This window comes from Mytilus trossulus, chromosome 14, assembly GCF_036588685.1.
Source record: "Mytilus trossulus isolate FHL-02 chromosome 14, PNRI_Mtr1.1.1.hap1, whole genome shotgun sequence".
Taxonomy (NCBI): Eukaryota; Metazoa; Mollusca; class Bivalvia; order Mytilida; family Mytilidae; genus Mytilus; species Mytilus trossulus.
Window position 1 is genome coordinate 24,276,234 of NC_086386.1, and position 115,234 is coordinate 24,391,467.

The 115,234-nt window shown below is 31.8% G+C and overlaps 6 protein-coding genes across 9 annotated transcripts; 2 read left to right on the plus strand and 4 right to left on the minus strand.

Moving 5' to 3' along the window:
• Positions 1-4,179: 4,179 nt before the first annotated feature.
• LOC134695961 (protein mono-ADP-ribosyltransferase PARP14-like) lies at positions 4,180-20,212 on the minus strand. 4 transcript variants are annotated; one of them, XM_063557465.1, is made up of 12 exons: positions 20,103-20,212; positions 16,079-16,173; positions 15,089-15,162; positions 13,423-13,653; positions 11,955-12,170; positions 11,581-11,620; positions 10,327-10,412; positions 8,740-8,976; positions 7,938-8,171; positions 7,332-7,362; positions 5,579-6,169; positions 4,180-4,602 (listed from the first exon to the last, which is right to left on the minus strand). In XM_063557465.1, exons 2-12 carry the CDS (start codon positions 16,092-16,094, stop codon positions 4,367-4,369), a joined length of 1,992 nt encoding a protein of 663 aa, XP_063413535.1. In that variant the 5' UTR covers positions 16,095-16,173; positions 20,103-20,212; the 3' UTR covers positions 4,180-4,366. The 4 variants fall into 4 exon arrangements, with proteins under 4 accessions (XP_063413535.1, XP_063413534.1, XP_063413536.1 ...); XM_063557464.1 differs by having other exon boundaries at positions 10,327-10,415; XM_063557466.1 differs by lacking the exon at positions 15,089-15,162 and having other exon boundaries at positions 10,327-10,415.
• A 23,878-nt stretch (positions 20,213-44,090) lies between these two features.
• On the minus strand, positions 44,091-48,435 carry LOC134695772 (inhibitor of growth protein 1-like). The gene is made up of 4 exons (XM_063557184.1): positions 48,156-48,435; positions 46,752-46,958; positions 46,057-46,220; positions 44,091-45,211 (listed from the first exon to the last, which is right to left on the minus strand). The coding sequence occupies exons 1-4, from the start codon at positions 48,295-48,297 to the stop codon at positions 44,927-44,929; spliced, it is 798 nt and encodes a 265-aa protein (XP_063413254.1). The 5' UTR covers positions 48,298-48,435; the 3' UTR covers positions 44,091-44,926.
• A 7,661-nt stretch (positions 48,436-56,096) lies between these two features.
• LOC134696380 (cilia- and flagella-associated protein 97-like) lies at positions 56,097-69,495 on the minus strand. Its single transcript, XM_063558116.1, has 2 exons — positions 68,449-69,495; positions 56,097-58,936 (listed from the first exon to the last, which is right to left on the minus strand). The coding sequence occupies exons 1-2, from the start codon at positions 69,403-69,405 to the stop codon at positions 58,544-58,546; spliced, it is 1,350 nt and encodes a 449-aa protein (XP_063414186.1). The 5' UTR covers positions 69,406-69,495; the 3' UTR covers positions 56,097-58,543.
• On the plus strand, positions 69,494-82,355 carry LOC134696379 (uncharacterized). The gene is made up of 6 exons (XM_063558115.1): positions 69,494-69,616; positions 72,706-73,294; positions 75,444-76,629; positions 79,135-79,617; positions 80,481-80,566; positions 81,691-82,355. The coding sequence occupies exons 2-6, from the start codon at positions 72,735-72,737 to the stop codon at positions 81,767-81,769; spliced, it is 2,394 nt and encodes a 797-aa protein (XP_063414185.1). The 5' UTR covers positions 69,494-69,616; positions 72,706-72,734; the 3' UTR covers positions 81,770-82,355.
• A 13,251-nt stretch (positions 82,356-95,606) lies between these two features.
• On the minus strand, positions 95,607-104,200 carry LOC134696710 (zinc finger matrin-type protein 2-like). Its single transcript, XM_063558631.1, has 6 exons — positions 104,041-104,200; positions 100,551-100,706; positions 99,677-99,747; positions 98,177-98,250; positions 97,360-97,505; positions 95,607-95,931 (listed from the first exon to the last, which is right to left on the minus strand). Exons 1-6 carry the CDS (start codon positions 104,047-104,049, stop codon positions 95,794-95,796), a joined length of 594 nt encoding a protein of 197 aa, XP_063414701.1. The 5' UTR covers positions 104,050-104,200; the 3' UTR covers positions 95,607-95,793.
• An 8-nt stretch (positions 104,201-104,208) lies between these two features.
• Positions 104,209-114,862, plus strand: LOC134696709 (protein FAM114A2-like). Its single transcript, XM_063558629.1, has 13 exons — positions 104,209-104,340; positions 105,608-106,245; positions 106,441-106,525; positions 107,118-107,309; positions 107,993-108,159; positions 108,579-108,825; positions 109,370-109,528; positions 110,071-110,162; positions 110,575-110,649; positions 111,185-111,324; positions 111,721-111,793; positions 112,313-112,369; positions 114,369-114,862. The coding sequence occupies exons 2-13, from the start codon at positions 105,613-105,615 to the stop codon at positions 114,465-114,467; spliced, it is 2,019 nt and encodes a 672-aa protein (XP_063414699.1). The 5' UTR covers positions 104,209-104,340; positions 105,608-105,612; the 3' UTR covers positions 114,468-114,862.
• The last annotated feature ends 372 nt before the right edge of the window (positions 114,863-115,234 follow it).

Sequence of the window (115,234 nt, forward strand, 5' to 3'; positions counted from 1 at the left end):
TTAACTTATTTTTTTTCACAAACTAGAAAACCACAATCACATATGTCACTTTAATGAAAAAAGATCTGCCTTCTCGGTCAAACAGATTTATTTGGCACATTCCCCATTTCAATTCTCAATTTTATTATTATTGATTATACGGTTATATAGCTATGAAAGGTCAGTTAGAACGAAAAACGTACTATAAAACAATAATACATTGTTAACTTTTTTTCATGTTAACTCGGCATATGTTGTGTAACTGAGAAATTTTAATTTTGGTTAATATAATTGAAATTTGAGACTAAAGTGTTGTTTTTTGTGCTAATTTATTTTCATTGTCTGAAACTAAAACTCCATATTTTCATTAAAAAAATTAAATTTTATATAATAAATAAATGCATGTACTGATGATTAAGGAATTATGTTATGTACTAGGTTAGACATAAGCCTTTTACCAATCTACCTTATTATGTAGAAAAATCACTGCATGAAATACATTTTCGGAGCACGCATTATACGCCTATAGATCGTTCGACTTTTATTTGGACTTTTACTTTGACGTATGCGATTCGTGTTTGTAACATACACCTGGCGTAGTTTAAGTGCTATTTAAACGTATTAGACGCACCCGGAGCGTATCAAAAAACGTATTCCCACATTCAACTAAACTTGCTCTGACATTTACATAGTAACATATGTCGGTCAATTTACAATACCATGTGTATCCAGAAGTAGTATAAACAATAAAATTGAAAACGGAAATGGGAAATATGTCAGAGACAATACCGAACCAAAGAGCAGATAGCAGCCGAATGTTACCTATGAGTCTTCATTGTAGCGAGACTATCCCGTACCAGGATATAGATAAGGATTTAATCTGGCCCCTAAATGAAAATTTGAATTAGTTCAGTGAAACACCCCATAGATACATGTCCCAGACACGCCAGAAGCATGGATAATCGTCCCAGGTATGACTGGAACGTGTTTCAAATACGTTCAAGCCACGTTAGAACTGTGTAGCGTGTATTTCATCTACGTTAGACAAACGCCAGACATTCACTAATATACGTTACTTGGACACCCGATAAACGCGTGTGTACGCTTCTCGTAACACTCATATTGGATGCATTCAACTTGTCAATCATAACTGTAACGTGTGCAAAACGAGATTTACGTGTGTATTGGACGTACGAGAAGCGTACCTGAGCGTTTATCGGGCATTCAAGAAACGTATAGTTGTGTATGCCTTGCGTTTGTGTCTAACGTTAATTGAATGCACGCTACGAAGGAAAATCGTTTCTTGGACGTACTTGAGACGCGTCCCGGTCGTATCTTGAACATTCTATTATAGGGTGTTACAAACACACCCGCATACGTTTAAGTTATAGTCGAACGATCTCGAAGCGTATACAACGGACCTAAACGTGTCTCAAACCATCTGTAGCGCGTTTTTCGCGCTTGTAGCGTATGCATAACGTGCGTGTAGTGTACAGGTACACTCTAGACACATGCTGGAGCTTGATAACAGTTTTTTGTTGCATAAACATTTCCGCGAGTTTTTGCGTTCACCAAGCGTATATACCTATTTCGACGTACTGCAAACTTATGCAAAACGCGTTTAACGATTGCTTATCGTTCCTCTGGCGTGCAACTAATATATACTGACTATGTCAATTTCTTCTGTACGTTTGGTGCACGCCGGTCTATACGCCAATGTGTGTCGCCGGCCTTAATTACACTATGTTCATGGGTATATCATCTTACGCCAACATTTTGATAAATAGATTAAAATAACATTGATGATAAGGGGGTTCTCTCATTGACTGGCCTCTTGGTAACATGTGAATTACAGTTTAATATCAAGATGTCAGCCCTAAAGAGGACCCTCCCCTTACTGTTGTTTTAGTCTAATTGTCAAATGTTTCAAAAGCGTCATCACTCCTGTGTAGAATCAACTATCATTGAATAGTTAAACGATTGCCGACTTTATCAATCGCAGCTAACCAACTGAACTGAAGTTATCGTATATTACAGGTAAGATGTGCATATTTGTCTCATCGGGAATCATTCCTCAATTCTTTATTGTATATCCTCTGTTGCAGTTAGTTCTGTACCGCTACAAAACATACGGAAATTGTTTAGTTTAAATTTTCTGATTTGAAAATTTCCAAATAATTTTGAATTAAGAAATATTTTTCTGATTACTAATAGGGGTTTGGTTAAATTTATTATCTTTGGTTTGATCAGCTTTTCGGCGATTTTATTTGATTGTTGACCTTCCAATCGTTTGGGTTAGGCATTAATTGTTAAAATGAGCACCTGGTTAATTTCATTGTTCGAAAACCAAAATGAAAATAATTTAACGTCATTGGTGGAATTTCTATTTTTTATCACGTTTTAAACCAATATCAACGTTTTGATGTACACTTCTGGCAATATTACAAAATTCATAAGATTCTCAAATGATGAGTTGGGACTGATTATTGGACGATATACCAAAATACCACAAAATGAAAGAAAATGTAAAATATGTAATATCTTAGACGATGAATTTCATTTTTTCTTCAACTGTAAAATAAATGAAAATAAAAGAGAAATCTTTCTAAAATATTATATACAAAAATATGTAAATTTTAATACACTTAATTTTACTGATAAACTCGTGATAATACTTAATCCATCAACACCAAATAATGTAAAAGCAGTTGTTTCTTTTATTAATGAGTCATTAGAACTGAGGAAAGGAGAACAGTTACTGTTTGTATCATATTTCTTATAATATTGTCGAGTTTTCATTATGTTTCATTATGTTTGTTTGTCAATGTATTTGCCACAACCAAAATTGTTTTTTGTATGTTTGGCAAATAAAGATATATATTATTTTATTCCCGTTTCTTAGTAGTGTCATACCCTCTGCACCATCGTATGGTGTCAACATATCTCAATTGAAATTTGACGCTCATGCCTGTTCACAATAATTTCTACCTCAGAGAATAGATAACTTTAGCTGTCTTAGACAAAACTGAAAGAAACACTTTGTCCTCAAGCTTCTTCGTGCCATTTTAACTTTCATATAGTCGAATGTCACTGATGAGTCTTTTGTAGAGGAAAAGCGCGTATGGAGCACATGCAAAATTTTAATCGTGTTACTCATGATAAGTTTATTTATTACCCGATATATACTACTTACAAAAAAAACTGTCGAAACAGGGTTTACGGAAATTCGACGACTGAAATCAGCATTACGTAGACATAGGTTTTTCGTTCATCATCAGAAATGAGTTAACGAATACTTTATGTCTGTGTCTCATATCATTTGCTGCAAGTTTTGGCAGTCCTTGTATTTTTAAATCAGAAAACTACTGTTGACTTAAGTTTTCAAAATAATCTTATTCGTTAACGTTTCAATAAAACTTAGAAAAAGATAGCAGGGAAAATGTGGTATTAGATAAACTCAAATTGCACGGAGACCAAAAGTGACACTTTATGAAATTAGTTGTCTTGCTCTAAACAGAAGATTCTCTGAATGTTTGTATGAATAGGATATATTTCCTGTTAATATATGATAGACATTATACATTGTGACTTGCCCAGGGAGTTGTTTCATTGGCACTCATATGTTTATCAAACTTCCGGTAGAAACAATTAATGTAACATTTCTTCAAGGGCAAAAATTATTCCAGAATAGGCATTATTTATAAACTGACATTATAGTGGAACTAACTTTCAATGACAACCTGAAATGGCTGCTTCGAAAATCAAATTATGTAGTAAGTGTAAACAAATAGAGCATATGGTTTATATCTTGTTTTATCACAATTTGTGAAAAAGAAAATTTTATATCATCTAAATAAAGGAAGATTGCAATTATTATTGGATACTCTGTTTACAAACAACTTCCTTTCCAAGTACTTATGAGTCCTTAATAAAAGAATTAGTGCCAAAATAATATTTAATTTGCACTACAAACAATATTTCATTTGCACTACAAACAATATTTCATTTGCACTACAAACAATATTTCATTTGCACTACAAACAATATTTCATTTGCACTACAAACAATATTTCATTTGCACTACAAACAATATTTCATTTGCACTACAAACAATATTTCATTTGCACTACAAACAATATTTCATTTATGCAAAAATAAGACATTTCATTTGCGCCAATTATACAGGTAAATACAGGTAACTCATATAATCAAATAGTTTAATTCCAAACAGACGTTTAACATTAAAGTCAAAACAAAGTTTATGATTGCATGATAAAACACCAAAATTTTAATTTAGTCATCGTAACAGTTCGGAAAGCACTGTATAATTAACATTCCGAATTCAAGAAATATAAATGTTTTTTTCTTACTGAACCCTCTAAATGCTTTATAGTGTATATTTGATCACGTACTCTGGATAACATTGTGCTTTTTCATAGACAACAAATTCTCTTGGACAAAATTCTCCAAGAACTGAATCGAAAAATTCATCATGTTGGGTACATATCGTTTTACACATCTTCTTACATGGTGGCCTTTTCAAGTCGTTAAGATTTTCGTTGGTTCTAAAGACGTCCCCTAAGCAAGCCCTCACGAGGAACATTGTACGCACTCCTTGTTTTTCTGTAAATAGATACAGATAAAATAAATTAATTATATGTATATATATATATAATCTTGATTAAGCTTAACCAGTTTCGGTCAAGTTATACAGTAAAAATAAAATAAAGCGAAACGCTTTATATGTTATCTTTGTCTTTCGACAATTAAAATTCAATAAAATGGCAATGACTAGATTCATATGTATTGTTTAAAGATCCGTGAGTATGTTTAACGTAATAAGATTTAGACTGAAAGCATTTTTGAAATTATGTGTATTTATCAACTGAGCAATGAATAGCAAATAAGAAAATTATGAATATTTTCCAATATTTTCTGCATATGTATTGGGATTTTGCGTATTGTTAACCTTTTAAAGATAATCATAATAAATGTTTTACTTTACAATTGCTTTCATTCTGCTTAAGTTTAAAATATGAAATGTTTATTTTAATATTATAACAGAGTTCCAATGTCCATATCTAGCAAAGGTACAAGGATGATAACTAAATAAACTTTAATTTTGTAGCGCTAACGAAACTATTTTGGAATTAAATGCGACTGTCATACTAATGGAAGGTTTAACTAGCTATAAAATCGAGTTCAATCCACCATTTTCTACTTATGATAATGCCTGTACTGAGATAGGAATATGACAGAGTTCAGTATTTCTGTGATTTTACTTTTTTAAATACATTTAATATTTCAAAGGTGCATTAGTCGATTGGCAACCAAGATATAAATCGTCCGAGATATTGCTGTTATTAACACAAAGAATAAGTTTCTTTTAAATCTAGAACGAATTGTACCTTTGAAACGCTAACGATGCCATTTTCTATAAATGTATATGTCCAAAGTGCATAACTTTTTTTTAAGTCGACCATCCACCATTATAAAACTTGTCCAAAATAAAGCTGATATTAACTTATATTTTCGGATATATTAATAAAAATGTATTATTTGGTCACGATAATACTGAAGACTATTCATATACACATACCTGTATAATGCGCCGAGAGAGAAGCGTCTTCTGCAGTATATGTACCACTCCCAAGTCTAAGTTTAGGAAAGTTCATAGCCGCTAATCTTTCATCAAATCCATTGCGCAATAGGACTTTTACTCTGTCTTGCTTTGTTCCGTGAAAGAGGTAGACTTCATTAATATCCTGTTCAAGCACATCTCTCATTTGTCGGTTCAGGTTTGCAATTGTCAAAACAGGTGTCGCAAGTGGTTTACTGGGACCGTTTACTATTGCTTTTCTGAACAGTTCTTGGCATCGTTGAAAATATTTCAAGTAAAGATTCAAGTTTTCGTTTCTTGTTATAGATTTAATTTTAGCGTTCGGATTTTGTATAGTATTCATAAAAAGATTTTTTATCGATTCAAACGTGTTTTTGTCTATACCCTGTTTCTTTATTGTAGCTCTTCCTCTGCGTTCTTTAGACCAATCTTTTATTGTTCTGAAACTTTTAAAGAAGCTCCAGTTTGTTGGTGGTCTTGGTTCTTCGTTGTATTTGAAACAGAAATATACTTTTGTGCCTCTCCTTGGTATTGGCTGGTTGGTTGTATCTCTCAAATAAATACATGTACCTGTGTAAAATGTGTATCCTTAAAACATTTCTTAATTCATAGGTTTACAACAATCCCAAATGGGTAGAAATGGACCCTCCTGGACGAATTGTTTATATACATCTATTCATTCGAGACAGATTTCATGCAAACTCTTTAAAAAAAATATAGAGGCTTTAAATAGCCTGTATCGCTCTCCTAGGTCAATACGAATATTCAACCAATGCTGCTCTCAGTCATATGGACGAGAATATAATTTATGACAAAAAATTTCTTTCTTGCTAATATTGTTTTGCTGGTCGTTTTTTATAAGAAATAATCAATGCAAGCTATACTTTATTTTAGTGATTTATTATTCGTGATTATTTTTGCCCAAGCGATAGTGACCCATATTAAAACTACAATAAAGTATCGTATAGCTTGCATCAATTATTTCGATTCTGATTAGAACAATCCTATCACATCTTTTTATTATTAAACCTATTGATCAACGAACAATACTATCCCTCACTGACTTAAAGTGCCGACTGGCATTCTGTAGCAGCCCAATTTGGTATGTACTGTTCAATCTTAAGTGATTAATTGCCCTTGGTATCTGATTATTTTTTTAAAAAAGAGGATGTGATATGACTGCCAATGAGACAAATGTCCATAAGAGACCAAAATGACACAGAAATTAACAACTGTGTGTCACCATAAGGCCTTCAACAATGAGCTGAGCCCATACCGCATAGTCAGCTATAAAAGGCCCCGAAATGACAATGTAAAACAATTTTACGGCCTTATAAATGTAAAACAAATGAACGAAAAACAAACATATAACACATTAACAAACGACAACCACTGAATTACAGGCTCCTGACTTGGGACAGGCAAGTACATATAATATATATTTTAATCTTTTTAGGACGACACATTCATGCAAAGTTTCTGTCCCTATTGACTTATCAGGCCTTATTCCATTACATTTCTTGTAATTTATACTGATTTTTCAGCCGTATCTGACATTCTTAACCTTCCTTTATGAGATTTGAACTGAGTTTTGTTAGCAGCTAAATGTTTAAAACATACGCTATTTGTTGAATACAAGTATAGTTCAATTACTAACTTTCGTTTAAATATGATTATTATAAACGCCAGTCATAGTGTGTTTAATGAAATTTTAAAAAAGTATGTATCGTACCTTTAGTTGCAGTAAGCTCACTTCTGTAAGCCTAAAATAAAAGAAGATGATAAAATTAATAAATAAGATCAAAGAAAACTGAAGATAATGTCCAATACAGCTTTGAAATATGGTACCAAATTTAAATATGCCTTAATACACATAAATACACATTACTTTATACACATTAATACACATTCGATAAAATTCTCATTCAGCAATGTCATAATTTAGGAATTTAGGTATTTGTCGTCATCTGGGAAACAAATGTCTATTAGATTTGGGCATAAAACAAATCGCACCAAACGCACTAATAATTCAAAAGAAGTTCTCAGAGTCGTTCGTTTTGATATTCAATAATAAAATGGAAAAATAATTTTAGAACTGTTAGCTATAAGAATATGATATGCAAGATAAAATATAAAAAAACTGGTTTTGTTTTACAAGAATTACTTTCATCGATGGTGTCTTCTATATATTTTCGACTTTCAGGTTAAGCATCCTTATTTTTTTAAATTTTATTAATTTTTTTATTTCGTTTCTTGATTTCTTTTTTAAACTGCAAAACATATATCCTGTTTTGATCAAAGATCATCAGAATATCATAGACACAATGAGCTAGCATACCTGTTCGATTCTTGAATAATTGCTGTCTCCACCATAAACAACTATTTTGATATTATCAATATGATTTGATGTCGGATTACAAGAAACAAATGTCTGGATACCTGTAATTACAGCTGAGGCTGCAACGTCTGTTGGATACTTTAGCATCCCACTTCCAAGTGCAGAGAACACAACACATTTTGCTTTATGTGTGTTTGCTTCGATCAAACATTTGCTTACAAATGTACTCAATAGCTGCAAAATAAAACGGATTATATTACATCATTTAACAGGTGAATTAAATCTTGCCAGTTTCAATAACTATGCAGATGTTTTCTATTCGACTATAACGATCAACGTTCGTACACATTATTAGAATGGGATAAAACTTAAAATAAACAGTAGTAGCTAAAGACATACATGTAACTACCTTACAATCTTATACAAAATTTCATGGTTATTTTTGTCATTGCTTGTATGTTATTTACTGGTATGTACATTCAATTAGCCGAAACACCAACCTAAGGAGAATCAATAATCATGGTTTAATTATACACCAAATTGAATTGTTTTACATTGTCTAATCGGGGCCTTTTATAGCTGACTATATACGGTATGGGCTTTGCTCATTGTTGAAGGCCGTACGGTGACCTATAATTGTTAATGTTTGTGTCATATTGGTCTTTTGTGGATAGTTGTCTCATTGGCAATCATACCACATCTTCTTTTTTATAAATGACGTTGTTGGTTTAATTTCAATAATTTAGAACGTTTTTAATCAATCAAATTTTTATAAAGTACGCTTTCAAAATACTATGTATACCTTTTCTGGTCTATAATTTGGACCACAAAATGATGGAAGGTAGCCATGGTAAACTTTAGAGCAGCGTAAGTTATACCCATTAGTAACAGCAAAAGTTCCGCATTCCACGACCTTGTTAGATATAAGATCGAGTTCATCTTGGATATCTGATCCAGCGACATTCAGTATGTCTGTTGACAGTCCTTTTCCTGTGTTGAGTTTCATATTGTGCGGACTGGAATATACCAGTACATCTGCCTGTAATCATTTATACATGAAATTTGGATTGCAATAGAAGACAAAAAAAAGTAAATGTAGTTAAATTGCAATATCTTATCTAAAGAAAAGACGACAGGTGTTTTGAAAAAGGTTACATGAGTGACACTCGAAACGACAAGTTTAAATGTCGTACTAAAATAACGTCTGATGACATGTGTTATGATATAACAGTCACAAAAATAAGACGCTATAAACGATGGGCAGAGAAAATAATGATGCAAAAGTAAAACAATTAGCTTAATTCTAAGTCAAATAACACTGCATAGAAAATAAGTAGTTAAGCAAAACCGTGTGCTTCAAAAAACGGGAAATGGAAGTGCATTAAACGAGCGTCTGGCGTATATACACAATTTAGTCCTGGTATCTATGATGAGTTTGTTTAGATCTAAACAAGATATGAATATAAAAAATATAAAAAGTGATTTAAAGTGAAATAGTAAAATTATTCGCATTTAGCAGGCAGTATGGTTCAAATTAAGCTAAGAAACATATTGCTGATGAATCATTCACCTGAAAGTGAACAAATCAACCTCATTGAATCAATATTGAACGAGTTGGTTGACTGTTATGGAATTACCGTTTCACAGATGATATCGGATATGTTCATCACGACGTAACTACAATCCCCTTCCCTTTTCATGAATGTGACTTACCGAATGAGACTATTTACCGGGTTTGTTACAACATGAGCAACAGGACACGCTTTCTGGAGAATTTGAGATCACCCCCAGTTGTTGGTGTGGTTTGAGTTTACGATGTTGTTTCTTGTGTACTATAATTTGTCTGTTTGTCTTTTTTCATTTTCAGCCATGGAGTTGTCAGTTTATTTGTGATTTATTAGTTTGACTGTTTCTTTGGTATTTGTTTACCTCTTTGTAAAGTGTACAACGGAAAATCATTTGATTGACTGGTTCGATCCACTAAAAAATCATTCTTATACAGATAAAACGATAATTAACATATAGGTTTTAATCTATAATATTATATATTAAACAGACCAAGAAAAATCCAATTGCACGAGTTAGCTTTAATTTTATATCTATATTCATGTATATGACTATCGGAGTTTCTCGAAGGTGAACCCGATAGTATTTTGATGACATCAAGAGTAGAATACATACGAAACTTAACTACATTCTATCGAGCCAATGTCCTGTAAATAATTTATTTTAGACTCTTTTTAATCCGAAATGACAACAACAAATATAGCAGACTGATTTGTCAATGTTCTCATTTGATGTCATGAGGTCTATAATAATTTTTCGGTATCATGTTTTATATCCAAAAAGACGTTCATTTACATACAATAATCATAAGTTAACTAGCTACCTCTTGAAGTATTATATCACCAACTAGTATTTGTATGTTTGTATTTAAGTACTTTGTTCCACCTGATACTTGAATCTTTGGGCTTCCTGCTAAAATATCCAGAAAAAAAACATATATTTTATTGAAATGTTTGCATTAGTCATACTATATCAGCTTTAATGCTAATTTTCTTCATCCATTTTTTTTGGTAAAATTGAATATCTATATACAGATAATCCAATTAACTGTCAATTCTTATGAAATAATGAAGGAATGAACAGACCTTTTTTTACTTTGCTTACATTAAATAAATCTTAAATATTTAAAAATAAAATCTTTTTCTACAATTTCTATTGATTTTATTTATTTTGTTATAGTCTTTCTTTCATTTTCCACATTTTGTATCCTAAATTTCTGGGGACAGAAGTTTAACATTTTAAAATTGGTTGTCCGTCAAAGTATATGTATGCAGCTTTACCAAATTTTCCTTGAAAACTTTGATATAAACAATGCCATAATTTTTTTTACTGTTGGAACAAATAGTCTATGCCATTTATTCCGGTGTTGTTTCTCACTGGCACTTGGAATAATAAACTATTTTTTGTCTGTAATTGGTGTTTCAAAGCGGGACCGACTGTGTTTTAACTTGTGTTAATGAATTAAATGGTTTTTTTTTTTGTTCTATTTGAATACAGGAAGTTGTTTAATACAAGAAGAAAATAATTTCCAGGTATACAACACTGTCATCAATAAAGTGATTTTATCATGATCTGTCATAACCCATTCAATAATATTGACAACAATGTGTGGACAATGTGTTCGGTGTGATCCAGTGCTTTGTGTTGAAGACCGTACCGTTACATATAATGGTTTGCTTTTCTTTTACAGATTGTCACTTGGATGGACAATTGTCTTATTGGCAATCATACCACATCTTCTTACATCTATAGACAATAAGTAGAAATGTCAAAAATAGGGGCACAACATCCAACACTGTGTTATAATTTTAATCAATACAAAAACAAACAGAGAAGCACAAAAGTGCATGTAAACAAATCACATTAGCAAAAATGAAAAACAAGAATAAATAAAATCACAATAGCATAATAACATAATGACGGGATGTATAAGTACTGAGCCACATCATATGTATCAAAGAAACACAAATTGAATTAGAAACCATAAGCTGAAATTAATTGTAGGTAGTCAAATCAAGTACATACATTTGCAGCATACATATATTTGTACAGCACATTTGGTTTATTTTTTACTTACCTAAACATCTTGATCTTTTCCTTGCTTCAGACACAACTGTCTACATTGTATAAATGTTAAAAGTATCAAAATAGAAAAATTAAGAAAATATACAACTACGCAAACAAATATTACTTAATGGCAAAAACTTGTTAAAAATGCTTACATAATGTTGACAATAATATGAAATAATAGACGGTTGTCAGAACTGAAAATTTCAAGAAAGAGAAAAAAATAATTTTATACATATTCATTAATAAATCTAGTATTGTCTTTAACACACATTTTTGATAAACGTATAGATTCTTACCATTTATGATAGTCATGTATTTTTAAGTTATCGCAACCAACGTTAATAGAATAAAACTATTCGTAGAAAAGAAGCTCGGCCTTACTTGAAACATCTGCTCTTGAAATATAACGCATGCAACGTTTTCAATAACAGTTGTAAAAGGTCTGTTATTGTAATCCTTGACTGCGTCGAATAAGGCGTTTATTACTATGCATGGACAGTAATTCAGACCACCCGTACCCAGTGCCGGAAAGGCAATCGATTTTAAGCTAAGCAGCTCCATTTGCTCAAGACATGCATTCACAGTTTTTTCCACATTCTGCAATATAACAGAGTACATTATAGTTATTTGACAAACGCGACAGGTATATGAAGCAAGCTAACATTTATTTTTATATTCTTTTCAAAAGGAAGTCTTCGTCGCTACATGCAAAGACGTTATGAGCAAAAATTAGTTGTTGTATTGCTATATTATCTAGTGCTTACCATTTTTACTCTTTTGCTGAAACTGATATTGTTTTCAAGTACTGAAAATGTTCCTTGTATAACAAATTTATATTCTCAAATGAAGTTATCAGTGACAGAGATTTTCGTCCTTTTTCATTTATATATATGTATATATAAATTACATGTCAACTACTAAGTATCAAATGATTAACTTGAATATGTACATTTGCAGGATACGTATTCCTAACTATTAATCAAAATAATGAAAAATACTGGAAGCTCTTGTGAGAGAAAAAAATACAGATAGAATTAATATTTTATTCAAATGATTATATATAGTGAATTGAATACAGTGAATTGAATACATATATAGTTAGATGTTAATTACATGTACATTTGTACAAAGATAGATTTTAATTACTTATAATGGGAGTTTTTCTTCTCATTTGCTTTTTCCCCGACAAATGAGAATTTAAAAATTCGGGGGGCCTCTTAGTTGCTTTCCTTAACAACTAAGGTTGGTGTAACAGGTGACTTTTAATAAAATGTGTTAAATTTTTTAATTTAAAAAAAAAATCTTATTTTAGGCAATTAAATTACAATCCAATGGTAGCTGCCAAACAAACAGTAATCTCTAACTTAACTGAATCCGAATCTAATAGCAATTAGTACAATTAAAAAAAAAACAGACAAAATCATTGCAATATTAAATGTGACTTGACAATATTTTTTTCTGATTTGAGATTGACCTAAATTTCAAATAAACTTACTCAATAGATTTATATCTTATATACATTTCCTAAAGATTAAAACACTGAATAATCTTGAAAAACAATGTTTTTGAATATACATGTATTATTCATTTCATACATTCAGTAATCATTCATCATGAAGTTTTAAATTAACACATAAATGAAATCATTATAGATACCAGGATTGTAACCTTGAACGACAGAAGCACGTTTAGTCTTCAGAAGACCAATCACCAGTGACGCTCAAATCCAATACGTCACAAAGACTTTTAACTACAAAGTTGAATGGTGTTGAGGACACAAAATTCCTAAAGGTTTTACCAAATATAGCTTACTTATGTTTTATTTGTATACTTAAGTAAAGTTACAAACCTGTTGATTACGTTGCTCTTTCCCATTAGGGAGATAAATATGAAAAACTTTTGAGCTTTTTAGAGTTCCAGAAGTTGTGACAGCCACTTCACCCACAGTCAGAGGACGTGGATACCTCTTTTTACAATCTTCTTGAATACTGCTTCCACCAGCTTTGGATATTGCTTTGGAGCATTGACCGGCATTTTCAAGATCTAACTCAGCGTTTGTTGTGTTCACGATTACATCGGTCTGGGAAAATAAAGATACTTGTAATATGAAATGCTGTAACCATATGTTCCAAAGTATCGCTTATAAGAACACATTATATTTACGTTGATGTCACCACAAAACAAAACAGCAACATAAATAATTTAAAATATATAACATTTTGGAAAAATTGGCAAACTGGCTCAAATATATAAAAAAAAAGATAATTCCTTGATTAAGAAAAGGGATTTTTTTAGACACTTTAAATATAGTTTAAGTGGATTTTATCGATAAATTATGAAAAAAAAGTTTTTTATTATGATTATTTAGCATGGGATAACGTTACGTATATTTATCTGTTAATATCTTTACGTCAGTATATTTTGGTCAAATATAAAAACGACTTTTGTTTTACCATTGATAGTAAAACGTAAAACCATACATGAAGAATAAATATTTTAATGATTGCTTTCAATCTTATAGCAAGGAACACAATTAATTTCTATTTTCTTTAAAAAAAAACTTACATAGAAAATTTAATTGTGACGTCACACACTAGCACACCAATGGGTGCTTTTTTTGGACAGAAAATGTAACCAAATGGCATAAAAGAGTCATATTTTAAAAAGGCTTTTCTCACAATTGCCGTTTCTTATTCAGATATAAAGTAATGATAATGAAAAATAGATGAATTTTCATAATGAACAATGGACGACTGATAACAGATTCTAAGCAACTAAATAGAACAATTTTCGGTTTTCAATCTGCAGGAGATAATAATCATATTTCAAATCTAGGGGTGAAGTTTAAAATAGCCTGAAACCCGTGCATACGTTTTTCCTTTATTTTAGTCTAGTTCTTATTATATCGTACCTTTCAATTATAAGCAAATTTAGACTACTAGTTTAATATTATAACAATCAAAGTTTCCGGCGTCCTTATTTTGCGCCAATTTTGCCTAATGCTTACTGGCGAGGTTGATGGCAGTGGTATTATTAACAGGATTGGTTTTTGTATAAGTTTCTTAAGTTATTTTGAGTCATGACAGTGCATTATTTTGTTCATATTAAATCGGGAAACATACTGAAGTCAATAATATATTTTATACATTTCAAGTAGGTTATGACATGAAAATCTAACTTGCATAGAAGACGGGTTAACTGATTAGTTGGATTAGATCTATGAATCTGAATCTGAATGTGTAAAATTAAGATTAAATTATATTTGTATCGAACTGATGTATGTTATGATAATAATAGAAATGGAGTATACTTTAAAAAAAAAACAGTATTCCAGTTCGGAAAAAAAAACTAAAAACATCGTTTTCATACGGGTCTGTCACAAGAAAGACCAGTCATGAATGCATTTATCAGACAGGACGAAATACCTCTTTAAAGAAATACAAAATGTACTGCAACATATTATTAACGGTATGAATTTGACTACGCTGTACACTTCTTATATATAAAAATATCACCTCCTGCTCTTCAATGTTTCCTTTAACTATACTGACAACAGTTCTACCAAACTGCAAATATCTTTTCCTTGTTCCTGCAAAATCACTTTAATATGAGTTAACTTACATAGTTTTCTATTTTAACAATATTCACTAAAAAGATGTTGTTTATATGTCAGTGAGACATTATTTCAAATACATCTATTATTGTACTGATAATAGCATAATTCATATCATAATCCTGAATTTTGTTTGGTAATATTATTAGTTGCATAGTGTACTAGTGACCTATTACGGTATATATGGGGTCAGTAAATTCCATATGGACCGAGAGCGAAGCTCGAATCCCCATGTGGAATTTACTGACCCATATTTACCGCTTTACGTCACTGCCACACTATGTAACGAATTTATCTTGCCGACTATCTTAATGTGTAAAATTTAGACTAGTGACCTATCAAAATGAGCAAGTCTTCAATACAGTTTTCATTAACATAATCAAGAAACTACTTCCTTTGATCCTACAAAAACAGATGCCAACAATGACAACTTGTTAGATTTAAATGTGTTTTGTGAATTATTTCACTTTATCATCACTTTCTTCGTCTGTTGAAACCTTTAAGATTTTTTCTCAGTACTGTTTTGTTTTTCTAAAGGAACGTAACACCACTATTAACCGTGTATAAAATAAGCCCCGCCTTCTTATTACCTTATATGGAATATAAAGGGACGTAACTCCACTACTAACCGTGTATGAATAAGCCCCGCCTCCCAACTAACCTAATATTAAATATACACGGTTTCCACGAGAACGCATTTAACCAATCATATCCTAGAAATGTATAGGAGATAAGATAAGTGGATTTCTAATTTTAGATCATCGGTTCTTACTTTGAAAATCTTTCGACTAAGCTGGAGAAAAATCAGATTTATGTTTTTTATAAAACCGTACTATACATTTTAAGAACTTAACATTGCACTTTTCATACAGTGTGTAATTTTTACTCATACTTTGTCTTGTGTACATTGCTGCATGACAGTCTTCCCTTTCTCAGTTTGCCTACAAGTTCGTCCTTCTCAATAGCTGTTTGGTCAAATTTAATTTCCTGAAATATGATACATTGCATGTTTTTTTTTACGATATGTTGAAACTATAAAAATGATGGCTGCATCTATTTGAAAATGTCATGTGTGGAATGAAATTCACAAAGTAGAATTTGGCCTAGAACAAGCACATGTATTGTATTGGTCTGTACAAGAAAACGGTTTAAAATTATTCGTTATGAATTACAATTACCCAATTGACACACCCTTTTACCGAATTAGAAATGAATAGCTTCTTATTTTTTTGTCTATTAGAAACACAATAAATTTTCAAAACATGGTTATTTGAAAAATGGCAGAATAAAATTTTATTATAAGAAATACGAAATATGAAATTATCTTTGCCTATTCTGGGTCATAAATGGTTTACTTTGTGAAGAATCACAAAGATCCCGTAACAATACACAGATGAAGATATCAATAGAGGCGTACCTGTAACTTAAAGAGGGCTACTTTCTTGTAAAATAATATTACAAATGTAGGCCTTGCGAGAAAGTGGTTTGTGGAAGACGGGCAGATGAGAACTGGAATGATACTCACGTCATTTTGTGAAATTTCTCCGCCATTTTTACATTTGCAGCTTTCAATCTTTGCAACCTGCTTTACATCACTGTTTTTTGTTATATTTTTATAGTTTATCCAGTTATACATATTGTATTTTCTTTGAAAATATGTTTTTATCAGGCCCGTGTTTCCCAATCATCTAAAGTTTTTGTGTAAAATCTTGGAGGTAAATTTTATTTTCCTAGTCTTGATCATTATAGATTTCATTATATCCATTAACCTCGACCTGTTTTTTTTATATCAATTTACGAGACATGAACATCGGTTACTGCTGTCACCTTAATTGAACACTGAGCTCTGATTCGCACACGAAATAAACATGTTTTCATATTTTGGAGATTAATGTTACGGATGATGTGGTTCCAGTCAGCATGACATTGTGCTATTATATGTCATTATGATATATGTCTATTGTGAATTAGAAAATACGTTGAACCAAAAACGGCAAAATTATTCAAACGCGTAGTGGAATGAACTTTTTGTGGATTCTATATAACTTTTGGACTATTTTAAATCTCCGTCTATTTCTGTAATCTATTCTTACATACTTTTGATTTTTAAACCTGTCTGCTAACATTGCCAATGTGAAAATTAAAATTAAAATTCTGACGTCAGACTCGCGAATCAATGAATGTGTTTGTATATAGATGTCTTTGTTTTTCTGTTAAATTGTTCCATTTAAAATTGTTATACGATGATGACTGCTGTACCAAAATTTCACTATATTATTTCTTATGTCTGTTTAGTTCTCGCATCATTGTAAATATAACGGAATTTGATGAAACTGTCAAGAAAGTGAGAGGTTTAGCGCCATAACACAAGGTTGTATCAACCATTTTCTACATTTGAAAATTCCTGTACCAAGTCAGGAATATGACAAATCTTGTCTATTCGTGTTTGATGTGTTTTGTCATTTGATTTTGCCATGTGATTGTGTACTTTCCAATTGGATTTTCCTCTGAGTTCAGTAGTCAGGAAGATAACGATTCGTTGTTATGTATGTTGGTGTGTGTTTTGATGCACTATGGTGTTCCTGTTGTTCATCTCTTTTTCTCTAACAGTAAGTTTATGTGTCTCCTTTGATTTTAGTTTATAACCCAGATTTGTTTTTCTCAATTGATTTTTGACTTTTGAACTGCGGTATACTACTGTTCTCTTTTTAATTTAAACATGTTAAAAGTGCAGGTGATTTATTAGTGTCGGATTTGTTAAGGTTCCACATAGTAATAATGCTATCGAGTATCACAGGCTTTAATTGAGCATTTTAAATATGAGGTCAACTTAAGAAAAAACGTAAAAAGCATATCAAATATATATTTCCGAATCACAATCAAGAAAATGAAAAGGAGTATATATAGTAATGGTTTTTAAATCCACATTTGTAATCCCCTACACTCAAATTGTCAGTTTATATTAACATGGATTAATTACTTTTCTGCAAAAATATCAAACAATGTAGGTAACTATGTTATGTATCAAAAGACTCAAAATTATGCTGGGGAATTTATTGTACAATTAAGCTTCACCCTCCACTAATATTAGGGTGTAATCCAGTAGGCAGAGTTTTGACCAAAGTCGCAGAAAATGATCTAGAGTTAGGTAATTGCTATATAAATGATCCCTCCAAATATGATGTTCTTTTCAAAAAGTCCTGCATAAATTGCAGAATCGCAAATTCATTTAAATAGTCTAGTACTGTATGTTTTGTTCGATCGGTTTAAATCCGACATTAAAACTCAGTGTTGTGAATTTTCATTCTAAAAATAGACGTTATAACATGTTTCTATTTATATTACAGGCAGCACTCGCACCCGCAAAGTGGAAAGGGATTAATATAAGTTGCAAAACTTGTTTCCCAATCCACTATAAATAAATATGTTTAAATTACAGTTAGTAACATTTATTGACCTATCACAACTTTACTTGTATTTATTCATTATTGAATAGCAATAGAATTAGAATAAAAATATAAGCTATATAGCTTATAAATGTATATATGATTTTATATGACATAACAACAAAAAAGCTTAACATATTTTGCAAAGCGAACATTGAATTGTATCTTGACTAACAGATTTGATTTCGTCTGAAAAGTATCTACTCAAATATATGAATTAGTGTTAACGTACTATATTACGGAAATTGCTTTGTTTAATTGTTGGGTTACCTGACAAAAAAAATCATTGAAAGTCATCTGTGAATACAAATATAAACATTTTATATATATATATATATAACAGCTAACAGAAAAGGTATTGGTGTCAGTTTATATTAACATAGATTAATTACTTTTCTGCAAAAATATCAAACAATGTAGGTAACTATGTTATGTATCAAAAGACTCAAAATTATGCTGTGGAATTCATTGTACAATTAAGCTTCTGCCTCCAATAATATAAGGGGGTAATCCAGTAGGCAGAGTTTTGACCAAAGTCGCAGAAAATGATCTAGAGTTAGGTTATTGCTTTATAAATTATCCCTCCAAATATGATGTTCTTTTTAAAAAGTCCTGCATATATTGCTGAATCGCAAATTCATTTAAATAGTCTAGTACTGTATATTTTGTTCGATCGGTTTAAACCCGATGTTGTGAATTTTCATTCTAAAAATAGACGTTATAACATATTTCTATTTATATTACAGTTAGTAACATTTATTGACCTATCACAACTTTGGTTGTATTTTTTCATTATTGAATAGCAATAGAATTAGAATAAAAATATAAGCTATATAGCTTATAAATGTATATATGATTTTATATGACATAACAACAAAAAAGCTTAACATATTTTGCAAAGCGAACATTGAATTGTATCTTGACTAACAGATTTGATTTCGTCTGAAAAGTCTCTACTCAAATATATGAATTAGTTTTAACGTACTATATTACGGAAATTGCTTTGTTTAATTGTTGGGTTACCTGACAAAAAAAATCATTGAAAGTCATCTGTGAATACAAATATAAACATTTTATATATATATATAACAGCTTAAAGAAAAAGTATTTACCATAGTGTCATCGAATAAAAGATTTTTTTCTTTTCATTTAAGATATATGAATTGATTATTTGATAAAAAAAAAACGACATACTTTGGGTATGGAAGTCATTAATGAGTACGGAAGGAAATTTAATTATGAAGGTACCAAAAAAAAAACGACATACTTTGGGTATGGAAGTCATTAATGAGTACGGAAGGAAATTTAATTATGAAGGTACCAAATGAAAGTAAATAAATTCGCTGAAAGGATAAAAAAAATATTATCAAATAAGCAATATTACAGCAAGAGCATTTTTAAAATATCACTTTTTATTCTAAATTATGACCAGATATATAAACATTTGAATAAATTTAAAGTAATACTTACCTTTCATTTATGAATGTCGATTTGGTATACGTATACGAAACTATTTACAACTTAATTTAAATGGCCTTCAATAATTGGGAAATTACTATGCAAATATATTCTGATGTCAGGAAATCTAGACTTCCCGAAATCTTTAAGGAAAAACCCGTTGAGCATATAATCGTAATAATTACCAAAAAAACATTTGAGATGAAACATCAACAAATTCATTAACTAAAACACAACATTGTGAAATCAAAATATGTGATTAATATGATTTGTTACATTTTATAAACACGTGAGATATACATGTAGGTCTGATCATATCAATTATTGTTTTTGTTCAGTTGTGAATATTTCCTACGCCGTCATACATATATACATCGATAAACTTAGTTGCAAATGTATTTTCTTCAACGATGACAAAACTATGCTTGAGACAATATACTAGTTGACTATGAACACTTTAATTCCTTCCACATTAATAATTCGATAAACAATTACAATGTAAAGTATAAATGCATTAAATAAAAATAACGAATCACATAGACTTGAAAAGGTGTATGCTTATATTAAATAAACGAACCAAAAGTTGAAAGATATAACACTTTAGAGTAAACATGAAAAGAAAGAGAAGAATATTATACGGCTTTTTCAATGTCGCATCCGTATCAAACTCGATGTTTATGAAGTCACGTGCATGACGTAAATACAAGTAAATTGCATATCTTATACGATAAATGCCAATTGTGCTGTACCGGCCATCGGTTAAGATATCGATATCAGTCCCGATACTAGAAAGGTTAGCACACTCCTAATCTGTATTATATTGTGTCACAGGGGAACCAACTACTTACTTCAGGTATATGATATGTTTTGTTAGCTACTATTCGTGTGTTTTTTCTGTTCTATATGTTCAACCATTTATTTATGTTGAAGTCCTGTCCTGTTATGTTGTCATTTTTATGTTATATTTATCATTCTCAGAAAAGCTACAAAACCAGTTCAACCCACCATTTTTTACTTAGAATGTCCTGTACCAAGTCAGGAAAATGGCCATTGTTATATTATAATTCGTTTCTGTGTGTGTTACATCTTAATGTTGTGTTTCTGTTGTGTCGTAGTTCTCCTCTTATATTTGAAGCTTTTCCCTCAGTTCTAGTTTGTATCCCTGATTTTTTTTCCTCAATTGATTTATGAATTTCGAACAGCGGTATACTACTGTTGCCTTTAAATATGACTTTTTCAATATTACACTCTCTGGATTGTAATGTGTCTTGGGGTTGATACGGGTTTGATATTGAAAAAGCTATGTGGTATTTTCTATTGATTTTCTATACTTAATAATGAATATAAATAAATTGCCTTTGAAATACAGTCAACAGCCATCGTGATGTATGAGGCATCCTTAATTAATCTGTATGATGTCACGTAGTCGATGTCAGCCACTGTTGCAAAGGTTTTATTAAAGCCACTATCTGTATGACGTCATGTCTCATAAAAACCTCTATGTGATATTTATAGTAAAGTGAATATGAAATGGTTTTTTTCAAAATAACACACCGTTTTATACCTGCAGGGCTTATGTGATTATATTGTTATTACGGATTGATACGGATGTGATATTGATAAGAGCCGTACGCTATTCTCTATTCAATCTCAGAGTATGTTGAATGGCACCAATACATGCACGATAAAGTAGAAATGACAGTTTAGTATTTATGTATGAGAAAGGAAATGGGGAATGTGTCAAAGTGTAGCCTACTGAATGTGGTAGGGGTATATGCATATTGTCTCTATGTTAATAATTGTATGAATGTCTCACTTGAAGAAGATGTCTCCCATTGAAGCATATTATGTTGAAGGCTTTACATCATTATGTTATTATTTTAAATAGTTTATTAACCACAATCAAAGAACATATCAAATGTTTGTAATAAAAAATATGAAAATGGTGGAATTAAATAGTTTTTGATTGTAAAAACATCTTATGATGTTTTAGATAAACTACGTGTTTTTGATTGCAACTATATTTGCTGCTAACTCATTCATAACCTTCTTCTCTAATGAGAAAGGTGATATATAGTTACTGGAGGTGGAGGTGATTGAAGTTCTTTGTTTTCTCCCTGACAAGCAGGTGTATCAACAGGTATTCCATAGGCTCCAATTACGCCCCTTTTAATGTACTTGTACTATTCATTATCAAACTCAGTTTTGAGACACGCCTTAACTGCAATGAATTGATTTATTGACGTCTTTGGGTGTTGGTTCTGTATTGAATGATATTTCGGTATGTAATATACTGTACTCTGTATCTTGATTTTGTTTTGGCATGTATAATATCCGGTCAGTGATTTAGTTACTTGTTTTATTCGTTATGTATCGCTCTGATGAATTAATTAAGCCCTTTTCAACCTATTTATATAGCTTGTGAATATATTATACTGTTACACCACTGTCCCAGCTGGTTAGGGAAAGGTTTGACTTTCGCAAAAATGTTTAACCCTGCCACATTCTGTATATGCCTGTCCCAAGTGAGGAGCATGTAATTCAAAACTTGTCATTTGTTGCTTTTTATCATATTTTTATTTCGAAACTTTTTTTTGTACATAAACCAGATCGTTCGTTTCCTTGTTTCAATTGTTTTATATTTGCCATTAAGGGGCCGTTTATAGCTGACTTTGTTTTTCTCATAAATTAAGTAATTTAATACATTTTCTCTGATGATTCAAACATTATATAATCAGCATCAATTGAGAAAACGCCTGTAACAGTTCCCGTATGAAGGTGCAATCTCTGTGTGAATCATATATAAAGTTATCTCGGTGTTTGATACATATTTGAAATAGAAAAAAAAAGTAAAAGACGTTTCGCCGCCAAGGGTATCACCAGCCCAGTAGTCAGCACTGCAGTGTTGACATGGATATCAATAATGTGGTAATTTTTATACGTTTCCTGTTTACAAAACTTTAAAATTTTTGAAAAGCTTAGCTTAACGTAGTCATAGATTACCTTACCCGTTTTTTTGGCACAACTTTTTTTGAATTTTGGATCCTCAATGCTCTTCAATTTTGTTCTTGTTTGGCTTTATAAATATTTTTAGTATGATCGTCACTGATGATTCTTATGAAGACGAAACGCGCGTCTGGCGTACTAAATTATAATCCTGGTACCTTTGATAACCATAATAACAATTGTTTGGGAGTCGAGATCATTCTTCGATGTTCCAAATATTCCTATATACAAAATGTATATATATATTAAAACTTGTTCATATAACATAATGAACTTGAAAATAAATATATTTCCTATCAAGAAAGGCTCTTTAATTTCGAGATCTTTTTCTTGATATTGACGCAGATGGATTGGTCCGTTTCGTCCTTACATTTTCACTCACACACAAATGTTCCTACAGGGGTATAAAAAAAAACACGACTGCACTTAACACAAAATAAGTTTTACGATTACAATCGCGTTTTGGTTTTAACTCAGAAACGTAGTTTTTTCGATGGCTAGAATTTTGGATACCAGAATAGTCTTCTGATCTGTATACCTCCGATTGTGCCATATTTCGTACTTAGACATTTCAATGAGTGTGATTTACTTAAGGGTGGTGCATTCATGACATGAGAGACAAATCCTATCAATGCAACTGGCCTTGTTTCGATTAAAAGTTGAAGCTATCCCATCATTTTATTTTTTATCTTACACTGTGCATAAAAAAAGTATTTATGAGGTTTTAAATCGATATTCCAGTACTTTTATTTCCTTTTCTCTGATAAAGGATTGCTCCTGACCAGGAAGCTATCAAACCAAGAGTCAAGTGGTGAAGTTACAATCATCCCTTCATGGAGTTACTGAATTATTGATTTTTCGTTTTACAGATGATTTATACTAACATGATCAACACCACTTGTGCCACATTTAAAGGATGACCGGCTTAGCCTAAGGGAGCACTTGTGATCCACCCTGATTCAGGTTGGGTTCGTTTTTCTCAGTCTTTAAGGATTTTTAATGTTGTTTCTTGTGTTCTATTGTTTTTCTGTTGGTCATTCTTTATTAGACATGGTGTTGTCATTCTATTTTCGACTTAATAGTTTGAATGTCCTTACAGTATATTTTGACTCTTTATAGCATCGCCACTTATATTCACCCCATAACCGAGTCTTGCAAAAATCAAAAGTTATACCTTGACATAAATTGTGCATTATTCTAATGCTTCATATTAATCACAATTTAAGAAAAAAAAAACTCTCTTCGAAAATTCTGGAAATGCATTTAAAGCTCAAAGTTCATTCTTCAAATTTGAAAATGAATAATTTTAAAGTTTAGTTCTCTGCCTTTTTACAACAAATAATTATTTTCAGTGCTCGGCGAATAGTATGAAAACGGAACGCATAAACAAAAGGATCAATCAAACATTGAACTGCAACAAGGATCGCAGCCAAGTCACCGATTCCATTAGGAACCTCCATACCAAAAGCATCAATAGCCATTAATAAAACCAGTGGACCACGCAGAACTAATGTAGTTCCTATCACGTACCCAGAGGTAGCGATAGCCCGAAGTTCCCACTGTCTTGTTGCCGTTTTTAAATTATCAATCTTTGCTTTTTCTTCCGATTGTGAACTCCTTGCAGATTTAAGACCTACGCATACAACAATATCGTCAGAACGAATGATGCCAGCACTCGGTTGCTCGTCAAATGTGCATTCGTTCATCATCAAAGTTGAGCCCTCATTATGTAATTTAAATTTCAGATTCATCTTAGAGTTATTACTTAACAGCTCAGTTTCATTGGCATTCTTAATACTATAACCTAATTGTAAGTCTTTTGGATGCTCATTATTTAAGGCCTGGCTATATGCATTTTTTGTTGATATTTCTGTATGCTCTTTCGTGCCTACTTCTTTGCCATCAAGCAAACCTCCCAAGCGAATGTTCGTAGCATTAGGTGCTTCATTTTCTCTCTGTTTTTGTCTATTTTGTCTTCTGTGTTGGTTGTTAGAAATAAATAGCATGTTATCATTAGGTGATACAGATACATCTCTCTTTAAAATCCGAAATATAATACAGAGAATCAAAACATATAGAACTGTTATGATTAAGATTATAATTATGAACAGACTTGAAAGTAGACCCATGATAATCTGATAATAAACCTTGTTGTAGAATACTTCTAAATAGCAGATATTTGTTCGATTTTTAATTCTTGGCACGGCGATAATGCATAAAATGACATACATCGTAGTGAAGATTAGCATCAGGACTGTCAACTTCTTTTTCCAACTATCATTCCGATTAAGACTTCCAAAATTATTCCGTTTTACTGTGACAAACCGTTCGATGCAAATCATCAAGGCAATCGTCAACGTTGCACTGGTGGAAACAAAGTAAAACGTAATCTGTGATAGGCATAGAACATCAAATTTAATACTAGTACCTTCCTTACCAGTAAACATTATTATAAATAAAGAAAACCCGTATAAACAATTACTTCCACACAAACAGACGACCAACATATTATGAGCTTTCTTTTCCAACTTCTTTAAGCCGATGATAAAAAATATGACATTGACTGCTATTGTGAAGATTGCAAATGTGGCGACTATAAAGCCATGTCCTGGCGGCTCAGAGACTGTTCCCAATGTAGAATTGTTAGAATTTGTCATCTTAAATAAAAACAAAATAAACACATAAAAGAAAAATTATAACGAATTTTAAAATAGGATAACCGCTCTAAAATGTAAAACAAAACACCAGATACGAATGCTAAAACATTGTTTAGGTTCTCAACTCGAGGTTAGGTCATGCACAAATTTACTGTCTACAAATATCTGCAATAACTTAATCTAGAAAACGATAAATTTGAAATAAACCTCATCAAAAAGTTCAACTCATCCACTCATGAAGAATCACTTCAGACAGTACATGGACAACAATATGCTGTAGCAAGCCTGGCATTTACATTAAAGAAAAGCATGAACATTTCACGCTTAAATTAAACAAGCTACAAACTATGTATCATTGACATACAATTTGCTCATTTGGGTCATTGTATGTCTCAATCAATATGATCAAAATCTATTAACAATTGCAATTAAAAAAAAGTCGATGGTTATCAATAAATCTTATCCCCATTTGTCACAAACGTTGCTGTAAAAATTCAACAGCGCAATAGAAAATGTCTGACGACACAAGGGAAAAGTGATTATCATATGATGTCAATGGTTCAAATGTCGGAAATTTTGAGGTTATGTTTCGCAGTTTCCGCAAAATTGATAAGTTATGTTCAGTGTGTAAATATTACCAGCGCTTTGTGTAAATATTAACAACGCTTTGATCTTTTAAGTCTCCTGCATATTTATCAAATTTTACCCACACTGAATTTTGCTATTTTCTGGCTTTCAATTCGCACTATTATAAAACTGAAGTGTCGCATGAAAGCAGAACATGCTTTATTCTCTAAAACACTGATATAACTCGTAGTTTAGATTTAATATTGTGTATCAAAAAAAAACTAAATAAAAAAACTCTAAGGAAAATTCAAAACAAAAAGTTCTTTATCAAATTGCAAAATCAGATCCTCAAACACATGAAACAGTATAATGGAAACAACGTGTGGGTTAAAGAAATAAAAGAAAGTGCCAACGGATATCAAAATTTCTAATTAATGCCATGTTATTATTGTATTTCAAACGATATGATGAATACAAAAAGTAAATAAGAATAGATTTGATTGACCACGCGCTATCGGTCAGTAATCTTCAGAAATGTAAAGAAGGTGATAATTGCAGGCATGATTTTTTTTAAAAGGACAACAACGGTCGTATATTGATTGAAACGGAATCTTGACTGTCTATAATAATAACCTCTCATGGACAAAAAGAGATGTGACAGGAATAACAATATAAACACCATTCGATAGAAACCGAACGGGTAAAAAAATTAGTAAACCTAGCATATTAAGCTTTATCCTGCAATTGGGTGTCCTACTTAAGGGGGCTCGCGGGTCTAAATCATTTTTTTTTATTTAATATAAGATTTCGCTATATTTTTCAATAAATTAACTTTATCTTATACCTAATAGAAAAATGAAATAAAAAAAATGGGGTCACCGTTCATTTACGCTCACAATCTGCCTTCGAAAAAAGCATACATCTTTGCTAATGTCCTTTTTTTCTGTTAAACTAATAGGAGAAAAAGCGGTTATATAGAAATTAAAAAAGAACTAAATTACAGAAATGGCTAAAATTTTACAATTATTTAGTTTATGTACAGCTTTCACGAAAATAACAATAAAAAATATAGGTCACCGATGAGTTAAAAAAGATATTTAAATTTTAATGCCAACACATGGCATTTTTGCACCAAAGGGAGATAATTTGAAGCTTTTTCAATGATATCTACATTTTAAAAGTCACCTGGAGCCAACACGTATTGATTTTTTGGAATATTTTTTGTACCATATGATAAAGTAACAACTTCTTAAGGTAATTAATAAAATTTGTAATGAAAAATAAACGTTTGATTTTTTTCTGAAAATTTTATACCCGCGAGCCTCCTTAACAGATACATCCCTACATATATCGCTATGCTGTTTCTGAATACTATACAGATATCGCTTTAAAGCTCCACCCACTGCCGTTCTTAGTATTGTTTGAACCTGTGTAACCTCAGAATGTGTATTCCAGTTGCATTCCAATGACGATGACAATTGTCGATTTCAAAACTTGCATGTGTATGATTGTGTTACAAAATCAACCCTGTCTATTTCAGCATGCATGTTTAGTAAATGACAAGTCTGAAGCGTAGGGCAACTCGTAAACCTCTGTTTCAAATTTGACAATGTTTTGTTATTTGTTTTTACTGTTGAATTAGTTGTTATATTAAAACAGATAATTATTCACATTGAGCGATGTATTATTGTTGACCATTCGAGATTCTTTTTTTGCGAACCCGTCTGCAGCGTAATGTGTGATTTTGATATTACTACGCTGGCCTCAAGGGATTACAAATCGAAAATAAATGCTAAATATGTTAGTTTTTGTGTCTTTCAAAACACAAACAATATACAGAATTAATTGCAGGATAAAGACAATAACTGTTTAGTGTCTTTAAATATCATCTGTATTTGTACTCGGTTCGAAACAGGTGTAGTAGTTCGATAAAAGCTCTCATATATCTTGTTTCCTAGCCTCGTACAAATACAGCTGATATTTAAAAACACTAAACAGTTATTGTCTATATAAATGGCCACGATACGACGAAGTGTAAATTAATTCAAACGACAAAAACTGTTTTATCCCAACAAAACAAAAAACAAATATGATATACAGTAATAAACACAAATGTATTTTCAATATATGCTGAGGCTAGGTGACCCTCTTCTTTCATGAATTTTGACTTTAAAAAAATGGATTTTTAAGAAATGTTTATGAAATGTACCCTATATTAAAATCGTAAATAGAAATTAATTTTCTGATTTACCTTCATCAGAAATGTTAACGAAGTATCTTAAGCCAAAGATGGATCCGACCTAAAAACGTGAAAAGCTATAAAGGGACAAATCACTTAATGAGCGATGTATATCTATGAGAATATCTTTTCTCGTGTATTGGTTGGGTTCTGCGTTATGAAAAAGTGAAATACCAAATTAAGAGTCAAAAGAGGATAGATAAACAGCCGGAAACACCAAAAAAGGTTACAGATGAAGAATTAAAAAATAGTTTAAACCTTATTATGTCTGATTGCCTTCCCATCCGATATAATATTACTAAGCTGGAAAATGTGACCTAGCTAGTTAATCCAACGACACGTTCTACCATCTTATATATAGGGAATGAACCCCTTCCCTCCGCTCTATTTTAAAACGTCATTTTTATTTAAAGTTTACCATTTCCTAAAAAAAAGTCTTATGAGGGTATTTGTTTTTATAAACCAAATGACCAAAAAAAGATCTTATTTTTTTAATTTAATCGGTAACACTTAAAGGTGTATACTGTGGATTCATTTATTTTCGTGGGTATCAATTTTCGTGGATTGCTGAAAACTTGCATACTCATGGATATTTTATTTCGTGGTTTTGCCAATCTCTGTATACAAAGCCTATTGGAAATATGTTATTCGTTGAACATTTGAATTCGTGGTTCACCTGAACCAACGAAACCCACGAAAATTAGTATCCAACGAATAATAATGAATCCACAGTATGCAAAACCCGTGTAATTTCTTATTTACTTAGCATTATGAAGTAGAACTTGGGCAATTTACTAAAATAATTCAATAGGTATTTAATTTTTCTACACATGATTTCTGATAAATGTGTCTTAAAAGGTCAATTAGCTTGTTTCTGAGGTGAGCAATTTATTTTTTTAGATTTATCGTAAATATTTGAAAATAATGGTCGAACATATTGTTTTATCATTCTTTTTTATCCGTTCTTGGTCTATTGGCTAGTACTGTCTACTATTAAGGGGTCACACGGTTTTGAGATGTGAGAAACAAGTAATAAGAATGTAGGGATTGGGGATATACAGGGCAAAAAAATATTGAAGTGGCATATAGGGGTTAAAATGTAGGAATATGTTATAAAGTGGTGTAATAAGTTTGATCTCAGTGAAATCAGAAGAAAGAGATTTGAGAATTAGGAACAAATTACCAGAAAAGCTGAAATCTTTGAGAACATTGAGCCTGTAATTCAGTGGTTGTCGTTTGTTTGTGTGTTGCATATTCGTTTTTCGTTCATTTTTTTATTTAAAGAAGGCCGTTAGTTTTCTCGTTTGAATTGTTTTACATTGTCTTATCGGGGCCTTTTATAGCTGACTATGCGGTATGGGCTTTGCTCATTGTTGAAGGCCGCACGGTGACCTATAGTTGTTAATGTCTGTGTAATTTTGGTCTCTTGTGGACAGTTGTCTCATTGGCAATCATACCACATCTTATTTTTTTATATTTGAGCTTGTTAGTTTTGTTTTGCAACTTGATATAGGACTTTTTGTTTTGAATTTTCCTGCCAGTTCGGCATTTTTGTTCTTATTGCCAAACGTGCTTTCGCACACTCCCTTATTATAATTTTCGGATCAGAAGTACAAGGGAACATAATGCTCAAAACACATGTAAGTCATTGGCTTACGGTTAAGAAACAATAGAAACACTTTGAATATAAAAAACAACAATAAATGTAAATGCATTTTTTCCTTGACAACGTCTATGTCATTTCGGTAATTAGGTTTATAAACAGAGGTATCGTGGATTATCAAATTAAACGCACAGACAAAACAAGAATAAATAAGCTTGTGGTTTCTAAAGCTTGCTCAAAGTGCTTAATTTTGTCTTCTTATACTCGGATTCTTTTAAACTAGCATGTTTGGTTGATAAATGTCTACTGTCTACTAATCAACTAAACAATGTGAACAGCCATTTAAATGTCCAATTGAATAACTAATACAATAATGAGTTTCCAATATCAAATTTATTGGTAATTGAAATTTCTCCATGACCTATACCTCAAGAGTTCACTCAAAACAGATTGTAAAATACGAATAAGCTAAGAATGAAAATTCAAAATAACGGAAGGTGAAATATAACCAACAAAAGAATGTAAAAACAAAAGGTTTCATGCTACAAGTATGTCTTTTTTTTTAATTCCTTCCTGCTTTTACACCTTCAACCGTTATGATTTTAGCACCACTGATAAATCTTATATAGACGAAACGAACAGCTGAGATCTGGCATATCAAATTAGATTACAACCCTGTACCTTTGATGAGTTTGTATATATTGTTGTATGGGGATATAATTCGATTTAGCGAAAGAAAAAAAGTACAAAAGGATATCACATCTTTTAAAATTGTCATAGTGAAAATATAAGATGAACAAAATCTAAATTATCATTTAAAAGCGTTGAGAGTATTTTAGAAATTTACAAATAACAAGAATAAGTTGCTATAAAGGTGATATTTTGAGGATTTTTTAAATGTATTTTATTTAAAAGAAAATCATGTATACCGATCAACTTAAATAAAATTCAACTTGTTTACTCGGTTGCATGAATAAATACGTTACTCTCTATATTGTGTTATGTAGAGATTAGAATTTAGTAACATAAATGAGGAATATTTCATTAAATTTTCTTTACAATATTTGAAGAACTAAATTATTTAAAGATAAACAAATACTATTTAGTTATTTTTTTTATTGTTAAAAACAGACACAAAATACATAAGTAAACAAAACAAACCTTTAATTAATAAACCTCAAGTCAAATACTGTTTAATCCATCCTCTGCCTTAATGTTCTATGTACAAATTAAGTATATTTCATGGTTTTTATATACATCCTACCCATCATTTGTATTAATTACGCATTCAAGCTGCATAACTATATAGTTGATACAAAGACATGACAATGAAAAGAACAATTAGTTCAGATACATTAACACGTTAATAACACAAGTGGGAAGTAGCTTCCTTCGTATATTTCAAATCACAAAAAAATATCCAATCTTATTTGCTAATTGGACATCTGGAAGAATTGAGACAGCATGATGTTGTAGCTGTATAGCTTTGGCTTATATGGAGAGGGAGAAATTAAATGTTTAAATATGTCGCTGTAGTTGTTCTTGTGTCGGATTTCAATTGTCTAACTTAGTTATTAGATTAATTGTTGAACTAAGATGTGCTAGATTATTTAAACAATTATAAGTTTAAAAAATCTAAATGTTGACTATTGCGTTAGCGCATTTCAAGTGACTTCTGTTACGGGGTAACCATTTGTTCGCCTCCTTTTCTCATTAGCTTTTGACTTGTTAATTTTGTAATTTTATTAATTTAAGTGAAATTTAAATGAAGTTATGTAAAATTTGAATGAATTTATGTTATTTCAATGAACTTATGTAAAATATAGATTAATGTTTGTGAATTTGAAATTAATCTATTTCAAATTTAAATCATATGAATATATTATACTGGAGTTTTTTTGACCAATTTAAGGGAAAGGCGAACCGAATATTAGTGTGTTTCAGTCTTCAACTTACTGTATTGGTATGCTCACATTGTGGATGTGCATTTGTTTTTTTCGGCGATTTTTTCATCAGATTAAATGATTTTGTTATATGCCGTAAACATAATGATTGGTCAAAATTTACTCTTCATTAAAATAAACTCATCATTGATACCAGGACTAACTTTAGTATATATGCCAGACGAACGTTTCGTCTACAAAAGACTCATCAGTGACAGTCGAATCCCATAAAGTTAAAAAGGCCAAATAAAGTACGAAGTTAAAGACCATTGAAGACCAAAAATCCTAAACGTTTTGCCAAATACAGCTACGGTAATCTATGCCTGAGGTAGCTCATTTTAAAACTTTTTGATCTTCTGATGTGGCAATGTACTACAGGCTCATTAAGAATATGGACCAATAATAGTTTTGACTTAATAAAAGCATGTGGTCTGACTCGAAAAACGAACGCCAAGTTATTAAAATAAAGCAAACAAAGTAATAGCTTAGTAAATTTCCAAAACAAATCATTTTAGTCCCAACTCTTTCTTGTTTCAAATAAAAAAATGTACAGAGTTACAACAAAATACAACTTTTGAAAAACAAACAACGAATAAGTCTGCTTATTTTCAGATTACCATATTATATGCGTACGTTCTTACACAAATTTTCAGTCACTCGATTCCGCGGAAGTTAAATGACAGTTATTACATACATTTTTAAGTGAGTTGATGAATAAGAATTCAACTGATTTATATAACAGTATATTCAATATATATAGATGTTCGATGTTGTAACTTCATTCTTACAGCAAATCATCTTTTGTATTTCTTTGCGAATTGCTTGAAATCGGAAAGCATAAACAAAGGGATCAATCAAACACTGCAGAGCAACGAGTATTGCGATCATGTCGCGTATAGCGTTGTCATACTGGATTCCGAATGCATCAAGAACCATACACAAGACCATGGGGCCTCTAAGTACCAATGTCGAACCAATAACATAACCTGCTGTTGTGATAGCACGACATTCCCAGCCTCTCAATAAACTCAGCGCTTTTTCCGTCTTTAAAGATGGCAGCCTGTCTCGTTTTGTAGTATTATTATCAGCTTCTTCCTGAGCAACAAAGTGAGCAGATGTGCCAATTGCTGATTGCTCATTATGTTCAAAGTCGAGGGTCGTTTGCATGCTTTTCTTATTCTTCGTTTTATGAACAGCTGCTTCCTGAGCAACAAAGTGCGCAGATGTGCCAATTGCTGATTGCTCATTTTGTTTAACGTCGCCGGTCGTTTGAATGCTTTCCTTATTTTTCGTTTTATGAACAGCTCCTTCCTGAATAACAAAGTGCGTAGATGTGCCAATAGCTGGTTGCTCATTTTGTGTTAAGTCGACAGTCGTTTGCATGTTTTCCTTATTCTTCATACAAACAGCTTCTTCCTGAACAACACAGTGAGTAGATGTGTCAATGGCTGATTGCTCATTATGTTTAAAGTCGCCGGTCGTTGTCATACTTTCCTTATTCTTCGTTTTATTATGTTGTTTTAAATGGGGTCTTCCAATGTCATGTCGTAAGGTTCTTTCCAAATGGTTACTACTTACTTCCCCGTCACACTCTAACATAAAGTTTTGGTATTTAACAGGTGATTTTTGAATTTGGAGTTGAATTGTTCCTTCAACACATCGATCTGGATTCGTAAAACGATGATTAGCTCTGAAATTCCCTGAACTTGTCGAATTGAACTCTGTATCTTTAAAATGTTTATTTCTTTTGTCCGTCAGTGAGCTATCGGTTTCAGAGTTGCTGTTACCAATGGGTGCTACCTTTGTTTCATTTATCCTTATTTTAAATACAAGATATAGAATTATCATATAAAGCGTTGTAATGGTAAATGTTAATGTGACAAACAAACCCGAAAGAAGGCCCATCACAATTTGGTAATCTGTAGTGTTATAGAATATCTGCAAATAGCAAATATTTATATGAGTTGCTAGCCTCGGCTTTGCAACCATGCAAACAATAACATAACCTGTCGTCAAAAGTAACGAAATTATTGTTAAGTATTTTTTCCATCCATCTCTACGATTCAATGTCCCAAAATTTTTGAGTCTAACTGAGACAAATCGTTCAATGCAAATCATTAACGCTAGTGTTAGAGTCATGCTAGTAGAAATCAAGTAAATTGTAATCTGTGAAATACATGAGGCTCCAAAGTTAAAACCCATTCGGTTAATGAACGTAAGCATCAGCAAAGAAATACCATGTAAGCAATTTCCTCCACATAAAGAAATAATTAACATGTTATGAGCTCTGTTTTCCAACTTCTTAATTCCAAGGACGAAGAATATAACATTGATCACTATTGTAATAATGGCAAAAGGTGCAATGATGTAAACACGTGCGCTCGACGGTGGTATCATTAAATTTAAAGTGGTATTTGTGTGGTTCGTCATCTAAAAATAAAGCATAGAGTTATTAAAATGGAAACTTCATTTACGCTTAAAATAGATCATGTTTTTGCGCCAAAAGGTAAAATAAAACGCAAACGTTTTGATAATGTATATTCCACATACAGGTACGAGATTCGTGAAATAAATGTTAACAGGATCTGCTCACTCTTCCGAGATCACCCCTAGTTTTGTTTATTCTTTAGTTTTCTATGTTGTGTCATGTGAACTATTGTTTGTCTGTTTGTCCTTTTTATGTTTTGCCATGGCGTTGTCAGCTTATTTTCGATTTATGAGTTTAACTGTCCCTCTGCTATCTTTCGTCCCTCTTTTGTAAGTTTACTCTATCCTTTCCTCACCAAAAGGTAAGTAAATGTTAGTTTCAACATTGTGAACGCAAATGAAGCAACATCTATACCATGTGTATATACAAACTTTTCCTGTAATATGACACATATTTAAAAAAATCAATAATATGTAATATGTATAAATGTGGAAGCTTTATATTGAAAATCTTGTCAAAACTGCAAAGGGCAAATGTTTGCACGAAAAAAAATAAGGTTAATTTATTGGCGGTTGATGCAAATTGTTTTTAAAAATGAATATTTTAGCCTGGTAAAGATGAAAATCAAAACCCTTGCAAAGAGTAAAATCACAGAATATTCTGCAGCAGGAATGCTGGAATCAATCATGTACACATGTAAAGATGAATTTCCGCGCGGCAAGGATGCAAACAAAACCACGAGTAGCAACAGATGTTAATAAATAGTTAATACAAACAAATCTCCCCATATCAAATGGTTATCCCCTCATTCAGTAACAACAAATCTAAATAGATACATAAGTATTACCTTCTCTTGTGAGTCTGTTTATGCTTATGATTTAGTAGATTAGGGAAGCTGCATTTATGAAGAAATTAAAATGAAGATATAAGATGATTTGATAATGAGTTATGTGATAAGGTACATGCATAAATAATATATGTCATTATTCTATATATCCTATAAACTATTATTGCTTTTGGAATAAAGAATGGTTATTATTAGTCCTAATGGGATAATAATTTTTATCGAATTATATTTAATTGCAACAGTTGTCATGATTTGTCCATATTATGATAGTGATATTGATTTAAACTCGTTTTTATTGCTTGAGAAAGAAATTTAATAGTTTAAATTATCTCGAGCAAAATTCATTAATTTTACTACTCGGGTACAGTTCAAAAAGAGTTTGAATACTGTATGAATTATCTTTCATTTAAATATACATTTGAAGATTGCAAAAAAAATGTATAGATCACCAAAATAATGTTTTATTCTTTCTCTTCTCCTCCTTCTTAATCACAGCAAATGCCTCCTGGTCTACATATGAATATCACAGATATATGATCTGCGAAGAATGCTTCAAAAAATTGAGAATGGAAATGGGGAATGTGTCAAAGAGACAATAACCCGACCAAATAAAAAAACAACAGCAGAAGGTCACCAACAGGTCTTCAATGTAGCGAGAAATTCCCGCACCCGGAGGCGTCCTACAGCTGGCCCCTAAACAAATATATACTAGTTCAGTAATAATGAACGCCATACTAATTTCCAAATTGTACAAAAGAAACTAAAATTAAAATAATACAAGACTAACAAAGGCCAGAGGCTCCTGACTTGGGACAGGCGCAAAAATGCAGCGGGGTTAAACATGTTTGTGAGATCTCAACCCTCCCCCTATACCTCTAACCAATGTAGAAAAGTAAACGCATAACAATACGCACATTAAAATTCAGTTCAAGAAAAGTCCGAGTCTGATGTCAGAAGATGTAACCAAAGAAAATAAACAAAATGACAATAATACATAAATAACAACAGACTACTAGCAGTTAACTGACATGCCAGCTCCAGACTTCAATTAAACTGACTGAAAGATTATGATTTCATCATACGAACATCAGGCACAATCCTTCCCGTAAGGGGTTTAGTATCATACCATCATAACATATATGAGAAGAACATAACCCGTGTCATGCCAACAACTGTTTTTTATAATAAATGTGTTTAGTTCCGACGCAAAGACCTTATCAGTGACTCAATATTAACGCCAAAATATGCAATCTTTAATGACTTGACAACAGTATCGTAATTATATCCCTTCTTAATAAGTCTATTCAAATGTTTTGTAAGTTTATGAGGTGAATACTGACACCTTTGTGCTTTATAAAGAATATTTGTTATACAAAGTAAACTGTATCACATAACCATCATGTGTGCCAAAATTAAAGGCAGTAGTAAAATTGAGATGTGAAATGTCAAAGAGAAAACAACACTACCAAAGAGCAGACAACAGCCGAACGCCACCTATGGGTCTTTAACGCAGCGAGAAAATCCCGCACCCGCAGTTGGGACTCAGCTGGCCCCTTAATAAGAATGTGTACTAGTTCAGTGGAAATGTACTTCATACTAAATTTGAAAACACATAAATGAGCTACTACACTGAAGACTTGTTGGTGACCTTCTCCTGTTGTTTTTTCTATGGTCGGGTTGTTGTCTCTTCGACACATTCCCCATTTCCATTCTCCTTTTTAAAAATAATGTTTCCGATGCAAATACCCTGTTAGTGAATCAATATCAATAACAAAATATTCCATTCTTAGTGATTTGACAACAGTATCGTAATTGTATCCCTTCTGAATAAGTCTGTTTGTTAGCTTTTGATGTGAATGCCGAAATTTTTGTGCTTTGTAAAGAATATTACAATAAAAGATTGTACGTGAAATACCTGAACGTCTTCGTGTTGATTTATATGTATTTATGATGTCCTTGTACCGATGATAAAAATTTAGTAAATGGTTTGACTAGTATGTGATATCGAAAACCCTGGTGTAATAATTTTTCAGTAATACAGAGGTATCGTTCGTTTAAATCAAACACTGTCAAATATACACGAGCAAATCGATCAAGTTGAAATATGTTAACTCGATAATGTGATGACATGGGGAAAATAGATAATTTTAAACAATAGGACATGAAAAATTATCACTCTTATCATAAAATTTGACATTAAGCTTCCCGTTTAAGATCAAGAGCCAGGAAAGGGCAGTGTTCGTTGTTAACATTATCTTTATTTAAAAGTCAGTTGGTATAAATACAGTTCAATAGTTAGAACTCGATTTAACTGAACCAAATCGGATCACAAACCAAAACTGAGGGATACACTTCAATTATAAAAGGAAAACAACGGAACAACAGAAACAATAAACTGCTTCAAAAACAAACGACAACATACATAAAAACGGACTATGTGCCATAAAAATGCATAAGAATTAAAATAGTGCAACTTGAGGAGGATGAGGTAGAGGAGGGGAAAATCGACGACGATAATGAAAGGGAAGGTTGTTTAACATCTAACATCTAGACTCAAAATTGACGTGTGCAACTTCAAAGCATATACATGGTATATGTACTGATATATGAACATAAAGCCCATGAACAATTAATTGCTTTGTATTGGACTAACATGCAAGTAACGAAGGTTTACTTACAAAAGGACTTTGTGAATCTAGAGATCCTGTAAACCCCCAAACTTGTATCTTATTTGGTATCAATAATGGATGTAAGGATGTACAATGTTCATTAACGGTTTACTTCTCAAACTGTATACTAAACAGGCTATTATTTGAACTTGGAATTATTTTTAATTATGGAATTTGCTTGATTTCTTATTATTGATTTTTTTAATAAATTCTATGTTTATTCTGTACTGAAGTGTTCTGTGCTGCGCACAACACTTTCTATTACAAAGAAAATAGTATATTTTCAATAGAATGCACTGTGCCGCGCACAACACTATCTAACCAAAATACTTTGTATGGAAAGTGATATTAACCACTCAAAAGATTATATACTACCAAATAAACATGAATTTATCAAAAACTTTAAACACAAGAAATCAAGCAAATTCCATAATTAAAAATAATTCCAAGTTCAAATAATAGCCTGTTACTAGTCTTTTTTGTGTTTATAGCACCCAAAAATAAATAACGGATTATATACACATAAAAAGATCAAGAATAAGTACGAAAATAGTTTACTACCCACAAGATCTTTATTTTTTTTTTAATTTGATCCCTAACATTAATCAGATATCGTATGTATCCTTGCAGATCGAGCCCAAAGCAATCCTGATAATTTGCGACGAACTTGATAAGGCTATATTTATTATCTGACAATTAAAATGCTTTATCGTGAATAATAAATAACGTTTCAGGTTAATGGTATTTTGAAAAACATTAAATAGATAACTTCAGAATGAGTACGAGTGTGCTTATCATAAAGTGTGCGCTGTTGTCTAAATCCAAGTAGTTCAACATTCAACATTCGATATATACATCCAACATTCGATTTCAACCAAGACAAAATTTAAACAAGCGTTTCCAAAATTAAAACAAGCGTTACCAACATTAAACATTCATTTTTTTAACATTCAACATTCGTTTTCAGCATTAAACATGTGTTTTCAACATTCAACATTCATTTCCAACAGTTAACCATCAACTAGGAATGAACGCTTCGTTTTCTAGTGTGTTCAAGAAGTGGACAGCTTCAGAGGAGGTATTTTTCATGATGGAACCAACTGGATAAACGTGATCGCCAGTTTCAACCTCCGTCTTAGACCCTTAATCAGCTCCGAAAACATGTACCAGAAATGGTGAGCAATTCTACGCAACATCATAAGAACATTATGTCCATACCAATGAGATACAGAGCAGTGTTGGTAGAGCGAGGTTTCCAATCTAAAACGTATTGGTTTTGAATACCTCTATTTGCAAATTGTGTAAAAGTCCAAATGCATCGATGATTCTTACAAATCTGTGACTTGGATACAGATGTCTTGAGCACAATGACGCGTTGATGGGTTTGGAAGGGTTTACCCGTCAGTCTGCAATATTTAGAATGTTATCTAGCATAAAGTATATAACGATGTCAGATTGGGTTTTTTTGGTCTCGCATTTAATTTAACAGGGTGGTCTTTTTCACCGTGACAAATGCTCATACTTACTTTTTGGATCCATCGTAATCATAATGTCTTGCAATTTTTAAACTTTGAACCATGAAAATTAGTCAGGTATATGACAGTTGTTATCAATCGGTGTAGTGAGTTTAGCTGATGTTGTCATTTGATTAGGGACTTCCCGTTTTTAATTTTCCTCGGAAATCGGTATTTTTGCTATTTTTCTTTTTATTTATCCAAGCGTTGTTTGCATTCGGTTTCGTTATTACAAACTGACACACCTTTTTTTATATTTTGGTTCATGAATCTTATTATGCGTGCAGAAGTAGGATGATTTTACATTGGTGTTTCCCTTTGTTTAAAAGTTGCTTCATGTAGCTCGATGTGACATATTGTCATCTGTGCTTTATAGTTTTACACCTTTCTCATTGAGGACTGGTTTCATCGTTGCTTCGCAAAATTGAGAATGGAAATGTGGAAAGTGTCAAAGGTCTATCAATCCGACCATAGAAGACAACAGCAGAAGGTCACCAGCAGGTCTTCAATGCAGCGAGAAATTCCCGCACCCGGATGCGTCCTTCAGCTGGTCCCTAAACAAATATTTATACTAGTTCACTGATAATGAACGCCATACTAAATTCCAAATTGTTCATGTTTTCTTGCTCTTCCTTCTTTTTAATTCTGAATTTATTTACCAGATTAAACATTCCTGTGGAGCTCTTTTCGACATTGAAGAAAATTCTCGAGTTTTCAATGGTGCAGAATTCTTAACTCTTGTTTTACCTTCAACTTCTCATACCATGATAACACTCCACATTGGGAGTATTGGAATATAACTATCGATTACAGTCATTGCTGGTGGAATGCAGTAAACATTCTTTTCTTTTGTTATTTTGCCCTTTTTGTCGATTTCAACCCAAACGAATTAGTGAATGGTGACGAAGATAGAAAAAAAGTGTCGGCAGTCAAAAAGTTGGGTGCAATATGTGTTTTCTTTATGTATGGAGTACCTCAATGTCATTTTTGTAATTTTCTTTGGAATATCCCTATTTAATATAAACTCACGCAGCATTGTAAGAGATTCCGTTTTACTGTTGTGTAAGTCTGTAAGGTGAAGTAAGTATTGTTTTACTGATTTATAAATATCAATGGTAAATTGAGTGTTAAATGTGGAATTTTGCAAAAAAGCAAAACAGTAAAAGTGTGAAAAATTTGATGATAAAACTGCAAAGATACACAATAATTTTTTTTTCAATTACCATTTAATAATTTCAATGTCATGATTATATACTGTTGAACATACATACCGCAAAACAATAGCGAGTGATGCTATTAAAAATCACAATCAATTCGATTTGGAATAACATTCCTTTCAGTTAATTAGTCCTTAGAAAAGACATGGTTACTCTAGTGTGATTATACATTCTGGAAAAGCAGGTGTTTTACCGTCATGATTTGCATCAGTCTTAATGGAATAGCTTTTTCTCTTGAGATGGGATATGTCTAACTACTTTTCCGGTAGCATCGAGGTATTATTTTTGCTCATTCTATATATTGCTGAGGTAGAATTTGAACCTTCTTGGACAATTCATATCTGTTGATGAATCTTCATTATCTGCTATGTACATGCTTCCAATGTAAATAATCACTTTTTTTGGTTTCTTCGTGCTTTGTTTTCTAAAAATCCCGATTTATGTCATTCGTAACATAATTTGATCCAAGTTGCCTTTGTCTTTCAACTGTTTCAATTTCATTGTGTTGTTCCATCAGATGTACCATCATCTCATCTTCTATGTTTTGTTCCTTACATCATTTCCATTTTTTTCATTATTTTCGGTCTTTTCGTCAATAGAAAACTACATTATCTTCTTATTTGGTTTAAAGTCTAGAAAGACTGTCATTTGATGCTTTTTTTTCAATTTCGTCATATCTGTTTCTTAAACTTAATGCAAAATCAATATTTGCCATGACCTTTGTTTTATTCTCATGATGTAAATTTTAGAATTGTTCATTCATTAATCATTTCTAGATGTTTTATATCATCATTACAAACATTGCTAAAATCTATATGGTTAACGCGTTAATATATGTAAAATAATTCGTCGTGTCCAGCGTATATTATACATTTTCATCCTATACATCATCATTATCATACCTTTCTCAAGAATCGGTAAAGCAATATATGCAGCGTACCTGATTGAATCATTTACTATTAAAGGGCGTACCTGATTGGATCATACGCATTTAAAGGTGTGTATTTGATTAAATCATTAAATTTAAAGGGAGCATACCTGTTTGAATCATCCGCATATAAAGGGGTGTACCTAATTGAACCATTTGTATTTAGAGGGGCACACCTGATTTTAATCATCCGTATTTGAATAGCGTACCTGATTGGATTATACGCATTTAAAGGGGCGTACCTAATTTAACCGTTTGTATTAAAGGGGCATACCTGATTTTAATTATCCGCATTTTCTGAAGGGCGTACCTGATTGGATCATTCGTATAAAAAAAAAAAAAAAAAAAAAAAGGATCATTCGTATTAAAAGCAGCATAACTGATTGGGTCATAAGCATTTAAAGGGTTGTTTCTGATTAAATCATTAGCATATAAAGGGCGAACCTGATGGAATCATTCACATTTATTATCTGCACATCATCACAGGTGTACATATCTTTATCCAATTCCACGGTAATATTTTCTTAGTTATCGTCTGTATCATTTGCTTCATCAATTTTGTTGTTTTATGTTATTTTCTTCACTCGGATCTTTTACATACATGGTTGGTGCGTTTAAATGTATATATGTGTAAAATAATTCGTGATGTCCAGTATATATTTCGCATTTTCATCCTTTACATCATCGCTATCATAAATTTCTCAAGAATCGGTAGCAATATAAGCGGCGTACCTGATTGAATCATTCGCTTTTAAAAGGTGTACATGATTGGATCATCCACATTTAAAGGGGCGTAATTGATTGAATCATCCACATTTATAGGGGTGTACCTGATTGAATAATCCGCATACAAAGGGTGTATCTGATTGAACCATTCACATTTAAAGGGGGATACCTGATTGAATCATCAGTATTTAAATAGCGACCATGATGGAATCATCCACATTTATTATCTGCACATCATCACACGTGTACATATCATTATCCAATTCCATTATCATCTGTCTCATTTGCTTTGTCAATTTTGTTGTTTAATGTCATTGGTCTTCTTTGTAACTTTCCTTATCATCTTCCAAGGAAATAAATGAAACGATTGAACTATCTAAACAAACAAGATTAATAAAATTACAGACTGAAACTTAGATCTAAGAATCAAAATTTCAACAGTTTTTACATTTATGAAGGGCATTACTCTAGAATGTTAAAAATAAAGCCACAAAAATTCAAAATTGATTTGTCTTTTTTTTTAGGGGACAGCTGAAGGTCACCTACGGGTGTGGGAATTCTCGCTACATTGAAGACCCGTTGGTGGCCTTCTGCTGTTGTCTGCTCTATGGTCGGGCTGTTGTCGCTTTGACAAATTCCTCATTTCCTTTCTCAATTTTATTTTGTGGTTATATGGGTTGTGTATCAGTTTTATAAGATTCAGTAGAAGCAAACCAAAGCAATAGAACAGAAACCAACTTTGGGGCAAACAGAAGGACTGACAGACGGACAAAGGTAAAACTTAATGCTCCATGCGCTCTGGCGAGGGGCATAAAAAAATTGGAAAGTCGATGAGTCTATAATGGTTTTTCACATACTTTTCTTTCTCTTTTAATGTTTTTTTTCTTTCTATGAACAAAAAAACTACAACAAGAGTTGACACACAAAATATTGTCTTCCCTCCATAGTGACCTATCATTTTTTGCACTTGTAATAGTTTATAATTTGATTTTCATTGCTTTTTTTCAAGTGGTAGTTATTGCTACTTTCAGCACTATTTTCTATTTTCCAGTATTAACTTTGTACTGGTGGAGGAAGTCAGAGAAAACCACTGACCTTGGGTAGGAACACTGACATTGGCTAGGAACACTGACCTTGGGTAGGAACACTGACATTGGCTAGGAACACTGACCTTGGGTAGGAACACTGACCTTGGCTAGGAACACTGACCTTGGCTAGGAACACTGACCTTTGGTAGGAACACTGACATTGGCTAGGAACACTGACCTTGGGTAGGAACACTGACCTTGGCTAGGAACACTGACCTTGGGTAGGAACACTGACATTCTTAGTTAATTAAGATTAGAGTCCAATGCACCTGCCGATTGTAGGGTTGAACCTCGGTGTTGACAGGGTTGTGATACAGAATTTTAACTACTGGTACTTAAACCACTAGTCCGTCACTACTATTATAAAGGTTTATGCACAGTATAACTACCAAATACCTAAAATGTAAACAAGTGACTTTTCTTCAGTTTGGCAATCTGTTAATATACATATTTAAGGCCGTACGGTGACGTATAGTTGTGTCATTTTGGTCTTTTGTGGATAGTTGTCTCATTGGCAATCATACCACATCTTTTTTTTTATAAATACATATATATAAAATTAAGAAAATTGTTTTTGACTCTTTATACATAAACTCTATATACATTTATTTACAATTCATAAATGAAATTAAATTCATCAATTCAATACAAATGTATAATCATTATTATACTACAGTAATGGCCAAAAAAGCTTTATGTGCAAATTATCATTACTGTTGATTAACCATGATGTTTACAATAACATACATATATATATGCTGAATTGATCCATATAGTTGGGGTGGTTTTTGTTCTATGTCAATATTAATTTCCTCTAGTATTAGTTTTTGTGAACATGACCACTTAAAATTTCTTATCATTGACCTTATAGTCAAGAGTTACGTATATACATGTCTTTTCAAAATATAAAATAAATCATTGGCAAGGTTCGTAAAAAGCTATTGATAAATAATAATTTACACATTCAGTTTTCTTGGTCAAAATTAAGTTAAAGAATAGTACCCCATATTCTTCTCAGAAATTGCATATTTTGCCACACAAAAATTGACAAATTTATTTTTGATAATTTCTGTCCAATTTAGGAACTGAACTCCTTACATGTATAATTATTTTTGCACCCATTACAACCCACAATCCCTTTTGTACTAGAACATTTTTGTAGAATAAGCGGTACATTGAATATACTGTTTTGATGACTTGCAGTATGTTTTTCTATCATACATTTCTTTTGCAGTACTTTTTTTACTTTACAATAACTATACCCTCATTCTTTTTGCCATCTTGAACTTTACAAAACAATCGTCAGAAAAAATTTCTTAACTAACACAGTTTAAGATAATCCATTAATATAAACTGTTTGGTGTGGCTTATTAAACATAAAAATATTTGGAAATAAATATTGCACTATGATTTGTCAAATCTTCTCATCATTTTACTCGTCTCGCCTCGACAGTTCGGACAAAACCATTTTCCTTTTGGTTTATTCACAAGTCCTACACAGTTAAAATGGAACCATTCTATAACACAGAGATCATTGTCACATCCTATCATTTCCCCATAAGAAACTTGATTACAGAGACAGTACGTAGGTTCATCAGGGTCAATAGGTGGGTCGATGGGGGATGTGGGGGTTTGTTCTTTCTTTGCCTTCCTCTTCTTTTTCTTTTTTGGTCCTTTATCCTTTTCATCCTAAAAATGAAAGTGAAGGAATTAGCATACATGTATAAATTTATGCATATTTAAATATAGAAAATGTGTTTAAATTTAGGTGAAAGTTACAGAAAATTATACCTGCATTAGGGTAAATATTTCCTTTTCTTCAATGAACCTTAAAAACTCCTACATGTATATACTTTCTATTTATTTTTTATTTATCTATACTAATGAACGTCCATTAATCTAAGAATGTTTGTTTAATTCTAAGAGAACAAAACAAGTTTTTTTTTATTGTTGTATTTTTAAGTTTGAAGTGCAGAAGCTTTTTCAAAAATCTGGTTATAAAAAAGGGGGAAAAAATTAAATAATTAATTCATTACTCTTTATGATGTTACTCTATTAAATCAGGGCTCCGCTGTTACAATGTACATTACTTTCTGTGACTATCTACTGTAGAAACATTAATTTTTGTTGGGTTAAAATCTCGTGGTTTTGTCTCTATATAAGGTTTCATGGGGATTTAATTTCGTGGAAATGGAATTGACATTAAATGTAGGTTAAATTATTTTGGGAGTTTTAATTTTGTGGATATATTTCCAGTTATCTGGGACTGGTGAATTTTGTGCAATGATGAAGACATTGCTGAGTCTCTTTTCTTGGTGAAGGGGAAACAACTCTTGTTCAGCTGTACAGTGTAGTGCTGTATGATTGTAATTTGAGTAAATTGTATAGAAATATATTTGTATAAATTGGATTTATTTCAATAACTTTAATATATTCAAGCTTAAAATGTAGTTTGTAGATAAAACATGATTACATAACTCTTCTCCATTAATATATTCTATACAACAGTGTAAGTATTGACTTTATAAACATACCATTCTTATTTCCTCCCTGATTATAGAATCATTATTTGTTTTTTGTCTTCTTTGACGCTTGACTGGTACCTTTTCTGGTTTATCCTCTTGTTGTTTTATCTGTTTAGGTGGGTGTACTATTACTTCTCTTTCCTCCTTCTCCTGATCTCTACCTGAGTTAGGGTCTGGAAAAAAACACAATATAAATGAAAGGGGAATGATGAGTATACATGAGTGAGGCAGCAAACTAACATCACAAGTGACAAAAAGACATTTAAAGGTTACAGTATGATAGTAGTTCATTATACAATGATTATTAATTTTTACAAATATTCATTCTAATAATAATTATTTCATTCAAAGTGATGTACTAAATACTACATGCATGACATGTACATGTACTAGTAAATTAGGTAATAAAGAATAAACAAAAACTATTTCACACAAGATAATATACATCAGCTACATTGTACTTTAACATATGAATGTAAATCCTTCACTTGCGTTTGCTTTTTTGGCTTTCTATTCATTTTTTATATAGGTGTATTAAACATTTCAATAGATACAAGATGTGAGATATTTATTTTCTCATTTTTCTTGATATTGAATTTCATTTCAAAGTTTTGTGAGCCTCTTTAATTTTGATGAGATGTTTCCATTTTGTAATTATGTGCACATATTATGTATTTCAAGTTTATCTCTCAAATGAAACCTACCAAGGTTTTCTCTATCTTGCTCTAGCTGTCTTGCTCTGTTTTCGATATGATCAGTTATACAAGCTAGCAACATTAATTTTTCATCACCAATTTCCTGACATTTGATTAATGCCCTCTGCATAGCTATCATGGCCTTTCGTTTAGCCTGGCTACTTTCAGGTTCTGTTTTGTATGTTTCTTGGTGGACATCTATGTCGGCAAGAATATCTAAAAAAAAAAAAAAAACAATAATTGTTTTAAATCTTTCTGCAAACTTGAAAGAATGTGTATTTCCAATTTTTATTGCATGTGATTGATTTGAATGCATATATGCATGAAGCTCTTTATGTTCATGGATTATTTTTTTTAAAACTGAATTGAATACGAATCGAAAGCGAATCAAATTCGCAAATTGTGTTCACACACTCTTCTTGTTTAATTCAAATTGATTCCAATTGGCTAATTCGAATTATCTAATTCGCATTAGAAATATGCTTTTGTGAATACAGATTAAAAGTTAACGTCGTTTGGACAGTAAAGTGAATTTGAGGGCATTGTAATTCGAATTAGAATTGAAGTTAGGACGAAAAACGTTTCGAATGTGAATTAAACTAATTCGAATTAGTTAATGCGAATCCAATTTGAATTACGTGTGAACTCAGCATGAGTAAGTTTTTGTCAGTGAATGTATGCTTATCGTTGTTAACATCAGTAAAAAAAAAAATCCATATTACGACCACAGAGCAGGTTATAAATTTAATCCAAATCACTTAATTATTTCCTTTAACATGTTTAATAGGTACAAGTATTGTAAGTGATATAAATTAACTGAAAAGTCTTTAATTAGCCTAGGCATTGCTGTGTAAATATAAAATATAAATTAATAAAAAACTTCAAATGTAACATCAAGTTGAGAAAAGGAACAGTACTGACACAGAAGAAAAATTTTGCTAATAGGGTGCAGTGCTCGACCCTGAACACGGCTAATTTATTTATGTAGTTTGCGGTTAAATTTAATGAAAATTTAAACATAGTTTGTTCCAAAAATTCGCAATCAATGGTTTATTCCAGTGTATCAAAAAATCCTTGAATTGTGAATGTGCAAATGAGTTTAAATGAATGAAAACCATTATAATGGTAAATATCATTATAGAATTTAATGAAAGCAAACAGTGCTTTCAAATATTTTGTCAAAGTCGTTTAAAATCATCTACCATTGTAAGTCAGAATAAAATTAATGCAAGGGATTCCCCGACACCACATTTGTTCTAATTTTAGATGTGTGACCCGGAAGTGCTTACAGTATATTTTAAAGGGTATCCCAAAACAGTTACGCGTTGTTCAAATACAGTGAATACACATGATTTATTTGAAATTCATAATAAAATTTTAAAGAGCACTAACATACATTGAATTGAAACTTACCCTTACACTGGATATCCAATTCACGCATTTGAGTCACAACGCGTTGCAGGTCGTCAGGCAGGTTGTCCATCGTGTCGAGGTAATTTTCCAAGTAAGTTGCTGAACACAGCGCCTCGACTGCTGCTTGATTCAACATTGTCATATTCTTGTAATCATTGAAATTGTACGGATATTTCTCTCGTGGTATTTGTATTGTTTTGGCATAAACAGTAAACCAGTCATTGGTGTTTCCCTCCGAATGTTGAATAATGCCTCTTTCTGGAAATGACCTCTTTGCGTCAGGGGGCACCAACAAGGGGTTTGAGATCAAATAGACATGAAAATTCATTTAATTTTGTAAAAGAAATTTTTATTTATCATTCAGCTTATGCTTATCAATATATTAAATCCATTTAATACATTTTAATGTCCTTGAAAGGCACTGAAAAATTAAACTTCTGCCAATAGGCCTCGCGGAAACTATGTGGGGTTTCTCTAGACTTTACCTCTGAAAAATTTCGTTTGAAATATATGGAGAGCAAAGAAAACAAAATACTATTGTCAAATACGTTGTGTCAGAGACATATATACACAGATATATGTCTCTGGTTGTGTCAAGTTATCAGTTTGTACAAATTATAATTTTTACCAAAAAATTGTACAAATTTTTGATTGCATTTTGACTGTACAAATTACATTTTGTACAAAAGTGCTTGTAATTACTGTGATTTGTACAATATTTGATTAAAATCCACTTATATATGCAATCATTTTGAACAGTGTGTCAGTGTGACCGAAAGACAATGATTTTATCTTGATTTTATAAATTTGTCTCCGGGAATAAAAATTACTGTGTACATATATTTTGATCATACACTTAAACCCATTCTGTTATATAAGGTGTTCAATAGCTAATATACAAACTTATAAAATTAATTTGAAATAAAACTTGAAAATTTACCTAAATAACACATGTGATTGTCCGAGGGTATATATATATGCTTCTTTGATAGTAGTGAACTTATATTTCTTATATTTCAATAATAATTACTGGTGGTCAAATCATATTATTTAAATTTTGAATCGTTCAACTCTTAAACAACTAAATATGAATAAAAGAAATGATTTATTTGTGCTTGCATGACGTTCAGTGGCAAATATTACACGCATTTCATAACATTTTCTGCCTCTGAACAATGAGGATATATATTGGTTAGGGAAAGAATTGATGCATTTCAACAGACCACATTTATACGGACCCCTTAAATAGTTATAGCTCGGGAGAGAATATGTAGACATGTGTCACGAGTCAATGAGTCAGCAACCAAACGACACAAACGGATATCTGGTTGTCAACATGATACGATTGTCAACGCAAACACGCTTACAGACACTGCACAAACATGAATAGAATTTATAAGGAAAATCTGTGTTTTGTTGATCTTGTATTACTGATCATCATTTTCCTTAGTTTATCTTTGTATTCTTTAGTTTTGCCCCAAACACAAAAGATGGCAAAACAAAACCTCATTTAAGGGACTGGAAATCTCTCCCATAAGGGTGACAGCCTGTTACTTTTATCAAAAAACCTATATGACTTTGGGTTTTTTTTGGACGATTTCCTCTATTCTGTCCTAATTGCAGATTTTGTATTGCTGATCATTGTTGCTTTTTTTAGTTTCTATCTATAGATTATATATGTCAAAAACGCAAAATGTTGTAAAAACCATCATAAAGATCAAAAGCTCCAATAAGATGTAGGCTGCCGAATTTGACAAAGTGGAACTTATTTGTTTTACTTGTCTTGTTGATCTTGTTAACAATTTAATGTTTTAAGAATATAACTTATAAATATTAATATTTTTGCAAATGTTGATTATTTTTGGGTTTTTTTTATTTTATTTTTTAATTGCCATTTTAAGTGGAGGTAGCTCTAAAATAGTGCATTTTCTGAAGGATTCTACATGGAATTTTCCTATTTTGTATTGTAGCCAGAAAAAATCACGGTGACCCTATCTTTTCTTTTGAAATTCTCAAAGCATTGTCTGAAAGCTATCTTTTCTTTAAGTATTTAACAATTCTATCATTTTGTTTAATTTCTAACCTCAAAATGGTGTTTTTTCCTGTATAATCCTAACATAATGTGTCATTTTGTCGATTCCGGTAGGTTGAAAAAATGTGCGGTGACCTGTCATTTTTATTATATATTTCAACATATATCAACACATACTACGGTTCGGCAAAGTATGAACAAATTCTATCATTTTTATTTTAGACTCCCATACCACCTTAAGGGCATGAACTCCCGTATATAAAGTAGCTTTTAGTTTAAACATATTTATTTATAGTGGATTGGGAAACAAGTTTTGCAACTTATATTAATCACTTTCCACTTTGTGGGTGCGAGTGCTTCCTTGTAGCGGCATTAGCCTACTCTTTTTCGGAATCTACAAGGGTGTCTTTAACGTGCAAGAGATATGGCTCTCTCTTAACACGGGTCAGCCATTTTTCGTCCCCTTCCGACGGACTATCATCGTTTCATTAAGACCATACTCGCAAATGGTGTCAAGGGAGAGCCGAAAATTGAGTTCCTGAAATTTGCATCCCGAACGGGAATCGAACCAGGAACCTTTGTGTTAGTAGTCCGATGCACTAACCACTTTACATCACGGCTCTCATTAATAATGATTGTGACCACGTTTGGTTAAATTTGTCTCAGCAGTTTCAGAGGAGATGATTTTTGCTAAAAAATAAAAAAATAAATGACTCTAAAGCCACACAACTCCTTTGGGGTTAGTTGACAATTTGAGTCAGATTGCAGTATTATTTGTAGATCTTACTTTGATGAACATTATTGCTGTTTACATTTTATCTTTATCTATAACAATATTTAAGATAAACACAAAAATAACTACAAAATTTCCTTTAAATTAGCAATTCAGAGGCAGCAACCTACTAACTGGTTCGTTTGAACATTTCAGGGCAAATAGATCTGAACATGATGAAATTATTTCACTCCTGTTTTCTATTTTAAGCCATAGTGGCCATGTTGTTTGGAAGGCGGGGTGAGAGGAGAAGATTGTTCTGCGTAAAAGTTAACGAATAACGACGACGGACATGATAATAGTTTTAACGTGGCCACAATAAATTTTTAAACAAAAGTTATATAATGTGGAAAGAATTACGACTCACATTAAAATATAATGATATTTTGTATGGAAAGATTTGTACTTTCGGCATTCAGTATAGTGAAGGATGATTGATCAAGTGTTTGTAGATGTTTTTTTCTGTGGTTGAAATTCCAATGTCACATTAACAGACTTATTGTCACAGATAAGGGCGAAGGTTTGGTACCATTTAAAAGTTAAAAATCTGGTTCAATTGTTTGCACCTGTCCTAAGTCAGGAATCTGATATTCAGAAGTTGTTGTTAATTGATGTTGTTAATAAGTGTTCAATCTCGTTTCTCGTTTTTTTTATATATAGATTAGCTAGACCGTGGTTTCCCGTTTCATTTGAATGGTTTTACACTAGTAATTTTTGTGACCCTTTATAGCTTGCTGTTTGGTGTGAGCAAAGGCTTATTTCTGAAGACCGTACTTTGACCTGTAATGGTTTACTTTTATAAATTGTGAATTTGATGGAGAGTTGTCTTATTGGCACACATACCACATCTTCTTATATTTATTTACGATTGGTTAGGATTTTATCTTTAGTAAGTTCATATGCGATTCAAAGTGTATATATATTGTCTATAATGATTGTAGTATATGCTTAATATCAATGTGAATCACACTGAACAAAACGATATATTATCAAATTGAGAATGGAAATTGGGAATGTGAATAAGAGACTACAACCCTATCAAAGTAAACAGCAAACAGCCAAAGGCCACCAACAGGTCTTCAAGACAACGATACAGCAATTAATAAAGTACTACTAGTAGTTACTGACAAGCTTGTTTGTATGCTTGTCTACAGGGATACCGTAACCACTTGTGACCGTAACACAGTACTTGTCATGGCAGAAGGGCGGTGTAAAGCAACATTCTGGGTCTACGAAAAGAAAGATATATTATAATACATTATAGTTTTCAGACCCATTATGTTTTTTGATTGGAATTGTATCAACGACCACACAGCCTTACAGATGGACAGCAATTTTTTTCATTAATTTAGTAAATTTTTATTCTATTTTATACTTTTCTTGTCTTTCTGAGATCCATCATAGTCAGGTTTTTACAAACTTACGCTCAAATTTATGCTGGTAAAACCTTCATTGTGAAATTTATTTCACATGAATTGTTTCCCTTACAACATAAGTTATTTCACATCGTCATGATGTGGCTAGCTATAACTTAAAGTTAGTATCCAATATTAATGCTTTCAAACATGGAAATTAACAGATTTATACGAATCTATATGATTGGCTAACATCTACAAAATAAATACTAATTTGAAACTTATGTCTTGAAAAATAAACTTAGATGACAATTTCAAAACTGTCAAAATAGGTGCAATTTGGGTACTTAAAACAACTGCCATTTAAAGTCATGAGGGTCTGGATGGGAAGGGGGGGGGGGTGTCTGTTATTCTGTAAACATTTAATTTTCACCCCTTTTTTCTCTAATCTTCAAAAAATTAACCCCTTTTTTTTCTCTAATCTTCATTTTTTTAAGGGCATTTTTCTTTAATCATTTAACCCCATCCAAACACTCAGTCATATGAAAACCGCAAATTAAAATAAATATAATGCATTAGTTTTTTATAACTAGTTTCCATACTAAGACTTGTATACATATACTTATTTCTACAGACAATTCTTTAATTTGTCCATATTTAGAAGAAGTTTAATTTTTCGCCGAAATATTTTCCGTATTCTAGTGACCTGAGCGAGACCCTCTCGTAAAAACCGGGTGATCGTGCACAGAAGACTAAGTTTATGATACAAACATGCACTGGTTGAAGAATTGGAAAAACATTATTTTTCACCAGTCCCTCGTTTCATATGACTACACACGCTGGAAATGTCTCGCCTTCTTTAATAATCATTGGTATTATGTTGACAGTCCTAAATATAAAGCTTTACTAGAACTATCACAGTAACTTAACATGATCCAAGAAAAAAGTGAGGTCAAGGTCATGTAAACCAAACAAGAACTTCTGAAATACATATACTCCTTACAATCAATACACTTAATATAGTTGACTTATTGCTAATAGTTTCTAAAAATCGAAACAGACTTTACCAAGAAAACTAAACATTAACCAATGAACCATGAAAATGAGGTCAAGATCAGATGGACTATGCCAGTCAGACATGTACAGCTTACAATCCTTCCTTACAACAAAAATAGTTGACCTATTGCGCATAGTTTAGGAGACTGTCATGTTCATCATAAAATGTTTCCATACACCAAATATAGTTGACCTATTGCATATAGTATTATTAAAAAGACTCAAAAACTTAACTTTGATCACGGAACCATGGGAATGAGGTCAAGGTCAGATGACACCTGCCAACTAGACATGTACACCTTACAATCATTCTATACACCAAATATAGTAGACCTTTAGCATAAAGTATAAGAAAAAACAGACCAAAACACAAAAACGTAACTCTAACCGCTGAACCATGAAAATGACACGTGCCAGTTGGACATGTACACCTTTCAGTCCTGCTATACATCGAAAATACTCTTCCGACTGCGTATAGTTTCTGAGATATGGACTTGACCACCAAAACTTAACCTTACTCACTGTTCCATGAAATCAGGTTGAGGTCAAGTGAAAACTGTCTGACGGTCATGAAGACCTTGCAAGGTACGCACATACCAAATATAGTTATCCTATTACTCATAATAAGAGAGAAATTAACATTACAAAAAATCTTTCCTCTTTTCAAGTAGTCACTGAACCATGAAAATGAGGTCAATGACCATGGACATGTGACAGACCGAAACTTCGTAACATGAGGCATCTATATACAAAGTATGAAGGCTCCAGATCTTCCACCTTCTAAAATATAAAAGCTTTTAAGAAGTTAGCTAACACCGCCGCTGCCGGACGCTAATGTTCTATTTTCTGTGGGGTTACTTTTGTTGAATGACCAGATTTTTTTTTTATAATAAACTGTCATCACAGAGATATGCCTCGCCTTTTTGTAATTTTGATTATGCAAATGTTGAAATTAAAATAGCTGTAAATGAGATGTGCCAAATGCTAATTCAGCTGCATACCAAATACCATTGACTTATTATAAGTCGTTACCAAACCTAAACACACATTAACTTGTAAACTATGTAACAGTTTCAAATTCAATGAACTATGAAGAGGGGTCGGGGCTTTATAATCTCCATAGAAAGAGTCATATCTCTTGCATGTTAAAGACACCCTTGTAGATTTCGAAAAAGAGCAGGCTAATGCTGCTTCAAGGTAAGGAAAGGGATTAATATAAGTTGCAAAACTTGTTTCCTAATCCACTATAAATAAATGTTTAAATTAACAAGCAATTAAGCTAACCAAAGATATTACCTTTGACCACACACTCAATGGAATCTGCTGTTAAGAGAAGATCTTTGATTGATTGTTGGTTACTTAATGCCCAGTGGCAAATAGTTCACGCTTGTTCAGGACGAGAACACATTTGAAAACAAATAGAATAAGAAGGACCTATAACATAGGTCTACTTGGTTGTGAGTCTGGAAAATTTGGCTAGACATGGGAAAAAAATTGTATTAATTAGGGACAAAAATTAAACCTGTCGAACTGTCAAAGTTGTTGCAAGGGTTCTGATAATACAGAGAGCATGACACTCTACACAATCAGATGTAAAGTCACCATTCAAACTGGATGTGTAGATCTTTGAAATACTTTATAATAGATGTCTAAGGCCAAGTGGTGGCAAAAGCTCACATTGCTTTTTAGACAATTTGGATTAAAATTTTAAAATAACTTTAATCCATTTTTTGTTGATTTTATCTTCAATATTGCGGATCATTTTTTGTGTTTAGTTTCTCTCTATTTTCTTTAGATTTAGCCCAAAACACAAAGAAAGGATAACAATCATCAAAAGGGCATGAAGAACTCGGATGTTTTATATTTACTGATCTATAAGCAGATCTTGTCTTGGTTGCTGATTATTTGTGCTGAAATACCTGTTGCCTCACAGTGCATGTAAAAATTGCTAGCACCCTCAACATTCTCAAGCTTAAGACCAACAATATAATTATTAGTTTCCATAGAAGATATAATTGATTGATTGATTGATATTTCACTCCATTTTCAGCACTTTTTTGCCATTTCGTGGCAGTCAGTTTGTATTACTACGGGAAGTCAGGTTGTCTAGAAAACCACAATACTTTGCCACGAAAACTGATAACCATTGACAATTGAGATTGGAGTTGAGCACACCTGCCATTTGCCTGATTGAAACTACCTTTTATAGCTGACTTTATGCGGTATGGGCTTTGCTCATTGTTGAAGGCCGTATGGTTACCTATAGTTGTTAATGTCTGAGTCATTATGGTCTTTTGTGGATAGTTGTCTCATTGGCATTCATACCACATCTAATTTTTATATGTAACAGGCTAGGCTAGTGATACAGTAGTTAGATAATTTGGAACACTCAGTCATCGAGGCTTCTCATAGAAGCTAGGAATATAAATTTAAAACTTCAAGCAAAAATGAAAGTAGTTGCATGGCTTATACATGTATACACTACAGCTTATCAAGTTGCAAACCAAATATAAAATCATTCCCTTTCATAGAAGATGAGGAAGTTTAAAAGATTTTTTCTACCAAAGGTCATTTAATTATAGACCTGCTTTTGCCATTGATGACCAATATAATATTGATCTTACAATTTCTACATGATTCTTGTACCTCCTCTTATCAAATACAAACACCTTAGTTCACAATTTCTAATTTACTATTGCCTGTACATGTCAAAGAAATCAAAACCATTTTGTCTTTTTCTCTTTAATAATATCTACAAGCTGAGACAGAACAATAGATTCACTAGATTCTTTCAATCTTATTAACATTTCTGTTTACAAATAAAACAACAAAATACCCATTCTACATTTTACTTTATAAACATCATACAAACTGAACAATTCAGAAAAGTAAGTTCTATGCCTATTTAAGTCTCCTTTTAAGTGTTATATGTCTTTTCAATGATATACATAAATTTCTATGCTACTGATTGAAAAAGCTCCTTTGCATTTCCAATTATATTTTCATCAAGATAAGGCAAAAATTTACTAAGCATACATTTTAAAGATTTGTAACTTTTTCATTAACATCTTACAATTAATGTAATAACTTTGAAGCCTTAAATGATCCATATTTCTAACAGACAATTTTGTATAAAAAGTTGTTATAAAATAACTATTAAGATTGTTTGGTACATTTTAACTACAAAGAAAATGGGTGGGTTATGTATCTCTATTCGTATATGTTTAAGATGTACAAAACACTACAGGGAGATAACTCTATCAAAATCAGCTGAACATTTTTATCACATTGTATAGTTGAGCAAATATTGAGCTTCTCAATGATCAAAATAAGTGTTTGTCAAACTGTTTTGTATATGTAGATCTATCATCAAACTTATTTTGCAATATCATGTTTATAATAATTTCTCTCAAGGGTAAACTTTTTTTGTCTTTATAAAATAAAAGTTAACCAATAAAACAGTTAACCTTAATATTTTTTAAAGTTGTTTGCTGCATTTAACCTTATTCTTAACACTAGACATAACTAATATAATTACTGCTTTCAAAATATCAATATTTCATAACAATCTATTCAATCATCATTATATTAATTCAAAATCAATAAAAAACTAAAATATTATTGAATTGTACAAACCCTATGTAAATATTTAACTCCGCCTGGGAATTTCAATTCATATTCAAATTATAAATCAATTAATCACAAAAAATTCTACTATGCTGCATCAATATTAAATGCTTTTTCAGTGTATCACAGTTTTAGTTTGAAAAAAGGAACATGTTCTTTGTATAAATACTGGTTATTAACATAAACAATACACCAAATTTAACTATAACTTTGAGGGGGGATAGGAGGGGTCCTGATCCCGAAATCCCAGGCTTATAAACACGAAATCCTGAGGCCTCGAATTTAAATAAAGTAAATTCCGGCAACCCGAAATAAAAAAAAAAGAAATCCTCGGTCCCATAGAGTCACTCCTGAAATCCCGAGCTTAAAACATCCGATCCCGGAGTCTCAATAAAGGTCCTATTCCCCCTCAACTATTGATAGCTGAAAGTGGACTCTCTAGATTGTGATCCAACATATCACAATACCACATACTTATCAATTACAATATACACCTCCAACATTCTAAAATAAAATAATCCTAAATCTAATGTCAATGAGCAATTTGAGTCAAACTTCATATAGACAATATATATACAAACAATAATAGCGTATTGACCATAACAAAATTGAAACTACTCTTTTCAATGTTAGAAGGTGTATTAAAAATCAAATCTCATCTTTTAACAAGATTTGACAAGTCAATGATGAATATTTATATGGATAATGAATTTCTGATACTTCAAGTTTTTAAAGAAATTTTCTGTACTGAATCAAAAATTGCACCAAATTCTTTAATGTTCATTTTAACATTGGTCTTTAAACTTATCTTAAATATAAGTTTTCTAGTTCTTGTAAATGCTAAGTAGACCATGCATGGGTTTTACTTCATTGACTTTTATAGTACAGTTCTGTCAAACCAATAACCTAGCAATACTGAATCATGTTTAATATAAACAGATTCAGATTGTCATCTAGTACAAATGTACTGATCAACATTAATTTTGTATCAAACAATAAGAAATTGTACAAAGAAAAAATCCCTTCTGTTTTTAATATCTTTACACTTATTTTTAAGCACTCTGAATAACTTGCCAAGTATTTATTGAAGTTGCTTTTTCTTGCTAACTTTTTTCATTCCTTCTCAATTTTAATATTTAACACATCTCCAAAATGCTTCCATATGTAATTCAGATCTAAATAAAAAGTTAAGGTGGTACCTAACACTACAGGGAGATAACTCTGTAAAATCAGCTAAACGTTTTAATAACATTGTGTTTTTAAGGGAATATTAAACCTCTCAATGATCAAAATAAGTGTTTGTCAAACTGCTATGTAACCAGTGTAATTTTTCTGATAAAACGGTTGGTTCAAATTTTTTCAAATTTTTATATTTTTGTCAAAGGGTCAAAGTAAATACTTTGTCAAATTTTCAAGAAAATTAAACGAGTCAAATTAATTTTAATTAAAGTGTTGGGTACCACCTTAATTACAATTGTTCATGTAAAAATGAAAAATGGCGCCATTGAACAATATGACAATAGATTGAAATAAATATTAAAAGTGACTATGAAAATGAAAATCTATCGTCCCATGCTGGACGACCATCCCAAGCTTGATGACCGTCTGTAGGTCTGTACGATTTACCACTGCCTGGTCTGCTACCACGACTTACACGGCTAGCTGTAGACATTGTAGATTTAGCACTTCCTGGGCGAATTGAGCTGGCATTAGATTTTGCACTTGTTGGCCTTGACCTTCTGCCTGGGGTCATTCCAAAGGTTGAGGTGAGACTGCTTGCACTTCTCAAGTAAGTTGAGTCGAGCCTTTCTTGTTCCATCTGTTCATGCACAGCAGCTATCGGTACACCATATAGTGTGGCTTTGGAATATTCATCTAACTGTTCCTTCCTTGACAATCCCCTCGATGCTTTGGCTTTCTGCAATCTATTGAGAAATTTCTGAAAAGATAAAATTAGAAACTTTTAAATAGTGGTACACCCTAAATTGTTCAAAAAACATTCCATTATCTTATAATATTGTATTACAAAGTAAGAGTATATATTTCGATAGCAAGTTTAGATAAAACTTATGTATATTTGTGTGCTTGTTTACTTCTTAAGACACAGATATATTTGTACAAGTGTTTCAGTTTATATACACCCCTCTCTAGGTCCCTGTGCCTTATGTTTCACTTAGCCAATAGGACCCTTCAACTGACTGATAAATAACTCTTGATAGTCCACAGAATACCGTATCAATGAAATGGACATAGCTGGCATGTGCTAACATGACAAAAATATGAATAGTTTAAATAAAATTTAAATACAAACCTAATATAAAACATAAAAGTTTTAAAACTTTACATTAATGTTATCTACAACTGCCATCTAATGCACATAACAATAATTAAATCTTTTGAAATTTTAATGAAATCATTCAATGTAAACATGCCAGGAATTACAAATGAACAATCATTATTGGAAAATAATTGCTTCATTTGCATTATCATCACATCTCCTCAATTTTATAATTGGGAAAAATTTAGATTTCACGCCACCTTTTGTTCAAATATGGATTTGATAATTACGAAATGTCAATATTTCCTCATATGATTCAATAATGACACCTTATTTAACTTGCCCAAAAACTGTGATGATTTTTATCTTATCCGGATATGTCTGGTGCTGATTACTCAAAGAATATTTATTCAAGAAGCGAATAAAGGGTTCATGCCTACACTGTTTTTCCATACATACAATTTTGGCGATTGTCCATAAATGCTAAGTTTAGATTAAATTGAATTATGTATATTTTATTTACATGGGTGGATTAATATCTAGATATTCAGGTAGATTGAACACAATGACAGTCTGAAGCTACTAAGCTTCCGTCTATTGATTTTTCATGTTGACAGGGTGTATAAACAACAGTTTGGTAATTCACTAAAGTTACCATTATGACCTTTCCGTTATGACCTTTCCGCACACTTCTGCTTTTCAGACTTAATATTTAATCTATAGTAAGATCACTATACAAAATAGGTTCTACATGAACAACCCTTATATGATAATGAATTGATATATATATACCTTAAATGAGTTTCTGAATTTTGAAAGCTTTTAAAGAGATTGCGGACGTAATTTAAATACTGAACAAATATACCTATCTCAAATACTAAGGCGACTTGAACTAGTGTAAATTTCTTAAAAGTTTCAAACCAAGGTTTTCGGCGAATAGTTTTTAAGATCCCATTATGTGTGGTTAAATGTACATAAAGGAAAACATTTACACTCTCACTCTGACAACCATGTATTATTTATGTTTATTATATTACAATGTGTAATGTTAAACATGTTAAAAATAATAAATATAAGAAAACATTGTGTGATGAGCCTTAAAGAAACTTTACAGTGACCTCATGCTGGAATATTTGGTCATCATATACATGTATTTACAATCTAGAGGATACATAAGAAGCCAGAATTGATCATTAAATAATAAATCTATCTGGATCATCTAGTCTCAGTTTTACCAGTTCATGTATTCATTATGATAATTAGGTTAAGTTTGGTTTATAATGATCATTTTTTTTAAGATGTTTCCTTGTCATTTTTCATGTAGATAATGGCTATATTTATGTATAATTCATGTAGTTTGCAACCAATGACTAGAGTCTGGAAACTGCAACATATAAAATTGAGAAAGGAAATGGTGAATATGTCGAAGCGACAACCACCCGACCATAGAGCAGACAACAGCCGAAGGCAACCAATGGGTCTTCAATGTAGCGAGAATTCCAACACCCGTAGGTGTCCTTCAGCTGGCCCCTAAAAATATGCATAATAGTACAGTGATAATGGACGTCATACTAAACTCTGAATTATACACAAGAAACTAAAATTTAAAATCAAACAAGACTAACGAAATTGCGGCGGGGTTAAACATGTTTATGAGATCTTAACCATACCTCTAGCCAATGTAGAAAAGTAAAAGAATAACAATCAAACATTAAAATTCAGTTCAAGAGAAGTCTGAGTCCGATGTCAAAAGATGTAACAAAAGAAAATAAATAAAATGACAATAATACATAAATAACAACAGACTACTAGCAGTTAACTGACATGCCAGCTCCAGACCTCAATTAAACTGATTGAAAGATTATGTCTTCATCATATGAATATCAGGTACAATCCCTCCCATTGGGGGTTTAGTATCATACTATCATAAAATATATGAGAAGAACATAACCCGTGTCATGCCAACAACTGTTTTTCTAGAAATAAATGTGTTTAGTTCCGATGCAAAGACCCTATCAGTGAATCAATGTTAAAGCCAAAATATGCAATCTTTAATGACCTGACAACAGTATCGTAACTATATCCCCTTTTAATAAGTCTATTTAAAGGTTTTGTTAGTTTCTGAGGAGAATACTGACATTTTTGTGCTTTAAAAAGAATATTTCCATAAAATATACATGTAACTGCACCAATGCATACTCAAACAAGCTTTTCAAGGCAATTCCAAGCATTCAAAGTCAAATTTTGCAATTGAGGATTTCCCTTAAAAAATTACCTCTTCCTAATACATGGTCCAAGGACACAGTTATCGTCCTTTGGTTTTCGGTGTCTACGAATATAGTCCCTAGTGTAAACAGTGTATAACTTGCATGTTTTATTTAATACACTTTCCCAATTAAGTTCTTGCTATTAAATGCATGAAATATTAAGAAGGGGGATGTTATTACATGTTAAAAAAATTTGGGTGCTGAATCTTTATGTTAAGTAGTGATTTGGTCCAGTTCAAAAGGTCAAATTTTATCACGTCTGAAGCTGTCAAACTGAATTTTACACCCCCTTACCACAAAATTGTCGATATTTTGAGTTAGAGTTGGTAGAAGTTTCTATAATTTTGATATTATTCGTCTCACTGGTAGTACACTACACTGTAAAAATCTTTTTGAGATATATAGAAAATATTACACACATTTCAACTGGGACAAAATCAATGAGAGATTTATAAAGAAGTGGGAAGTAGGTACCAGTTGAGGCAATGAAAAATCATTTCAAGTGAAAGAAAATCAGGCAAGTCACCATGGAAACTCAAAATATCAAAAATACAAACATCAGTTTCAAGATTGACTATAAAGGCAAAGCCACATACTCTAGTTGAGACTGAAATTAATGGATGAATAAACAATTTGACAAAAAAAATCATATCCTAAAGCAAAGTTAATTTGGTGAATAAACATTGTCTAATGAAATGAAAGTATTGCCTCATTAAGTGTTTAGGTATACTAAGGGAAAACTAATGTTATATAATGCATTATGATAATATGCTAATGCTCAAAATATATCATATAAAAGAACATATTTAATGTTCAATACCAGTAGTCAATTTCAATTGTTAATTTGGATTAGTCATGTTAGTGCAAAAAACATGATAAAGTGTACATGTAATGTAGACTCCTATAAAAAGCAAAAAGATTTTTATGCTTCACCTACGATAGTAGAGGGGCATTATGTTTTCTGGTCTGTGGCTCCGTTTGTTCGTTCGTCCGTTCATTCGTTCGTCCGCAGGTTAAAGTTTTTGGTGAAGGTAGATTTTGATGAAGCCGAAGTACAATCAACTTGAAACTCAGTGCACTTGTTGCTTATGATATGATCTTTCTAATTTTAAAGCCAAATTAGACTTTTGACCCCAATTTCACAGTCAACTGAACATAGAAAATGAAAGTGGGAGTTTCAGGTTAAAGTTTTTGGTCAAGGTAGTTTTTGATGAAGCTGAAGTCCAATCAACTTGAAACTTAGTACACTTGTTGCTTATGATATGATCTTTCTAATTTTAAAGCCAAATTAGACTTTTGACCCCAATTTCACAGTCAACTGAACATAGAAAATGAAAGTGGGAGTTTCAGGTTAAAGTTTTTGGTCAAGGTAGTTTTTGATGAAGCTGAAGTCCAATCAACTTGAAACTTAGTACACTTGTTGCTTATGATATGATCTTTCTAATTTTAAAGCCAAATTAGACTTTTGACCCCAATTTCACAGTCAACTGAACATAGAAAATAAAAGTGGGAGTTTCAGGTTAAAGTTTTTGGTCAAGGTAGTTTTTGATGAAGCTGAAGTCCAATCAACATGAAACTTAGTACACTTGATGCCTATGATATGATCTTTCTAATTTTAAAGCCAAATCAGACTTTTGACCTCAATTTTACGGTCCACTGAACATAGAAAATGAAAGTGGGAGTTTCAGGTTAAAGTTTTTGGTCAAGGTAGTTTTTGATGAAGCTGAAGTCCAATCAACCTGAAACTTAGTACACTTGATGCTTATGATACAACCTTTTCAATTTTAAAGCTGAATTAGACTTTTGACCCATTTTAACGGTCCATGGAACATCGAAAATGATAGTGCCAGTGGGGCATCCGTGTACTTTGGACACATTCTTGTTTTGTCATACATTTTGTACATTGGTTATTATCTATATAAAAATTCAATTTCATCCGTATACCTACTTCCAGTATAATACTTTTTCTTTTTTCCTTTTCAGTATATCAATAAATAATATGTGTAATTCTAACTTATTTTAGAACTTATGCATATTGTATAGTGAGTACTGGTTCAAATATAGAATAAAAAACTTTACCAGCACTTACAAAATGTATATATACCAATAAACCTAACTGTACGGATTTTTTTACACCTCACTGGAGTGACCTAGTAGTACATCAGGGGCGGATCCAGCCATTTAAAAAAAAAGGGGGGTGGGGGTTCCCAACCCAGAGTAAAGGGGTGGGGGTTCCAGCTATATATATATTTGCTCCCATTCAAATGCATTGATAGTAAAAAAAAAGGTGGGTTTCCAACCCCCGGAACCCCCCCTTGGATCTGCCAATGGTACATGTACATGTATGTTAGATCCAAGCTTTATTCTACATTCTGACCTCTTACATGTAAGGACATTTCACACTTAACTTCGTAATATTGAATAATAATTATTTTCGAACAATTTATTGTTTTTTGTATTGTTTTTTTTAATCTAAAACAAAAATATGTCTAGATCTTAAAATACCATACCTTAAGGTCAGATAACAAATAAAAGGATTAATTTTTATATCTTTTTAATTCATTTAACTTTCTTATTAAATTTATCTTTTATACATTGTAATGATTCAGATTGTATATATATACATATATATATCTTTACAATGGATATGGATGGTTACATACACATACCCATAGCCAGGTTTTGTTTTAGACGACCCCCCACCCCCCCTTGAAAACAAATAAGCACAGTTAAAGTCAATGTTCTGTTCGAATTGTGACTGTTAAAGTCCAGTTTGTGAGTCAAACTCCCCCCCCTGGAAATTCCTGGCTACGGGCCTGCATACATGTACAAATGTATAAGGCTCAATGTATTCAATGATTGCACTAGCTATAGTATGGATGAATACAAATATGTACATGTACAACTGAATCTTAAAGTCTATTCAATTTCAATTATTGAATTTAGATCCCTTTAGAACCTATACTATAGCTTCAAATATATAGCTGATAAAGGTTTATCCAGAAAAACGCTTGATTTTTATTTCCAAAAGGACAGGGTGTGATAACATGGATAAGGACCCTTTTTGGCCAGCAAAAATATATTTTTTTTATTGAAATTTGAATTTTTTATTTAAGATTTCCGTCTAGTCTAATTTTAAACGGACAGGAGGTAATGTAAAATTAACAAGAGGATCCAAGCTTGAACCCTGTATCACTCATCAGAAACTTTTACCAAAAATAAATTGATACAATACATGTACATGCAAAATGCAACAAGAAAATTTGGTGAAAATAGGAGCCTGGAGGTAGCTACAATGTAGATCTTGACACCATTGACTTTCTGGCATTTCTGCTTTGTCATCTATTATGGTTTTCAAGATATATATAAGACTAACTCACTACATGTATATCAACAATTAATTTCATTTCACCTAGGCATGAGCTAACAAAATCTATGAAAATTGGTAACCCACAAATAATAATGAACATGATGAATAGAAGTAGTTTATTTTTGCATCACATGTAATTATCATTTGACTTTATTACATTTTATTTCAAAGTGTAAATTTTTCATGTGTATATCACTCATGTCAATTTATATATTTGGTAATTATTAATTTATCACTCTCAAATAAACACATGTATAAATTACATTAGTATTCTGTACTAATTAGTTAAGTATAATACATGTATCACTGGACATGCTGGAAGTGTGGTAAATAAGAAATGAATACATGCAGAACTGTGACATGTCATATTAACATAGATCTGTCTATCAGATACATGTAAATCAATATTTTTTCTATCTTCATTTTCTCACCATTATCATTAATTATAATTAGCTTCTGTATAAAGCAGGTACAAGACTATTGCCTACCATCCTTACTAAGGCTACTAGATAAGAACAAGCATATAAAATTCAATTATCAATGAGCATTTAAAAAAAAGTGATTGCCATATAAATGCATGCCTTTTTCAATGCTACAATATACATTTGTAGTACATGTATATGGACCATAATTTGGTATTCGGCCTTTGGTTTCTTTTTGTATCCTTTTTTATAAGTTCTAAAATTTAAACTTTTATTTAGTGGGTTGTGTTGGTGTTAGAATAGTATGAATGGAACAATTGAGTTTTTCGAGAAAAAATTAATACATTTTGATTCACCGTTTACGTGACATGAAACCAAACAGGAAACCAATCTTTATTTTCTTTATTTTGCACAATATAATTCAAAAGGCATAAATAAACACCATTACTAGTGTTACTTGCTTCATGTTAATATTTAAAATCTATTTTTAATGTTATATTAAAGTTTTTTTTAAACCTGACAGGAAACCATAAGAAACCGAAAGCATTTTTTTAGTTTTATTTTATTGCAAAATCTGCTTAAATTAATCTGAACAGTATACTTTTTCTTAAAATCCATCTTAAATGTAACAGTATTATAAAACTCCTAAATATGTGCTTGTTTTGAAAACAATTAGTACATTTTATTCAGAATTTTCCATATTTTCTCCATTGATACAGGATACCATAATCGTTGAATCATGATGTTTAAGCAAAAAAAATGTATTTATATTTGGTTTTGATTTTCCAGTTAATATATACAATTTATTCCAAATCATTGGCAATGTAACATTCTTTAAATCCAGTAAAGAAAAATCCTTTAACTTGGAATTAAAATCTTTAAAATAGACACAATGTGATACTTGTGACATGTACACCATCTACAGGGTTTCCACATTTTAACCTACTTTAGTGGGCTAAAATCAATAAAGTACTTCCTTTCAAGTCATGCATGCTAAAAGTTTACTTTTCTGATAAGTGTTTGCAGAACATGAATAAAAAATATTAATTAAAAACTGTGACAGGATTCCAACTTTGTACATTCCAAGTGTAACGGTATATTAACATGTATTTTTTTATTAAATTATATTTATTCACCTAAAATATCCAGTAATATTTACTGCTGAAGTTAAATCAATCCAACGAGCATTGGTACAATGATAAGAGACGTAATTTCGATTGATTTTTCCAAGGACTCTTCACGTCATTATCGGGAAACGAAGTGTGTTCTAACGTCTGTCAAATATGAAATCGATTTTGTCAAGTCATTGGGCATTTATTTTCACACAGGATCGTATGTAACATTATGCACATAGGAAAAATAACAGACCACCGGCGCAATCACTTTGACAATTGTATTTTCCCCTTTTAAACAAGACGAAACAAGTCTACAGATTATGTTTGCTAACATCCCGTTGGAAACAAAAACAATGTTTAGACCTAGTATTTCGTACATCCGGCCGTAATGGCGTGATCACATGCTAGTCACATGTTTCACGTATGACCGGAAATGGTTAGAACTTAAGGACAAAAACAATTTTAATAAATAATTGGACTTCTGTTTCGTGTGAAATGTAACGCATAACGGCAACGTAATTTTCTTACTTAATTATTACGAAGATCAAAACAAGAATGTAAATCATCTCGGATTTACCTGTTTGAACATCTCGCGAGAGTTCATATTTGCATATTGTTTTTAAGAATTCTTTTACAACAAAGCAGATTACATCATCTAAAAATTGCGTTATGAAATCGGACGCAAAAATCACGCCACTGTTCTTACATCTGCTACATAAATACTTATAGTTCTCGGCATTTTCTTCTCACTATTTTTATTGGTCGATGTTCTTTGTTATTTGAAAGCAAAAGTTACGAATTTGCCGGTGACGATTATCTATAAATCAGTCAGCGTTATGCTCTTCGGAAGCAATAAATAACGCGAGAAACGACACAAAAATACGGTTGTAGAATCTTTGAAATTCGTATATTTTAATTTTTTTTCTAGGGAAGTGTAGCATACACTTGTATGTTGATAAAAATAATGGCATCTTTAGATGTAGTTGCAACTTTTCTTACAGTAATTCACATTTTATCACTTTTCTATAGTTATAGGAAACGGAGCCCAATAGCAAATTATGGTCCATGTACAAAATGTATGTAACTTTTAAAATTAATTTATAAATTATGCTTTTGAATGCATGGTTTCAAGTTTTCATGCAAGGGTTGTTCATGACTACCTTTTATTATGGAATAAAGGAATTTTGAACTGACCTTAGTGACTTTATATTTAGTTGTTTGAAAAAAACTGCATATATAGCTCTCATACGATCAATAATGGAGTATGGATCAATTATTTGGGACCCATATACCCAAAAAGACATTGACAAACTAGAATCCATACAAAAGAGAGGTGCTAGATTCATTACCAAAGACTACAAATCAAGAGAGGAAGGATGTATGACAAAAATGCTAAAAGAACTTCAGCTCCCGTCATTACAATCAAGACGCCAACAACAACGACTGATCTTCTTTTTCAAAGTGGTTGAGGGGAAGATACCAGCGCTTCCTCCCGACGATTTGATCCAATTTCATAGACCAAAGAGACAAATCAAAGCAACAACATATAATAACTTTGTAACTAAAAACATTATAGACCACCAAGTCCGTAACAACAAACGTGCGGTCATAGTTCCAACTAGTAAGACAGAACAGTACAAGAACTCTCTTTTTGTGCGCACTGCAATAAACTGGAACCATCTGGAGGACTCAGTAGTGTGCGCCACTACTACCGAGGAGTTTAAATCAGCACTCCTCAGCAAGCGCGACTAATTGTGCGCAGACCAACCCGTCACATAATAGCCGAAAGGAATCTGTGACGTACCCATCCTAATAACAGAAGTGGGAAATACAGATACAGAAAAATATATTTGAACTCTGTTGGATAGTTGTCTTATTGACAATCAAACCACATCTCTTTATTCTATAAAATCAAAAATGTTTTACCATGTCATATGTGTATACATGTGTACGTATTTAATAATTTTCTGTAACTTTTTATACTGAAACTAAAATTTACCATATTATCTTGTTCTATTTTAGACTGTTGTTTTCTCCTGTTTACTGCTGAGGATGTCAATCTATCAACTCTTGGAACTTGTTGTTGAACTTTGGGTTGCTGTCGCTTTTGTTTTGGTCCTATTTGATGCATTATTTGTTGTAAGAGTCTTTGGTTCTCCTTTTCAATGTCTGATATGCGACTTTTATCAAATGAATAATGATTTTTCTGTCCTCCTTTTGAATTGGGAGGTTCAAACATCACTCTTCTAGTATTTGATTTCAGTCTCTCTTGTTTGTCTATTTCTGATACAGCATCCATTAACAATCGAAGATCAATTTTATCACTTTGTAGTTTTATTTCGCCATCCCCTGACTGTGTTTGTGAAGAGTTATATTGCACATTGTTGAGTCCTTGTTTTTGTGATCTACTAGGTGTTGAACGTGGTGAATTTAATGGTGAAACATCCGTTATTTCACTGTCTGAATCAGATTTATCTTTTGATCTATTCCTGAATTTTGCAGATTTCGGTCTTGTTTCATTATTGTTATTTGATGACCCATTAATTTCCCAAGCCTGCGTTTTCTGAGTCTTCTTTGGCGAAACACGTTTTGTATTTTTCTGACGAGAACTCTCCTCATCTTCAAAATCTTCATCTGATGAACCATAAGAATATGCACTAGAACTTCCAGATTCTGAATATTTCTTTGTGACAACTACGGGTTTATTTTTACTGCAACTTGTTTTCCCCTTGCTCCTTGCAGTCTCATCATCACTTCCACTTGAATCGGTCAAGCTGTCACTGTCACTCGTGTAGGAGTCAGATCCAGAGGAAGAAATGTGTCCATTTTTTGTTCCCCCTTTTTGATGTGGACGGTTTTTCACAATCACATGTGGAACATGATGAACCTGAACCTGTTCATCGTCCCTAGGTGTGTCGAAAAAGTTATAATCGACATCTGCATTCTTTTTTGACATGATTTACAAACCTTTTTCCCCCTTCACTTCATGTCAACCATACTGTTGTTTGATAGCAACTACTTACGTCACGTTTATGTCTCGTCTGATCACGCACTTGTCCTTGACCTGCAAGAAAACTTTCAATGGCGGCAAATATGATCACAATAATGTCTTTGAAAAAACATAAATACACTGATTCAAAATAATGGGAATGATTAAAGAGATTGTTGTAAGTTTTTCAAACACAAATTTTGCCCTTTTACACTAGCAAAAATTGCCAGAAATCGCATGACGATTAAAATAAAATTGATGACATAAATTTTACTTTTTAGCATGACAAAGTTGACATCAGAGGTTATGTACTGATACATAAAGGTTCATCAGTGTAGTCTCCAGAAATTTAATTGGAGGGGAGGGGAATGGCTGCCCTAAGAGGGGGTGCTCCAATCATGCTTCAGTGATACACCTTATTGCTATTTAAACTGGAATCCGCTTGTATTACGCTTCACTTAAACAAAGTGTAGTAGTCAGTCAAGAACCAGCTTCGTCGCTATTTAGTCCATTCCGGATAAGTTCTAAAATTACACAACTTTTTCATCCAGTTGAAGCTATCTGGGACCCTGTTTAAACAATTCAACATGCATGATACTTTTTAATGAGACCTGTTTAAAATACCGTAAATACTTCGAACAAAATATTTTTTTACTTCAATTGTAATTTCGAAAAAAGTGGATCATTCTATATCAAAGTTTCTTGATGATCACTTTCTAAAGTTTTTTCTCCCTCAGCTCACTACTGATGACCTCCATTTTTCGGCCGGTGACCTAAACAGGAAGTTGTATAAATGACTGTTTTTCCCGGAATGGACTAAATAGCGATAAGGTGCATTCCCTATATAAGAGAGTGGTAAAGGGTTATATTCGTGCAATGTTTTGGCCTTTTTATTTCACGTGTTTTTGTGTTTATATGACGATTTATTCCTCGTATTCTCGTGTTTGGTACGATGTGCATGCCATGCTCATGTTTTCCTTTATTTATTTTCTGTGTTTCGTGTCGGTACTCTTAATTTCTCGTGTTTTTCCCGCATTTAATTAAAAAGCAAACCAGGACTAAATTCAAAGTCAGTCCACAGATTGTTTTAAATTATGAGTTCCCAGAATGTTTAACATGGCTAAAATTAATTATTATGAATAATATTTTTCTCTCAAATATGTTGCAACTATAGCGGACGCTAATAGGTGACTGCAGGGTCATCATATCCATTATATAATGACTAGATGATCTACAAGAAAGGCTAATAGGTGACTGCAGGGTCATCATATCCATTATATAATGACTAGATGATCTACAAGAAAGGCTGATTAATGAATTTCTTAACTTTTTACATTAATATTTATGATTTTATTTCTCGTGCTTCGTTTTTTCAGATTTTTATTTTCTGTGCAACGTTTTCGCAATTTTTTATTTTTATTTCATGTGTTTCCGTGTTCAAGGCCCCTCTTTACCACACTCATATCATATAATCTGAGACTACTACAAATGTATAACACAACTGTGTTGTAGTAGTCTCAGATATAATCAACCAAATTTTTCCCTCATAGAGGAGGTCCTGGGTCCCCCTGCATCTGCCTATGGCTGTGGTAATTTAGAGACAAATCAGCTAAACATCCAACTGGTTGAATCTGTCTATACTATAGTATAAAAGAGTCTTTTTTGACTGAAAGTAGTCATGCAGACATGCACACCAACTCAATATCAATGACTATACAGTCTGTCAGTCTTAAGTTAAAGAAGTCAGTACTGTAGTCAGTAGACAATAATCAATATTGAATTAAATATGAAATAATGCAGTTGTCAAAAGAAGTTATTTGACTTAAACCATTGCACCAAGGATTCCTAACTAATATATATATATGTCCTTTGATGCACAGATAAGGTATTCAGTATCATCAGTTCGTTGTTTGTGGCCATTTATATCTGGTAGAAAAATGATTTTCTTTGCATAAGCCATAACAATTAATGGCAAAATAAATCTAAAAAATATTGGATATAGATTGTTCAAGCAAATAACCAACTTCAAGAAAATAAATGTAAATACAACTAATGGCAGCCTGAATTAAATCAACTGTCAACACAGAGATATATGTCTCGCCTGTCGAAAATTCATAATAAGACAATCTAATTAAATTAGTCCCTCGAAATGGTTTTCACACTTTAACAAATGTAACTTTATGGAAAATATTGTCTATTGTAAGAAAGTCCTATCAAACTAACTTGATCATAAAACCTAACATTGAAATTGTTAATTTATTGGAAGTCACAGGACCATGACCTAGGGGAAAGGGCCATAAAATAGTTATCAAACGAATCTGTACTGATAGTAATACCACTTCACACAAAATATGATTGATATATTACTAGTAGTTCACATCAAACTAACTTAAGCTTTCACTAAAATTAATTTGGCTCGTTTAATTTCATAAAATTTTGTCAAAGTAATTTTGACACTTTAACAAAAATATAAAAATTTCAAAAATTTTGAACCAACATTTTTGTCAGAAAAATTACACTGGTTATATAGGTACCAGTCTTGTATTACAACTCCAGTTTCCGTTGCATGTCAAAACATGGAGGGAAACAAAATAGTGCATTTTTTTCTGATTTTTTTTCTGAACTCAATTTTTTCTGTTTGATTATAGGTTTATGCTGAATTGAAACATATATATAAACTTTAAAAAAATTCTTGCATCTTTTGGGGATATCAATCCAGGAAAGTGGAAGGATATCATGTTTACTGGAAGTGGTGCGGCCTAGTAAAAATAGCAAACAGAAAGTAGAAAAAAAATATTTTGACTTCAGGATTGCGTAACTTTTTATTCTTTGTGGCAAGACCCCCTTTTTTTTTTCGATTAAATCACAATTTCACATTAGTACATACATGATATGAACATGAAATTTGTTTTCTATGTAGCATTTTTTATTTTTTTATTTTCAAAGATCAGCTGTTTTGCATGTAAGCCTATGGAGCAGTCAATTACAAGACTGCAACCTATAGCAGGCTGACAAGCACCAATTGTTATCATTGAGAAGCTTACTTTTCCTTTTTAATACAATACAATGTAATTAAAACATTTAGCTGACTTTACAGAGTTATCTCCCTGTAGTGTTAGGTACCACCTTAAAGAAGAACTTATCATTGAAAATGGCTATTTAAATCAGTCAGTGGCCATGTTGTCATGGTCATTGTTGTATTTTCGTTGAAGTTTGAACCAAATGGATTCTTTACTTACTTACTTTAATACTCTTTTATATTTCCAGATTTAAAAAATCCCAAACTATTCAAAACCATGGCAATGAAGAGGAGATTGTCAGATTATCTCCAAGGTAACAACCTCCCTGTACCAACAGATTCAGGTGCTGTTCCTTTGTACAGAGCACAGAAAGTTAGCTTTAAACTGTTTCAACAAAAAGAAACTGTTCATATGAAATCATTGTACCCGTTTTTAACAAAATCTCAAATAAACTCAAAAGTTCGAGAACTGTGGAAAAATATGTCAGCGGATGAAAAACAGAATTTTAGTAAGATTGTTTTAACTAAAACACCAACCAAGTCTTCCCCATTTGCCAAACAAACCAAAAGAATGGGAAGCAACTCTTCAAAAGACAGACGAAGCAAATGTAGCATTTGGAAAGACCAAAAAACAGAAGTAACATCTCCGGTATACAAGAGTGACTTTGATAGTCAGAACATCACATCCTCTCCAAATTGGTTGACAGAAAACTCTCCAATTCCAGCAAAAAAGGATTACACCAAAACCAAAGATCAACCTGATAATGTTATTTCTGAGATCATAGATGAAACTCCTAATAAACAGCCAGGAATATTGAAACAAACAGAAAATATAGGGTATTAATTTCATTAATGTATATTATTCACCAATGCTTACATGTTCAAACTCTTTTAGGTCATTTTTTAGTAGCAATAAACAAAAAAACTTTGTTAATTGGATATGCTTTGATACCATATATGCCCTTGAATTTTTACTAGATAACATTTTTGTTCGCTTAAGGGATTCCGTATATCGTCAGATTATCGGAATTCCAATGGGGACTAACTGTGCACCAATTATTGCGGACCTCTTTTTGTATTGTTATGAGTTACAATTTATAACAAAAATAAGCAAAGACCCATCAAAACAACATCTGATAAAGAAATTTAATAATACTTTTAGATATTTGGATGATATTTTGGCTCTCAATAATGACGACATCTTGATATCTATATCACTAACGGAAAGCTGAATACTAAAATTTATGATAAAAGGGATGATTTTTCATTTCCTATTGTTAATTATCCGTTTTTAGATGGTGACGTTCCCTTGTCACCATCTTACGGTGTTTATATATCTCAACTTGTACGATTCGGTCGTGTATGTAACAATGTTTTAGATTTTAACGAGAGAAATTTATGTATTACTGATGAATTGTTACACCAGGGTTTTCGATATCACAAACTAGTCAAATCATTTACTAAATTTTATCATCGGTATAAAGACATCATTCGTAAATATAGCTCAACATGCAGACTTCTTATACGTTCAGGTATTTCACATCCAATTTTTTATGGAAATATTCTGTATAAAGCACAAAGGTGTCAGTATTCACCTCAGAAACTTACAAAACCTTTGAATAGACTTATTAAGAAGGGATATAATTTCGATACTGTTGTCAAGTCATTAAAGATTGCATATTTTGGCGTTAATATTGAGTCACTAATAAGGTCTTTGCGTTGGAACTAAACACATTTATTCTAAAAAAACAGTTGTTGGCATGACACGGGTTATGTTCTTCTCATATATGTTATGATGGTATGATACTAAACCCCTAATGGGAAGGATTGTGCCTGATGTTCATATGATGAAATCATAATCTTTCAGTCAGTTTAATTGAAGTCTGGAGCTGGCATGTCAGTTAACTGCTAGTAGTCTGTTGTTATTTATGTATTATTGTCATTTTGTTTATTTTCTTTGGTTACATCTTCTGACATCAGACTCAGACTTTTCTTGAACTGAATTTTAATGTGCGTATTGTTATGCGTTTACTTTTCTACATTGGTTAGAGGTATAGGGGGAGGGTTGAGATCTCACAAACATGTTTAACCCCGCCGCATTTTTGCGCCTGTCCCAAGTCAGGAGCCTCTGGCCTTTGTTAGTCTTGTTTTATTTTAGTTTTAGTTTCTTGTGTACAATTTGGAAATTAGTATGGCATTCATTATCACTGAACTAGTATATATTTGTTTAGGGGCCAGCTGAAGGACGCCTCCGGGTGCGGGAATTTCTCGCTACATTGAAGACCTGTTGGTGACCTTCTGCTGTTGTTTGTTTTTTATTTGGTCGGGTTGTTGTCTCTTTGACACATTCCCCATTTTCATTCTCAATTTTATGTAGTTTTCTACCTTTTTACTTGTCACAAAAAGTGTACATACATAAAAGTTTTCTTTTTGTATAAAAAATTTCAGATAAGAGTGACAAGTAAAAACTTAAAAGTCTTATTCTAAAAATTATTAATTGACTTGTTTAAATTTTATAAATGTATTACACTGTGTAAACATATGTGTTAAGAAATTAAAGTAATTCTAATGGAGGTAGGCAGAGACATATATCTCTGAGGTAGTTTATCAATTTTAACAAATGGGATCGGTTTTTGTTAAATTGTATATAAATTTTGAATTATCTCCCCTTAGAAAGATAAGTTTCAACAATAAAAGTGCACTTTATTGTAACACACAGTATGTAACATATGCAATAGGAAAGAAGAAAATAGAGTTTTTTTTGCATTACATTTCTAAAAAAAAAGGGCATAATAACAGTACTTACTATAAACTATTAAAATATAGACTTATAGCAGATTAAAAAAAAAAAATTGCATGAAAGAAAAACATAAATTCATAATGTTGATTTAGAATGATAATTTATCAAGAGGAAAAAAAGGCATAGTTATTTAAAATACTTTATAAGTATATTTCATGTATTCAAAACTTTGCTTTTTTATTCTAGATATGAAGAAACCACACCACCGTCAAAAAAGAAGACTAGAGTGAGTTTTTCTCCATCAAAAGCCCCCACAACAACAATGTTGTCTGAAGTAAATAGTTCTCCAGTTAGCTCACAAGGATTCTCCTCTGAGGAAGACAATACACTTATAAGGAGAAGTGGTTGTAATTTCGATGATATTGACAACTTTTCTATTTGCATTGAAAGTGATGACCCAATGTCAGTTGCAACAAACTTGATAGTTAAAGAAGAAGTGCAAGAATCTGAAAAAGACAATGATCAAATCAAAGATATTCTTGTCAAAAATAATTCAAAAGAAGATAGAATACATGAAATCAAATTTTCCAAAAAATCACCAAAAGATAAAAAGAATAAAAATCTTTCTGCAAAAAAATTAACACCAGAGATCATATCAACAAGAAGAACTAGGTCAGCACAATCGATATCAAAACCTGAAAATAATCAGTTTGCAACACCTTTGACATTCAAATCAAACAAAAATTCAAATAGCACTAAATCAGACATGAACAACTTCACAACACCTTTGATTTTGAAACCTAATTCAAACAACCTTACCTCCAAATCTGATATCCAGCCGTATACAACACCTATGATGGATGATGCCACAATGCAACAACTGTTTGATGAAGCCAAGCAAGCTCCAAAGAAAAGACGGTCAAAGGGAGGAGACAAGCATCAAATTAAAGAAGACCTAGATAATGATAGTACTACTGATTTGAAGAAACACAAAGCAAGAACATCTTTACTATGTCCAGATCAAGTGGAATCTAACTTTATTATTGATGCTTCAGGAGATGCCAAGGTTAACATCACAGACAATGAGAAAGCAACTGATTCACAACTGAGCATGCCAAAGTATTCATGTGAAGGAAATATGCCTGTTGTTCTAGACTCAGACAATGAAAAGACTGGACTATCTGATTTTGAAGTTCCTTCTCTTCCAACTTCAGGAGCATATTTTAGAGTACCTGATGAGGTTGAGGATGTAGAGTTGAGTGACTCAGACTCTGACAATGCATTAGAGACTTGTAAGTCTAATAGCGTTTTTTCAGTAATGGAAACATTGAAGAGAATGAAAGAAGCCACATGGAAACAAATTTCTCCAATAAAATGCAGTCCAGTTATGTCACCAAAGATCTTGTCTCCAGCATTGTCTGGTATAAGTCAGGTAATATATAGTAGCAGTTGAAAAACAATTATTTCTTGTTTTAATTTCATTGAAAAAAGTTATGTCAGAATACAGACAGAATTCATTTTTCTGGTCTTCATATTTTAAAGAAGAAAAAAAAAGAAAAGAGGAAACGTGTAATGTCTCATCTTTTTCTGCAAACATAAGAACCACAGAAAATAAGGTAAATGGCTCTAAAAATGAGGGTGCTTTTTATATGGCCTTCCAAATACCGTTTCGATCCCTAACATCACTGAAGAGACATTTATTGTCGAAATCCGGATATGGTGTACTAAAGAAATATTGACACCGAATGTTTGTGGCACAACATCCTGTCCACAAGTTAACAATTATTTTTTTTCTGTGACGTATTAAATTTATAATAAGATCCATTTTGTTACAACCTGTGATCAATTTTATTTGGCAATCGCCAATGGCAGTCAGCAGGGTTAAAGAACATCAGTTGTTCGACCTGTTAGTCAAATGCGTTTTGTTTAAATATACTTTTTCACTCTTTTGGAAAATGTTGTTTGCGCTGTTTTTAGACCCTTCTACAACGAAATTTGTTTGACATGCACACGTATAAAAATTGCGGTTTTTATCCAACGCAGTCATAGGTTTGAACGTAGTTTTCAATTTAGACTCGTTTATATTTTTTGTTTGGGCATGTTTCATATTTTCCCTCCGGTTTATATGATCCGTTCATCCTATATATTGACTCTTAAAATTCAAGAGTTAATCTAAAAATGAGGGTGCTTTTTATATGGCCTTCCAAATACCGTTTCGATCCCTAACATCACTGAAGAGACATTTATTGTCGAAATCCGGATATGGTGTACTAAAGAAATATTGACACCGAATGTTTGTGGCACAACATCCTGTCCACAAGTTAACAATTATTTTTTTTCTGTGACGTATTAAATTTATAATAAGATCCATTTTGTTACAACCTGTGATCAATTTTATTTGGCAATCGCCAATGGCAGTCAGCAGGGTTAAAGAACATCAGTTGTTCGACCTGTTAGTCAAATGCGTTTTGTTTAAATATACTTTTTCACTCTTTTGGAAAATGTTGTTTGTGCTGTTTTTAGACCCTTCTACAACGAAATTTGTTTGACATGCACACGTATAAAAATTGCGGTTTTTATCCAACGCAGTCATAGGTTTGAACGTAGTTTTCAATTTAGACTCGTTTATATTTTTTGTTTGGGCATGTATCATATTTTCCCTCCGGTTTATATGATCCGTTCATCCTATATATTGACTCTTAAAATTCAAGAGTTAATCTAAAAATGAGGGTACTTTCTCTAAAAATGAGGGTGCTTTTTATATGGCCTTCCAAATACCGTTTCGATCCCTAACATCACTGAAGAGACATTTATTGTCGAAATCCGGATATGGTGTACTAAAGAAATATTGACACCGAATGTTTGTGGCACAACATCCTGTCCACAAGTTAACAATTATTTTTTTTCTGTGACGTATTAAATTTATAATAAGATCCATTTTGTTACAACCTGTGATCAATTTTATTTGGCAATCGCCAATGGCAGTCAGCAGGGTTAAAGAACATCAGTTGTTCGACCTGTTAGTCAAATGCGTTTTGTTTAAATATACTTTTTCACTCTTTTGGAAAATGTTGTTTGTGCTGTTTTTAGACCCTTCTACAACGAAATTTGTTTGACATGCACACGTATAAAAATTGCGGTTTTTATCCAACGCAGTCATAGGTTTGAACGTAGTTTTCAATTTAGACTCGTATATATATATATATATATATACAACTCGTCTAAACATCAACCCAACAATGTTAGATCTGTTAATTTGCTTTCGCAAATTTTTGGTTCTTCCCTCACCGGGATTCGACCCCATGCTACTGTGATATCATGACACCAAATCGCCTGCACTGCAGCCGTCCCGCTAGACCACACGACCACCTGGGCTCTCATATATATATTAAAAAAATCATAAACCAAAATACCTACCTGCAAATTGAGAAACCGAGAAAGTCCTTAAAAACTGACAACATCAATTTTAATGACTACATATATAACCAGAAACTTAAAAAAAATAATTGAAAACAAAAATCAGATTCCTGACTTGGTACAGCTTTTTCTGAAGAAAATAGGTGGTTAAACCTGGTTTGACCTTGAAAAATATTAAAGTAAACTATTAAGGACTGACAACGTTTAATACATTCAATGAAAATAATATACAGGTAGACAATTACTGACTCACATCTGATTATTAAATCAGTTTAAAAGCAATTCATGTGATATCTTTGTTCACTGCCTTAGATAGTGAGAATTAAAGAAATAAAACCTAGGCTGAAAAAAGTTCACCAAAAAATATAGGGCCTTGTCCAAATATAAGGTTTGCTACTTCAATGACACAAGTGAAAGTGACATTTGTAATAGTTGCGAATTCCATCATTAGCATACTGTAATTAAAATTTTCTTTTAAAATTTGTTGAATGATTTTTACATCAATTATTTCTGTTTTCAGTTGTCTAGTGCATCATCAGATTCTAAAGGCAGCTTTGTTGAACTAGGACATTTAAAAGAAGACTCAAATGATGCTGATCCAGGAAACACAGAACCAGTAGTCCAGACAGACATGTATCAAAATAGAAAGAAAACAACAGAAGAAACTGTATCTAGTCAGCATAAAGAAAAGCTTACAACTTCACAAAAGCAGGAATATCCTAAAACTTACAAAGAAGATCTGGAAAAACTTTCAAATAGCTCTGAGAAACAAAATATTCCATTGTCACATGATAATGATCTAGCATCAAAGCAGGAAAATACATCAAATGAAGTAAAAAAAGAAACCATGACCAAAACAGACATGCTTTCAGACTGTTCTCCAAAAGAAAGCATAGAGGCAAACAAAGACAGAAATAAAATTGTCTTAGAAACAAAAGTAATCAGAACTAAAAAGATAACTAGGATTGCCAGAAGGAAGACACCAAATAAAAATCAAGAAATGGTAATGTCTAAGAAAAATCAGTAAATTCCCTTAAAAAATCTTGTTGGCATGTTTTCATTTTTCTGATTGTTTAACTGAAGGAAAAAGGTTTTTTCTGAACATTTATTTCTTTTTGCCTTTAATGATCATAATGATCTATTAAGAATCTCTTGTTGAACTTGTGTGTTTAACATTTCAATTTGGTTAATCAAATGGTGTAGTCAAACCAAAGACTTCAACATTCTTATTTGCTGACTCAACTCAAAGAGTGAGAGCAGTGACTGGGGCGTCATTGAGTCAGAATAATGTTCCTGGGTAGGGTGGCATGTCTACTAAAATTCTAAATTCTAGTTCACCCTGTAGATTTAGTACAAAACAGGGTTTGTATTAATGTTCCATTAAATATCATGTTCTCATCCTGAATATTCACTTAATTTGCCACTGGAGATTATACAGCATGCATCCATACCTCCAATCATCAATGAGACAGAAACTGATAAAAATCAAAAACAAAAAATCTTCAGGTATGGTATGGAACTGATTTTTTTTTTCAAATATTTTAGTAAAAATGATACGGTCTGATATTCAATAGATTATCTATCATATGGCATTTGATTTGAACTTCAAAACTTAACTTTTTAATACAAAAAACAACAACATAGAAATGAATCATATAGATTTGTTTTCAGAAATTAACTATTTAAAGATAAAAATCTGGCCTTAAAGAATGACAATTATTTTCATATGTTTTATGATTAATGGGTTATTTTCTAGGAAAATGAGGGATAAAACAAACTTTCAGGCTTTATTGTTCTTACTGGTGGCTTCATGTAAAGCTGAATAAATGTTATTGAAATTTATACTGTTGATGTTTATTTTCCCAGACTGACAAGGACAAGCAACCATTATGTGAGTTGTTTTATGATTTGACTCCACCTGAACAAAAACATACAAAACAATCAAACAGGAGGTTAGTATATTGAAATATCATGGATTATCTCCCTTTATAAGTCACTTTAAGTGATTTGTTATTTGTATTAATTCATATGCACTTACCAGTAGATGCAAGTAAATTTTTCATGTAATAAAATCGATGGCAATTGTCAGTATCAGCTTTTTACAATTATTAATTATAAAATGTTACTCATGTTTCATCTTGTTTTTTTCAACTTAATTTTTGAGGACAACATTAAGATCAAGTTTGAAATTGACAATTCATTTTTAAAAATTTTAGTTCATTGTATACTGATGACATAAAAGTGGTCAAGTTTGTTTTTGTGTCACAAGGTGTAATACCACCATTGATTTCCCCCTATTAGTCTTTGTTAAATTTGCACTTTCCAAAAACTTTGCAGAACTTATCTTTGTTTCAAATAAAGAAATACTTGGCATGAGTAAAGTTTTATCCTGTCCAGTTCTAAAGAAAAATTTTCACATAACATTTCATTGCATATAAGAAAGTAACCATCATTGAAAGTTAACTAATCAAATTTCTCCCCTTATTCTATCTGTGTACAAGGTTTAGTCACCATGTAACCTCAAGATTACAAAAAATTCTATAGAAATCACAAATAAAAAATAATAGTGTTTTGAAATACCCAAGACATATGTTTATGACACAGAAATAGTTTTACTGCAATAAAATGTAGGATTAATTATCTACAACGGTCAAATTCAAGAGAATATATTTTTCGACCTACTTTTGTATACAACCGGATGTGACGTACCATGATTTGGTGGTATTACACCTCAAGAGTTATGGCCCCTAATTACTTTAACTATAACCACTGTAACCAAAAAGGTTTGCACCTTATATAATCTAAAACTAATTTCAAGAAAATACTTCTAGATATCTTTAAATACCCTCTTGAAAATTTACACATGAATGAACATTTTAGTGGTTTTTGGCACAAACTGTGATGACAATTAATACATGTTTTATAAAACCTATTTGGTTTGTACATATTTGTAGCGGTCTAATTATATATAACTGCTGGAAATCTTTAATATTAAGTTGACAAAAAAAATCTTTGATAACCCTGGAATAATAAAACACTTGTTAAACCTATGATCTATTTTAAACTTTTTTAACAGATTAATAGCAAGTGCAGTTACACCAGGGAACAGCAACTTCAATTCACTATTTGATACAAAGGCAGAATCCATCTTTTAGTACTTTAGTAAAGAAATTCATTGTTAGAACAATAATCATGAGAAACTTATGTTATATTGGAAATCTATAATATGTGTTTTGGATTTTCTTGTTTAATATCAGAAGAGGGATGTTTCATTGTGACCCAGACAGGCATTAAAAATTTCAACAATGGCTGGTTTTAAGTATTTTTTTCTGTACAATAAATCTGTAAGTGAAATTGTAAAATTGCGACTTAAATATGGTTAGCTCATTTTTAAAGCACCTCCCTTGGGTGCCATGTATGTTTTACTGGAACACCCCTTCAAAGCTATTAAAAAAATGAAGTCCAAGGGTTGGGAGGTTTACAACCCAAAGTGTACATGTATAAAATGTTGGTTTATTAATTCAGTTGTTTAATGCCTCCTATAAAAGTATTATAATGAAGTCAATCTCCATCATTTATATTTTCATTCAGTAGCTCCTGACCCCTGTTTAATTATCTTATGGCATATAAATAAGAGAAACATTATTATTTAGCAAATGCTTGTATGGAATCATGAACTACAGTTGAGCCATTTTATATAATATATATACTTTTGTTATTACATGTACTTAGAAAGAGTGTTAAGAAGACATTATAGACTAAGTTTGTTATCTTTTTTGTTTGTTACATATATATTTTAACAGTGAAGTTACTTGTTCTTGTTAGATTTAATAAACTGTTGATTGCAAGATGAGTTTTGTGGTACATATTGATATGTATTATGTATTAGTTTCATAAATTTGGTTGAAAATGGAAATGAAAAATTTAGCAATTTTTCCATTGGTAAAGGAGCATAAGACAATAACAATCAAAACCAAGGAGTTAACAATGAATCATAAAACCCAAAAACATTTACATCATCAGTTGAAAATAATAAATTACAAACAACACAAACTCCACTAAAAACCAGGAGTGAAATCAGGTGCTCCAGAAGAGTAAGCAGTTTCCTGTACTATATACAGCACCTGTTGTGTTATTTCTTTGTTCAGTTCAGTAATGATGGAAGGTTATTATACCCCCGCTTTAAAAAAGGGGGGGGTATACTGCTTTACCTCTGTCTGTCGTTCCGTCAGTCCATCCGTCCCATGAATATTTTTCAAGCTTTTGTTAGTAAATATATAATTATACCCCCGCTTTAAAAAAGGAGGGGTATACTGTTTTACCTCTGTCTGTCCTTCCGTCAGTCCGTCAGTCCCATGAATATTTTTCGTCGCATTTTTCTCAGGAACTACAATACAAGGATTTCTGAAATTTGGTTTCAGGGTTTACCTAAGTCAGCTTTACCGTGTGATGCGTTTTCAGATAGATCACTCGACAACTTCCTGTTTACTGTACACTTGTATGGTTTTACACATGATAACCAAGTTGAAAATTTTCGTCACATTTTTCTCAGAAACTACTTTACAAGGATTTCTGAAATTTGGTTTCAGGATTTATATAAGTCAGCTACACTGTGTGATGCGTTTTCAGATTCATCACTTGACAACTTCCTGTTTACCGAACACTTGCATATTTTTACACTATTAATATTATCCACTTGCAGCGGGGGTATCATCAGTGAGCAGTAGCTCGCAGTTTCACTTGTTATGACTGAAAAAGAATATCAAATATGATTTCCTACACATTTTTGTCATAATGGCCATTCAGCTCATGATGGGGACTGTAAAATTTCTTGAGTGATGACTTTAATTTGATTGATTCCATATCCCTGTCTTAACAACTTTTGAGAAAGCAGTATTCCTCGTTCAACATTATCAACCTACTTTGAGCTAGCTCGAGAGTAACATATCAATTGAGACACATATACTCCATATGCTGGTGCCAATGGGATGTTGCTACACAGAAATGGAAAATTGACTATAGGAAAATTAAATTCGATGCGTTTGTCATAACTCTGAAATAATAAGTGACACCACTTAATTTCAAACTTGATCCGTGACTTGTGATATAAATAAGCATTGTGTATAAGTTTCATAACTTTTTGCAATATTTCCTTTTTTGTAGGGGCATTAATAGAATGGAATAAGTGTAAAGTGATGCCACCAACATTCAATCGTTATCTGTGTTTTTGTGGTATATAAGCATTGTGTATAAGTTTCATAGCATTTAGTTGATGCAAACTCAAGTTAGAGAACTTAAACTGATAGGATGGACAAACAAGGATAAAACTTAATGCCCCCTCATCATAAGGCATAAAAATAAACTTGAGGATAGAAAGTGTCTTCATTAAACCCTATCAATGTCATACATTTTTAGTTTATTTGAACTAAGAATGTATGAGTTTTATAATGGTTAAGTGAATATCACAGGTTTGTCCTCTGGTTTATTTTCATGCATTATGATGAGGGGACTTTAAGTTTTAAGTTGATACATACAAGCTCTTTCTCTGATACAAATTGAAAATGTTTATATGATGGTCCCTTTAAGAAGTCCATCTATCATTGTTCTTGATATGGTTGTAGGTTTTGAAAGAAGAGTACAAACGCTGAAATGTCTTTGTAATTTGGTTTTATGTTGAAAGCCCTAAATATAAAGTTCTACAACAAATACAGGTATCACTATAACTTATCATGATCAAAGAAAATGAGGTCAGAAATACACCTTACAATCATTACATACATTGAATATAGTTGACATATTACTTATAGTATACAAAAAACCAACAAAACCATTAAAATTTTAAACCTGCCAGACTGAAATGTACATCATGAAATATTTCCTTACACCAAATATAGCTGACCTATTGCACAAAGTATTTAAAAAATTTGTAAGGGTTCCGCGGAACCCAGTGTCTCGCCTACTTTTGCTGTAAATCGCGGGCTCAACAAAAATGAGGAAACAAATCAATAAAATTTTCCTCTTAATACCATCTTATGATTGTAAGAAGCTTCTGTCTAGGTTTGGTAAAAATCTAGGATAGTTAATAAATCTAATGAATGTTTTGAAAACTTTAACTGCAAACTGTATGTAATGTTAACTTTAAAGAAAATCTAAGTCCATTTAAAAATAAAATACAGAAAAAATAGAGTTATCTTTTTACAAAATTTACTTCTGGATACTATTTTATGATCATAAATAAGCTTCTGTCCAAGTTTGGTACACACCCAGGATAATTTAAGAAAGTTATTAAAATTTTAAAAACTTTAACCACAGAGTGAATGTTATGTTTCCCCGCAGAAAAACTAAGTCCATTTAAAAGTAAAATACAGAAAAAATGGAATTTCTTTTTTACAAAATTTACTTCTGGATACTATCTTATGATCATAAACAAGCTTCTGTCCAAGTTTGGTAGACATCCAGTATAGTTTAAGAAAGTTATTAAAATTTCAAAAACTTTAACCACAGAGTGAATATTTGTTGACGCCGCCGAAGACACCAACGACGGAATGTAGTCTCGCTTAGTCTCGCTTTTTCGACTAAAGTCGAAGGCTCGACAAAAAAGGACCAAACACAAGAACTTAACTATAACCACTGAACCATGCAAATGAGGTCAAGGTTTGATGACACCTACCAGCTGGACATGGCATACCTGTCAACTGACCCATATTCTGCAGGTGTGAAACGAGATTTTCACAATTCTGAGGGATCACCATGGACACCAACCGGGTCATTAAATAATCAGGGAATTCCGAAAATGATCCGTTTTCACCTGGTTTTCTTAGCCTTGTGATTTTACTTTGAAATACTGGCAAAAAAATGAGTCATGCAGGCCTGTAGCCAAGAATTTCCAAAGGGGGGTGGGGGTGGGGGGTTTGTCCGAACCCCCCTTAGCTACGGGTATAACATGTACACATTACAATAATTCCATACATTAAATATATGTAGACCTTTTGCTTATAGTATCTGATATATGAATTTGACCATGAAATCTTATTGTGAAGCTTGTTGACTGATCCATGTAATTAGGCTGGGGTCAGATGAAAAGTGTCAGACAAACATGAAGACCTTGTAAGGAATGCACATACTAAATAAATTTATCCTATTACTCATAATAAGGATGAAATAAACTTTTTTTTCAAGTAGTCACAGAACCATGAAAATGAGGTCAATGACAATGGACATGTGACACAGAAACTTCATAAGATAAGGCATTTAAAAACAAAGTATGAAGCATCCAGGTCTTTAAAACTTTAAAGTATTGATCTAATGCTTCAGCTGCTGCCGGATCACTATCCCTGTATCAGTTATCTGCGACAGAAGTCACAGGCAGGACTTTAAACTGTTCATATTTCTAAATACTTAAATTTTGGCATTACTGTTTGAATGTTGTTTTCATATTATCTGGTTCAATGATAAAATCATGAGCAATAACTGACTTTTCAATTGATGTTAGCAATTTTCAAAATTAACTAGAGGCTCTCAAGAGCCTGTATCGCTCACCTGATTCTACTTGGGTTTTTTGAAATCATACAAAAAAATATAAAATTTGACTAAAAGTAATAACACAACGACATAAGGAAAGGACCATTTAGGCTATGTTTGATTTCATTCAAAAGTCCCTTACTGGAGGCCATCTTGGATAATGGATCGACTACAAAGTAACAACACTTGGTCAGCACCTCATAAGGAACATTCATGCTATGTTTTGTTTTATTCAATTCAGTTGTTCTCTAAAAGAAGTCAATTGTATGCATTTCCCATAGGGTCCTATGTTAAACTAAGTCCCCCTGCTGACTGCCATCTTGGATGTTGAATCAGCTACAAAGTAACAACACTTGGTCAGCACCTCATAAGGAACATTCGTGCCAAGTTTGGTTTCATTCCATTCAGTGGTTCTCTAAAAGAAGTCATTTGTATGCATTTCCCATAGGGTCCTTTGTTAAACTAAGTCCCCCCCTGGCAGCCATCTTGGATAATGGATCGGCTACAAAGTAACAACACTTGGTTAGCACTTCATAAGGAACATTCATGCTATGTTTTGTTTTATTCCATTCAGTGGTTCTCTAAAAGAAGTCATTTGTATGCATTTCCCATAGGGTCCTTTGTTAAACTAAGTCCCCCCCCCTGGCAGCCATCTTGGATAATGGTTCGACTACAAAGTAACAACACTTGGTTAGCACTTCATAAGGAACATTTGTGCCATGTTTGGTTTCATTCCATTCAGTGGTTCTCTAAAAGAAGTCATTTGTATGCATTTCCCATAGGGTCCTATATTAAACTAAGTCCCCCGCTGGCAGCCATCTTGGATAATGGATTGGCTACAAAGTAACAACACTTGGTCAGCACCTCATAAGGAACATTCATGCCATGTTTGATTGCATTCCATTCAGTGGTTCTCTAAAAGAAGTCATTTGTATGCATTTCCCATAGGGTCCTATGTTAAACTGAGTCCCCCGCTGGTGGCCATCTTGGATGATGGATCGGCTACAAAGTAACAACACTTGGTCAGCACCTCATAAGGAACATTCATGCCATGTTTGGTTTCATTTCATTCAGTGGTTCTCTAGAAGAAGATCAAAATGTAAAAAGTTAACGACAAAGACAGACGACGATGGACGTCAAGTGGTGAGAAAAGCTCACTTGGCCCTTCGGGCAAGGTGAGCTAAAAAGGGCATTATGTACTTTAAAACAACAAGTGACTCAGTGCCAAATCTGAACTCTGTCTGCACGTTTTAGTCCCTAGCATTGTGTATGAGTTTCATAAAATATGCATGAGGCAATGATAAGTTATAGTGCAGAAACAAATAATTAACACTTTAAAATGACCAATTTGCCTAGTGGCAGAGGCATAAAAAAGAAAGTGAACTATTTAAAATAAGGAGAAGTGTTTGATTGCAATTTGGATAAATACCAAACAGAGTCATGAGAGTCCAAATGACATGGATTTAAGAAACTGTAGGTCAAGTTTAATTGCTTTATTCTGTGTTATGGACTCCTTTTTGCTAGTCTAAATTTGATTTCATTTTCAGAAATGTGAAGCATAACTGTTTGAAACTTTTGGTACTTGCAAGTACAATTCAAGCTATGAAAGAATTTTATAAAACAATAATTGTAGTTTTGCAGGAATACAATTAATGAGGGAAATAAAATTTTATCTAAGTACTACATCCTAACCAAAGACTCCCTCTACAGAAATCTGATACCATACTCTTACTAACATTAATTCACAAGACAAAACTTTATTTTTCTGATTTTACTGTACTAACATAAAAATATTTTACAAAATATGGAATAGAAATTTTACAAACAATTTACAATGAGGATTCATTTTGTTTTCATCATCTCTTCATTCTAATGTTACATAATTCTGAAAGATAATAATGTTTTATTCAAAGAATGACTGTCTACTCATACTCACACATGTCCCCTCCCCTAGTTTACAATGAGGTGTATTTTTAAACAATCTCATTAAAATTAGTTTTTCCGCACTTGCTCATGGTTGTTTTTATGTCCAATGTGCAACATATAAACAAGTGTGAAGAACTAATTATCCAACATATCTTCTGTTTGCAAAATTTCATATACAACCAGATGCTCCGCAGGGCGTAGCTTTATACGACCGCAGAGGTTGAACCCTGAACGGTTGGGGCAAGTATGGACACAACATTCAAGCTGGATTCCGCTCTAAATTTGGATTGTGATTAAATAGTTGACACAGCATAGGTTTCTGACACAGAATGAATGTATTCAAATGAACTTAAAATTTTTGTATTCTCTTAGAGCAATTCACTATGCTGTTGAATATTAATCCTCTCAAAAAAATGTTTGAAGAAATTTTCTTTTTATTTATGAAATTTCAAATGAGAAAAATTGAACCCAATTTTTTATTCACATCCCCCTTTCCCTTATTCCAAAACTAATTTCAATTAAAATATTCTAATGGAGTTTGCAACAATTACTACTCATTTAAATACATCATAAAATATTAAGATGTAAAAAAACTGCTTGTTATCACTGAATGGTAAAGATTATTTAAATTTATCAGTTGGTAGTAAAAAGTGAATATACATTGTATATAACAAAGATTTAAGTTGATTCTGGACAAAGAAAGATAACTCCAATTAAAAAAAATTCTTGCAGATATTTCTTGCTTACTATACTGGACAAAGAAAAATAACTCTTAAAGGGAAACTTCGCAAAAAAATCAAAAAATCATATTATGTCCATTCTGTATTAAAATGCTCAAATTTATAAATATTAAAGTTTTATTCCGCTAGATAAGAGATCACCATCGATTTTAAATTTTGAGTATCAGTTATTTGCCTTCCGCCCTTTTGTTATCTTGTCCAAATAAAAATCACGATATGTCTATAAACCATAAAGAAACAAAACTACAGTAACCGATGTTGTCGTAATTACGTGTCGATATCTTGTCAATCGCACGGTTGTTTTATCTGACTAACTAACTTGATTCGGAAAATGTTCTTATATTTTTAATAACCATATAGTCTGTTATTTTTAAACTGTTAATATTGGAATTAGTTAAAAAGTCAAAGTTCAAATCATAAATAAGAGTTCCGTGAAAATTGTTTTCGAAAATCTAATTCGTTCATAATTCTTTAAAGTAATATACTTTATTCAAATAAATTAGGATCTTCGCTCCACTGATCACCCGCATGGCTTAAGGTATTACTCCCAAAGGTATTGTGAGGGGTGTAAGGTGACACGACCAGGTATTCAAGCGATTTCCTGTCGGGCCTGCAAGTTCATGCATCGTTTCACTTCTGTAGGTATTGATCAGTGTACACGGCCGATAACTTATAACTTTCCATTTTGAACTATCAGGTGCATGTATAATATACATCTCTGTCTTGCGTGTCCGAAAGTGATATAATATACAAGTCATTACTTAACTCATACGCTTGTTTATAAATAAAATTTCTGGTGTAAAGAATATTATTTATAAAAAAAAAAAAATGATACCAAAAAAAAAAAAAAAAAAATTGAAGATATACAAATATACGTATTTTTTCCAAGGGTTAATTTGGGGAAAATCAGAGACATATAATTGTATTATATGTCTCTGGGACAATGTTATATTTACTCGTTGTCAATAGTAAAGGACATAGTTAGATCATTCCAGAAATGTTGTTTTAAAAAATGTGCGCACTTGTCGACGATTCGTTTATACGCCCGGATAGAAAGTTACGGAACTACAGCGCAATTTAAAATATATACATGTATACATTGAACATAAGAAAGAAACATACATTTTGTGCAAATTGGGGTAAAAGTTTTGTAAATAGACTAGTCCACGTATACCAACAGTATGTAATCATCCAATTCGATAGACTATTGTATACCAAAAGAAGAAGAAGAAGAAGAGGACCAATTTGATTTAAATACAGGTCGATCTATAACTTGCTTTGGTTCATCGAAGTTATGAACATAGTAAAATCACAGATTTATATATCAATTAGATTGTTCTCGAATAAAGAAAGAAATTTGTCATCACCACAACTGTTCCGACATATGCAACTGGACCTACACTAATAATCCCCGAGGGATGTGAATATTTTCTAGGAAAGCTATTGAGTATTAAAGTTTCAAATCATTTTCGGGATTTATTTTCTTTCTTGATATTCAATGACAGCAAATTTAAAGAATAAACTGCTTGTCAGATATTTGTCCGCTTTAGGGGTATTCTTGCCAGTTGAACAGACTTATAATTACATTCAAAAATAGGGAAAGATGACATTAAATTCGATGTCTTTTGTTTTTAAACATCTTTGGTCAAATAGTTATTAAGTATTATACGTTGTGAGACGAAGACTACTTTAATAAGGACGTCCCCGATTATGATTAAATTTGGTTAACGTTTTTCACACTTGATAAAGAATATCTATTCGTAATTTTTCGATTCCATTCCAAGAAGACCTTAAATTTGCTGTCAATGTTTTAAGACTTCTCAAGTACAAAAGTATTTTTTCTTTATTCGTTCATATTATATTCCGCTTCGGTAGAGTTATCTTCAGTGAGTTCCAGTTATTAATTTGTACGTGGCTTTTAAAAAGTCTAAATCTAAGTGTTCTCATTCATTTATTTGCCTAATAAAGACAAATAAAAATACTTTGGTAAAGCTATTTATAATTTCTAAGTTCTCCTTTTTATTAGACATCAATCAAGGACAAAAGGTGTAAATCATCAGTACGTCTAAACACTGCTAAGGACTCCTTAGTGCACTAAGGACTATACAATGCCACTAAGGACTAGAAGGACTACTGTTATACGTATTATTTTTGCATATTCTGTTAAAGGTTGATATTTAATGCATAAATTTCAAATTTTATAGAAAAATAATCATAAATAAAAAAGATATTCAACATTTTCTAGGCACGTGACCATTTTTCTTTGATATACCGAAAATCAATGAACCGATTGACACGTGCCAAATAATATAACAACTGATTAAACAATCATATATTCTTTAATTTAAGAAATTGACAATTGTATCGAAAAGATTAATACTTGATTATCATAATAAAATGTGTTGTTCTTATTTGGTTTGTGAGAATAAAGATATATATTTAAAAGTTAAAATGATTAAAAGGACAAATAATTTTGCTTTTGTTTCATTTATTTCCCGACATAGTTATTTGCCATAGGTTTTAATGTTGATGTGCGCCAACTAATAAGTAAGAGTGTGGTCAGCTTGGTAAAATGTTTATGTAAGAGACATGAAGACAAAATGAATATATATATTTATAACTTTTTTGTTTTTATTCTAATTCCGACAAAGATGCGTTACGAGTGGCTTCACTAAAACATGAGTAAATTCCGAAAAAAAACCTATAAATCATGATTTTTATTTGTCCACTTTCTATTACTGCTTTTTACGTACTACATTTTTGTTTAGTACGAAAAACGATTGAATTGATAAAAAATCATGTGGCGTCCTTGTGATTTATCAAAACCACTAGTTTTCAACCAGTTTGATATCAGTTTACAAAGGCGGTACTTATTAATTTGAAATTGTTTGACATTTGTTTTTTTTTTCTTCTAAAAGTAAAAGAAGTTTAAAATAATCATTTAACGAATTTTAGTCAGATTAGGTTTTATTTCTAATATATGAAAGAGAAATGTTTTTTCAAAATGTTCCACAGTGTTTAGTACATTATTTACGAATAATTTCCTGCATTTGTTAATTTAAAGTTAAAGATATAATGTTGAGAGTGCTTTGTAAAAATTACTCACTGTTGAAGGCCGTATGGGTAACTTAAAGTTATTAATTTCTGTGTCATTTTGTCTCTTGTGAATAGTTGTCTCATCACCAACCCTACCACATCATTTTTTATATTGGTTGCAAAAATTTATTATCGTATTGAACTCGTTTTTGTCCAGAAATATATTGTTCAAACGTGTTCTTCATATGATACTAATAAAATTTGAAAATGAACCATAGCATACTCACAAAAACATGATTTCTGTCTAAATCCGTCTGTTTACTTGTAGCTTGCATTAAATAAGTTTGGTTACATGTAGTAAATATATTTTATCAGATGGATTTTTTTTGTCCCCAAATACATTGCTCAAACGTCTTCATATGTAAATTAAAAAAAAAGGATAAAATTTTGAAAAAGTACCATAGCAAACGCACAAGGGTGGTTGCATGTAGTAAAAAGTTTATTATCTTATTGATTACTTGTTGTCCAGTAATACATTGCTTAACGTCTCCATATAAGAAAATAAATTTTGAAAAGTGCACCACAAGAAACAAAATAATGTGTTTCGGCTCCATACCTGTTCGAACGCATGTCCGTCGTCGCCCGTATTCTGTCATTTATTAATATATGAACATCAAATTAAAAAAACCTTCAATACACTTGAGAAAAAATACTTCTTCATTCTGAAAAAAACACATTAATAGTATTTCAACAACAATTCATTTTTTTACCAATCTTGTCCATTAAACACAACAAATACAATGATTCCCGTGTAATCAGTTATGTAATATGACACGTGTCAAACGGTTCATTGATTTTCGGCACATCAAAGAAATACGGGCACGTGCCTAAATAATGTTGAATATCTTATTCATCTATGATTATTTTTCTACAAAAATTGAAATTTATGCATTAAATATCATTCTCTACCATAATATGAAAAGAAATTGCATGTAACAGCACCCCATCTAGTCCTTAGTGGCATGTTATAAATCCTTAGTGCACTAAGGACTCCTTAGCAGTGTTTAGACGCACCCGTAAATCATTTCAATCGGACATATGAATTAAGTTTCCCTTCTTTAACCAAAAATTGTGTATTTCTTAGTAAATTAACTTATTTGAATTCAAATAAATAATAGCACCAAACATAATTAAATAATTCCACGGCGATCAATTTTTATTTGTCACCAACTTGAATATATATTTTAAATATGTGTATTGGATGCTCCCCTTGTCTTATAATTCACTGATCCGAATAGACATTCACACCTGGCAAGGTGTGCCCGAGAGGCGTGGTTAAATACCGAAGTGCAAATAACAATTTACCTTTCAACAAGCCATCTACGAGTATTGCTACAGAACCGTGAATACACACATCGTATCAACCAAGTCATAGCAGAGATAGTAAAAGGTCAATAAGAGTACACCAACATATTGTCTTTACAGATTATTGTACTTTACTTTGTTCACCTTATCAGTCCGAAAATACATTAATTAAAAATCAATTTATAACTTTTTGTGAACCATTGTCTTCAAAAATAATTCGAATATATACGTTTAACATAGAAAATTTATCTCATGAATATGTACAATTGAACGTATGTGCGTTTTATCTTCTTATTATCGGATGGTTATTAGATAAAGCATAAGTCATCGGCGCGCTTACGATTACGTTAAAATATGATTAAAAACCAAGACTTTTAATGATTGTTTTTTAAATCCCGGCATGCAAAAACCAGGAGAAAACGTCACGACCTACAGGAAGTAGTTAATATTTTTTCATTAAATATTGAATTTCTCCTCTATTACTGCACATATAGCGATAAAACTTTGTGAATATATATATTATGTCATAATGAACATATTTAAACCATAAGTAAAAAATCGTGAATTTTCCATTTAATTAAAAAAAAATTTGCTATTTCACAATATTGTGAAATTAGATATTTCTTGCCATTGCACAATACTGTGCAATCGAAAAGACTTGCTATTGCACAATACTTAATATAATAATTTTAGATCCTGATTTGGACCAACTTGAAAACTGGGCCCATAATCAAAAATCTAAGTACATGTTTAGATTCAGCATATCAAAGAGGCCCAAGAATTTAATTTTTGTTAAAATCAAACTTAGTTTCATTTTGGACCCTTTGCACTTTAATTTAGACCAATTTTAAAACTGGACCAAAAATGAAGAATCTACATACACAGTTAGATTTGGCAACCCCAATTATTCAATTTTTGATGAAATCAAACAATGTTTAATTTTGGACCTCGATTTGGGCCAACTTGAAAACTGGGCCAATAATTGAAAAATCTAAGTACATTTTTAGATTCAGCATGACAAAGAACCCCAAGATTTCAATTTTTGTTAAAATCAAACTAAGTTTAATTTTGGACCCTTTGGACCTTAATGTAGACCAATTTGAAAACAGAACCAAAAATTAAGAATCTACATACACAGTTAGATTCGGCATATTAAAGAACCCCAATAATTCAATTTTGATGAAATCAAACAAAGTTTAATTTTGGACCCTTTGGGCCCCTTTTTCCTTAACTGTTGGGACCAAAACTCCCAAAATCAATACCAACCTTCCTTTTATAGTCATAAACCTTGTGTTTAAATTTCATAGATTTCTATTTACTTATACTAACACTATGGTGCGAAAACCAAGAAAAATGCTTATTTGGGTCCCTTTTTGGCCCCTAATTCCTAAACTGTTGGGACCGAAACTCCAAAAATCAATACCAACCTTCCTTTTGTGGTCATAAACATTGTGTTTAAATTTCATTGATTTCTATTTACTTTAACTAAAGTTATTGTGCGAAAACCAAGAATAATGCTTATTTGGGCCCTTTTTGGCCCCTTATTCCTAAACTATTGAAACCAAAACTCCCAAAATCAATCCCAACCTTTCTTTTGTGGTCATAAACCTTGTGTCAAAATTTCATAGATTTCTATTAACTTAAACCAAAGTTATAGTGCGAAAACCAAGAAAATGCTTATTTGGGCCCTTTTTGGCCCCTAATTCCTAAAATGTTGGGACCAAAACTCCCAAAATCAATACCAGCCTTCCTTTTATGGTCATAAACCTTGTGTTAAAATTTCATAGATTTCTATTCACTTTTACTAAAGTTAGAGTGCGAAAACTAAAAGTATTCGGACGACGACGACGACGACGCAGACGACGACGCCAACGTGATAGCAATATACGAAGTAAATTTTTTCAAAATTTGCGGTCGTATAAAAATCAGACAACAACCTCCATGGGTAGTGAAAAATCTGACCAAAATGTATTCCATTGATGACAGAATAAAAACCCAGTAAAATAAAAAGGTTACAGTTAAAAAAAATACAGTACAAGGACTCGGGCTAAAATTTATTAAGGAGTATGTACAACTATCAAGTTCAATAAAAAAAAATTGTAGCAAACAATAATCCTAAATTTTGATGGATAAATACAGTTAAAATAATACCGGTATTCCCCTTGGCTTATACTTACAGAATATATGAAAAATGTTGATTTAGATAATGATCATTATAAAATCAATTGTTAATATCATTTATCAGTAATTTCAACATTAATAAACACAAATGCTATGTGAAGATAAAGATGCCTTTTAACAAAGTATATGTATGTGGTAGTTTCAAATATTGATAAGATGTATGGAGTTAAGCAGCATTGTTTTTAAACTCCGATGTATGACTGTTCGTTTTGTCTTCTATTCATATAACAAAATTTTCAATTCTCTCTGATCCCCAATTCAATTTTATAATATATGAACAAGCTTGCATCTAATTTGCTTCACATAACTCTTTTAGACTCATTCATCAACAAATATACACACAAAAACATGTATATAATAGCAGTCTCTCTATTCTTGCACTCTTTTCAGATTTGTACAAACAGATTGTATCATTTTGACGACCCCCCAAACCCTGAGAATCCCATGACAGCAGCCATGTCAGGATCAATGTTTAAGTTCAATTCTCCTTCTGCTTTTCTTTTTCTGTCTGCCTTCTTTTCTTTTTTGTATGATTTCTGTCTTTCTTCCTAAAACAATAGAAAATAGATTTAAAACTTAATATTTTTATTCTTTTCACTTGTGTAATTAAAATTTACAAACAGTAGATTCTCTTTAAATCAGAGCTTCAACAGAAAAAAGAGCATCTGGGATCTTTTTAACACCACTTGTTCAGATGACGTCACTATCCCAAATTTACTATTTATCAAATGCTTAAGGGGGTTCGCGGGTCTAAATCATTTATATACGATTTCTCTAAATTTTTCTATAAATGAACTTTATCTTATAGTTAACAGAAAAATAAAATAAAAAAGTGGGGTCACCGTTCATTTGCGCTCACAATCTGCCTTCGAAAGAAGCATACATTTTTGTAAAAGTGTTTTTTTTTATTTGTTGAAGTAATAGGAGAAATAAAGTTAATATCGAAATAAGAAAAGAAATTTATTACAGAAATTGTTCAAATTTAAAAAAAAATAATTTAGTAAAAGTACAGCTTACTAAAAAATATAGGTCACCAATGAGTTGAAAAAGATATTTCAATTTTCAAGCCAAAAAATGGCATTTTTCCACCAAAGGGAGATAATTTGGAACTTTTTCAATGATGTATACATTAAAAAAGTCATCTGGGGCCAATACAAATTGATTGCTTTGAATGATTTTTGTACCATATGATAAAGTAACAACTACAAAAGGTAACAAATAAAATTTGTAAGGAAAACAAATGTTTAAATTTTTTTCTGAAATTTTTATACCCTGGAGCCTCCGTAAATATGTTTGGAACCTTTTATAAAAAAAAATTTTTTTTTAAAGTGCCCTGCCCTCAGCATTGTTAGCAAATGTATTATACATTTTTTTAACCCTTTCCTCCATAATGACGCCTTTTGACGCCACCCCCTTTACTCCATAATGATGCCTTTTGACGCCTGCATAGTCCCTCACTTGAAACGTCTAACCTACGAAAAAACTTCATCAGACTTAATAAAAGTTGTATTTAATAGCAAGAGGATATTTATGAGAATCTATGACTGGAATTTCCTTGATGAAATATTTGTTTTGGCAATGCATTAATAATTAAAACCTGATGAATTTTTTTTTATTGAAAAAATCCTATGCAAATCAAGTATTTTAATAAAAAGTATCCATGGAGGAAAGGGTTAAAGCACATCAAATTTAGAACATACATATCTAGGAATTTATACATAAGGTTAATTATACAAGGAAAATATATGGCAACACTGTGCACATGGCTTTTTAGTGTTGCTTAATGGTGAAACTTAATTTGTTGTATAACTTGTATCTGAAAAGTTAGTCAACTAGAACAATGCATGCTGATGACCAAAAAGTTCAATCTTGAAAAACTGAAAAGTCAGTCAACTGGAAAGAAACACAATTTTAAACTGTCATCTCTCTGAAGGTGGTTAAATCTTTAATACATGATGATGTGTTAGTTAAAGTACCTCTTCTTGTAATTCTTTAATTCTCTCCTCAAAATCATATTCTTTTTTCTTTTCTTCTTTTTTCTTCATATTACTTTCAAATCTTTTCTTCACTTGATCTAATGTTGACCTTTCTATTTTCATTGACATTCCCAAATTTCTTTGATCTTAAATACAAAAAAAACCAACAAAAACATCAGCGAGTACAAATTTCAGATATAAAATTATAAAAGGCAGCAAACGTATTGAATGTGTCACAACTCTGTATTGACATATGAAAACACTTACCCAAAAACAAAATGAAACTAAAAATTTTAATGCTCATCAAATTACAAATATGTATTGACTTGAATGTAGACATTGTCAAAATCAGGAAATCAAATATCAAGAAAAATGAACATCAAAGACCTAAATCCAAGAAAATTGATAAACACAAAATATGAATAAATCCACAGTACTGTGGATTCATTATTATTCGTTGGATATCAATTTTCGTGGGTACAGGTGAACCCCGAAATTAAATGTGCAATGAATGACAGATTTTATATAGGTGTGTATGCAGACTTTGGCAAAACCACGAAATTAATTATTCGTGAACATGTCATTTTTCCTTCATCCACGAAAATTGGTACCCAGGAAAATAAATGAATCCACAGTATTCAAAATCTGAGGATAAAAAAAATAATTTGGTAAACCTTGCAATGAATTCTATTTATTTGCAGAAAAATGTCTAACATTTTGAAAATGCTTAAAATACTAGCTGTTTATCTTATTCACAACTGGCTTCTGAATACTTTTTGTATGAGAGCAAAGGAGAAAAAATTATATACAAACTTACGTTTCTTTCCATTAATGTGATCAAGGAAATTAATAGAGTCTTTGACAACACAATCACATACATTACAATAATACCTGAAATAACAAAAAATATTACAGTAAATCTAAGGTAATGCAGCATCAGGAACTTAACAATGTGAGAGGAATCTATTTTAATGAATAAAGAATCATCCAAATATTAAAAAAATAATAACTTTCCATCTCTGTTTTATTCTATGATGTTATTTTGATTTATGTTTATGACATTACATAGAGATTGATTTTGGCTTCCTGTGTACAGATGGGATAGACAATGTGAGAGGAATCTATTCTAATGAATAAAGAATCATCCAATTATTAAAAAAATAATAACTTTCCATCTCTGTTTTATTCTATGATGTTATTTTGATTTATGTTTATGACATTACATAGAGATTGATTTTGGCTTCCTGTGTACAGATGGGATAGACAATGTGAGAGGAATCTATTCTAATGAATAAAGAATCATCCAATTATTAAAAAAATAATAACTTTCCATCTCTGTTTTATTCTTTGATGTTATTTTGATTTTTATGTTTATTACATTACATAGAGATTGATTTTGGCTTCCTCTGTACAAAACTGTGTTAAGACTTGTGTTATGGTGAACGAGAATAAAATCGTATTAACAAGTTATTTATTGATGTTAAGGATACACATTTTGACCTATATCATTAATATTATGTAAGTGATTTAGTATCATGTATCATGTTGTAATTTATTTTTTCGAACATACAATTTCTCTAATTTCAATATATTTTGGTTGGTGCCTGTTAAAACGTTTAAAACCCGCTGCATTTGTTTGCACATGTCCAAAGTAAGGAAACTGTTGTTCAGGGTTTGTGGATTGTTAATGTGGTTCATAAGTGTTTCTCGTTTCTGTTTTTTTTTAAAGATAATTTAGAGTCTTTACACTGTTGTTTTTCCCTGTTTAACTTGTTTTACACTAGTCAATTCTGTGGTCCTTTATAGCTTGTTGTTTTCAGTGTGAGCCAAAGCTCCATGCTGAAGGCTGTACTTTGACCCACAATGGTTTACTTTTTAAACTTTTGACTTAAATGCAGAGTTAATTCATTGGTTCTCATACCACATCTACTTATTTCTACTTGAATATAAATGTAATTGATATCATTTCAACTGATAATGTAGTTCTCAATAAGGTAGATGTCATGAGTTCATGTTCCAAACAATAAATTGATTGGTTGATTGTTGGCATTGTACTCAGTATGTAAATACAGACAGTTTTTATTGGTCGAGGAGGCTGAAGTTTGCAGAGAAAATCCACCAATCTTTAGCAGGAAAATGGCAATCCCATGGGAGTAGAACAAACCTGCCCTGGGTGGTTTTGGAACTCACTACTTCAGTGTTGACAAGATAGTGATTTATGTTGATGAACTAATTTAACCAAAGGCCCCTCCTTACATAATTAAACATCTACTCTAAAATCTTAGACTAATAATAGATAAATAAAATGTTATCTTACCCTCCTTGTCCTGACTGAGGTGTTTGCTTTGTGATAACCTGAGATTTTCCTAATTTAGAATCTAGATCAACCTAAAACAAGAACAACAGACACAGTAATTAGAACAGCTATAAAAATTAACCAAATTATATCTTGAATTACAGGAAACAAATGTAATATGCATGCACTGTTACCATGGTATATATGTACGTTTTGATCTTAAATTAATGTCAAGTTGAACAGGGTATTTGTTTGTCATGTTTCAAACACTGCCGGATTCTTAGGCAGAGTGGCTTGGCACTTAATAAAGATGCTGCTTAAATATTTAAATAAATTAATCAGTTTTATTTAGCTGCCTATTTTAACTGACAAAAAAAGACTGGTGTTTATAAATGTGGTTTTATAAACCATTATCTCAGGGAATTTTACTCAAACTTCCTCTTCAGTATCTGCTCTTTCTTTCACAACTGCATAGTAATGTCTTGTCTTGGCTTAAAACTGTATACTGTGGATTCATTTATTTTTGTGGGTACCAATTTTTGTGGTTTGAGGAAAACTTACATATTCGTGGATATTTAATTTCCTGGTTTTGGCAAAGTCTACACTCATTCCTTTACAAAATTTGTATTTCGTTGAACATTTGAATTCGTGGTTCACCAGTACCAACGAAAGCCACGAAAATTGGTATCCCACGAATAATAATGAATCCACAGTATATATATTAATTTTCGATCAAATGTAACCTTGTTTAACATACTTTATATTCTCTAGGTTTTAATCAAATGTAACCTTGTTTAACATACTTTATATTCTCTAGGTTTTAATCAAATGTAACCTTGTTTAACATACTTTATATTCTCTAGGTTTTAATCAAATGTAACCTTGTTTAACATACTTTATATTCTCTAGGTTTTAATAGTTCTCTTTTGATAGGTGGCTCTTTTAACTCTTTTTCAAGGAGTTTCCTTTCCTCTTCTTCCAATCGAACTTTAGCAATTTTTTCATACTCATCCTTGTCCCACTTTCGTCTGTGATCTCCAGGTGTTGGTTTCTAAAAAAAAAAAACGTACAACATTTAAGTAATGATCTTTAATCTCATGTGGATATAAATTTACTAATTCATATAAAAGATGTGAATAATATAATAAAAATGTATATCATATCATATTCAAGGCTCAGATATATTATCACTTGATGGGGTTTGTATAATTAATTCTCTATAAATTAATGAATTTACATCACTACATGAAGTTAAATTGAAGAACTCTGGAAAATTAATACAAAGATTTAGTCATAAAAATAGTCATAAGAGCAAAGGTAATTGTTTCCCTAAAAAACAGAACAACAAGGAAATATCCTTCACATTTAAAGCAAAATTATATCTATAAACCTTTGAAAAACACATGTGAAAAAGTAAACAAAGCTAACTCAATCTTTGCGGCAATAAGAAGAAAATTCAAAAATTTGAATGCAAAGATCTTCATATCACTATAATATATATATAAATAAAACATTAGTGAGAACACACTTAAACTATGCCAGTTCAGTATGGGCTCCTTTCAAAAACAAATTTATTGACAATATCAAAAATGTACAAAAAAGGCTGACACACCAGATACCTGGACTCAACAAATTAAGTTCATTGGAAAGATTAACATATCAAAGGGTCTGAGGGGACATAATTGTGACCTATAAGATACTTACAACAATGTATCAGAAAATATGATCCAGAAATTATTTCATTTCTCAAACTAATTTCAAACATCGAAAATAGGAATAGCACAAGAGTTAATTGTAACAAAAACATTCACCAACGATTTAAAACAAGTCTTAGGAAAAGTAGCTTTGCAGTATGAATCACCAATTTATGGAATAAATTATCAGATAAAGTACCAAAAGCTCCATCTATAAATGTGTTTAAAATAACAGGGAATACGAAGACACCTATTATTCTGATTATCCAGCTGAAATAACCAGAAGCAGCAACAGAAATAAAGATAATAAATAGAGAATAATACATGGCAAAATCCGTATCATATGTCGTATCATCCCGAGACATCAATATCAGCCCGAGGGCCTTTAAGCCCGAGGGATGATATTGGTCGAGGGTGATACGGCATGTGATACGGATTTTGCCATGTATTATACGCTTTATCATATATTTCAACAGAAGAGTATTATAGTATATGAACTGTTTTCTGATCCATAGCACTGGGTTACCTTCAGTTCTGCTTTTGTCTTGTTTCAAAGCTTTAAAATAACTGCTCAATTATTTAAAGGAAGCACCTAGGTTACCTTACAATCTGTTGTTTTGAAAATATTTTGTTTATTATTGTATATATTTAAGTGTTTTGTATTTTTTATAGTTGCATTGAGTGTGTCAAAAAATATGTTGTAAAAACTTGATGTTCGTGACGTCACATACAATATGAAAACTTGATGTACTTGATGTTACATACCAAACAATGACGTCATTCCAAAAAAATACCTATTTTTAGAAAAAAAAATCTTAAGCAAAAAAAACCCTAAAAAACTGACTTAAGTTAAAAAAAAAAAAAAAAAAAAAAGGTATGCGATACGGGTTTTACCATGCGATACGGGGTATGCGATACGGGTTTAGCCATGCGATAAGGGGTATGCGATACAGGGTAGGTGATACAGACTGGAAAAAAGAACCTTTATAAGATTACAAAACAGCTGTATTTAGTATGGGGACGAAGTCCCTAATTACGGTAGAAAAATCAATGAAAAAAAAAAAAAAATCTGGGAAAATTTCCCGAATTTTTCATTGTACTAATGAACTCAAAATCGTTAACGTTTTTTTTCAGATCTAGTTCCTGTTCCGGTTTTCCCGCAATTGCGCAGAAATCTGTCTTGTTTGCATGAGACTTTGATTTTTTTTTTTATATTTAGTCTAGTAAAACATAAGATTGGATCTCAATACAAATTAAATTTTAATAATTGTTTGATATGAAAAAAAAACGTTACGTTACCTGATGAAAGCGTTTCTTTTGTTTACATCGAATATGACGTCATAACTTAAAGAACGTCACAGCTAATTCCCTAACAACAGAACCAAAATCGGGAACGTTACGTACGGTATTTCGGTTTCTTTTATCAACATGATTGAATTAAGAAAATAAAACATACAGACTTCGTCCCCATTCACAGGTTATGCCTGCCTCATATTTCTAAATATATAATAACTCAAAATATTAGTCTGGTGAAGAGGAACCATGAGGATTATCTACCGGAAAATATCATTAAGTATCATTAAGTAAGTATGATCTGACTATATACAGCAATCTTGAGTTGTTTTTCATGAACGAGTTATATCAGTTTACCCTGGATCAATTGGCATGAACCATGTCATTAAACATTAATAAACAATTGTTATAATATAAGAATTGTGACAAAGTGCAAGAATAGACAACTTTTGAGTTCGATGCATTCCCGTCAAAAACTCTGGTTTGTAGTGAACATCATTCCTGCTTTTAGGGGCATAGTCACTCCTGTTCCAATGTTGAGCAAGTGGTTGGAAAACTATAATGCTATAATGCACGAAATATTTGGCAAATTAAATTCTCATAATTAACAATCAGCTCTGCTGTCATTAGTGAATTGTGATTAATGTTGGTCTCATTTGGGTCTAAGCATGACCCGGGGGTCGATATTTTATAAGCACGATTTGTCAAAGTCAAATTATAGTGCCATGAAAACAGGAAATGAAGTCTAGCGTGACACGGGAGAAATGCTTACTTACATAGTGTAAGCAGGATATGGTAATCTGACAAAACAGTAAGCAGGATCTGGGAGTAAATCCACCAATGAGACCCCCATTTAGTACTTAAAAAACAAAATTATTTCTCATTTTATCCTGCACAATGACGCTAGATGAACTTTAATAGGCGTGCAGGGATACAGGCGATCCCCTCTACTTGGTAAAAGACTTCATAATGGCGCATAATTTATAAGTTTTTTAGGGTGTAGGATGAACTTGAAATTGTAGTCCGAGATTACTCTGACGTCCAACGGCACACAAGCTGGGGCTGTGGGCTGTTGGACGTCAGAGTAATCTCGGACTATCAAACTTGGTACTGTCTATCATCGAGATTCCAATTTTGAATAAACTGCTAAGTTTAATTGGTCATTCAGGTTGAATATGTGTCATGGGAAATTGTGACGTGTAAATCTATGCTTTGAAACATCACATGATCTAGGCAAAAGAACCAGTTGGAGGACCATGAATATGGTTCCTCACTTTGAAAATGAAGAGAAAAAAAGGGGGGTATTCTGTCTTTACGATTTACAAAGAAGACGGACAGATAATCCACTGAAAAGGAAAAGAGCTGGAATTATTCTTAATATTTCGTATTCTTGTTAACCTCTGCCATTGTTCTTTAAAGTATCCTCAATAATATTAATTTATAAATTTGTAAACAATCTGAACAGCATTCGCTCTCTGGTTTCTTCCTATTGTCTATGGAAAACTCCGAAAACCCAAATGCATGCACTTCCATCTAAGTTCCTCATGCGTTTGAAAATGATAGTTAGCTCCTATTTATTTCAAGTTGTTTAATGACCCGAAAGCTTAAAAAAATGCAAAACAAATCGACGTGGCTGGAGTGACGAAATTTATTATAGTTCGATTTTCCATTTGCAGACGTTTGACAAGCAGAATTTTGGTAAGTTTTACATGATATTGGCTGTTTCTCACTAAGAGGGAGAAGTGTTTGATTGTTGATAAACAATCATATACTTGGAAAAATGCCAATTTGCAGCTTTGCCATGCCATCATTTGCATGAATTTGATAATTTAGTAATTTAATCTACTTTTTCACTTTTTCTCTCTCAGTAGATCATATTTTACTTTTTAATGTTTGTACTTGAAATAGACAGTCCTGAGTAAAACCTTTGTATTGACTATTGTCACATACAAAATGTATCCTCATCTCATGGGTTTTCTTTCTATTTAATTACCCTCTTACTATCTATCTATCTATCTTCCCGTCAAGGAGTGGACTCATATTTGAGTGTATATACTCCAGCGTGAGTGAACAGCTAAAAACCTTCAAGTATGTACAATTAAAAGAGATCTGTATGTACAGTTAAAAACGGTGCTGTAATTTAGATGTGGAGTAGTGTCGACACGCTGACATCTTGGATGAATATTTAAAGCAGTCCAGTCTGGTCCTTATCTGTCTGATGTTATTTGATATGGAACCACGGGTTCTGGTATCATGATGGCAGAGCAGGTGGTGAACAGGAACTTCTACAATATGGTTTATTATCTTGTAGAACATGATGACTCTGCTCCTGGCTCTCCTATGTTCCAGTGGTTCCCAACCTAGTTGCTGTGTCATTTTAGTCACACAGCCTGGTTCCCTTGAGAAAAAGTCCCCCATTACGAATCTAGCAGCCTGGCGTTGTACGTTTTCCAGTTGTTGAATTTGCTACTGTCTGTAGTATTTCAAGGTTGCATTTCACATACCAGAAAAAACGGCAGCTCAACTTCTGTGACGTAATATGTACATGCTCAGCAATGACTTCATTTGATATATGACGGAAAGACTGAAAAAACTTAAGCTGCCAACATTGTTGTATAGCAGGGCCCGAGGGGACATGATTGAGACAAACAAGATACTTAACGGTAAACACGATCCAGAAACAAGTTCATTCCTCAAATTAATTTCAAACACCGAATATAGGCATAGCACAAGAGTAAATAGTAATAAAATCATCCCCCTACGATTTAAACCAAGTCTGAGGAAAAGCAGTTTCTCTGTAAGAATTGCCAAATTATGGAACACTTCCGGTGGGTAGAAAACAGTAAAAAAGTTGGCATGTGACAAATGTGTGTACATGAATATTTAATTGTCATAAGATGAACTAATAAAAAAATGTAATTCCTTAGTTTAAACTGTTCATTTATCCTAATTTCTTCTTTTGTAGATAAAATGTCAGATTCAGATGATGATGCTGCTTTTGCAAGTGCTGACGAAGGAGAAGAAACAAAGCAAAGTTCACCAAAGGGAGATGAATCTACTAAGCCTGATACTGATAAAGCAACAAAGTCTGTAGGAAAGGGAGATAACCAGAAACAAGCTCCAAAAAGTAACCCTAAAAGTGAAAAGGAGGCTACTGACAAAACAAAAAATCCTGAAGTATCACAACAGAAAGGAGCAACTGGGAAAGGAAAGAAAAAGGGAAAGCAGGCAAAGAAAAATAATAAGAGTACTGAAAAACATGAAACAAAAGAAACTGAAAGTAAAAAGCCTGAGAGTGAAGTAGCAGTAAAAGAGGAAGAAAAGCCAGAAAGCAAAAAAACTGACATAGATAACCAGGAAGAGAAAACACCAGATACAACGCCAGTTGAAGAAAAGAAAGAACCGGAAAATAATAAAGAGCTGTCAACAGACAGCACAAATGTTTCTGAAAAAACAGAAAGCATTGTTAAGTCACCTTCTGGGCAGAACATACAGAGGGAAGGATCTGGAGAAGGTTCAGAAAAGCCGGACATTAAATCTGTTCTGGATCAACTAGCAGATGATGATGATGATGAAAAAGAAGAGGAAGAAGAAGATCAAAAGGTATTTCAAAATTCAATTCAAGAAAAATGTATATGATTCTTTCAATTTACAACACTGTTTAGTCTTGTATGGAGATGTACCAAACTGAAACCTTACGATATCATTTTCATTACATTTCAATACATACATGTACATTCACATCATTATATATATGTAAGTTAAGGCAGACATTCACTGTATTTTATTTTATTACAGTCTAGTAGTTGGAATATTGGAGGATGGGGTTCTAGTATCATGAATGTAGCACAGACATCAGTCTCAACATTTACAAATCAAGTTGGTTAGTATCATAGATTAATTAGTCAATTTGGTACAGATACATTGTACAACAAAATATATTTCAAAGAATCTACAGGGAGATAACTCACTTAGTTACTTAATTACTCCAGAAAAGTTTTCACAATGTCAATGTTCAGATCTATCGGACAAAAATACTTTTAGACAGTTTTTGTCATAAGTGTTTTCTACCTGTACTCATCCACCAATCATGAAAAAAAAGTGAGTGTGGAGATTTAATTTTGATTAAATTGATTTAGCGAGAGCTTATCATGTGTAAATGATGTGGAATCTTTTCAATCATTGTAGACTTGAACTGTCAGGTTTTTTTTCGGTCACATTTACCACAGATTTCTTTTTCGGATAATCATGATAATGTTAAAATATGATTTGAACATATATATACTGGTAAATATATATCATAGCTAAAAATGAAAAGATGTGCAGGTCATAGATCTCTTTGTCATATCTTAAAAATGTAGTCTCTAAGAATCTCTTTATAAGTCAATTCAACAGCATTTTTGTTCAAAGTTTCCTATCTTACTTTTCCATTTGTTTTGAACATTGTACACTGATTATGTTTTATGTCATTCTAGGAGAAGGATTCAGTACAATAATGGATACAATGGAGAATACATTGGGTGCTATACCACCTGAACAACTGGCTTACATGAAAACTGATAAAAAAGAAGACGAAGCCTTGGACTCTCATGATGTGGCTCATACCATGAAGCCTGCTGAATCAGCTTCAAAGGAAATTACAGAGCAGCCAAAACATGTAGAACCAGGTATGGCAACTGTTATAGAATTAATATATGAATATTCATATTTATACCTGTTGATAATTATAACAATGTTTAGAAGTTGGAGCATATACTGTAAATTCAGAAATTATTGCGTGCATTTATTATTGTGATTTTGTCATTTTACACTTGAATGCGATTTTAATTTTTGCGATTTTGAGAAAAAGTCATGCTTAATTCAGTTAAAATATTACAAAATGCGAGTTTTAATTATTGCGTTTACAACTCAGTCGCATTATTCGCAATAATAAAAACCTCGCAATAATTTCTGAATTTACAGGATAGGAATCTTTTTGTTTTTTCATCACATATATTGTGTAAGTCTGATTTTACACAGAGGCAATATATCCTGAGGGATTTTAATACTGAGAGGTAAAAGATTTCATAAAGCAAAATATTTTGATATATTTTGATATCAAAGGTCCTGAATTTGAGGACATCACTACAAAACATAAGAAAAGCTTGGCTAACCGTCCCCTCAACACATTTCCTGACATTTCACATGTACAATGCATTATTTAGTTTGTTTTCTCAAATCAAAAAATTGGAATCATATATATATGACAAAAAATATCTATTATCAAGTTTGTTATATTATATAAGAAGAGTCATTTTGTAAAAGTAAAAAGAAAATGTCAATAAAGATATTTAACCTATATTTTAATTAGGTGAAGAAAAGAAAGCAGAAGAAGGAAGTGATGACAAAAAGACAGAGAAAGCTGAAGAGGCTAAAAAGGATACAGCTTCAGGAGGGGGAGGAGGATGGTTCTCTTCATGGGGAATGTCAAGTCTGAAGGATGCTGTGGCCAAGACCTCTAATATTGTACAGAGTACAGTAAGCTGATTTATAAAATATTATTTGTACATGAATATCGATAAATGTAAAATATTAAATTGAAGTTTCTTTCTGGATACAAAAAATAATTGATTGTTGTGGTTCAGCCCGGTTTCAGCACTGTTTGCTATATTCTGGCAATCATATTTTATTGGTGAGGAAGTCTGAGTACCGGGAGAGAGAGCCACCAACCTTCAGCATGAAAACTTTTCCTTCTTGAAAAATGATCTAAAATATATAGAAATATTTTGCTCAAATGAGGTTGTTACAAGAACTAGTGTGATAATATTAAAACAGTGAGATACAACACATCAATGGCTTTAATGTTTTAGAAAATTATATATTTTTATTTCTCGATTTTTTTTAAAGAGAGCACATACTTTGATTATCCTTCATCAAAATACCCTATTATTTTTCAGAGTAAAAATCTAGTGACAGGAAGCATGGATGTTTTAGAAACAGTTGGCAAGAAGGCATTTGATTTTATTGAGGATCATGACCCAGGAATACACAGATCTAAAGTATTACTTGAAAGGGGAGATAAACCAAACCTGTCTTCTGTTTTAAAAGAAGCAAAAGAGGAGTCAGAATATAAACAGGAAATGGAGAAAGAGTCAGAGGAGGCTAGAAAGTCTCATTTTGGGTATTTGTTTGATGAATTTCAAGGTAATTTGATGTAATCCTTTCCCCAAATGGGGTCTTTTGGTTTGATACTTAAATATTTTTGTATAAAATAAATCATGTTTATAATGATAATGCTTCTTGGAAAAAATTACTAAATCAAGGAAATATAAGATCAATCAAAAGTATATACTTTTCATATCGTATACAAATTGTAGAAATTTGAAACAGATTTCTGAAAGATAAAACTTCAAGGTATTATTTAGAGGTATAACAAGGCATCATTATGTTGTAAGAGGGAAACATGTGGTATAAAAGGGGAGGGGGGATTATTAGGACTATGCAATATTGTGTTTTAAAAGAAGGTACAGACATTTTGCTGTATGATACAATCCTGGAACTCAATCATTTTATCCCTGTTAGCAACTTTATGAAAAATTACTTTTGTGCAGTCATCACATATTTTTTACATTGTTTGTTAGTATGTTAAAATTTTGTAATATATAACACATACATTTTCATTGTACGGTAATAAACAATGTAAGAAGGAAAATTTTGATTTAATTTTTGAATTTTTCTTTCTTTATAGGAATTTCTCACTTAGAAGCTCTAGAAATATTATCCAACCAGTGTGAGAAAAAAGTCCAGATATTGTTAACATCACTGCCTGCAGAAACACTGTCCTCCATCAAATCACAACTCATTCAAATAAAACAGATCTTTGAACACGAAAACGATGATGACGAAGGTAATATTAGTGTTGTTAATTTACATCTTTCTATGTAATAAGAAATGCTATTGAGAAGAAATGGTTTTAAATTATGGAACTGTTTTTAAGATAATCAGCAAAATATTTGAAATGCAACATATTCAATCATAAATACATAGTACATGTTTTTATAGTTAACATACGAACAATAGAAATATTGACATAGTACAGATCATGGAAATAAAAAATTTAACCAGTTATCAAACATACAGGCAGGTGGAAATATACAAGAAATATAACAAGCACCTTTTATCTGTTTGTTTTTAATGTTGTGTTTTTTATACTTCTATTTTTCTTTTGATTATTTTTAATATTTGCCTGGCATTGTCAGTTTGTTTTTGACGTATGAGTTTGACTATCCCTTATATCTTTTACAGGGAAGATGTACATTTTGTAGTTTTAAAGTTTTACTGGTCACAGCTTACTAAACATTTTGACCAAATGAAATAAACTGGTGTTTCAAAAATAAGATCTTTTAAGTAAGAAGAAACATACACATGATAATTGTTATTTTATTTTAGATGACGAAGAGCAGGAACATGAATTTATCAAAGTGATGACAGAATTACTGACTGATCTCCATCTGGGGACAACACCTAATAAAATTAATAAGGTAACAATTAGATATTTTGTATCTAGTGTGCATGTATGTTGAGGGCTATTCCATTAAAATGTATGTAGGAGGGTAGGAAGGGAAGTTTAATTATTGAACGTGGTTCATGGGTCTTTTTTCATAGTAGTAGAGTACATTTTTCTGCTTTATTTGTTGGTTTTGAATTTTGAATTTTAATATTGCAATTTTGGAATGAAAATTCAAAATTATTTAATATGACAACCATTCAGCACATTGTAATTTAATACAATTGAGTATTGGAATTGAATAAGTATACTAATCAAAGGTGGAAAAGACATTTAAGTTCAACTCAATTACAGAATTTCAAAGTCGAAATCTATTTGGAGCAGTGAGTATAATTATAAATTGTAACATAATTTGACTATCATATATATTTTAATCTTGTTTTCAGGTTCAAGAAAATATAAGAAAAGAAATTACAGATTTTTATGAAAAACAGGAGAAAGGTGAAAAAGTAGAACCAAAAGTAAGATTTTAAAAGTTATCAAATAATAAATATCAAATCAAATTTGAAATGGTTTAAAGCCAAAGTATTTTTTCATGTTGATTTCCCTATTAAAAAGTTGACAAAAAGCAAAACAATGTGTAGATGGTTCAGAATTGTGAGCATTTATGTCAATAGAAAAACAGTACTCTTACAAAAGTTATATTTAGATAGTTAGATACATCTTTCATTTTTCCTCTGGACCTCAATCAACCAACAATCAATCATATCTGTCATTTTGAGTTGAGTCAAGTAAATTCAGTGATCCTTGGATGAATAGTTTATGAAATGTTTTTCATTTAGAGGACAGGGTCACTTTTTAGTGTATTTTTTGTCTCATTGACTTCACATCTTTCTATGAGCTTTCTTAGTTATTATGTCTTGGCAAGGCAAACAATTTGTCTCAAATAGCCTATATTGATAGGTAGATGCTAATTGGCTTTGTAAATTTAATTTTATAACAACTGATATTGAAAAAAAAAGATATAAGGTTAATCTTATCTTTTTTTTTTTACAGTTAATGCACCAGAAAGCTATCCAATCATTAGCACAGCTAACATCAAAAGCCATGGAACAGTTCCATAAAGCAGGGGAACTCATTCTTATCCAGAAAGACTCAGATAAAAACTTCATAGAAAGAGCCAAATGTTTACTTAGGTAATATTGATTCTTAATGGTGAAATTTTTTGTCTCACTTTTCTCAAGTACAATGAAAAGAAAAATGTTTTATTTGACAAGAAGCTGGACAGCAATGATTTGTGATATGTGAGGATTTTGTCGAATTTCTCAAACAACAACTGTTTGCTTACTGATACTTTAAAGTTTTAAAAAATTAAGTTGAAATAAACTTTGAAATATTTTCACCACTCTTTTATCAAGTATAACTTAATAGTATGACTTAAAATTTGGTCAGCAGCTCAACAGTGATGTCTTATAAAGTTTGTTTAGACTCTCACCTCCTGTTTTTCTTATACTTCGAATTACAAGTGTTAATATTCTTAGCAGGACTACATGTGCATTCTTGTTTCATATATTTTTTTAATATTTTTTCAGTATCAACAAACTGCTGAGCACAGAAGTGTCTATCTTGTCTACAAAATTCTCACACTGCCTTAACAAACTAGGGGTAAGTGGTTTTACAACAGAAACAAGAATCTGTACATGATGCTGTGGATGGAGTTGTTTTCCTTGGTACCAATCTTTGTGGATTGAGGAAACATTGTATTTTTGTAGATATTTGATTTTATAGTTTTGCTAAAGTCTGCATACTAACCTAGAGAAAATTTATACATTCTACTTCATTGAAAATTTTAATTTGGTGAAAGCATTACCCTTGAACTACACAAATATTGATTTCCAACAAATTATAATAACTCCACAGTGGTCACTTTTTATTTACTATTTCAATTAAAATAATGTGATTACACCCTAATTAAATTGAAATTTTAAGTCTAAACATTAGCAAAGAAAATGAAAATTATTTCATGTACATGTCACTAATTATGGATTGAATTTAGAACCATAGAATAGATACAATGTATTTTTGGAGTTTCTTTATTCAATAACAAGGATTTTTAATACAATTTTATAAATGTTCAAGTTTATTAGATTTATATTCAATACATTGTATATTTATACATTACAGGAAGATATGGAAAATGATATTAGTATTAACCAAATGGTCACAAACGTTTATTTAGAGGTAATGTTATTTCATTGCAATCAATTAATTTGATACATTTATTTGCAAATAGGCATCATTTGTACTGAAGAATAGAAATATATACAAATAGAAATATCTTTTTCCACCAAGCAGATAGAGGTATACTTACGCCTCCACTCATCCAATGGTTAGATATGTAACAGCATTGCTTTCTGCAGTTCATGTAGTAGATACATATCCAGGGAGAAATGGTTGAGTTTACTGAAGGAAGCTTTTCTTTAGCTCAGTTGGTTTGAGTTCTGCCTTGTAACACAAAGGTTTCAGGTTTGAGACCCAATGAAGACAATGTGATTTTTTCACATAATTCACATTTTGCACCCAACTAAATCACCCACAGTGGTTAGATAGGATTTCTAGCCAGGAAATGTGTTGTGAGAGTCGTGATTGTTTGATGACTCCTCAGGTAGGTGAAGTGTCACAAGATAGGTGAAGTGTCACAAGATTGCTTTACTGAGAACATGTGGTAGATACTTGGACAGCAGTTAGCTGAGTCTGTTAGAACACTACCTTGCAACACAGAGGTACCATATTTGAGTCCAAGAGGAGCCATCATGCTTTCCAGTTCCAGAAATATACTTGCACCTATACTTATTCATTGCCACAATTTTCTTTCACAAGCACCATTTGTTATAACTACACATTTACCAAGCATCTCTTGAGTTTTTTCAAGTAATGTTTAAAGAAAAACTTTTAAAAACTTACCTGTATACAGTTAGATAATTTTCATATTTGGTTCTCGATGGTTCTTAGTTTTAGTTGTGAGTAAGTTGCAACCGTCAAATTGACATAATGTGTCTAACAAGTTTCAAGTACATGAAGAAGTAAATTTCCTTTTTACATTAGCTAGATATAGATTGTTTGTTCTGTCACAAGCAAACACTTATATTTTATAATAATTAAAATTGACAACAACACTTCAAAAGATCTGCAATTTTATTATCTATGTCTACATGTTTCGCCTGCAAGGCAGGCTTCATCAGGACAATTTTTATACAGAAATTGAGCCCCTGAAGTACTCAAAGTGGTGCATTGAATTTGACGTCGTCATGGTGAGAGAAACAATGAAAAGTGAAAGTAGCAATACAGAGTTATAAATAGATAAGATAAATATAGAAAATTAAAATTTGTATACAATGTAACTTGAGTTCGTTTTACTATTATATGATACATGAAATTGTTCTAAAGGCTTGGCATCTAATAGGACGAACTTCCCATGGTTACTACTTCCCGGCGCGTCGGCAACAATAGGAAGATTATGATCGCCGCTGTGGATAATAAAATTGTCAAAAACTGTTCCTTTGTTAATTATTTCGTGACTATATAATTTTTGGATCGTCTGCAGTAGTTGGTCTGTATAATGGCATTGTTGCCGACGCGCCGGGAAGTAGTAACCTCCAACTATGGCCAGGTTGGAAGAGAAGCCTTGCAAAGTGGTAGGAACCATGGGAAGTTCGTCCTATTAGATGCCAAGCCTTTAGAACAATTTCATGTATCATATAATAGTAAAACGAACTCAAGTTACATTGTATACAAATTTTAATTTTCTATATTTATCTTATCTATTTATAACTCTGTATTGCTACTTTCACTTTTCATTGTTTCTCTCACCATGACGACGTCAAATTCAATGCACCACTTTGAGTACTTCAGGGGCTCAATTTCTGTATAAAAATTGTCCTGATGAAGCCTGCCTTGCAGGCGAAACATGTAGACATAGATAATAAAATTGCAGATCTTTTGAAGTGTTGTTGTCAATTTTAATTATTATTTAAGGATTGCATTCATTTGCATGATTTGACAACCCGGCATACCAAGGTATCCACTTCAGGGACTCTACCAAAACGATTTCACAGGCGTTGGTTCACCTCGCGGAATTTAACTTATATTTTATGTTATATAAATTTTAGGGAAATATTTATTTGATAATCAACATCTAAAAAGTCACATGAATTTAAAAGATTGCTTTATATTCTTTCAGGCAACAAACAGCAGCACATATATCCATGATGGCTTCCAACTCTTGTTGCCTTGTTTACAACAGGCAGCTATTGAAAATACTCCAGGAATTGCAGAATGAAGGACAACACTTCCTTAAATCTAAAAATATCCAAGGGAAATTCCAGAAGCTTCAGCATTTTGGATTTGACTCATGTGCAATATGATTTAAAATCATGGAATCCCGCAGTTCAAGGAAAAGATCTCAGAATAAAAAAAATTGCTGTGTTGTAAAAAATATCTGTGATAATGACCAAAATAAGGCAATAAAATGACAATAGATAGGAGAAAATATAAATGAAGAAAACATTGTAGTAATTATTTATTTTCAGTAGAGCCCTACTATTATATTAGATATTATTCAATTAATAATACTGTCTCTATTATGTAAAGGCAATTCTGTTAAAGTTACATGCTGTAAAACATATTTTTATGATGGCAGGACTAGAAATTTGTTTAATTTTTGATATTTTCTACATTAATCATATCATGGAAGTATTATATTGACAGGAACTCCAACAAGCAGACTTCAAACATTTATAGTGCGATGCCGCAAAATCTTTAAGTATCTGTTAATTAACTCGACATGTCTTATGGATGCATGGGGTCCTATCAAATTTTTGGAACCTCGCGAAAGATCGTAATTATGGAACATACCGAAATAAACGGATGTGTACTTAATTGTCAAGGAAATGACATTAACTGACAGTGTGAATGACAAATATGTCAATATTTACGGGTTGTGCTGCTTAAAAACAAATAAAAAAGAAATGAAACGAAATTCTGGCAACTGTTTTCAACACATAGAAAAAAAATATAGAAAAAACCTGAGGAGTAAAAATACTCAGA

Bases quoted from the DNA above. Each gene is read 5' to 3' on its own strand.
- LOC134695772 (XM_063557184.1), bottom strand. From the start codon at position 48,297: ATGACAATGTTGAATCAAGCAGCAGTCGAGGCGCTGTGTTCAGCAACT. The intron at 46,959-48,155 runs GTAAGTTTCAAT...TTTTTTTTTTAG, and splicing joins ATTGGATATCCAGTGTAAGG to ATATTCTTGCCGACATAGAT. The intron at 46,221-46,751 runs GTAGGTTTCATT...GTTTTTTTCCAG, and splicing joins GCAAGATAGAGAAAACCTTG to ACCCTAACTCAGGTAGAGAT.
- LOC134696379 (XM_063558115.1), top strand. From the start codon at position 72,735: ATGGCAATGAAGAGGAGATTGTCAGATTATCTCCAAGGTAACAACCTC. The intron at 73,295-75,443 runs GTATTAATTTCA...TTTTTATTCTAG, and splicing joins AAACAAACAGAAAATATAGG to ATATGAAGAAACCACACCAC. The intron at 80,567-81,690 runs GTTAGTATATTG...CTTTTTTAACAG, and splicing joins ACAAAACAATCAAACAGGAG to ATTAATAGCAAGTGCAGTTA.
- LOC134696380 (XM_063558116.1), bottom strand. From the start codon at position 69,405: ATGTCAAAAAAGAATGCAGATGTCGATTATAACTTTTTCGACACACCT. The intron at 58,937-68,448 runs GTAAATTTTAGT...TTATCTTTTCAG, and splicing joins AAATAGAACAAGATAATATG to AAATTTCTCAATAGATTGCA.
- LOC134695961 (XM_063557464.1), bottom strand. The intron at 7,363-7,937 runs GTATGCTAGCTC...CTTTTATTTTAG, and splicing joins ATTATTCAAGAATCGAACAG to GCTTACAGAAGTGAGCTTAC. The intron at 6,170-7,331 runs GTACGATACATA...CATTTTACACAG, and splicing joins TGAGCTTACTGCAACTAAAG to GTACATGTATTTATTTGAGA.
- LOC134696710 (XM_063558631.1), bottom strand. The intron at 99,748-100,550 runs GTATGTTAAACA...TTCTTGTTTTAG, and splicing joins TAAAACCTAGAGAATATAAA to GTTGATCTAGATTCTAAATT. The intron at 97,506-98,176 runs GTAAGTTTGTAT...TTTGTATTTAAG, and splicing joins TCACATTAATGGAAAGAAAC to ATCAAAGAAATTTGGGAATG.
- LOC134696709 (XM_063558629.1), top strand. From the start codon at position 105,613: ATGTCAGATTCAGATGATGATGCTGCTTTTGCAAGTGCTGACGAAGGA. The intron at 110,163-110,574 runs GTAACAATTAGA...TCTTGTTTTCAG, and splicing joins CACCTAATAAAATTAATAAG to GTTCAAGAAAATATAAGAAA. The intron at 111,794-112,312 runs GTAAGTGGTTTT...TATACATTACAG, and splicing joins ACTGCCTTAACAAACTAGGG to GAAGATATGGAAAATGATAT.